Source organism: Pan troglodytes, chromosome X (genome assembly GCF_028858775.2).
Source record: "Pan troglodytes isolate AG18354 chromosome X, NHGRI_mPanTro3-v2.0_pri, whole genome shotgun sequence".
NCBI lineage: Eukaryota > Metazoa > Chordata > Mammalia > Primates > Hominidae > Pan > Pan troglodytes.
The window spans coordinates 76,016,792-76,160,970 of record NC_072421.2 but is presented as its reverse complement, the minus strand read 5'-3'; the positions used below and the strand labels follow the sequence as shown (position 1 = coordinate 76,160,970).

General features: G+C 37.5%; 1 protein-coding gene across 2 annotated transcripts; it reads left to right on the top strand.

Annotated features, from left to right (window-relative positions):
- Positions 1-86,258: 86,258 nt before the first annotated feature.
- Positions 86,259-142,740, top strand: CYSLTR1 (cysteinyl leukotriene receptor 1). Of its 2 annotated transcripts, XM_016943997.3 has the most exons (3): positions 86,259-86,816; positions 130,668-130,754; positions 140,429-142,740. In XM_016943997.3, the coding sequence occupies exon 3, from the start codon at positions 140,456-140,458 to the stop codon at positions 141,467-141,469; it is 1,014 nt and encodes a 337-aa protein (XP_016799486.1). In that variant the 5' UTR covers positions 86,259-86,816; positions 130,668-130,754; positions 140,429-140,455; the 3' UTR covers positions 141,470-142,740. The 2 variants fall into 2 exon arrangements, with proteins under 2 accessions (XP_016799486.1, XP_063660263.1); XM_063804193.1 differs by lacking the exon at positions 130,668-130,754 and having other exon boundaries at positions 86,279-86,816.
- The last annotated feature ends 1,439 nt before the right edge of the window (positions 142,741-144,179 follow it).

Here is a 144,179-nt window from a genome sequence, read left to right as displayed (position 1 = left end):
CCTGACTTTTTAATGATTGCCATTCTAACTGGTGTGAGGTGGTATCTCATTGTGGTTTTGATTTGCATTTCTCTGATGGCCAGTGATGATGAGCATTTTTTCATGTGTTTTTTTGGCTGTGTAAATGTCTTCTTTTGAGAAGTGTCTGTTCATGTCCTTTGCCCACTTTTTGATGGGGTTGTTTGTTTTTTTCTTGTAAATCTGTTTGAGTTCATTGTAGATTCTGGATATTAGCCCTTTGTCAGATGAGTAGGTTGCAAAAATTTTCTCCCATTTTGTAGGTTGCCTGTTCACTCTGATGGTAGTTTCTTTTGCTGTGCAGAAGCTCTTTAGTTTAATTAGATCCCATTTGTCAATTTTGTCTTTTGTTGCCATTGCTTTTGGTGTTTTAGACATGAAGTCCTTGCCCATGCCTATGTCCTGAATGGTAATGCCTAGGTTTTCTTCTAGGGTTTTTATGGTTTTAGGTCTAACGTTTAAGTCTTTAATCCATCTTGAATTGATTTTTGTATAAGGTGTAAGGAAGGGATCCAGTTCCAGGTTTCTACATATGGCTAGCCAGTTTTCCCAGCACCATTTATTAAATAGGGAATCCTTTCCCCATTGCCTGTTTTTGCCAGGTTTGTCAAAAATCAGATAGTTGTAGATATGCGGCGTTATTTCTGAGGGCTCTGTTCTTTTCCATTGATCTGTATCTCTGTTTTGGTACCAGTACCATGCTGTTTGGGTTACTGTAGCCTTGAAGTATAGTTTGAAGTCAGGTAGTGTGATGCCTCCAGCTTTATTCTTTTGGCTTAGGATTGACTTGGCGATGCGGGCTCTTTTTTGGTTCCATATGAACTTTAAAGTAGTTTTTTCCAATTCTGTGAAGAAAGTCATTGGTAGCTTGATGGGGATGGCATTGAATCTGTGAATTACCTTGGGCAGATGGCCATTTTCACGATATTGATTCTTCCTACCCATGAGCATGGAATGTTCTTCCATTTGTTTGTATCCTCTTTTATTTCCTTGAGCAGTGGTTTGTAGTTCTCCTTGAAGAGGTCCTTCACATCCCTTGTAAGTTGGATTCCTAGGTATTTTATTCTCTTTGAAGCAATTGTGAATGGGATTTCCCTCATGATTTGGCTCTCTGTTTGTCTGTTATTGGTGTATAAGAATGCTTGTGATTTTTGTACATTGATTTTGTATCCTGAGACTTTGCTGAAGTTGCTTATCAGCTTAAGGAGATTTTGAGCTGAGACAATGGGGTTTTCTAGATATACAATCATGTCGTCTGCAAACAGGGACAATTTGACTTCCTCTTTTCCTAATTGAATACCCTTTATTTCCTTCTCCTGCCTAATTGCCCTGGCCAGAACTTCCAACACTATGTTGAATAGGAGTGGTGAGAGAGGGCATCCCTGTCTTGTGCCAGTTTTCAAAGGGAATGCTTCCAGTTTTTGCCCATTCAGTATGATATTGGCTGTGGGTTTGTCATAGATAGCTCTTATTATTTTGAAATATGTGCCATCAATACCTAATTTATTCAGAGTTTTTAGCATGAAGGGTTGTTGAATTTTGTCAAAGGCTTTTTCTGCATCTATTGAGATAATCATGTGGTTTTTGTCTTTGGCTCTGTTTATATGCTGGATTACATTTATTGATTTGCATATATTGAACCAGCCTTGCATCCCAGGGATGAAGCCCACTTGATCATGGTGGATAAGCTTTTTGATGTGCTGCTGGATTCGTTTTGCCAGTATTTTATTAAGGATTTTTGCATCAATGTTCATCAAGGATATTGGTCTAAAATTATCTTTTTTTGTTGTGTCTCTGCCCAGCTTTGGTATCAGAACGATGCTGGCCTCATAAAATGAGTTAGGGAGGATTCCCTCTTTTTCTATTGATTGGAATAATTTCAGAAGGAATGGTACCAGTTCCTCCTTGTACCTCTGGTAGAATTCGGCTGTGAATCCATCTGGTCCTGGACTCTTTTTGGTTGGTAAACTATTGATTATTGCCACAATTTCAGAGCCTGTTATTGGTCTATTCAGAGATTCAACTTCTTCCTGGTTTAGTCTTGGGAGAGTGTATGTGTCCAGGAATTTATCCATTTCTTCTAAATTTTCTAGTTTATTTGCATAGAGGTGTTTGTAGTATTCTCTGATGGTAGTTTGTATTTCTGTGGGATTGGTGGTGATAGCCCTTTTATCATTTTTTATTGTGTCTATTTGATTCTTCTCTCTTTTTTTCTTTATTAGTCTTGCTAGTGGTCTATCAGTTTTGTTGATCCTTTCAAAAAACCAGCTCCTGAATTCATTAATTTTTTGAAGGGTTTTTAGTGTCTCTATTTCCTTCAGTTCTGCTCTGATTTTAGTTATTTCTTGCCTTCTGCTAGCTTTTGAATGTGTTTGCTCTTGCTTTTCTAGTTCTTTTAATTGTGATGTTAGGGTGTCAATTTTGGATCTTTCCTGCTTTCTCTTGTGGGCATTTAGTGCTATAAATTTCCCTCTACACACTGCTTTGAATGTGTCCCAGAGATTCTGGTATGTTGTGTCTTTGTTCTCGTTGGTTTCAAAGAACATCTTTATTTCTGCCTTCATTTCATTATGTACCCAGTAGTCATTCAGGAGCAGGTTGTTCAGTTTCCATGTAGTTGAGTGGTTTTGAGTGAGATTGTTAATCCTGAGTTCTAGTTTGATTGCACTGTGGTCTGAGAGATAGTTTGTTAAAATTTATGTTCTTTTACATTTGCTGAGGAGAGCTTTACTTCCAACTATGTGGTCAATTTTGGAATAGGTGTGGTGTGGTGCTGAAAAAATGTATATTCTGTTGATTTGGGGTGGAGAGTTCTGTAGATGTCTTTTAGGTCCGCTTGGTGCAGAGCTGAGTTCAATTCCTGGGTACCCTTGTTGACTTTCTGTCTCATTGATCTGTCTAATGTTGACAGTGGGGTGTTAATGTCTCCCATTATTAATGTGTGGGAGTCTAAGTCTCTTTGAATGTCACTCAGGACTTGCTTTATGAATCTGGGTGATCCTGTATTGGGTGCATATATATTTAGGATAGTTAGCTCTTCTTGTTGAATTGATCCCTTTACCATTATGTAATGGCCTTCTTTGTCTCTTTTGATCTTTGTTGGTTTAAAGTCTGTTTTATCAGAGACTAGGATTGCAACCCCTGTCTTTTTTTGTTTTCCATTTTCTTGGTAGATCTTCCTCCATCCTTTTATTTTGAGACTATGTGTGTCTCTGCATGTGAGATGGGTTTCCTGAATACAGCACACTGATGGATCTTGACTCTTTTTCCAATTTGCCAGTCTGTGTCTTTTAATTGGAGCATTTAGTCCATTTACATTTAAAGTTAATATTGTTATGTGTGAATTTGATCCTGTCATTATGATGTTAGCTGGTTATTTTGCTCGTTAGTTGATGCAGTTTCTTCCTAGTCTCGATAGTCTTTACATTTTGGCATGATTTTGCAGCGGCTGGTACCAGTTGTTCCTTTCCATGTTTAGTGCTTCCTTCAGGAGCTCTTTTAGAGCAGGCCTGGTGGTGCCAAAATCTCTCAGCATTTGCTTGTCTGTAAAGTATTTTATTTCTCCTTCACTTATGAAGCTTAGTTTGGCTGGATATGAAATTCTGGGTTGAAAATTCTTTTCTTTAAGAATGTTGAATATTGGCCCTCACTCTCTTCTGGCTTGTAGGGTTTCTGCCGAGAGATCCGCTGTTAGTCTGATGGGCTTCCCTTTGAGGGTAACCCGACCTTTCTCTCTGGCTGCCCTTAACGTTTTTTCCTTCATTTCAACTTTGGTGAATCTGTCAATTATGTGTCTTGGAGTTGCTCTTCTCGAGGAGTATTTTTGTGGCTTTCTCTGTATTTCCTGAATCTGAACGTTGGCCTGCCTTCCTAGATTGGGGAAGTTCTCCTGGATAATATCCTGCAGAGTGTTTTCCAACTTGGTTCCATTCTCCCCATCACTTTCAGGTACACCAATCAGACGTAGATTTGGTCTTTTCACATAGTCCCATATTTCTTGGAGGCTTTGTTCATTTCTTTTTATTCTTTTTTCTCTAAACTTCCCTTCTGGCTTCATTTCATTCATTTCATATTCCATCACTGATACCCTTTCTTCCAGTTGATCGCATCGGCTCCTGAGGCTTCTGCATTCTTCACGTAGTTCTCGAGCCTTGGTTTTCAGCTCCATCAGCTCCTTTAAGCACTTCTCTGTATTGGTTATTCTAGTTATACATTCTTCTAAATTTTTTTCAAAGTCTGATCCATTGAAGTTATCTTAAAACTTCTTTTGTTCAAGCAGACAGGCTTTGACATGGTATGTGCAAGAGACTGTATTTTTTTTCTTGTCAAGCTTTACAACAGAGCTGACCTTAATTGAGAAAAAATGAGATGTTTTAATCTCACGTTTGAGTAGGGATGAGTTCTTCTGCCTGTTAATGGGAATTAACTGAGGCCTGTATTCTCTTTCCAAACAGAAACTCAGAATGGAAATTCCCTCCACTACATCTATTCACCAGAAAGGGAACCCAGGATAATCAGTCACATAGGAGGGTCAATTACTAAAAGGTTACTCTCACTCAAGGGTCAGGACCTTGCTTAAAGAGGTGGAGTTGGGAATTGGAGATCACTAGAAGTCTGAAAGCGTGGCAGAAGAGGGTGACAAAGAGGGGGGAATCTGATAAACTCTCTTTCTACTCTCAGGATCTTTATCTCTGCATGTCAAGTGAGGTTACACTTGGGAGTTGATGATGTGACAAAAATAACAAAGCAACCAAGCTGTCATGGCTATTAGGCAGTCACACAAGTCATAAATGTCTACTGAGGCCCAGGACCTGAAGGGATATTCCCAAAAGGGGTCTAAATTACAGCAGCTTCCCTCCCAATGTCATTAACAGACATATAGACAGTACCTGCATGTCAGCACTCAACATAACTTTGAGGACAAGAGAAATGTGTCTTTGCACACTTCTCCCCAATTTAGCTCCTCTGGTTATTTCTCCTGTGATGTTACCCACTGCTTCCCTTTACATCACACATGCACACACTTTTACATAAAAACACCTGTGCACACACATATACGTTTATCCTGTGTCCTGTGATGCATCTGAAATATATCATGTCCTATTCCCACTAGGTTGTCTATTAATCTCTACTTAAAGCATTAGTTGATCATAACTTAGGATGTACCTCTTTCCGAAGTCATTTAATAGAGGGATTGGGAAAACCAAAAGGTTTCCCATTCTTGCCAAGAATAACTCTCTAAGGATATACTAAAAGGGATTAGAGGGCATAATCAGGCATAGGGAGAAAGTAACATTAGACTGAAAGAAGATCCAGGTTTTCTGATGCAACCAGGCCACTTTAGGCAAGTTAAAAACACTGTATGAAGCCTCTGTTTTCTTATCTGGAAAATGGAGAAAATAAGAATAATTGCACTTTATAAAATGAAGCATTATTGATTATATTGTTTTATTTTATAATTTTTAGAGGATACAACTGAAATTTTGTTACATTCATATGAAGGTCCAGAGTGTTGCTGAAAGATCCTTTGACCACATCACTTACAGAGTTCTCAAACTACAAGTACACTCTTTCCTGTAGTGAATAGACTGTGAGATCCTCTGCCTCTACATAGGAGGCAACACAGAAGATGCCCTAAGACTGAGATCAAAAAGTGAGAAAACCTTTTGGTTTCTAGTAGAGAATAAGGTTGTAAAGATGGGATATAAGATGAAGATGCATCAATAGTTAGGGAAGGTCAAGAAAGCATGGGGAATAACAAAGGACTTGACCCAAAGCAAATGTCCAGTAATACAGGATTTCTTAAATAAATTACAGTAAATCTATGAAATGGAACATGCTATAGCTGCAAATAAGGATGAGAAAACATTTTATCTACTGACATGGTATATTGTCATGAAATATTAAGTTAAAAAAATCAGAGTAAGGGGCAGAGTATAGTACACTACCTTTGGAAAACTAAAAAGAAAAATAAAAGAATATGTTAATATTTGCTTGTATTTTTATTAAGAAACAAAGCTATACAAGGGACTAATAAAAGTCACATCTGTGAGGTATGGAGGGAACAAGGCAGATGGAGGACAAAGGTAAGATGGAGAGTTTAACTGTATACAATTATATGTATAGAATACATACACATATTTATTTTTTGATTATGTGAATATATCTTCTATACAAATATTAAATAAAATTATTTTAAGTGTTGTTCACCCACATGAATTCATGTGTTCCCATCGTTCAGTTCTCATAAGTGAGAACATGTGATGTTTGGTTTTCCATTCCTGCGTTAGTTTGGTAAAGATAACAGCTTCCAGCTCCATCCATGTCTCTGCAAAAGACATAATCTTTTTCCTTTTTATGGCTTCATGGTATTCCATGGTGTATATGTACCACATTTTCTTTAACCAGTCTATCATCAATGGACATTTGGATTGATTCCATGTCTTTGCTATTGTGAATAGTGAATAGTGCTGCAATGAACATACACATGTATGTATCTTTATATTAGAATGATTTATAGTCCTTTGGGTATACCCAGTAATAAGATTCCTAGGTCAAATGGGTATATCTTCCTGCAGATCTTTGAGGAATTGCCACACTGTCTTCCACAATGGTTGAACTAATTTATACTCCCACTAAGAGTGTAAAACATCACATTTTCTCTGCAACCTCGCTAGTATCTGTTGTTTTTTGACTTTTTAATAATTGCCATTCTGACTGGCATGAGATGGTATCTCACTGTGGTTTTGATTTGCATTTCTGTAATGATCAGTGATGTTGAGCTTTTTTTCGTGTTCATTGGCCGCATGAGTCTTCTTTTGAGAAGTGTCAGTTTATGTACTTTGCCCACTTTTTAATGGAGTTGTTTGGGGTTTTTTTGTAAGTAAAATTGTTTAAGTTCCTTGTAGATTCTGGTTATTAGACTTTTGTCAGATGGATAGATTGCAAAAGTTTTCTCCCACTCTGTAGGTTGCCTGTTAACTCTGATGATAGTTTATTTTGCTGTGCAGAAGCTCTTTAGTTTAATTAGATCTCATTTGTCGATGTTTGCTTTTGTTGCCATTGCTTTCGGCATTTTCATCATGAAGTCTTTGCCTGTGCCTATGTCATGAATGGTTTGCCTAGGTTTTTCCCCACCATTTTTATATTTGGGTTTTGCGTTTATGTCTTTAAACAATCCTGAGTTAATTTTTGTATAAGGTGTAAGGAAGGAGTCTTGTTTCAATTTTCTGCATATGGTTAGCCAGTTCTCACAGCACCATTTATTAAATAGGGAATCCTTGCCCCATTGATTGTTTTTGTAAGGTTTTTTGAAGATCAGATGGTTGTAGGTGTGCAGTCTTATTTCTGAGTTCTCTCTTCTGTTTCATTGGTCTATGTGTCTTTTTTGTACCAGTACCATGCTGTTTTGGTTATTGTCACCCTGTAGTAGCATGATTCCTCCAACTTCATTCTTTTTTCCTAGAATTGTCTTGGCTATTCAGGCTCTTTTTAGTTCCATATGAATTTTAAAAGTGCTTCTTCTCATTCTGTGAAGAATGGAAATGGTACCATTGAATCTATAAATTACTTTGGGCAGTATGGCCATTTTCACAATATTGAATCTTCCTATTCATGAGCATGAAATATTTTTCCATTTGTTTGTGTCCTCTCTGATTTCCTTGAGCAGTGGTTTGTAGTTCTCCTTGAAAAGGTCCTTCACTTCCCTTGTTAGCTGTATTCCTAGGTATTTTATTCACTTTGTAGCCATTGTGAATGGGAGTTCATGATTTGGCTCTCTGTTTGTCTGTTGTTGGTGTATAGAAATGCTTGTGATTTTTGCACATAGATTTTGTATCCTGAGACATTGCTGAAGTCTCTTATCAGCTTAAGGAGCTTTTGGGTTGAGACAACGGGGTTTTCTAGATATAGGATCATGTCATCTGCAAACAAAGACAATTGTACTTTCTCTTTTCCTATTTGAATACACTTTATTTCTTTCTCTTGCCTGATTGCCCTGGCGAGTGCTTCCAATAACATGTTGAACAGGAGTGGTGAGAAAGGGCATACTTGTCTTGTACTGGTTTTCAAAGGGAATGCTTCCAGCTTTTGCCCATTCAGTAAGATATTGGCTGTGGGTTTGTCATAAGTAGCTCTTATTATTTTGAGATATGTTCCATCAATACCTAGTTTATTAAGAGGTTTTACCATGAAGAGATGTTGAATTTTATCAAAGGCCTTTCCTGTATTCATTGAGATAATCATGTGGTTTTTGTCTTTAGTTCTGTTTATGTGATAAATCACATTTATTGATTTGCATATGTTGAACCAGCTCATTCTGGGAATGAAGCTAACTTGATCTTGGTGGATAAGCTCTTTGATGTGCTGCTGGATTTGCTTTGCCAGTATTTCATTGAGGATTTTTGCATCAAAGTTGATTAGAGATTTGGCCCAAAGTTTTCTTTTTCTGTTGTATCTCTGCCAGGTTTTGGCATCAGGATGATGCTGGTGTCATAAAATGAGTTAGAGAACAGTCCTTCTTTTCCAATTTTTAAAAATAGTTTCAGTGAAACTATTACCAGCTCTTCTTTGTACCTCTGATAGAATTCAGCTGTAAATCTGTATGGTCCTGAGCTTTTTTTTCTGGTTCGTAAGCTATTTATTACTGCCTCAGTTCCAGAACTCGTTATTGGTCTATTTAGGGATTCAATTTCTTTTCGATTCAGTCTTGAGAGAGTGCATGTGTCCAGGAATTTATCCATTTCTTCTAGATTTTCTACTTTATGTGCATAGAAGTGTTTATAGTATTCTCTGATGGCTGTCTGTATTTCTGTAGGGGCAGGGGTGATATCCCCCTTTTCATTTCTGATTGAGTCTATTTGATTCTTCTCTCTTCTTTTATTAGTCTAGATAGTGGTCCATCTATTTTATTAATGTTTTCAAAGAAACAGCTCATGGATTTGTTAATTTTTTGAAGAGTATTTTGTGTCTCTATCTTTTTCACTTCAGCTCTGATCTTGGTTATTTTGTGTCTTCTGCTAGCTGTAGGGTTTTTTGCTCTTGGATCTCTAGTTCTTTTAGCTGTGATGTTAGGTCTTTAAGTTGAAATCTTTCTAGCTTTTTTATGTGAGCGTTATTGCTATACATTTCCCTCGTAGTACTGCTTTACCTGTGTTCCAGAGATTATGGTACATTTTCTCTTTGTTCTCATGAGTTTCAAAGAACTGCTTGATTTCCGCCTTAATTTCAGTATTTACACAAATGTCATTCAGGAGCAGGTTTTTCAATTTCCATGTAGTTTTGTGGTTTTGAGTGAATCTAATTTGTGAGTTCTAATTTGATTGTGCTGTGGTCTGAGTAACTGTTTTATGATTTCAGATCTTTTGCATTTGCTGTGGAGTGTTTTGCTTCCAATTTTGATCAGTTTTATAGTGCCATGTGGCACTGAGAAGAATGTATATTCTGTTGTCTTCAGGGGGAGAGTTCTGTAACTATCTATTAGGTGCACTCTATTCAGAGCTGAGTTCAGTTCCTGAATATCTTTGTCAATTTTCTGTCTCAATAGTCTGTCTAATATTGTCAGTGGGGTGTTAAAGTCTCCAACTATTGTTCTGTGGGAGTCTAAGTCTCTTTGTAGGTCTCTAAGAACTTGCTTTATGAATCTGGGTGTTCCTGTATTGGGTGCATGTATATTTAGGATAGTTAGTTCTTCTTGCTGAATTGAACCTATTTCATTATGTAATGCCCTTCTTAGTATTTTTTTTTATCTTTGTTGCTTTAATGTCTGTTATGTCAGAAACTAGGATTGCAACCTCTGCTTTTTTTGTTTTCCATTTGCTTGGTAAATTTTTTTCCACCCCTTTATTTTGAGCCTATGTCTGTCTTTGCACATGAGATGAGTCTCTGAAAGGCAGCATACCAGTGAGTCTTGTCTCTATCCAGCCTGCCATTCTGCTTCTTTTAATTGGGGCATTTACCATTCAGGACATAGGCATGGGCAAGGACTTCATGTCTAAAACACCAAAAGCAATGGCAACAAAAGACAAAATTGACAAATGGGATCTAATTAAACTAAAGAGCTTCTGCACAGCAAAAGAAACTACCATCAGAGTGAACAGGCAACCTACAAAATGGGAGAAAATTTTTGCAACCTACTCATCTGACAAAGGGCTAATATCCAGAATCTACAATGAACTCAAACAGATTTACAAGAAAAAAACAAACAACCCCATCAAAAAGTGGGTGAAGGACATGAACAGACACTTCTCAAAAGAAGACATTTATGCAGCCAAAAAACACATGAAAAAATGCTCATCATCACTGGCCATCAGAGAAATGCAAATCAAAACCACAATGAGATACCATCTCACACCAGTTAGAATGGCAATCATTAAAAAGTCAGGAAACAACAGGTGCTGGAGAGGATGTGCAGAAATAGGAACACTTTTACACTGTTGGTGGGACTGTAAACTAGTTCAACCATTGTGGAAGTCAGTGTGGCGATTCCTCAGGGATCTAGAACTAGAAATACCATTTGACCCAGCCATCCCATTACTGGGTATATACCCAAAGGACTATAAATCATGCTGCTATAAAGACACATGCACACGTATGTTTATTGCGGCATTATTCACAATAGCAAAGACTTAAAACCAACCCAAATGTCCAACAATGATAGACTGGATTAAGAAAATGTGGCACATATACACCATGGAATGCTATGCAGCCATAAAAAATGATGAGTTCACGTCCTTTGTAGGGACATGGATGAAATTGGAAATCATCATTCTCAGTAAACTATCACAAGAACAAAAAACCAAACACTGCATATTCTCACTCATAGGTGGGAATTGAACAATGAGATCACATGGTCACAGGAAGGGGAATATCACACTCTGGGGACTGTGGTGGGGTGGGGGGAGGGGGGAGGGATAGCATCGGGAGATATACCTAATGCTAGATGACGAGTTAGTGGGTGCAGCACACCAGCATGGCACATGTATACATATGTAACTAACCTGCACAATGTGCACATGTACCCTAAAACTTAAAGTTAATAAAAAAACAATTGGGGCATTTAGCCCATTTACATTTAAGGTTAGAATTGTTATGTGTGAATTTGCGCCTGTCATCATGATGCTAGCTGGTTATTTTGCAGACTTGTTTATGTGGTTGCTTCATACTGTCTCTGATCTTTTTACTTCAGTGTGTTTTTGTAGTGGCTGGTAATGTTTTTATCTTTCAATATTTAGTACTTCCTTCAGGAGCTCTTGCAAGGCAGGCCTGGTGGTGATGAATTCCCTCAGCATTTGCTTGTCTGAAAAGTATTTTTTTTCCTTCACTTATATAGCTTAATTTGGTCGAGAATGAAATTTTCTGTTGGAGTTTTTTTTTTTTTTTTTGAGACACAGTCTTGCTCTGCCACCCAGGCTAGAGTCCAGTGGTGTGATCTTGGCTCACTGCAACCTCTCCCTCCTGGGTTCAAGTGATTCTCCTGCCTCAGCCTCCTGAGTAGCTGGGATTACAGGTGCCTGCTACCATGCCTGGCTAATTTTTGTATATTTAGTAGAGACAGGGTTTCACCATGTTGGCAAAGCTGGTCTCGACCTCTTGACCTCAGGTGATCTGCCTGCCTTGGCCTCCCAAAGTGCTGGGATTACAGGTGTGAGCCACCACCCCTGGCTCTTTTTTTTTTTTTTCTTGAGATGGAGTCTCACTCTGTCACCCAGGCTGGAGTGCAGTGGCACAGTCTCAGCTCACTGCAACATCCACCTCCCAGGTTCAAGCAATTCTCCTGCCTCTGCCTCTCAAGTAGCTGGGATTACAAGCACCTGCCGCCACACCTGGCTAATTTTTGTTTTCTTAGTAGAGATGGGGTTTCCCCATGTTGGCCAGGCTGGTCACGAACTCCTGACCTCAGGTGATCCACTCGCCTTGGCCTCCCAAAGTGCTGGGATTACAGGCATGAGCCACTGCACCCAGCTGGAAATTTTTAAGAATGTTGAATATTGGCCCCCAACCTCTTTTGGCTTGCAGGGTTTACACTGAGAGATCTGCTGTTAGTCTGTTGGATTTCCCTTTGTAGGTGACCTGACCTTTCTCTCTGGCTTCCCTTAACATTTTTTCTTTCCTTTCGACCTCAGAGAATTTGATGATTATGTGTCTTGGGGTTGATCTTCTCATGGAGTATCTTACTAGGTTCCTCTGGATTTCCTGAATTTGAATGTTGACCTGTCTTGCTGAGTTGGAGAAGTTCTCCTGGATGTGAAGTATGTTTTTTAACTTGGTTCTGTTCTCCCCATCTCCTTCAGGAAACCCAATCAGTCATAGGTTCAGTCTTTTTGCATAGTCCCATATTTCTTCCGGGTTTTTTTCATTCCTTTTCTTTTTTCTTTATTCTTGCCTGCCTGTATTATTTCAGAAAGATAGTCTTCAAGCTCTGAGATTCTTTCTTCTGCTTGATCTATTCTCTATTGATACTTGTGATCGCATTGTGAATTTCTCATGTGTTTTTTAGCTCCATCAGGTCAGTTTTGCTCCTCTCCACATTGACTATTCTGTTTATCAGCTCCTTTATTGTTTTATCATGATTCTTAGCTTCTTTGCACTGGGTTACAATATGCTTCTGTAGCTCAGCGAAGTTCATTATTACCCAGCTTCTGAAGCCTACTTCTGTCAATTCAGCCATCTCAGCCTCAGCCCAGTTCTATGCCATTGCTGGACAGGTGTTGCAGCCATTTGGAGAAGACGCACTCTGGCTTTTTTAGTTTTCAGCATTTTTGCATTTACTCTTTATCATCTTTGTGGGCTTATCTACCTTTAATTTTTGAGGTTGCTGACCTTTTAATGGGGTTTTGTGGCATCTTTTTTGTTGATGTTGTTATTGTTGCTGTTTGTTTTTCTTTTAACAGTCAGGCCACTATTCCATAATAGTTTGCTGGGAGATCGCTCCAGACCCTATTTGCCTCAGTTTTTCCCTTACCGGGAGGTATCATCAGTGAAGGCTGTGAAACAGCAAAGGTGGCAGACAGCTTTTTCCTTTGGGAGCTCAATCCCAGGGGGTTTCTGAACTGTGGCCAGCCCAGACACTCCTCTAGGAAGTGTCTTGAGACCCTGTTGGGATGTCTCACCCAGTCAGGAGGGATGGGATCAGGGACCCGCTTAAAGAAGCAGTCTGGCTGTTCTTTGGTAGAGCAGGTGTGCTGCATTGTGAGGAACCCTTCCTCGTCCAGACCACCTGGACTCTCCAGAGCCAGTAGGCTGGAAAGGCTGAGTCAACTGAAATGCAGACACATTGGCCACCCCTCCTCCCAGGGGCTCCATCCCAGGGAGAGTTCAGAATTCTGTCTGTATAGCCCTGGCTGGAGTTGCTGAAATTCCCACAGAGAGGCCCTGCCCAGTGAGGAGGGATGAATTGGGGTCCCACTTAAAGAAGCAGTCTGGCCACAATCTGACACATCAGCTGTGCTGCATTGTTGGAAACTCCTTTTTTGGACCACCTGGACTTCTCAGAGCTGGCGGACTAGAATGTCTGAGTCAACCTAACTGTGGAAATGGTGGCTGCCCCTCCAACTAGGAATTCACCCATCTCAGGCAGTCTTCAGCCTGTTGTGCTTGTTGGCTGGAATTCCACGCCAGTGGGTCTTAACTTGTTAGGTGCCATGGAAGGCAGGCCCACAGAATGATGCTCTTTGGATCCTTGGATTCAGCCCCCTTCCAAGGAGAATGTACGGATGGATCTCCCACCTTGCTGAGATTTCCAGGACTGGTGTCTGTAAGCTCCTGGGTCTCTGTGTGAGCTCGAATGACTGCTTTGCCAAGACTCTGCACTGCTCTGTGTATCAAACCCAAGACCCTAGTGGCGTGGGCTCACGAGAGGATCTCCTGATATGAAGGTTGCAAAGATTTGTGACAGAAGCATGGTTTCTCAGGTGGAGTCGCATGATCACTCACCTCTTCCCTTGGCTGAGGGTGGGGGTTGCTTTGATTTCATGCCTCTCTTGTGTGGACCATCTCCCCAACCTACTTTTCTTCCTTCTCCATGGTTCAATTTGTCTGCCTAGTCAGTCCCAATGTGAGAACCTGGATATTTCAGTTGAAGATGCTGAATTCACTCTCCATTTTCATTCCCCTCCGTGAGAACCGTGAAGAGCAGCTGCTTCCAATTGGCCACCTTGGCCCCTTCTTCTAATCATGCATTTTTAACCATTTCATTATCTTGTCAATATAAGTTGGAAGATAAAACTGAAAAGCTGATCTTTCCATTTCTTTTTTAACTTTTATTTGAGGTTCAGTGATACATGTACAGGTTCATTATATAGGTAAGTTGTATGTCACAGGGGCTTGGTGTAAAGATTATTTAATCACTCGAAATAAGCATGGTACATGATAGGTAGTTTTTCCATCCTCTCCCTTGTCTTGCACTCCAACCTTAAGTAGTCCCTGGTGTCTGTTGTTTTTCCTTCTCTGTGTCCATGTGTATTTAATGTTTACCTCCCACTTATAAGGAGAACATGTGGTATTCGGTTTTCTGTTCCTGAATTAGTTAACTTAGAATTATGCCCTCCAGATGTATCCATATTGCTTCAAAGGATATTAGCTCCTTCTTTTTTATGGCTACATAGTATTCCATGGTGCGTATGTATCACATTTTCTTTATCCAGTCTACTGTTGATGGGTACATAGGTTTATTCCATAAGTTTGCTGTAGTGAATAGTGCTGTGATGAACATACGCATGTATATGTCTTTATGGAAGAATGATTTACATTCCTTTGAGTATATACCTGATAATGGGATTGCTGGGTAGAGTGGTAGTTCTGTTTCAAGTTCTTTGAGAAATCATCACACTGCTTTTCACAATGGTTGAACTAATTTATATTCTCACAAGCAGTATGTATGCATTCCCTTTTCTCTGAAACCTTACTAGCATCTGTTATTTTTTGACTTTTTAATAAAACCCATTCTGACTGGGGTGAGATGATATGTCATTGTGTGGTCTTGATTTGCATTTGTCTGATAATGAATGAGGTTGGGCATCTTTTCATATACCTGTTTGCTATTTGTATGTCTTCTTTTGAGAAATGTCTATTCTAATCTTTTGCCCATATTTTGGTTGAATTATTAGATTTTTTCATATAGAGTTATTTGAGTTACTTACATATTCTGGTTATTAATATTGCATCAGATGGATAATTTGCAAACATTTTCTCCCATTCTGTGGGTTGCTTTTCAATTTCCTGATTGTTACCTTTGCAATGCAGAAAGATTTTAACTTGATAGAATCAAATTTGTCCATTTTTGCTTTCTTTGCCTGTGCTTGTGGGGTATTACTCAAAAAAATTTTGCCCAGACAATTATCTTGGAATGTTTCTCCCAAGTTTTTCTTTAAGTAGTTTTATAGTTTGAAGTCTTAAAGTCTGGAATCCATTTTGAATTGCTTTTTGTATGTGGCAAGATATAGAAGTCTACTTTTATTCTTTTGCATATGGATATCCAGTTTTCACAGCACCATTTATTGAAGAAACTGTCCTTGCTGTATTGCATGTTCTGGGAGCATTTGTTGAAAATGAGTTCACTGTAGATGTATGTATTTTTTTCTGAGTTCCCTGTTCTATTTCATTGGTCTATGTGTCTGTTTTTATTCCAGTATCATGCTATTTTGCTTACTATAGCTCTGTAGTATAATTTTAAATAAAATAATGTAATTCTTCCAGTTTGGTATTATTTTCACTATTCTGGAACTTTTGTTGTTCGATGTAAGTTTTTTTAATTTCTTATTTTAACTTTTGTGGTTTTTAGAATTTTTTTCCAATTCTGTGAAGAATGTCGTTGGTGTTTTGATAGCAATTGAATTAAATGTATAAACTGTTGTGTGTAGTATGGACATTATAACAATATTGATTCTCCTAATCCAGGACCATGAAATATCTTTCCAATTTTTGGTGTCACATTCAATTTTTTTCATCAGTGTTTTCTAGTTGTTGTTTGATTGAGTTATTTCCAAGGTGTTTAATTCGCTTTTACGTTTAGATAGTGTAAGCAGAATTATTTTCTTGAGTTTTTTCAGATTGTTTGCTATTGGAACATAAATCTACTGATTTTTGTATGTTGATTTTATATCCTGCAATTTTACTGAATTTATCAGTTCTAAGTGTTTTGTTGGAGTCTTTAGATTTTCACAAATATAAGATCATATTATCTGCAAACAAGGATAATTTGACTTATTTCCTCTTTGAATGCACTTTATTTCTTTCTGTTGTCTGACTGTTCTTTTGAGAATTTCCAGTATTATGTTGAATAACAGTGTTGAAAGTGAACATCTTTGTTTTGTTCCAGATCTTAGAGAAAAGGCTTTTATTTCTTTCTCATTCATTATAATACTAGCTGTGGGTCTGTCATATATTCTTTTATTGTGAGGTATTTTTCTTCTATATCCAGTTTTTTGAGGGTTTTTCTCATGAAGGGATATTAAATTTCATCAAATAATTTTTCAGCATCAATTGAAATGATCATGATTATTGTCCTTCATTGTGTTTATATGATATATTACATTGATTGATTTGTGTATGTTGAATTATCATTCCATCCCCAAGATAAATCCCATTTGGTCATGATAAATGATCTTTTTAACATATTGTTGAATATAATTTGGTAGTATTTTTTGAGGATATTTGCATCAATATTCATCAGCATTATGGCCTATAGTTTTCTCTTTTTGTGTGTCTTTGGTTTTGGTATCAGGGCCTCATAGAATGTATTTGGAAGCATTCCCTCCAAACACAGAATGTATCTGGAAGCATTCCCTCTTCTATGTTTCAGAATAGTTCGAGCAGTGTTGATATTCTTATTTAAATGTATGGTGGAATTCAGCAGTGAGGCCGTTAGCTCCTGAGTGTTTCTTTGCTAGGAGATTTTTATTGCAACTTCGATCTCATTACCTGTTATTGGTCTCTTCAGGTTTGATTACTTCATGGTTCAATCTTGGTAGGTTGTATGTGTCTAGGAAATTATCTGTTTCTTCTAGATTTTCCTATTAATTGCCATATATTTGCTCATAATAGCCACTAATGATCCTATGTATTTCTGTGGCATAGTTGTATTGTTCTCTTTTTCATCTCTGGCTCTGTTTGAGTCTTCTCTTTTTTTTTTCTTGGTTTGTGTGACAAAAGGTTTGTCAATTTTGTTTACCTTTGAAAAAAGCCAACTCTTTATATTGTTGATCTTTTGTATTGTTTTCTTTGTTTCAACTTTATTTATTTTGACTCTTTACTTTTTTTATTCTACTAAATTGGGTTTGGTTTTCTCTTGCTTTTCTAGTTCTTTTAGATACATCATTAGATTATTTATGTGATGTTATTCTTCTTTTTGATGTAGATGCTTATAGTTATAAACTTCCCTCCTAAGACTGCTTTTACTGTATCCTGTATATTTTAGTATGTTGTGTTTCCATTATCATTTGTTTCCAAAAATTTTTAATTTACATCTTATTTTCTTCATTGATCCACTGGTCTTTCAAGAGCATATTATTTAATTTCCATCCATTTGTATAGTTCCCAAATTCCTCGTGTTATTGATTTCTAGTTTTATCCATTGTTGTCAGAGAAGATGCTTGATATTATTTCAGTATTTTTGAGTATTTTAAACCTTTTTTGTGACACAACACATGATTTGTTCTTTAGAGTGATTCATGTACTGAAGAAAAGAATGTGTATTCTGCAGTCATTGGATGAAGAAAAGTTCTATAAATATCTGTTACTCCCATTTGTTCTATAATGTAGATTAAGTTCCATATTTCTTTTCTTTTTTTTTTTTTTTTTTTTTTGAGATGGAGTCTCACTCTGTCATCAGGCTGGAGTGCAGTGGCGCCATCTCACCTCCCTGCAACCTCCGCCCTCCGAGTTCAAGCGACTCTCCTGCCTCAGCTTCCCGAGTAGCTGGGATTACAGGTGCCTGCCACTGCACCCAGCTAATTTTTTGTATTTTTAGTAGATATGGGGTTTCACCTTCTTGGCCAGGCTGGTCTTGAATTCCTGACCTCATGATCCACCCACCTCGGCCTCCCAAAGTGCTGGGATTACAGGCGTGAGCCACCACACTTGGCCTAAGTTCTATATTTCTTTGTTAATTTTCTTTGCAGAAGGTCCGTTCAGGTCAGAAAATGGGGTATTGAGGTCTCTTCCTATTATTGTGTTGGGGTCTATCTCTCTTTTTAGCACTAACAGGTGCTTTATATATGTGGTCGCTCAAGTCTTAAATGCATATATATAACTACTATATATGTATATAAATATTATTTGTAATATATAAATAATTATATATATTTTTTATATTTTATATATTTTTTATATTATATATATTTTATATATTTTTATAAATATATAAAAATATATATAGCAAGAAAATATAACTGTCTCTATATATAATAGTTTTATATATAGATATAATAGTTATATGGATATTGATATTGATATAAATATAGATGTAATAGTAATATCCTCTTACTGAATTGATTCCTTTATCAGTATATAATGACATTGTCTCTTCTTATAGTTTTTATTTTGAAATCTTTTTTTTAATATAAGTACAGATACTTCCACTTTTTGGGTTTCCTTTTACATCGAATGTCTTTTTCCATCCTTTTATATCAGTCTATGTGTCTTTAGAGATTAAATGTTTTTCTTGTAGGTAGCATGTACTTCAGTAACTTTTTAAAATTCATTCAGCCAATCTATGTCTTCCAAAAATGAAATTTTAATTTTTGTGGGTATATAGTATATATGTACATATATACTATATATAGCTCTGTAGTATAATTTTAAATAAGATAATGTAATTCTTCCAGTTTGGTGTTATTTTCACTATTCTGGAACTTTTGTTGTTCGATGTAAGTTTTTTTAATTTCTTATTTTAACTTTTGTGTTTTTTAGAATTTTTTTCTAATTCTGTGGAGAATGTCGTTGGTATTTTGATAGCAATTGAATTAAATGCATAAACTGTTGTGTGTATTATGGACATTATAACAATATTGATTCTTCTAATCCAGGACCATGAAATATCTTTCCAATTTTTGGTGTCACATTCAATTTTTTTCATCAGTGTTTTCTAGTTGTTGTTTGATTGAGATATTTTCAAGGTGTTTAATTTGATTTTACATGTAGATATTGTAAGCAGAATTATTTTCTTGAGTTTTTTCAGATTGTTTGCTGTTGGAATATAAATCTAATGATTTTTCTTGATTGTACATATATATATGATTGTACATATATATATTTCTTGGGTACATGGGATGTGTTGATGCAGGCATAAAATGCACAGTAATCACATAATAAAGAATGGGGTATCTATCACTCAAGCATTTATCTTTTGTGTTACAAACAATACAATTATACTCTTTTAGCGATTTTAAAGTGTACAATTAAATTATGATTGTATTTAGTCACCCTGTTATGCAATCAAATAGTAAGTCTTATTTATTCTTTTGAACTATTTTTTGATCCATTATCAATAACTACCTCTCCCCATTTCCCACTACACTTCCCAGCCTCTGGTAACCATTCTTCTACTCTCTATATCCATGAGTTCAATTGTTTTGAGTTTTAGGTCCCACAAATATATGAGAACATATGACGTTTATCTTTCTGTGCCTGGATTATATCACATAACATAATAATCTCCACTACCATCCACGCTGTTGCAAATGGCAGAACATTATTATTTTTGTTGCCAACTAGTACTACATTATGTATACTTATCATGTTTTCTTTATCCCTTTATCTGTTGATAGGCACTTAGGTTGCTTCCAAATCTGGACTGTTGTGAATGTTGCTACAACAAACACGGTAGTGCAACTATCACTTCAATATACTGATTTTCTTTCTTTGGTGTATATATCCAGCAGTGGGACTGCTAGATCATATGGTAGTTCTATTTTTAGTTTTTTGAGGAGCCTCCAAACTGCTTTCCATACTGGTTGTACTAATTTACGTTCCTACCAACAGTGTATGAGGGTTTCCTTTTCTCCAGATCCTCACCAGAATTTGTTATTGGTTTCTTTTGGATATAAGCCATTTTAACTGGGGTGAGATGATATCTCATTGTAGTTTAGCATTTCTCCCATGATTGATGATGTTGAGCACCTTTTCAAATGCCTGTTTTTCATTTGTATGTTGTCTTTTGAGAAATGTCTCTTTAAATCCTTTGACCAGCTTTTGATTACATTATTAGATTTTCTCCTATAGAGTTGCTTAATCTCCTTATATATTCTAGTTATTAATCCCTTGTCAGATAGGTAGTTTGAAACTATTTTCTCCCGTTCTGTGGGTTGTCTCTTTACCGTGTTCATTGTTTTCTTTGCTGTGAAGATACTTTTTTACCTTGATGTGATCCCATTTGTACATTTTTGCATTGGCTGTCTGTGCTTTTGGAATATTTCTCAAGAAAATTTTGCAGAGGTCAATGTCCTGGAGATTTTCCACAAAGTTTTCTTGTAGCACTTTCATAGTTTGATGTCTTAGATTTCTAAGTCTTTAATTGGTTTTGATTTAATTTTTGTATATGGTGAGAGATAGGGGTCTAGTTTCATTCCTCTGCTCATAAATATCAAGTTTTCCAGCACCATTTATTGTAGAGACTATCTTTTCTCCAATGTATATTCTTGGCACCTTTATTGAAAATGAGTTTACTGTAAGTGTGTGGGTTTGTTTCTGGGTTCTCTAGTCTTTTCAATTGGCCTATGTGTCTGTTTTATGCCAGTACCATGCTGTTTTGGTTACTACATCTCTGTAGCATAATTTGAAGTCAGGTAATGTAATTCCTTCAGATTTATTCTTTTTGCCTGGGATACCTTTGGCTATTCTGGGTCTTTTGTGGTTTCATATAAATTTTAGGATTTTTTTCTACTTCTGTGAAGAATGTCATTGGTATTTTGATAGGGATTGCATTAAATATATAGATTTCTTTTGGTAGTATGAACATTTTAACAATATTGATTCCTCCAATCTATGAACATGGAATGTCTTTCCATTTTTTGTGTCCTCTTCAATGTCTTTTATCATTGATTCATAGTTTCTATTATAGAGGTATTTCACTTCTTTGGTTGTTAGTTCTTAGGTATTTAATTTTGTGTGTGGCTATTGTAAAAGGGATTACTGTTTTTATTTATTTTTCATATTGTTCACTGTTGGCATATAGAAATGCTACTGATTTTTGTATTTTGATTTTGTATCCTGCAACTTTACTGAATTTATCAGTTCTAATAGTTTTCTTGTGGAGTCTTTAGGTTTTTCCAAGTATAAAATTATATCATCTGCAAACAAAGATAATTTGAGTTCTTCCTTTCTAGGTTGAATGCATTTCTTATCTTTCTCTTCTCTGATTGCTCTAGCTAGGAGTTCCAGTACAATGTTGCATAACACTGGCAACAGTGGGCATCCTTGTCATGTTCCAGATCTTAGAGAAATGACTTTTAGTTTTTCCCCATTCATTATGATACTAGCTGTGCATCTGTTTTACATGACTTTTATTATGTTGAGGTATGTACCTTCTATTCCACTTTTTGAGGATTTTTATCATGAAGAAATTTTGAATTTTATCAAATGATTTTTCAGCATCAATTAAAATAATCATATTGTTTTGTCCTTCATTCTGTTGCTATAATATATCACATTTATTGATTTACATATGTTGAACCATCCTTGCATCTCAGAGATAAATCCTACTTGCTCATGATGATGATCTTTCTAATGTATTGTTGAATTTGTTTGCTAACACTTTGTTGAGAATTTTTGTATCAATGTTCATCAAAGATATGGACCTGTAGTTTTTATTCTTTGATGTGTATTTGGCTGACTGTGCTATCAGGGTAATACTGGCCTTGTAGAATGAGTGTAGAAGTATTCTCTCCTCCTCTGTTTTGGAATTATTTGAGTAGGATTGTTATTAATTCCCTTTAAATGTTTGGTAGAATTCAGCAGTGAAGCCATCAGATCCTGGGCCCTTTTTTAAATTATGGTTTCAATCTCATTACTTGTTATTGATCTGTTCAGGTTTTGGATTTTTTCCTAGTTCAATCTTGGTAGGTCGTATGTATCTAGGACTTTGTCCATTTCTTCTAAATTTTCCAATTTATTGGCATATACTTGCTCCTGGTAGCCACTAATGATCCTTTGAATTTCCACTGAATTAGTTACAATGTCTCATTTTCATTTCTGATTTTATTTATTTGAATCTTCTCTCTTTTTTTCTTAGTCTGGCTAAAGGCTTGTTAATTTTGTTTAATATTTCAAAAAAATCTTTTTTCATTGATCTTTTTGATTTTATTTTATTGCAATTTCATTTATGCCTGCTCTGACCCTTATGATTGCTTTTCTTCTTATAATTTTGAGTTTGGTTGGCTCTTGCTTTTATAATTCTTTAACATGCATCTTTAATTGTACATTTAAAGTTTTTTCTTATTTTTGATGTAGGCAATTACAGCTATAAATTTGATGTAGGCACTTACAGCTATAAAGTTCCCTCTTGGTATGGCTTTTGCTGTATCCCAAAAGTTTTTCTATATTTAAAAACATTTTTATTACTTTTTAATTTTTTGTGGGTACATAGTAGGTGTGTATATTTGGGGAGTACATGAGATCTTTTGGTACAGATATGCAATGTGAAATAAGCACATAATAGAGAATGGGATATCTATCCCCTCAAGCATTTATCCTTTGAGTTACAATCCAATTACATTTTTAAAGTTATTTTAAAATACACAAATATATCATTTTAGACTATAGTCACTCTACTCTGCTATCAAATAGTAGGTCTTATTCACTCTCTTTTTTGTACCCATTAATCATCCCCAACTACCCCTAACTCCCCCACTATACTTCTCAGCCTCTGGTAGTCATTCTTCTGCTAAGTCTCTGAATTTAAATGACTGAGTTATCCGTTCATCTATTGATGAACACTTAAGTTGCTTCCAAATCTTAGCTATTGTAAACATTGTTGCAACAAACATAGGAGTGCAGATATCTCTTTGATATACTTATTTTCTTTTGTTTGGGTATATACCCAGCAGTAGGATTGCTGGATCATATGGTAGCTCTATTTTTAGTTTTATGGCAGACCTCCAAACTGTTCTCTACAGCGAGTGTACTAATTTACATTTCTACCAACAGTGTACCTTTTCTACACCTCCTCGCCAGCATTTGTTATTGCCTGACATTTGGATATAAGCCATTTTTAACTAGGGTGAGATATCTCACTGTAGTTTTGTTTTGCACTTCTCTGGTGATCAATGATGTTAAGCAGCTTTTCATATGCCTGTTTGTTATTTGTAGGTGTTCTTTTGAGAAATGTTTATTCAAATCTTTTGCCCATTTTTTGATTGGGTTATTCTATTTTTTCCTGTGGAGTTGTTTAAGCTGATTATATATTCTGGTGATTAATCCCTCGTCAGAGTGGTAGTTTGGAAATATTTTCTCCCATTCTCTGGGTTGTCTCTTCGCTGTTTATTGTATTTTTCTACTGTGCAGGAGCTTTTTAATTTGATATAATTCAATTTTTACTTCTTTGATATCCATGATATTAAGCACCTTTTCATATGCCTGTTTGTTAGTTGTATGTGTTCTTTTGAGAAATGTCTATTAAACTCTTTTGCCCATTTTTTGATTGGGTTATTCCATTTTTTCCTGTGAAGTTGTTTAAGCTGCTTATATATTCTGATGACTAATCCCTCGTCAGAGTGGTAGTTTGGAAATATTTTCTCCCATTCTGTGGGTTGTCTCTTCACTGTTGATTGTATTTTTATTTTTTTTTATTTTATTTATTTATTTTTTTTTTGCTGTGCAGAAGCTTTTTAACTCGATATAATCCAGTTTGTCCATGTTTGCTTTGGTTGCCTGTGCTTGTGGGGTATTGCTCAAGAAATCCTTGCCCAGATCTGTGTCCTGCAGATTTCTCCCAATGTTCCATTGTAGTAGTTTCAAAGTTTGAGGTCTTATATTTAAGTCTTTTATCCATTTTGATATGGGTTTTGTATATGGTGAGAGATAGGGGTCTGATATTATTTTATTTTCTCGTAGTAGTTTCATAGTTTGAGGTCTTAGATTTAAGACCTTTAGTCCATTTTGATATAATTTTTGTATATGGCAAGAGATAGGGGTCTAGTTTCATTCTTTTGCACATGGATATCCAGTTTTCCCAGCACCATTTATTGAAGAAACTGTCTTCTCCCCAGTGTAGGTTCTTATCACCTTTATCAAAAATAAGTTTACTGTAAGCATGTGGATTTGTTTCTGGGTTCTCTGTTCTGTTCCATTGGTCTATGATATGGTTTGATTCTATGTCCCGACCAAAATCTCATGTCAAATTGTAATTCTCAATGTTGGGGGAGGGACCTAGTGGGAGGAAATTTGATCATGGGGGTGGATTTCCCCCTTGCTGTTCTCATAGTAGTCACTAAGTTCTCATAATATCTGGTTGTTTAACAGTGTGTACCACTTCCCCCTTTCCTCTCTTTATCATTCTCTGCCATGTGAAGATTCTGCCTGCTTCCCTTTTGCCTTCTGCCATGATGGTAAGTTTCCTGAGACCTCCCCAGGCATTCCTCCTGTACAGCCTGTGAAAATGTGAGTCAATTAAACCTCTTTTCTCCATAAATTACCCACTTTCAGGTATGTCTTTATAGTACTGTGAGAAAGAACAAATACAGAAAATTGATACCTAGAGTGGGGTGTTACTATAAAGATACATGAAACTGTGGAAGCAACTTTGGAACTGGGTAATGGGCAGAGGTTGGAACAGTTTGGAAGGCTCAGAAGAAGACAGGGAAATGTGGGCAAGTTTGGAACTTCCTAGAGACTTGTTGAATGCTTGTAACCAAAATGCTAATAGTAATATGGACAATGAAGTCCAGGCTGAGGTGGTCTCAGATGGAGATGAGGAACTTATTAGGAACTGGAGTAAAGGTCACTCTTGCTATGCTTCAGTGAAGAGACTGGTTGCATTGTGCCCCTGCTCTAGAGATCTGTAAAACATTGAACTTGAGAGAGATAATTTAGTGTGTCTGGTGGAAGAAACTTATAAGCAGCAAAGTGTTCAGGATGTTGCCTGGCTGCTTCTAAAAGCCTATTCTCATTTGCACAAATAAACGACCTAAAACTGAAACTTCTATTTAAAAAAACAAAAACAGCAGAGCATGAAAGTGGACAAATTGTAGACGGACTGTGTAGTGGAAAAGAAAAACCCATTTTCTGTGGAGAAATTAAAGCCAGCTGCAGAAATGTGCATAAGTAAAGAAGAGCCAAGACAATGGGGAAAATGTCTCCAGGGCATTTTAGAGACCTTCATGGAAGCCCTTCTCATCACAGGCCTGGAGGCCTAGGAGGGAAAAATGGTTTTGTTGGCCAGACCCAGGGCTCCACTGCTCTGTGATGCCTTGGGACATGGTGCCGTGTGTTCCAGCTGCTTCAACTTTAGCCATGGCTAAAAGGGGCCAAGGTGCAACTTGGACCATTGCTTCAGAAGATGCAAGCCCCAAGCCTTGGTGGCTTCCATGTGGTGTTGGGCCTGCAGGTGCACAGAAGGCAAGAGTTGAAGTTTGGGAGCCTCCACCTAGATTTCAAAGGATGTATGGAAATGCCTGATGCTGGATGTCCAAGCAGAAGTCTGCTGCAGGGGCAGAGCCCTCATGGAGAACCTCTACTATGGCAGTGCAGAGGAGAAATGTAGGGTTGGAGCCCCCACAGAGTCCCCACTGTGGCACTGCCTAGTGGATCTGTGAGAATAGGGCTACCATCCTCCAGACCCCAGAATGGTAGATCCACCTACAGCTTACACTGTATGCCTGGAAAAGCTACAGACACTCAATGCCAGCCTGTGAAAGCAGCTGTGGGGGGCTTTACCCTGCAGAGCCAAAGGGGCAGAGCTGCCCATGGCCTTAGGAGCCCATTCCTTACATTAGTGTGTCCTGGATGTGATACATGGAGTCAAAGGAGATTATTTTAGAGATTTAAGATTTAATGACAGCCTTATGAGTTTTGGACTTGCATGGTGCCTGTAGACCCATTGTTTTGGCTGATTTATCCCTCTTGGAATAGGTCTATTTACCCAATGCCTGTACCTCCTTTTTATCCTGGAAGTAACTAATTTGTTTTTTGTTTTATAGGTTCAAAGTTGGAAGGGACTTGCCTTATCTCAGATGAGACTTTGGATTTAGACTTTAGAGTTAATGCTGGAATAAGTTAAGGCTTTGGTGGACTGTTGGGAAGGCATGATTGTGTTTTGAAATGTGATAAGAACATGAGATATGGCAGAGGCCAGGGGCATAATGACATGGTTTGGCTCTGTGTTCCTACCCAAGTCTCATGCCAAATTGTAACTCCCAATGTTGGGGGAGGGACCTAGTGGGAGGTGATTGGATCATGGAGGTGGATTTCTCCCTTTCTGTATTCATAATAGTGAGTGAGTTTTCACAAGATCTGGTTGTTTAAAAGTTTGTAGCACTTCCCCATTTGTTCTCTCTCTCTCCTGCTCTTCCATGTGAAGATTGTGCCTGCTTCCCCTTTGCCTTCTACCATAACTGTGATTTTCATGATACCTCCCCAGCCATGCCTCCTGTACATCCTGTGGAACTGTGAGTCAATTAAACCTCTTTTCTTTATAAATTACCCAGTCTCAGGAATGTCTTTATAGTAGTGTGAGAATGACTAAATACAGTCTGTGTCTGTTTTTATGACAGTTGCTCTTTGGTTACTATAGCTCTGTAGTATAATTTGAAGTCAGGTAATAGTTTTAGTATATTGTACTTCCATTATAATTTGTTTTAAGAAAATTTTCAATTTCTTTCTTAATTTATTCGTTGACATTGTCATTCAGGAGCATATTGCTTATTTTCCATGTATCTCTGTTTTCCAAAATTCCTCTTGTTATTAATTTTTAGTTTTACTCCATTGTGGTCAGAAAAGATGCTTGATATTATTTCAATTTTTTTAAAATTTTAAGACTTGTTTGGTAACCTAATATATGGCCTATCCTAGAGAATGATGCATGTGCTGAGGAAAAGGATGTGTATTCTGCAGCTGTTGGATGGGAGTGTTCTGTGAATATCTATTACATCTATTTGTTCTATAGTGCAGATTAACGCTGATGTTTCTTTGTTGATTTTCTGTGTGAGAGACCTGTCTAATGCTGAAAGTGGAATGTTGAACTCTCAAGCTATTATTTTATTGGGGCCTTTCTCACTCTTTATCTCTAATAGTATTTCTCTTATCTATCTGTGTGCTCCAATGTTGGGTGCATATATGTTAAAAATTGTTATATCCTCTTGCTGAATCAACACCTTTATTATTATATAGTGACCTTTTCCCTTTCTCATAATTCTTGTCTTGAAATCTATTTTGTCTGATATAAGTTTAGTGACTCCTGCTATTTTTTGGTTTCCATTAGCATGGAATGTTTTTTCCATTCCTTTATTTTCAATCTACATGTGTCTTTATAGGTGGAGCATGTTTCTTTTAACCAACAGATCAATGAGTCTTGTTTTGTTATTCATTCAGCCAATCTATGTCTTTTGATTGGAGAGTTTAGTTCCTTTGCTTTCAATGTTATTATTAAGCAAGTACTTAATCCCGCCATTTTCTTATTTGTTTTCTGGTTGTTTAATTTTTTTCCTCTTTCTCTCCTTCTTGTCTTCCTCTAGTGAAAATAACTTTTTCTGGTGATGTAATTTAGTTTCTTTATTTTTAATTTTTTTTCATATCCATTGTATGCTGTTTGGTTTGAGGTCAACATGAGAATTGTAAATGCTATTTTATAACCTATTATTTTAATGTGATAAAAGCTTAACACTATTTTCATAAACAAATAAAGATGCAAGAAGAAAACTAACAAAAACTCTACACCTTATCTTTATCCCCCCCCCACTTTTTAACTTTCTGTTGTTTCTATTTATATCTTATTGTACTGACTGTGTCTTTGAAAGCTGTTGTAGTTATTAATTTTGATTGGTTTATTATTTAGTCTTCTACTTAGGATGAGAATATTTAAACATCAGAGTTACAGTATTATAATATTCTCTGTTTTCTATCTACTGTACCTTCAGGTGATAATTTATTGATCATTAATGACCTTTTCTTTCTCATTAAATTACTCACTTTAGATTTCTTGTAGGACAGTTCTTATATTGATTAAATCCCTCAGCTTTTGTTTTTCTGGGGAAGTCTTTTTCTCCTTCATATTTGAAAGATATTTTCTTTGGATACACTAATCTAAGGTAAAAGATTTTTTCCTTCAGTTCTTTACATATATCATGCCACTCTCTCCTGGCCTGTAAAGTTTCCACTGAAAAGTCTTCTGCCAGACATATTCAAGCTCCATTTTATGTTAGTTCTTTATTTTCACTTGCTTCTTTTTAGATCCTTTCTTTCTTCTTGATTTTTAGGAGTTTGATTATTAAATGTTTGCAGTAGACTTCTTTGGGTTAAAACTGCTTGCTGTTCTATAACCTTGTATTTAGATACTAATATCTTTCTCTAGGTTTGGGGAGTTCTCTGTTATTGTCCTCTTGAATAAACTTTCTACCCTTATCTTTTTCTCTACCTTCTCTTTAAGGCTAATAAATCTTAGCTCTGCCCTTTTGAAGCTATTTTCTATATGCTGTATGTATGCTTCCTTGTTTTCTATTCTTTTTCTATTTTTCTCCTCAGATTATGTATTTTTAAACAGCCTGTCTTCAGGTTCATAAATTCTTTTTTTCTGCTTGATCAATTCTGCTATTAAATGACTGTTACATTCTTTAATAGGCCAATTTCATTTTTTAGCTCCATAATTTCTGCTTGATTCTTTTTCATTATTTCACTCTCTCTGTTAAATTTATCTGAGAGAATTCTAAATTCCTTCTCCGTGTTATTTTGAATTACTTTGAGTTTCCTCAACATAGCCATTTTGAACATATCTCTGTTTCTCCAGGATAGGTTCCTAGTGATTTATTTAGCTTAATTGGTGAGATCATGTTTTTCTAAATGGCATTGATGCTAGTAGATTTTCTTCAGTGTCTGGGCGTTAAAGAGAAGTCATTATTGTAGTCTTCACTGTGCGGGCTTGTTTGTACCATCCTTCTTGGGTCAGCTTTTTAGATATTTGAAAGGACTTGGGTGTTATGATCTAAGCTATATTTGCTTTAGGGGGCAACAGTACTGCAAGAACAGTAATGCTGTGGTTCTTGCAGAGTCATAGAGATACCACCTTGATGGTCTTGGATCAGATCTGGGAGAATTTTCTGGATTACCAGACAGAGACCCTTGTTCTCTTCTGTTAGTTTCTTCCAAGCATACAGAGTCAGTCTCTCTCTCTCTATCTCTTTCTCTCTGTTCTGAGCCACCTAAAGCTGGGGGTGGAGTGACAGAGGCACCCTTGTGGCCATCACCACTGTGACTGCACTGGGTCAGACCTGAAGCCAGCATAGTGCTGGGTCTCACCCAAGGCAGGCTGTAACAATTCCCTGGTTGCTGCCTATGTCTGCTCAAGGCCCTGGGGCTCCATAATCCACAGCTGGCAAAGCCAGCTAGGCTTGTGTTTTTTCTTCAGGGCATCAAGTTCCCCCAGTTCCTGGGTGTGTCCAGTAATGCCATCCAGGAGTCAGGGATTAGAGTCAAAAGCCCTAGACATTTCCTTCACATTGTATCATATTGCAGCTGAGCTGACACTCAAACCACAAGATTCATTCTTTCCCACTCTTTTCTCCCCTTTCCAAAGGCAGAGGAGCCTCACCCCATAGCCACTGCCACCACAAGCCATAGGACTACTTTTAGCCTACCAGCCAGCGTTCCTTTAAGGCCCAAGGTCTCTTAAGTCAGCTTATGGTGAATACTGCCTGGCGTAAAACTCATCCTTCAGGGCAGTGGGTATCCCGCTGGGTCAGGGAAGGCCCAGGAATTCCATCCAAGAGTCAAGTCCTGGAATTGAGGACCCCAAGAGCCCACTTGGTGCTCTGATCCCCTGTGGCCATGCTTATCCCTAAGGTGTCAGACAAAGTCCCATTTACTTTTCTCTCTGCTCTTCTCAAGCAGATGGAATTTTGCCCCATAGCCACCACAGCTAGTAATGTGCTGAGTCTCACCTTAAGCCAGCAAGTCTCAGAGGCTCACCCAAGGTCCTCAATGTAGTACCTGGGTATTGCTGCTGGTTATTCAGGGTACAAGGTCTCTTCAGTTAGCAGGTGATGAATGCTTCCAGGACTGGCTCCTTTAGTTCAAGGCATTGGGTTTTCTTCTGTCCCGAGGGGTGTCTAGAAATATCTGGGAGCTAGGTCCTGCAACAGGAGCCTTGAAATTCTGACTAGTGCCCTATCCTGCTGTGGCTGAGCTGCTACCCAAGATGCAAAACAGCGTTCTCTGCACTACTCCCTCTCCTCTCCTCAAGTGAAAGTAAGAGGTCTATTTTGGAGCTACAGCTGTGAAGCCTGAGGTTAGGAGAGGAGTGATGCCAGCACTCCCTTGGCTTCCCCAGCTGGTGTCTCAGTATTTCACATGCCCCACCCCCCCTCCACTATCTCTGGGCCTACTTCAGCACTAGGACTTGCCTAAGAGTTGCAGTCCTTATGGCCTAGACTGCCTTTCAAGAGTGCTCAGAGACACAGGATGCTATAGCCCTCGGTGGAGAAGTTTGCAGGCACTCAACTTCAGACCTCTGGGATCAGATTGGTGATTCCCATCCAACTAGGGCTTGTTTAGGTGCTCCCTCCATGGGCAGGCTTCAGCTGAGTTTGGTCTGGTTTTCCTTTCTGCTCTAACAGGAAAGCACTGAGTTCAATGCCTCACAATTGCTGTCTTCTCCCTACCCCAGTGCCTACAGATGCTCTCTGCATAATGCTGCAGCTGCAGGTTGGGTTAAGAGTGACATTGGTAATTCAGGACTGTTTTTTTCTATCTCTTCAGTGCCTCTTTTAGTGATATTAAGTTAAAACCAGGTACTTTAAGTGCTCGCCTGATTTTTGTTTTTTTCTGAAGGTTTGTGTGTGTGTGTGTGTGTGTGTGTGTGTGTGTGTAGATAGTTGTTAATTTGGTGTCCTTGCAGGCGGGTCAATGGGTGGCAAGACAAAGTCTATTCTGCCATCTTACTCCACCTTGTCTCCCCAGATGACTTTATTTTTTAATACTTACATCTGCTTTTTGTGATTTTATGACTTTTTTCTTCATTTCTCAAACCTCATTCATTGCTTATCTTGAGCATTCCTCATAACTTTTAATTTGGCATTATCAATTAGCTATAGGACTAAACCAGATACCCATACTTGACAAGAATTATGGCCCCTACTATGTTAAACAGAAGTGGTGAAAGTGGCCATCCTTGTCTCTTCCACTTCTCAGGGGGAATGCTTTCAACTTTTCCCATTCAGAATAATGTTAGCCGTGGGTTTTTCTCATAAATGGCTTTTATTACTTTGAGGTATGTCTCTTCTATGCCAAATTTGCTGAGGGTTTTAATGAAGAAATATTAATTTTGTCAAGGGCTTTTTCTGCATCTAGTAAGATGATCATACAATTTTTGTTTTTAATTCTGTTTATGTGACATATCACACTTACTAACTTGTGTATGTTAAACCATCCCTACACCCCTGGTATGAAACCCACTTGATCATGGTGGATTATCTTTTTGATATGCTGTTGGATTTACTTAGCTAGTATTTTGCTGAGGATTTTTGCATCTATGTTTATCAGGGATATTGGTCTGTAGTTCTGTTGTTGTTGTTGTTATGTCCTTTCCTGATTTTAGTATTAGGGTGATACTGGCTTCATAAAATGATTTAGGGAGGATTCCCTCTTTCTCTATCTTTTGGAATACTTTTGGCAGGATTGACACCAATTCTCCTTTAAACGTCTGATAGAATTCAACTGTGAATCCATATGGTTCTGAAGTTTTTTTAGTTGGCATTTTTTAAATTAATTTTTAAATCTCACTACTTGTTATTTGTCTGTTCAGAGTTTCTGTTTCTTTATTATGTAATCTAGGAAGGTTGTATATTTCTGTGGTGTCAGTGGTAATATCTCCCATTTTGTATCTAATGGAGCTTATTTTGATCTTCTCTATTTTTTTCTTGGTTAATCTTGCTAATGGTCTATCAATTTTGTTTATCTTTTCAAAGAACCAGCTTTTAGTCAGAGCAATCAGACAACAGAATGAAATAAAGGGCATCCAAATTGGTAAAGAAGAAGACAAACTGCCTCTGTTCACCAATGATATGAATATATACCTGGAAAAACCTAAAGATTCATTTAAAATGCTCTTAGATCTGATAAATAAATTTAGTAAAGTTTCAGGATACAAAATTCAATGTACACAAATCAGTAGCACTGCTATACACCAACAATGACCAAGCTGAGAATCAAATCAAAAACTCAATCACTTTTACAACAGCCACAAAAAATAATAATAATAAAATATTTAGGAATATACCTAACCAAGGAGGTGAAAGATTTCTACAAGGAAAACTGCAAAACACCACTGAAAGAAACCATTTATGACACAAACAAATAGAAACGTATCCCATGCACATGAATAGGTAGAATCAATATTGTGAAAATGACCATACTGCCAAACGCAATCTACAGATTTAATGCAATTCCCACCAAAGTACCTACCATGATCATTCTTCACAGAACTAGAAAAAAAATCCAAAAATTCATATGGAACCAAAAAAGAGCCTGCACAGCCAAAGCGAGACTAAGTGAAAAGAACAAATCTGGAGGTATCACATTACCTGACTTCAAACTATACTACAAGGCTATAGTTACCAAAACAGCATGGTACTGCTATAAAAGTAGTCACATAGACCAAAGGAACAGAATATAAAACCCAGAAATAAAGCCAAATGCTTACAGCCAATTGATTTTTGTCAAAGCAAACAATAACATAAAGTAGGAAAAGGATACCCTGTTTAACAAATGGTGCTGGGATAATTGGCAAGCCACATGTAGAAGAATGAAAATTGATCCTCATCTCTCACCTTATACAAAAATCAACCCAAGATGAATTAACACTTAAATCTAAGACATGAAAACATAAAAATTCTAGAAGATAACATTTGAAAAGTACTTCTAGACATGGCCTTAGGCAAAGAGTTCATGAGCAAGAATCCAAAAGCAAATGCAACAAAAACTAATATAAATAGATGGGACCTAATTAAACTAAAAAGCTTCTACACAGCAAAAGAAATAATTAGAAGAGTAAACAGAAAACCCACAGAATGGGAGAAAATATTTGCAAACTGTACATCAGACAAAGGGCTAATATCCAGACTCTACAAGGAACTCAAATCAGCAGAAAAAAATAAATAATAATCCCATCACAATGAGGGCAAAAACATGAATAGACAATTCTCAAAAGATGTACAAATGGCCAACAAACATATGAAAAAATGCTCAACATCACTAAGTATCAGGAAAATGCAAATTAAAACCACAATGAGTTACCATCTTGTTTCGGCAAAAATGGCCATAATCAAAAAAATCAAAAAACAATAGATGTTAACGTGGATGTGGTGAAAAGGGAACACTTCTACACTGCTGGTGGAAATGTAAACTAGTACAACCACTATGGAAAACAGTATGGAGATTGCTTAAAGAACTAAAAGTAGAACTACCATTTGATCCAGCAATCCCACTACTGTGTATTTACCCAGAGAAAAAGAAGTCATTATACAAAAAAGACACTTACATACACATGTTTAGAGCAGCACAATTCACAATTGCAAAAATATGGAACCATCCTAAATGCCTATCAACCAACAATTATATAAAAAACATGTGGTCTATGTACACCATGGAATACTACTCAGCAATAAAAAGGAATGAAATAATGGCATTCACAGCAACCTGGATGGAGTTGGAAACCATTATTCTGTGTGAAGTAACTCAGGAATGGAAAACCAAATATTGTTTGTTCTCACTTATAAGCAGGAGCTAAGCTATGAGGATGCAAAGGCATAAGAATGACATAATGGACTTTGAGGACTTCGGGGGAAGAAGGGGGCTGAAGGATAAAAGATTACACATTGGGTACAGTGAACACTACTCACGTAACAAGTGCACCAAAATCTCAGAAATTACCACTAAAGAACTTATTCATATAACCAAAACCAACCTATTCCCCAAAAACTATTGAATAAAGTAAAATAAAATAGATGAAATAAAATAATTATGGCTCCTGCAAATTTCTCAGTTCTTATCTACTTCTACTCTCTCCACAAGGCCCCGTGTTCTTGTCAAATTTTCAAATAGACTCATATATACATACACATACAAATATATATTTCATATATGTATAATCCATATACATATCTCCATGTATTGTTACCCACTTGGCCTGGAATGCTTCCTATCCTCTGCCTGACTAATGTTTCCTTTTTCAAGACTCTGATACAGCATCACCTCCTTCAAGAACTAGGCCCTGATCATTCTGAGCTAAGTGCCTCATCTCTGCAGCCACAGCACTATATTTTAACATTCTCTACACTACTGTAATTGTCTACTCAAATGACTGTTTCCCACTCTGAACTGTGAGCTCCTAGACAACAAGGACCTGGTGCAGTGTTCTACATGTAATAACCAGAGGAACCTAAGAGTGTTTCTATATTCGAGGTGCATATGTTTCAGTACATTGCATTTGTCTATCCATCTTTTCTTGATGTTCTGTCCTAAGGCTATTGTAATTTCAGGACTATGCCAGAAGCTAAACATAGAATAATGACAGTGGAAGCGGTATGAAAAGAGAGATGAATCAGAAAACTATTAAGATATTATCTGCTGGAAACTTTTTACTTCTTTCCTAAGTCTTGTGTGTATACTGGAGGGGTAACATTGCTAAACAGTTGAGTTAGGGAAGTTAGAATCTGTCTGATATTACACTTAAGCTTGTGGGAAAGAGCTTGTATCATATTCCCAATTGAAAATGAAAGAGATTAAAAATATAGTTAATAGAATAGTGAGAATTGAAAGCAATGATTTGGTAACTACATAAAGGGATAGCTGAGATTATGAAAGCTGATAGATCCTTGAGGGAGAAGAGAAAACTGGATATTGAACTTTAGGAGAATACCAACAGTTAGTCAGCAATGAAGGTAAAAAGCAATCAGAGACAGAAAAAAAATGAGAGAATAACGTGGCACAGAAAGCCAAGAAATTTTGCAAGACTTCCAGTATTTAAATATTATATAATCTTGATTAAGGTAAAAGGGCCAGTGGCAGCATTCCAGCTTCCTCTCAGCACCATTTCCAAGAAATGTCAGCTTACCAGAAACACTTAATAAATTGTTTCTTGTTTTGAATGGTTAGAAGACAATAGCAAAGCCTTAACAGATTCAATTGCTTATTTATAAGATGTCTGAAAGACCACAGTGTGGGGTGGGGGAAGCTCCATTTGTCAGGTAGCAGAAGCACTTCTAAACTTGGTGGAGTTCTTAGAACACAGTTAAACACCAGGCATCTGAAGGAGTTTTCAACAAATATGAAAAAAGCTCTGCTGCAGTTTCTCAATAGCCTGCCTACCCTTTCACCCAGTAGTACATCCAAAGAGCATTCATTTGGCATAGAATCTAAAAGCACCACAGAGATTAAAACAGTTATTAAATAATTTTACCTAGTCTCCACATGTCTTAATCCTCAGAAACAGAAAAATGCTGAAAAACATTTCCCAAATAAAATTTTGTCAAGTACCTCTGGTGTAAAATACAATCTAGATTTCTCTGCCAATCTAGGCTACATGGAGATTTCTGCATTTTGAGTAGATAATGCATTGCCAAGAGAAGTTGAGTATTTGGTACACAAGTCTACAGTAAGCAACCTGTTTAACCATGTAGACTGCTCTCCAATATTTTTCACCCTGATGATTTTTCAAGGATGCCTTTATGTATATTATTATTCACCCATCAAGGCATCTGGGCCAATAGCTTAAAAACATGGCCAAAGATGGGCCAGGCGTGGTGGTTCATGCCTGTAATCCCAGCACTTTGGGAGCCCAGATCACGAGGTCAGGAGATCGAGACCATCCTGGCTAACACAGTGAAATCCTGTCTCTACTAAAAATACAAAAAATTAGCAAGACGTGGTGGCGGGCGCCTGTAGTCCCAGCTACTCAGGAGGCTGAGGCAGGAGAATGGCGTGAACCCAGGAGGTGGAGCTTGCAGTGAGCCAAGATTGCACCGCTGCACTCCAGCCTGGACGACAGAGCGAGACTCCGGCTCAAAAAAAAAAAAAAAATCCGTCCAGGCGCGGTGACTCAGGCCTGTAATCCCAGCACTTTGGGAGGCCGAGGCAGGCGGATCACAAGGTCAGGAGATGGAGACCATCCTGGCTAACATGGTGAAACTCTGTCTCTACTAAAAATACAACAACAACAACAAAAAATTAGCCGGGCGTAGTGGTGGGCGCCTGTAGTCCCAGCTACTCAGGGAGGCTGAGGCAGGAGAATGGCGTGAACCCGGGAGGCAGAGCTTGCAGTGAGCGGAGATAGCGCCACTGCACTCCAGCCTGGGCGACAGAGCGAGACTCTGTCTCAAAAAAAAAAAAAAAATGGCGAAAGATACACTTATTCTCTTTACCTTCTTTTGGGCATATTTTGACACATTATACTTCTTCTAGGCATGTTATTTACATGCTCCTACTACCTTAGGACCTAGGTAATTTCAATTGCTGTAGTATGGTGTTAAAGATACAAGAATTTTCTCAAACTGGATGGTTGCTTCTATAACCATTGACACTCTAACTTCAGTCAACTATCCTCCAAGTATGAGTCATAAATCACAAAAAGGTCATAGTATAAGTCATCCCCACAACTGAAGAACAACCTTAAAAATGTAGCCTACTGATGAAGAGTCACAAATATCGTCTTTGTATACTGGGGGTAGAATATTAATCTAGAATTCCCATATATATCATGGTTTCCCTTCTCGAATGCCAACCTGGTTGTGATTTTGGTCCAGGAAGACATAACAGGAGTGCCATTTTAGTTTTCTCTACTGATTGTCCGTACACTTGGCTCCCCTGTACTCTTTGATTTATTTAAATAGTTGCTCAGCATGGCTTAATAGGCTCCCTAATTCTATTGTCGTCATCCAGATATGTGGGAATTTTGTCTATGGCCACAGGCTAAGGAGTATGGCAATTGTCTTTGGTTCTCATAGTAACACAAGACAACAACAATCTTGGACCAAAATTTGTTCCCATAATTGATCCATATTTATTTATAGGAAAATAGATACATACAACATATCAGTATACTGATGTTGATTTCAGCATTATGTATAATATTGGAAAGAGTCTAACTGTTCAACAGTATAGGACTGTTTAAATAAATGGTGCTATATCTATAGAATAAAATAATAGATCACTATAACATTATATTGTTATGAAGCATTATTTGCAATATCTAAAGATTGAAAATAATGGTCTGCAACTATAAGACTATTTAAATAAGATACAATGGAATAAACAAAACATAAAAATAGATGAGAAAGCCCTCTAGGTATTACTATAAAAAAGATCTATAAGATACATTGTGGCATGAAGAAAAAAATGTGCAAGACAGCATATTTAGAATGCTACATTTTGTTTTAAAAGAGGATATACATTAAAATATAATTTTATACTTGCTTTTATTTAAATTTTTTAAACTGTGAAAATATGCACAAAAGATCTAAGTAACGTACTTATCTGTGGAAGAGCAAAGAATTGGAAGCTGAGTGAATAAGGAACAGTGAAAAGAAAAAGAAACACATGTCACTATTAGCCTTTTTATGTCATTTGACTTCTAACTATGTGACTCTATTTTATATTCAAAATATTAAATAAAAAATTATTATAGGAAAACAGCCTGTTGCATGGCAAAAGTAATGCCATCTTGAAGTGAAACCAACATAATGACTAATGTTTGACTCCTACATACCAAGGCATTTTCACAGCAAGATCAAGAAAAAATACTGTAGCATAAATAACCCCTCATAAAGATGCTTATCTAACTTCCTCATGGTTCACAAGTTTCACAAGAAGGTCTGAGACATAACCAGCTGCACACATTTTACCAAGAAAAAAAGTTTGCTATATAAATACTTTCTAGAAGGCAGATGCAGAGATAAATTTTCTTTTGGCCACCAGAGGCATTGCTTCTGTTCCTGAGTCCCTATTAAAATGTTTCTTTCTGAGAAACTGGATTTGTAAAGCCTCTTTCTTTAACCTCTCAGCTCCCTCAGACCTTGGGTGTAAGCTTGCATGTATTTGCTCATCACAAGTGAGCTAGCCAGTAGCCGAGAGACCAAGAAATGGACAAAGGGTATGAAGCATCTGTGAGAGAAATTCCAGGGTAACCAGCCATTTCTATGTGAAATGAATGTTCATAAATGTCTAGGCATTGAGGAGTTCAGTATTTATTGTAATTTTCACCATCTGGGCTTGTTTTTACCTGTCCTTCTTGGGAAGGCTTTCCAAGTATTCAAAGGGAGTTGAGTGTTGTGATTTAGGGATTGAGTGTTCTGATCTAAGTCTTTGATCATTGCAGCCATATCTGCATTAGGGGGCACCCCCAAAATAATGCCATTACTTTTTCAGACTCATAGCGGTACTGTTTTGGTGGTCTTTGGTAAGATCTGGAGGAATTCCCTGGAGATCCTCAATAGCTGCACTTATTTCAACATGCCCCTCAGGCAATTTGTATCATTTAAGGTTGACAACCCACCTAGGGGCAGGAGATTGTGCAGTTTTCCATTTTACCTCTCCCCTGGGAATAGCCTTTACTACTACACACACCTTTGATCTGAATTCTCCTACTGAAGTTTTCAAAGTCTTTCCTAACAGAATATCCATGCCTAAAATATTGTCTGGAATATGGGAAATAAACATTATATATGGAGTAAGGGCATCTTTCTCAATACCTAGATGTTTTAAAATTCTTTTACCTGGATTGTTTGTTCCCCATAACCATCAATGGCTGCCTATTGACCAGAGTGTCTTTCTGGATTTCCATGGGTTAAAGTACATTCTCCCTAGTATCTACTAAAGCAGTAGTCTTCTCCTTATATGGAGGACACCAGTTAAAAATCACTCTAAACTCACTGGTGTATTTGGGGCATCCCTGTACTCATGCAGTAGTCCACAAGCACCTTATCCTCCTGATAAATCTTTATTAGGTCAAATCTTCCTCATAACTGCAGAATGAGCATCCACATGTATCAAGACCACCCAAGAAAACATGACCTCACCAAAGAAACTAACTAGGCACCAGTGACCAGTTGTGGAGTGAATAGAAATATGTGAACTCTCAGAGAGAGAATTCAAAATAGCTGTTTTGAGGAAGCTCAGTGAAATTTAAGATAACACAGAGAAGTAATTCAGAATCCTATGAGATACATTTTTTAAGAGATTAAAATATTTTTTAAACCAAGTAGAAATACTAGAGCTGAAAAATTTAATTGACATTCTGAAGAATGTACCAGAGCCTCTCAACAAGCAGAAATGATCAAGCAGAAGAAAGAATTAGTGAGCTCTAACACAGCCTACTTGAAAATACACAGTGAGAGGAGGCAAAAGAAAAAAACACTGGAAACAACCCAGATGTCTTTTAGCTGGTAAATGGATTAAACAAACTCTGACTATCTATACAATGAAGTAATATAGAAAAATAAAAAGAATTCACTACTGAACTATGCAGCAACATGGATGTATCTTAAAATATTTATATTGAGTAAAAAAGCTACAGTAAAAGACTACAAACTTTATGATTCTATTGTCATTTTGGAAAAGGAAGAACTGTATTGACAGAAAATATCAGTGACTGCCAGAAGCTGGGACTAGGAGCAGCACAAGGGAAGCCAAGGAGAAGGAGATGATGGGATTATTCCATATGTTGATTTTGGTGATATTTACATAATTATATGATTTTAAAAACACATAGCACTCACAGAACTTTGTGATAATATATAGCCTGTAAATTATGCCTCAAATTAAAATTTTAAAATGTTAAAATGAAATTAAGATGTTAAAATGAAATTAAAATTTTAAAATATTCAAAATCCAAATATCTGACCTTGGCATTTTGGTTACACTAAATGCTAACTTTGGCAATGAGACTACTGCCTTAGTAGATACTGGGGAGAATGTACTTTAACCCATGGAAATCCAGAAAGACACTCTGGTCAATAGGCCACCATTGATGGTTATGGGGAACAAACAATCTAGGTAAAAGAGCTTTAAAACATGTAACCAAAATGCCAAGTTAGATGTTTGGAATTTGAATATTACAAAAACAAAAGAATGCCACACCTAAGTTGACAAGGTAAATCTTAAATAGAGAGGTTGGTTTTTAATTCTTTGCTTCATTATTCAAGTCAAGCCAAATCTTATACATAAGTATTTATTTTTTGTTTAGTCCTCCCTTACTTTTCCCTTCATTCAAATTGAGCTATCTCTAATTTCCATGACCACCCAGACAGAAATAAACACATACACATGCAGGTACACACACACACACACACACACACACACACATACACCCTCCCTGAGCTTTAGATTCAGTACATAGCAGAGTATCTTCCTCACAGTAGATATTAAATGTTCTTGGTGGTTGATTCTAGGCCCCACTAACCTTTCTATCCTTTGCTTACAGAACAGTATGATGCATCCTGACTATTCCTGGTCCTATTTTTGTTTGTAAACACACTGCCTCTCTCTACTTTCTCTCCAAACCAGGAGATATTCTTACCCCCTACTCCTTTGCTCGAAATATTTATTACCCATCATGAAGATGTCTAAATTCCAAATCGGCATATATCCAAGGAAACTGCATAAGAATATTGCCTAGGAAAATACGAAAGAAAAAAGAAAGTATTTCCCCTACTACAGCAAATGAGGTAAAGGTTTAGTTGTCAATGTTTGTTTGTTTTTATTTCATTTGTTTTGTTATACCTCTATGGCTTCCTGTGAACTAGACAGCAGTTGTGGGCATACCTGATGGAGCTGAAAAACACAGCATGGGAAGTTCATGAAGCATACAGAAGTATTAATAGCCAAATCAATCAAGTGGAAGAAAGGATCTCAGAGACTGAAGATCAACTTAATGAAATAAAGCATGAAGACAAGATTAGAGAAAAAAGAGTGAAAAGGAATGAACAAAGCCTCCAAGAAATATGGGACTACGTGAAAACACAAAACCTATGTTTGATTGGTGTACCTGAAAGTGACAGGGAGAATGGAACCCAGTTAGAAAACACACATCAGGATATTATCCAGGAGAACTTCCCCAACCTAGCAAGACAGGCAAACATTCAAATTCCGGAAATACAGAAACAATGACAAAGATACTCCTCAAGAAGAGCAACCCCAAGACACATAATCATCAGATTTGCCAAGGTTGAAATGTAGGAAAAAATGTTAAGGGCAGCCAGAGAGAAAGGTTGGGTTACCCCCAGAAGGAAGCACATCAGACTAACAGCAGATCTCTCTGCAGAAACCCTACAAGCCAGAAGAGAGTGGGGACCAATATTTAACATTCTTAAAGAAAAGAATTTTGAACCCAGAATTTTATATCCAGCCAAACTAAGATTTATGTGAAGGAGAAATAAAATCCTCTACAGACAAGCAAATGCTGAGGGATTTTGTCACCACCAGGCCTGCCTTACAAGAGGTCCTGAAGGAAGCACTAAATATGGAAAGAAAAAAAAAACCGGTACCAGCCACTGCAAAAACAATCCAAAATATAAAGACTATTGACACTATGAAGAAACTGCATCTACTAATAGACAAAATAAACAGCTAGCATTATAATGACAGAATCAAATTCACACATAACAATATTAACCTAAAATGTAAATGGGCTAAATGTCCCAATTAAAAGACACAGACTGGCAAATTGGATTAAGAGTCAAGACCCACCAGTGTGCTGTATTCAAGAGACATTATCTCACATGCAAAGACACACATAGGCTCAAAATAAAGGGATGGAGAAAGATTTACCAACCAAATGGAAAGCAAAAAAAGCATGGGTTGCAACCCTAGTCTCTGATAAACAGAATTTAAACAAAGTTCAAAAAAGACAAAGAAGGGCATTACATAAGGGTAAACGGATCAATGCAACAAGAAGAGCTAACTATCCTAAACATATATGCACCTAATACAGGAGCACCCAGATTCATAAAGCAAGTTCTTAGAGACCTACAAAAAGATTTAGACTCCCACGCAATAATAGTGGGAGACATTAACACCCCACTGTTAATATTAGAAAGATCAATGAGACAGAAAATTAATAAGTCTATTCGGGGCTCAAACTCAGCTCTGGATGAAGTGGACCTAATAGACATCTATAGAACTCTCCACCCCAAATCAACAGAATACACATTCTTCTCAGCCCCACATCACACTTATTCTAAAATCAACCACATAACTGGAGGTAAAACACTCCTCAGCAAATGAAAAAGAAATGAAATCATAACAAACAGTCTCTCAGACCACAGTGCAGTCAAATTAGAACTCAGGATTAAGAAACTCACTCAAAACTGCACAACTACACGGAAACTGAAACACCTGCTCCTTAATGACTATTGGGCAAATAACAAAATTAAGACAGACATAAATAAGTTCTTTGAAACCAATGAAAACAAAGGCACCATGTACCAGAATCTCTGGGACACAACTAAAGCAGTGTTTAGAGGGAAATTTATAGCACTAAATGCCCACAGGAGAAAGTGGGAAAGATCTAAAATCGACACCCTAACATCACAATTAAAAGAACTAGAGAAGCAAGAGCAAACAAATTCAAAAGCTAGCAGAAGACAAGAAATAACTAAGATCAGAGCCAAACTGAAGGAGATAGAGACATGAAAAACCCTTCAAAAAATCAATGAATCTAGGAGCTGGTTTTTTGAAAAGATTAACAAAATAGATAGACCACTAGCCAGACTAATAAAGAAGAAAAGAGAGAAGAATTAAATAGACACAATAACAAATGATAAAGGGGATACCACCACTGATCCCACAGAAATACAACCTACCATTAGAGAATACTATAAACACCTCTACACAAATAAACTAAAAAATCTAGAAGAAATGGACAAATTCCTGGACACACAGACCCTCCCAAGACTGAACCAGAAAGAAGTCGAATCCCTGAATAGACCAAAAACAAATTCTGAAATTGAGGCAGTAATTAATAGCCTATGAACCAAGAAAAGCCCAGGACCAGATGGATTCACAGCCAAATTGTAACAGAGGTACAAAGACGAGCTGGCACCATTCCTTCTGAAACTATTCCAAACAATAGAAAAAGAGGGACTCCACCCTAACTCGTTCTATGAGGCCAGCATCATCCTGATACCAAAATCTGGCAGAGACACAACAAAAAAAGAAAATTTCTGGCCAATATCCCTGATGAACATCAATGTGAAAATCCTCAATGAAATACTGGCAAACCGAATCTAGCAGCATATTAAAAAGCTTATCCTCCATGACCAACTCATCACTGGGATGCAAGGCTGGTACAACATATGCACATCTATAAACATAATCCATCACATAAACAGAACCAATGACAAACCCCTTCATGTTAAAAACACTCAATAAATGAGATATTGATGAAACACATTTCAAAATAATAAAAGCTATTCACGACAAACCCACAGCCAATATCATACTGACTGGGCAAAAGCTGGAAGCATTTCATTGGAAAACTGGCACAAGGCAAGGATGCCCTCTCTTACCACTCCTATTCAACATAGTATTGGAAGTTCTGGCCAGGGAAATCAGGCAGGAGAATGAAATAAAATGTGTTCAAATAGGAAGAGAGGAAGTCAAATTATCTGTTTGCAGATGACATGATTGTATATTTAGAAAACCACATCATCTCAGCCCCAAAACTCCTTGAGCTGATAAGCAACTTCAGCAAAGTCTCAGGATACAAAATCTGTGTGCAAAATCACAAGCACTTCTATACACCAATAATAGACCATCAGAGAGCCAAATCATGAGCAAACTCCCATTCACAACTGCTACAAAGAGAATAAAATACCTAGGAATACAACTTACAAGGGATGTGAAGCACCTCTTCAAGGAGAACTATAAACCACTGCTCAAGGAAATAAGAGAGGACACAAACAAATGGAAAAACATTCCATGCTCATGGATAGGAAAAATCAATATTGTGCAAATGGACATACTGCCCAAAGTAATTTATAGATTCAATGCTATTCTCATCAAGCTACCATTGACTTTATTCACAGAATTAGAAAAAAACTACTTTAAATTTTATATGAAACAATAAAAAGCCCATATAGCCAAGACAATCCTAAGCAAAAAGAACAAACCTGGAGGCATCACGCTATGTGACCTCAAACTATACTACAAGGCTACAGTAACCAAAACAGCATGGTACTTTTTACCAAAACAGATATATAGACCAATGGAACAGAAGAGAGGCCTCAGAAATAACACCACACATCTTTAACCATCTGATCTTTGAGAAACCTGACAAAAATAAGCAATGGGAAAAGGATTCTCTATTTAATAAATGGTGCTGGGGAAACTGGCTAGCCATATGCAGAAAACTGAAACAGTACCCCTTCCTTATTATACCTTATACAAAAATTAACTCAAGATGGATCAAAGATAGATTTAAATGTAAGATGTAAAATCATAAAAACCCTGGAAGAAAACTTAGGCAATACCATTCAGGACATGGGCATGGGCAAAGACTTCATAACTAAAACACCAAAAGCAATTGCAACAAAAGCCAGAATTGACAAATGGGATCTAATTGAACTAAGGAGCTTCTGCACAGCAAGAGGAGCTATCATCAGAGTGAACAGACAACTTACAGAATGGGAGAAAATTTTTGCAATCTATCCATCTGTCAAAGGGCTAATATCCAGAATCTACAAGGAACTTAAACAAATTTACAAGAAAAAAACAAGCAACCCCATCAAAAAGTGGGCAAAGGATATGAACAGACACTTCTCAAAAGAAGATATTTATGCGGCCAACAAACATGTATAAAAAAGCCCATCATCACTGGTCATTGGAGAACTGCAAATCAAAACCACAATGAGATACCATCTCATGGTAGTTAGAATGGTGATCATTAAAATGTCAGGAAACAACAATTGCTGGAGAGGATGTGGAGAAATAGGAATGCTTTTACATTGTTGGTGGGAGTGTAAATTAATTCAACCATCGTGGAAGACAGTGTGGCGATTCCTCAAGGATCTAGAACCAGAAATACCATTTGACCCAGCAATCCCATTACTGGATATATATCCAAAGGATTATAAATCTTTCTACTATAAAGACAAGCACACATATGTTTACTGCAGCACTATTTACCATAGCAAAGACTTGGAACCAACCTAAATGTACACTGGATAAAAAGAAATGTGACACATATACACCATGGAATACCATGCAGCCATAAAATAGAGTGAGTTCATGGGACATGGATGAAGCTGGAAACCATCATTCTCAGCAAACTAACACAGGAACAGAAAACCAAACACCGCATGTTCTCACTCATAAGTGGGAGTTGAACAATGAGAACATATGGGTACAGGGAGGGGAACATCACATACGAGGGCCTATCGAGGGGTTGGGGGCTAGGGAAGGGATAGCATTAGTAGAAATGCCTAATGTAGATGACGGGTTGATGGGTACAGCAAACCACCATAGCACATGTATACCTATGTAACAAACCTGCACGTTCTGCACATGAATCCCAGAACTTAAAGTGTATTAAAAAAAGGAAAAAAGAATAATAGTTATTATATTTTTATATTTTCTCACATCACCAAACTCTGAAATTATGAGTGTAAATGGAAAAAGAAAGAAAATGAATACCTTTTAGAGATACCTTTTTTCTAGGCAATCTATAGTTCTTTCCTTAATTTATATTCACCTCATTTTAATTTGCTCTACAAAAAGTTAGGAGTTACCACTTTTATTTTACCAAAAGTATACTGGCTCTTGTCCTCTGCTGGTCAGGATCCTGTATTAATTTCTATTCTACACTGGTGATGCTGAGACATGAAATATTTTATCTCTGGGACCAATTTTCAACTAGGTTTGAGGTGATGAAAGTTCTATGCTTTCCTCAGGGTTAGTAGAATCAGACCCCAGACACCCTAGCAGTCGCATACCAGTAGATTAAGATAAATCTTAAATACCAAAATGTCTTCAGTGATAGTAGAAACAGGGCCTCTTTTGACTCTATCTTTTATTTGTGGGTTTATAAGGACCTGATGATGACTCAGCCTCAATACATCATTGCATGGCTTATCTGAATCAATCTGTCAAAGTGGACACAAAATAGAAGGAAGGCGGGCCTGAAATAAGGTCCTAGTCCTGTCTCTACTCTTGACAAACTGACTTACTTTGTGGAAATCACATTCTTTTCTGAGCCTTTTTTCCCTCTTTATCTAAAAATAAAAGAATTTAATACACAGTCATTTTCAGCTCTAAAATTCCATAGTTTGGCTGGCTTGGTGAGTGTATCTTTCCCTCTCCCACGGTGTGTCTTCTGAAACCATACACTTAGTGAACAAGTACAGCCTTTCCCTCATAAAGAACAATTTTTTCTGTCATGAATATATAATTTCCATGAGGACGGGGACAAACTATGCAATATCTAGATGAATAAAAGTGTAACTTGCAAAAAGATATTAAATACTAAACCTTGAAAAGTATGTATTTTATTTGTACAACACAGCAGTCCCTAATTTAGAAAAACAAAACTAGCAAACTGGCTTTTGGCAGCTCTAAAATCCATTTGGTTTTCTTCCATTGGTTTTTATACCACAAGAATATAACACAACACAGGTTTAGCCAAAATGGGATTACTATGGTATCAGTAATGTCATTTTTTAATATTTAAATTCAGTGACACCTCCAAACAAGGTCAACAACGTATACCATATATAGGTGCCTATGTGCAATGTGACTTGAGTAATAGTGGAAACATCCCATACAAATGCTCCTTCTCCCTCTTACCTGCCATCCCTCACTAGTTCAAGGCCTGAAAAGGTCTGTACAAGGCAAATGGTTCCAAAATTTTGAATTTCATGAACCAATAAAATTTTCAGAAAAAAAGTTGGATGGAGATAGGGATTGGCCACTGATGGCCAGATTTTTATTTCACCAAGTAAGAACAATAAAAAGTGAACTACTTCTACTATTTACCATTATTTCATAAAAGTTAGGACATCTTAACACAAAAAATGTAGAAAGCATATTATCTCATCATTTAAAAGATACAATTATGCATCACTTAATGATGGGGATGCCATTCTGAAAAATGCATTGTTAGGTAATTCATCATTGTTCAAACATTATAAAGTATATTTACACAAACTTGGATGGAATCGCCTACTGTGGTATAGTTTACTGCTCCCAGGCTACAAATCTGCTTGGATCATGGGTGCACCAAAATCTCAGAAATCACCACAGAAGAACTTATTCATGTAAACAAACACTACCTGTTTCCCAAAAACCTATTGAAATAAAATAAAAATAAAGATATGCAAAAAAGAGTTTAGTTGTTTACATAAAATATGGAAAGATGGTCAAAATATATGTAAAAAAAGCCAAGGTACAGACTGTGAAGTGTAGTGCCACTTGCTAAACACACACACATGCACATACTTGCACACATTCTTACACATGCTTATGAATGCATAGACTATTTCTGGAAAGACAAGAAACTTTACAATAGGGCTAGGGAGGGAAGAGACTTTTGCTTTTTAATATCTTTAATTTAGTTTGAATTATTTCTTAACATGTCCATGCACTACTTTTATACGTTAATACATTTTTTAATACAAGTGACCATATTTACTCAGTAAATACTAGTAATTATTCTTGACCTTGCAGGAAACTTCTAAAGGACAGCTTGAATACAAAGATGAGAAGAGGCCTTTAAAATGACCACAGTGCTTCAAGAGTCTGGTTGCATTTTAATACCAATAATTTATAACCAACATAAAGCCATTTTGCTTGGCCTAACAGAAAAAACATATAATTCTATGGTAGGCATACACAGCACATTTGTTGTAAACTTTGGAAGCACACCCCCTGGATTCAATTCCCAGCTACATCACTAACTAACTGAGCAAACTTAGGCAAGTTACTTAACCTCTTTCCTTCAGTTTTCTCAACTGTAAAATGAGGGTAAAAATTGTACTCTGTTTAGATTGTTTTGGGGATTGAATGAGTTCATATGTGTAAAGCAAATCGTATTAATTCTTGGTATTTAGTAAGACCCACTAAGTAATAGCTAATGTAACAGGATGCTAAATCTGACTTTCGCTGTTGTGTCAGTTTAATAGAAGGTCCAAGGCCAAAAACAATGTAATGGGCAATGAAGTGCTAGGTATTCTAGAAAGGCTTGCACAAGGAGTGGCCAAAACCTGATTCTGCCAACATTCACTCACCTCCAGGATACACAAGGATACATAAGAAAAGACTAAGAATTTGTTGAGAATATAACGGAACAGTAGCGTAGATTTATTTAGAGAAAGTTCTTAATCACAATTATTTTGGTGTGATATTTCTGCAAGTGATTTTTGTTCTTTTTACATTTAGATTTTTCTGTATGAACACATATGTCTTATATAATAAAACAATGCCATTTTTAAAAAGTCATAAACATGCTATTTTTATTATAAAAATATTTTTAAATCATAAATAGTAAAAATGAATATAACAACTTTATGTAACTTACTGCATCTGTTTTATTTCTTGAGACTCTTTGCATCTCCAAACTTCATTCAAGTCTAAACTCTTTTATCTCTAAACTGTGCCCAATAAACTTTCTTGTTTTTGAAGATTGAAGAATTGTTTAGAAGCTTAAAGTTTACCACACTAACTTAAGCACGTGTTTTACAATAATAAATAATTACATAACTCTTGACCCTTGTGAGTGACTTTCACAAGAAAACATCTTAATGCGACTTATCAAAATTTTGGACAAACTCATTAAGTATGATTTATTTTAAATCCTTCTTAATGGTAGACACTGTGGACCATCAGGAGGTAGAGAGAAGGCGTGTGTTTAAAAAAAAAATCTATTGGGTACTATGCTCACTACCTGGGTGATGGGATCCATACCCCAAACCTCAGCATCATGCAATATTCCCATGTAAAAAATTTGCATATGTCCCCCTGTATCTAAAATAGAAGTTGAAGTTTAAAAAATAAAAAAAGTTCCTCTGCATCTAAGTAAGTTTGTGAAATATAACCTGCTTTTTTCAAAAAAGGCATTGTCTGTTCAGACATATGTTGGGCAAATGGCCTTTGATAAAATAAGAGACTCTATTGTCTTGAGTTTTATATACCCACCCTGATATTGAATATTTTGGTTGCTTTGTTCACTTAAGTTACACACTGAGAGCCTACTATGTACCAACCACTGAGTAAGGTAGCAAGGATACAAGACAAAACCACAGCACCTTCCCTTAAGTTCACAATCCCATGGGGAAGAAAGACATGAATACTAGCCATTAAAACACAATGTGGTAAGTGTTGTAATGGATAGTGTAAAGATTTCCTTCGCATGTCATGATGTCAAGATTTTCCTCACTGCCTTTTGATACCTTTTGTTTAGAAGGGTAGATGTGTAGCAATAAAATGTAGATGAACACAGCAATGAGCAATCAAGATGGGAGAGGAAGAATTGAAAACATTGGGGAGAGGAGCTTTTCTCAGACTGGTGAATAATTGAATGTGGGCAAGGAAAAAACCTCCCATACCAATTAGAGTCCAGAACAAGTCCACAGACTGACATAGTCAAGAAAACCTTGGCCTAATGAGAAAATACTATTCTAAGAGCCAGGGTTGAAATCAGCTGCTGTCCAGGCAAACAGTGAGGGAATCATCAAAAACAGTAAAAGAATAGAAACTAAACAATAAGACTGTCAGAGAAGTACCTGAGGAGAGGATGAGAAAGAGGGAGAGGAAGATAAGAGTCCAGGCAGATGATCATAATGGGATTACATTGGTGAAATAAAATTGATTTCAGACTCTCTAAAATAGATTCCTCTCCATTTACCTTGTCAGTCAGCCTCACTTATAAGTGGTGTGCTAAAATTTCCTAGCTCCTCATTTTTCCAGGAAAACAGGAGGACTATTTCTAGTGCTTTTATGGGACTGCTAGGTCACTATATAAATAATATGTGTGAAAACTTGTGCCAAGATTATTATCTTAAGCTTACAATCATTATTATTAACAAAATAGGTAAGACTACTAAACAGGATCCCAAACCCTCCCAAATTCTCTTCTACCTGCTGGCTGATACTTAAAATTTAGCTTCATTACCTTAACTCAAATTATTAGATTACTTACTATGTGCCAGGGACTGCACTAGAAATACAAAGACACCTGAAAGCTATTCTTTTTCTTTTTACTTTTATTTTATGTTCAGGGGTACATGTGCAGGTTTGTTATATAGGTAAACCTGTGTCATGGGAGTTTATTGTACAGATTATTTTGTCACACAGGTACTAAGTATAGTACCCAATAGTTATGTTTTCTGACTCTCTTCCTCCTCCCACTCTCCACCCTTAAGTAAGCCCCAGTGTCTGTTGTTGTGACACAAAGTAAGTTCTCATGAGTTCTCAGCATTTAGCTACCACTTATAAGTGAGAACATGTGATATTTGGTTTTCTCTTCCTGCATTAGTTTGCTAAGGATAATGACCTCCAGCTCCATGCAAGTTCTGGCAAACGACATTATCTTATTCTTTTTCTGGGCTGCATAGTATTTCATGATGTATATCTACATATTTTTATTTATCCAATCTGTCACTGATAGGCATTTAGGTTGATTCCATGTCTTTGCTATTGTGAATAGTGCTGCAATTAACATTCATGTGCATATGCCTTTATGGTAGAATGATTTCTATTCCTTTGAGTATATACCCAGTAATGGGATTGCTGAGTCAAATGGTAGTTCTGTTTTTAGCTCTTTGAGGAATTGCCACACTGCTTTTCATAATAGTTAAAGTAATTTACACTCCCACCAACAGTGTATAAGTGTTCCCTCTTCTCCACAACTTCTCCAGCATCTGTTATTTTTTGACTTTTTAATAATAGCCATTCTGACTGGCATTAGATGATATCTTATTGTGGTTTTGATTGGCATTTCTCTAATTATCAGTGATATTGAGCTTTTTTTCATATGCTTTTTGACCACATGTATGCCTTCTTTTGAAAAGTGTTTATTTCCTTTGTCCAGTGTTTAATGCGTTTGTTTATTTCTTGTAAATTTGTTTAAGTTCCTTCTAGATACAGGATATTAGACCTTTGTCAGATGCATAGTTTGCCAATATTTTCTCCCATTTTGCATGCTGTCTGTTTACTCTGTTGTTAGGTTCTTTTGTTGTGCAGAAACTATTTAGTTTAATTGGATCCCATTGGTCAATGTTTGCTTTTGTTTCCATTGCTTTTGGCATCTTTATCATGAAATCTCACCCATTCCTATGTCAAGAATGGTATTGCCTAGGTTGCCTTCCAGGGTTTTTATATTTTCGGGTTTTACATTTAAGTCTTTAATTTGTCTTGAGATGATTATTGTATGTGGTGTAAGGAAGGGGTCCAGTTTCAATCTTCTGCATACGGCTAGCCAGTTCTCCCAGCACCATTTATTGAATAGTAAATCCTTCCCATATTGCTTGATTTTGTCAGCTTTGTCAAAGATCAGATGGTTGTAGGTGTGTGGTCTTATTTCTGGGCTCTCTATTCTGTTACATTGGTCTATGTGCCTGTTTTTGTACCAATACCAAGCTATTTTGGTTACTGTGTCCCTGTAATATAGTTTGAAGTTGGGCAATCTGATGCCTCCAGCTTTGTTCTTTTTGCCTAGGACTGTCTTGGCTATGTGGGTTCTTTTTTTTTTTTTTTTTGGTTCCATATAAATTAAAAAAAAATTTTTTAGTTCTGTGAAGAAGGTCATTGGTAGCTTGATAAAAATAGAATTGAATTTGTAAATTGCTTTGAGCAGTATGTCCATTTTAATAATATTGATTCTTTTTAACAATACTAGATACCAGCTTTATTGGCTTCAAAGCACTATACATTTTCTATTTTTTTATTTCCAACATTTATTTTAAGTTCAGGGATACATGTGAAGGATGTGCAGATTTATTTCATGGGTAAAAGTTTGCCATGGTGATTTGCTACACAGATCATCTTGTCACTCAGGTATTAATCCCAGCATCCATTAGCTATTCTTCCTTATGCTCTTCCTCTGCCCACCACCCTATGACCAGGCCCAGTGGGTATTGCTGCCCCCGCCATGTGTCCATGTGTACTCATCATTCAGCTCCCACTTATAAGTGAGAACACGCAGTGTTTGGTTTTCTGTTCCCACGTTACTTTGCTAAGGATAATAGCCTTCAGCTTCATCCATGCCCCTACAAAAGGCATGATCTTGTTCCTTTTTACGGCCACATGGTATATATGTAGCACATTTTCTTTATCCAGTTTATCATTGGTGGGCATTTAGGTTGATTGCATGTCTTTGCTATTGTGAATAGTGCCACAATTAACATATGCATGCATCTATCTTTATAATGGAATGATTTCTATTCCTTTGGGTATATACCCAGTAATAAGATTGCTGGGTCAAATTGTAGTTCTGTCTTTAGGTCTTTGAGGAATCACCACGCTGTCTTCCACAACTGTTGAACTCATTTGCCCTTCCATCAACAGTGTATTAGCATTCCTTTTTTTCCACAAACTCACCAGCATCAGTTGTTGTTGTTTTTTTTTTTTTGACTTTTTAATAATAGCCATTCTGACTTGCATGAGATGGTAGCTCATTGTGGCTTTCATTTGCATTTCTCTAGTGATCACTGAAGAGCTTTTTTTCATATTTGTTAGCCGCATGCTTGTCTTCTTTGAGAAGTATCTGTTTATATCCTTTGCCCACTTTTTAATGGAGTTGTTTGGTTTTTTTTTTTCTTGTAAAATGGTTTAAGTTTCTTATAGAGGTGGATATTAGACCTTTGTCAGATGGAGAAATTGCAAAAATTTTCTCCCATTCTGTAGCTTATATGTTTACTCTGTTGATAGTTTCTTTTGATGTGCAGAAGCTCTTTAGTTTAATTAGATTCCATTTGTCAATTTTTGCTTTTCTTGAAATTGCTTTTGGCATTTTTAATCATAAATTTTTTTGCCTGTGCCTATGTCCTGAACATTGCCCAGGTTTTCTTCTAGAATTTTTATAGTTTTGGGTTTTATATTTAAGTTTTTAATCTACCTTGAGATGATTTTTGTATGTGGCATAAGGAAGGAGTCCAGTTTCAATCTTCTGCATATGGCTAGCCAGTTCTCCCAGCACCATTTATTAAATAGAAAATCTTTCTGTTCCATTGGTCTATGTGTCTGTCCTTGTACCAGTGCTATGCTGTTTTGATTACTGTAGCACTGTAGTATAGTTTGAAGTTGGGTAGCATGATGTCTCTAGCTTTGTTCTTTTTGCTTAGGACTGCCTTGGCTATTCAGACTCTTTTTTGTTTCCATAGGAATTTCAAAATAGTTTCATCTAGTTCTGTTATGAATGTCAATGGCTGATGTTGGTGTACAGGAATGATTTGTGTACATTGAAACTTTGCTGAAGTTGTTTATCAGGTAGAGAAGCTTTTGAGCTGATACTGTGGGGTTATCTACATATAGAATCATGTCATCTGCAAGCAGGAATAGTTTGACTTCCTCTCTTTCTACTTGGATGCCCTTTATTTCTTTCTCTTGCCTGATGGCTCTGGCTAAGACTTCCAATAATATGTTGAATAGAAGGAGTGAGAAAGAGCATCCTTGTCTTGTGCTGGTTTTCAAAGGGAATGCTGCTAGCTTTTCCCCATTCAGTATGATATTGGCTGTGGGTTTGTCATGGAATGTTCTCATTATTTTGAGGTATGTTCCTTCAATACCTAGTTCATGGAGGGTTTTCAACATAAAAGGATGTTGAATTTTATTGAAAGCTGTTTCTGCATCTATTGAGATAATCATGTGGGTTTTGTCTTTAGTTCGTTTATGTGATGAATCACATGTTGATTTGCATATGTTAAACCAACCTTGCATCCCAAGGATGAAGCCTACTCGATTATGGTGCATTAGCTTTTTAATGTCCTGCTCCATTCAGTATGCAAGTATTTTGTCAAGAATTTTGACATCAGTGTTCATCAAGGATATTGGCCTGAAGTTTTCTTTTTCTGCTGTGTCTTTGCCAGGCTTTGGTAGCAGAATGATGCTGGCTTCATAGAATAAGTTAGAGAGAAGTCCCTCCTCCTGAATTTTTTGGAATAGTTTCAGTAGGAATTGTACCAACTCTTCTTTGTACACCAGGTAGAATATAGCTGTGAATTCATCTGGTCCTGGACACTTTTTTGTTTTTGTTTTTGTTTTTGGCTGGTAGGCTATTTGTTACTAACTCAATTTTGAAGCTTGTTATTGTTATTTATCTTTTCAGGTAATTAATTTCTTTCTGGTTCAGTATTGGGGGGTGTGTATGTGTCCAGGAATTTATTCATCTCTGCTAGGTTTTCTATTTGTGTGCATAGAGGTGTTTGTAGTAGTTTCTGATTGTTGTTATTATTTCTCTGGGATCAATGGTAACATCCCCTTGTAATTTCTAATTGTCTTTATTTGAATCCTCTCTTCTTTAATAGTCTAGCTAGCAGGCTATTTATGCTATTTTTTTTTTCAAAAAACCACTCTTGGACTCATTTATCTTTTGGATGATTTTCTGTGTCTCAGTTTCCTTCAGTTCAGCTCTGATTTTAATTATTTCTTGTCTTCTGCTAGCTTTGGGATTGGTTTGCTCTTGCCTCTGTAATTCTCTTAGTTGTGATGTTAGGTTGTTAATTTGACATCTTCCTTACTTTTTGATGTGGACATTTAGTGCTATAACTTTCCCTCTTAACACTTCCTTAGCTGTGTCCCAGAGATTCTGGTATGTTGTAATTTCTGCCTTAATTTCATTATTTACCCAGAAGTCATTCAGGAGCATGTTGTTTAATTTCCATGTAATTGCATGGTTTTGCACATTTTTTTAGCCTTGCCTTCTATTTTTATTTCACTGTAGTCCAAGAATGTGTTTGCTGTAATTTTGTTTTTTTTTAATTTGCTGAGGATTGTTTTATGTGTTGTTGTGTGGTCAGTTTTAGAGTATGTGCCATGTTGTGATGAGAGGAACATATATTCTGTTGTTTTAGAACGGAGAGTTTTGTAGAGGTGTATCAAACCCATTTGGTTTAATGTTGAGTTAAGGTCCTGAATATCTCTAATTTTCTGCCTTGATGATCTGTCTAATACTGTCAATGCAGTGTTGAAGATTCCCACTATTGTTGTGTGGGAACCTAAATCTCTTTTTAAAATAGGGCAACAGAGTTGTGAGGCACCTTTCCAAGCCATACCTCTGAAACAAAATTTCTAGACACACCCTGGGCCAGAAGAGCATTCACGGCATTGAAGGAAAGGACCCAGTCCTGGCAGCAGTCATCACCTGCTAATTGAAGAGCCCTTGGCCCTGAATAACCAGCAGCACTACCCAGGTACTCCATCAAGGGCCTTGGATGAATCTCTGAGAATTCCTAGCTTCAGGTGAGACTAAGCACATTACCAGCTGTGCTGGCAATAGGATAAAACCTCTTCTGTTTGAGAAAAGCAGAGGGAAAAGTAAAGGAAACTTTGTCTGCACATGAGGTACCAGCACAGCCACAGTGGTTAGGGCACCAAGTAGGTTCTTGGGATTCCTGATTCCAGGACTTGACTCTTGGATGGCATTTCTGGACCTGTTCTTGGCTAAAAGGGAGACCACTGACCTGAAGGGTGGATCCCAGGCCAGGCCAGGAAGCATTCACCACAAGCTGACATAAGAGCCTTTGGACATTAGGGAACATCAGTGGTAGTCTGGCATTACTCCCTGTAGCCTGTGATGACAGTGACTATGAGGTGAGGCTCCTCTGCCTTTGGAAATGGGAGGAAAGAGGAAGAAAGACAATGTCTTGTGGTTTGGGTGGCAGCTCAGCACCCAAACACAAGTACCATACCAGGTAGACCTCTATGGTTTTTTACTCTAGTTCCTGACTCCCAAACAGTACCTCTGGATTCATGCAGAGCCTGTGGAAACTTGCAACCCTGAAGGAAAGGACAGAAACCTGACTGGTTTTGCCACTTTCTGATTGTAGAGCCCCAGGGCCTTGAACAAACATGGGCAATAGCCAGGGAGTTGTTATGGTAGGCCTTGAGTGAGACTCAGGGCTGTGCTGGGTTTAGGTGACTCAGTGCAGTCATAATGGTAGTGGCCACAAGGGTGCTTGTGTCACTTCACCCCCATCTTTAGGTGAATGAGAACAGAGAGAGACTCTGTATATTTGGGAAAAGGTAATACAAAATAACAAGAGTCTCTGTCTAGTAATCCAGAAAATTCCCCCTGGTCTTGTCTAAGAACATCAAAGCAGTACCTCTATGAGTCTGTAAGAACCACAGCATTACTGGACATGGGATGCCCCCTAATGCAAACGTAGCTTAGATCGTAACACCGAAGTCCTTTCAAATATCTGGAAAACCTTGCCGAAAAGGACAGGTACAGACAAGCTCAGGCTGTGAAGACTACAATAAATAACTAACCTAACTCTTCAATGCCCAGACACTGAAGAATATCCACAAGTATCAAGACTATCCAGGAAAACATTACCTCATTCTATGACCTAAATAAGGCACCAGGAACCAATCATAAAGAAACAGATATATGTGACCTTTTAGACACAGAATTCAAAACAGCTGTGTTGAGGAAACTAAGATAAATTCAAGTTAACACAGAGAAGGAATGCAAAATTCCATCAGGTAAGTTCAACAAGATTTTGAGATAATTTTAAAAAATCAAATGGAAGGCCAGGCACAGTGGCTCACTCCTGGCCTGTAATCCCAGCACTTTGGGAGGCTGATGCAGGTGGATTACTAGAGCTCAGGAGTTTGAGACCACCCTGGGCAACATGGTGAAACCCCGCCTTTACCAAAAATACAAAAATGTAGCCATGTGTGGTGGCATGCATCTGTGGTCCCAGCTACTTGGGAGGTTGAGCTGGGAGGATTGCATGAGCCCAGAGGGGAAAAGGTTGCAGTAAGCCAAGATCACACCACTGCACTCTAGCCTGAATGACAGAGTGAGACTCAGGCTCAAAAAAAAATAATCAGGCAGAAATTTGGGGGCTGAAAAATGCAATTGGCATACTGAAGAGTGCATCAGAGTCTTTTATTAACAGAATTGATCAAACAGAAGAAAGAATTGGTGAGTTCAATGAAAGGTTATTTGAAAATACACCATAAGCAGAGATTTTTAAAAAAGAATAAAAAAACACTGAAGCACGCCTACAGGACCTAGAAAATAGCCTCAAAAGGGCAACTCTAAGAGTTAATGTTACCAGGTGCATTGGCTAATGCTTTAATACCAGCACTTTGGGAGGCCGAGGCAGGCAGATCACCTGAGGTCAGGAGTTCCAGACCAGCCTGACCAACATGGAGAAACTGTGTCTCTACTAAAACAAAATTAGTCAGGTGTGGTGGTGCATGCCTGTAATCCCAGCTACTTGGGAGGCTGAGAAAGGAGAATCACTTGGATCTGGGAGGTGGAGGCTGCAGTGAGCTGAGATCGCACCATTGTGCTCCAGCCTGGTAAACAAGAGTGAAACTCCGTCAAAAAAAAAAAAAAAGTTAATGACCTTATGAGGAGGTAGAGAAATAGGTAGGGATAGAAAGTTTATTCAAAGGAATAATTACAGAGAACTTCAAAAACCTAGGGAAAGATATTAATATCTGAGTACAAGAAGGTTATAGAACACCAAACAGATTTAACCCAAAGAAGAATACCTCAAGGCATTTAATAATCAAACTCCCAAGGTCAAGGATAAATAAAGGATTCTAAAAGCAGAAACAATTAACATTCAATGGTGCTCCAATATATCTGGCAGCAGACTATTAAGTGGAAACATTACAGGTCAGGAGAGAGTGGCATGATATATTTAAAGTACTGAAGCAAAAATCTTTGACCCTAAAATAGTATATCCAGTAAAAATATTCTTCAAATATAAAGGAGAAATAAAGGCTTTTCCAGAGAAACAAAAGCTAAGGAATTTCTTCAACACCATACCTGTCCTACAATAAGTGCTAAAGAGAGTACTTCAATCAAAAATAAAGGGCATTAGTTATACACAAAGAACCATCTGAAGGTACAAAACTCACTAGTGATAGTAAATGCACAGAAAAACACAGAATATTGTAACACTGTAAGTCTTGTGTGTGAACTACCGTTATCTTACGTAGAAAGACTAAATGATGAACTAATCAAAATAATGACAACTTTTCAAGACATGATAAATATGATAAGATATAAATGGAAACAGAAAAACATTAAAAGGAGAAGAGATGAAGTTAAGGCATAGAGTTTTTATTTTCTTGCTTGTTTGTTTTCCAATAAATTGGAAAATATTTTTTAAAATGGATAAATTCCCAGATAATAAAACCTACCAAGAGTGAACCAGGAAGAAATTCACAACCTGAACAGGCAAATAACAAGTAACAACAATGAAGCTGTAATTAAAAGTCTACCAGTAAAGAAAAGCCCAGGACCTGATGGCTTCACTGCTGAATTCTACCAAACATTTAAAAAAGAACTAATCCCAATTCTATTCAAAACCACTCCAAAAAGTAGAAAAGGGACAAATATTTCCTCTCATTCTACGAGGCCAGTATTACCCTTATACCAAAACCAGACAAAGATATATTTTTAAAAAAACTGCAGGTCAATATCTCTACTGAATATTGACACAAAAATCCTCAACAACAACAACAACAACAACAACAACAAAAGCAATCCAAATTCAACAGTACATTAGAAAGATCATTTATCATGACCAAGTGGGATTTACCCCAGTGATGCAAAATGATTCAACATGCTCAAATCAATCAATGTGATACATCATGTCAAGAGAATGAAAGATAAAACTATATGATCATTTCAATTGATGCTGAAACATTCTCAAAAGAAGACATACAAATGGCAAACGGGCATATGAAAAGGTGCTCAACATCACTGATCATCAGAGAAATGCAAATCAAAAATACAATGAGATATCATCTCAACCATTTTAATATGACTTTTATCCAAAAGACAGGCAATAACAAATTCTGGTGAGAATGTGGAGAAGAGGGAACCCTCATATGCTGTTGGTGGGAATGTGAACTAGTATAACTATAAAGAACAGTTTGAAGGTTTCTCAAAAAACTAAAAATAAAGCTACCATATAATCCAGCAATCCCACTGCTGGGCAAATACACAAAAGAAAGTAGCTGCATTGCTCACAGTAGTCAAGATTTTGAAGCAACCTTCATGTCTATCAACAGATTAATGGATTAAAAAAAAATGGTACTTATACACAAAATGGATTACTATTTAGCCATAAAAAAGAATGAGATCCTGTCATTTGCAACAACATGGATGGAACTGGAGACCATTATGTTAAGTGAAATAAGCCAGGCACAGAAAGACAAACATTTTATGTGCTCACTTGTGTTACCTAAAAATTAAAACAATTGAACTCATGGACCTAGAGAGTAGAATGATAGTTTCCAAGGCTGGAAAGAGTAGTAGGGGGAATGTAGGTGAGGTGTAGATGGTTAATGGGTCCAAAAATATTAGTTAGAAAGAATGAATAAGACCTACACTTTGATAGAACAGTAAGGTGACTACAGTCAATAATAACTTAATTCTACATTTTTAAGTGACTAAAAGAGTGTAATTAGATAGTTTGTAACATAAAGACTAAATGCTTGAGAAATGAATACCCCATTCCCCATGATGTGCTTATTTCACATTGCATGCTTGTATCAAAACATCTCATGTACCCTATAAATACATACATCTATTATGTACCCACAAGAATTAAAAATATTTTTTAATTTTACAAAAATATCCAATAAATTATGAAAATAAATAATAATAAGTCGAGACTTGTGTTGCCATTTATTTACATATTAATCAAAATGTATCACATGCCTGCATCATGACAGGTCCTGTGCCATGTGATGGAATATGATAAGACAGACATGGAGACTGCTCTCATGGGGATTATATTTCAATGTGAGGAAAGCTATAACTAGCAAGTAAACAAATTGAAAGATAATTAGAAACCGTGGCATGTACTATGAAGGAAATACAGAATGATGACACAGAGCATAACTGTTTAAGGTACTTTGGATATTATAACATAGAATCAAGTTATGATAATCAAAAGAGGGTGGTACAGAGTAGACTAATTAAGAAAAATATAAAGTTCAAGAAGAGAGACTCAGAGTGAAATCAGCAAAATGGCAATGTAGACAGCTCCAAATGCACGGTATCTTTACAAAAACATCCCCCCCAACACACACAAAAAAAAGAAACTGTCAGAAACAACTTCATTAAACCTCTGGACACTAGTTAAAACTATAGCAACCAAATGAATGCTGAATCAAGAAATAGATAAAAAGAGTAGGAAAAAAATCTTTGCATTTTTTACTTGCCCTTGCTCCACCCAGTCTCCAACTAAATGACAGTCTTAAAGATGGATGTCTTATTCTGAGTGTGGGACCCTGTTACCTGACTCTGGAAGAAACATAGCAGACCTTAATCATAAATTATTTGTCTCTTCTAACCTACTTGTGAACTACCTTAAAGACTGACAAAAGATATTCATCTTTATTTCACCTAACTCAGAATTTACTCAGGGCAGAAAAGAAGGATACATCTATAGAATAAAAGGCAAATAAAAACCTGAAACTACCTGGAGAAAAATAAAGCAGTTAAGACATATAATAGAGCACATAAAACAGAAGGAAAAGCTGGAAAGAGAGCTTCACTGGGAAATTAGAGTATTCAAAAGTGCCCCTGAATACTAAGGATTTTAGAAAGCCATGTATGTGCCCAAGGTATAATATATAATCAGAAAAGCCCCAAGAAGACCCTAAGTTTTCACTGCTCGCTGATTTCTTTACTCACATGCAAACAGAAAGTAAAGTATAAGGGACAGTTGTAAACACTTTAGCTAAGTGTTAAACAAGTGTCTGAACAACATGCAAAGCCTGAGAGAGAAATTTTTGTTTTATTTTGCTTTTGTCATTCAAGGATGTCTATCGAAACACTAACTGAACATAACTTAAAGGAACAGAAACTTCAATGATCTCAGGGAAGACAATCTCTACAAAATGAGTTGGAAAAAGTCATAAACAAGTGGATGATTGCAGACTTTAACAATTTAAAATAGAAAATCTTGGGGAGAATAATCTGATTTCCAGAGTCACCATATTATAATATTGAAATGGCCACTTCTCAACAAAAAGAATCACAAAATATACAAAGAAAAAGGAAAGTATAATCTATTCAAAGAAAAAAATAAATTCATAAAAGCTATTACTAAGGAAGCCCAGACATTGGCTTACTCTACAAAGATCTTAATTCTATTGTCTTAAGACAATATATATCAAAGAATTGAAGCAAACTGTGGAGAAAGAACAAAAGAAAACCAGGAAACCAATATATGACAATTAAGAATATAAATAAAGGAATATAAATTACTTTTTTGAATAAAATAAAAATTCTGAAATTTTGAAATAAGAAATTCACTACAGAAGTTTAACAGAGGGTTTTCACAGCAGATTTGACCAAGTAGAGGAATCAGTGAACTTGGTAAGACAATGGAAATTATGCAGTCTGAGAAGCAGAAAGAAAGAAAAATGAATTAAAAAAATAAACAGAGACTAAAAGACCTGTGGGACACCATCAAGCAGAGCAACTTAGGAGATCGAGACCATCCTGGCTAACATGGTGAAACCCCGTCTCTACAAAAAAATACAAAAAATTAGTCAGGTGTGGTGGTGGGTGCCTGTAGTCCCAGCTACTTGGGAGGCTGAGGCAGGAGAATGGCATGAACCTGGGAGACGGAGCTTGCAGTGAGCCAAGATTGTGCCACTGCACTCCAGTCTGGGCGACAGAGCGAAGACTCCATCTCAAAAAAAAAAAAAAGAATATAACTTTTACACATTACACATTACACACTAGAAGAAGAGATAGAGAAAGAACAGAGAGATTATGTTAGAAAAAAAGACTGAAACTTTCCTAAATTTATGAAACACATGAATCTACACATTCAAGAAGCTCAATTAACTCCAAGTAGAATAAACACAAAGAGATTAACATGAAGAAACATTATAATCAAACTGCAAAAAGAAAAATACAAAAAAACTTGGAAGCAGCAAGAGAGGAGTGAATTGTCACATCCATGGAATCCTCAATAAGGCAAACTGCTAATTTATCATCAGTAACCCTGGAAGCCAGAGACAGTGAAATGACACCTTTAAAATGCTGAAAGAAAAAAACTGTCAACCAAGAATTCTGTATCTGTAAAAATTATTCTTCAATAATAAAGGATAAATTAAGACTTTCTCAGATAAACAAAAGTTGAGAGATTTGGGTTAACCAGAGCCTTACAGATTGAACTGAAAGGACACTAGACATTAACTCAAAGCTATTCAAAGGTATAAATATCACTAATAAAGATACTACATAAATAAATAACAAAAGCCTATATTATCATATTTGGGGTTGGTAAAATCACTTTTTATTTCCTACATAATTTAAAAGACAAGTGCATAAGGACCATTTACAAATATATTTTATTGGGCACACAGTATGTAAAGATGCAAATAATGACAATAACTTAAAGGGGATAATGGAGATGTATAGGTGCAGAGTTATTGTATTCTATTGATGATAAGTTGGTGTCTATTCAAACTAGGTTGTAATAAATTTAGGATGTAAAATGTAATCTCCATGTAACAACTAAAATATTGAGAAAATATTTACATAATAAAGTGAGAAGAAAAATTTTAAAGTACAGTAAAAAGTCAACTAAATACAAAAAGGGCAGTGATAAAAAATGACCAAAAATTATGAGAGATCATAAAAACAAATAGCAAAATGAGAGAAATCTTTTCTTAACAGTAAACAGAAGTAAATTACACTCTCTAATTAAAATGTATAGATGGGCAGAACGGATACAAAGAAATAATCCAAATATATCCTATCTAAAAGTGATTTACTAATCCATAAATATATACACCTACTATGTACTCAACAAAATTAAATTTTTTTTAAATTTAAAAAATAAAAATAATGTGATTTACTTTATAGATCCAAACACACAAACAGGTTGAAATTGAAAGGTTGGAAAAAAAGACATTTCATTCAAATAGCAGCCAATTAGAAAACCCAGAAATAAATTCACACTTTTACAAGCAGCTAATTTTCAACAAAGGCACCAAGAACATAATTTTGGAAAAGGACAGTCCTTCAATGAATGATTCTGAGAAAACTGGATATCCATATGCAGAAGAATAAAATTATACCCCTTATTACTCATCATTCCAATGTTAAACTCAAAATTTATTAAAAAACTCAAACATAAGACCCAAAAGTATAAAACTACTAAAAGAAAACATGGGAGAAATGCTTCACATCATTGGTCTGGGCAAAAGTTTATGGATACAACCTTAAAAGTGCAGGCAACAGGGCAACCCCCTTTGGGTCCCCTCCCATTTTATGGGAGCTCTGTTTTCACTCTGTTAAATCTTGCAACTGCACACTGTTCTGGTCCATGTTTGTTACAGCTCAAGCTGACCTTTAGCTCGCCATCCACCACTGCTGTTTGCTGCCATCGCAGACCCGCTGCTGACTTCCTCCCCTCTGGATCCAGCAGGGTGTCTGCTGTGCTCCTGATCCAGCGAGGTGCCCATTGCCGTTCCCGATCGGACTAAAGGGTCACCATTGTTCCTGCACAGCTAAGTGCCTGGGTTCATCCTAATCGAGCTGAACACTAGTCGCTGGGTTCCACAGTGGTCTTCTGTGACCCATGGCTTCTAAGAGAGCTATAACACTCACCACATGGCCCAAGATTCCATTCCTTGGAATCTGTGAGGCCAAGAACCCCAGGTCAGAGAACAAGAGGCTTGCTGCCATCTTGGAAGTGGCCCACCACCATCTTGGGAGCCCTAAGAACAAGACCCCCCACCCGGTAACATTTTGGTGACCACAAAGGGACCTCCAAAGTGGTGAGTAATATTGGACCACTTTTGCTTGCTATTCTGTCCTATCCTTCCTTAGAATTGGAGGAAAATACTAGGCACCTGTCAGCCAGTTAAAAATGATTAGTGTGGCCACTGGACTTAAGACTCAGGTGTGAGGCTGTCTGGGAAAGGGCTTTCTAACAACCCCCAACCCTTCTGGGTTGGGAGCATTGGTCTGCCTGGAACCAGCTTCTGCTTTCAATTTTCCTGGGGAAGCTGAGGGCTGACTAGAGGCAGAAAGCTGTCATCCGGAAGTCCCAGCATTAGCCAGTTGAGATCATGGCACAGCCAGGAGTCTCTACTCAACAGTATTACCCATGTGTGTGCCCCTACCTTTCCTTCTGACCCATACCTCCTGGGTCCTGACCATGAATTTCTTGAAAGTATAGCCCCAAAATTCTCCTGACCTCTGAACCTGCTTCCTGAGATCCCTGTCTCCTAGATACTAATGCTTCAGACTTTCACTTCCTCTCCCAAGTATTAGAGCAGTTTGTATCTCCAAAGGGATCTAAGGAAGCTCTATGCTGTGTCCTTAGGCCCCTAGGCTATGAACCCAGGGAGTCTTGTCCCTCGTGTCCCTCCTACTTTAGGCATACAGCTCTCAAAATGGGCAGTTATGTGGGACCCATGCCCCACCACCCTTGCCAGGGCCTTAGAACTGACAGCCCAGTACTTTAATAACTGGAACTGGGTCTACAACAACATAATAGATCAGGATGAAAGAAAATTGAGTAAATAAAAGAGAGGTGCATATTCCTATAGTGGCAAATGGGGGCAACGAGCAAACATCCTTGTACTGTGTTTCCAAAATCCATCTACAAAGACAGAAAGGAGAAAGAGAGAAAGAGAAAGATAGAAGTGGTAAAGAAAAAACAGTGTACCCTATTTATTTAGAAGCCGGGGTAAATTTGAAACTTATAATTGATAACTGAAGGTTTTCTCCATGACCCTATAACACTCCAATACCACTTTGTTATCAGTGTAAACAAGGGCGTAGCCCGAAAGCACTGAGGCCACTGACAACCAGTAGCCTTCCTATCAAAAATCCTTAACCCAGGAACCCACAGATGGCCCAAATGCATTAAATCTGTAGTGGCAACTGCTTTGCTAATGGAAGAAAGTAGAAAATTAGCCTTTCGAGGAAACCTGTTTGTGAGCACACCTCACCAGTTCAGAACTATCCTAAGTCAAAAAAGCAAAAAGGTAGCTTACTAACTCAAAAATCTTAAAGTATGGGGCTATTCTGTTAGAAAAGGGTAATTTAACATTAACCACTGGAAACTCCCTTAACCCAGTGGATTTCCTAACAGGGGATTTAAATCTTAAATATCATACAAAGGTCGGAGCAGACCTAGGAGGAACTCCCTTCAGGACAGGACAATAGATGGTTCCTCCCAGGTGATTGAGAGAAAAACAAAATGGGTATTCAATAACTGAGGGAAACTCGTAGAAACACAGTTAAGAAAATTGCCTAATAATTGGTCTGCTCAAACGTGTGAGCTGTTTGCACTCAGCCAAGCCTCAAAGTATTTACAGAATCAAAAAACTCTATCTCAATCCTGACTCAAAAGGTTACCTACACCCTCTCTGAAATGAATTTGCATAAGAACTGTTGTTTGTAGGAATGCATCTTGATGGGGCAACTGGGTTATTATGAAATACTCAGGAACCCAGCCCAGCTCTAGAACTCACCCCTGAGCCAAAGGCAATGTTGGGCATACTGGTAAAGGACCACTAGAATCCAGCAGCCTAGATCTCTTTCTTTGTGGTGAAGGGGGGAAAACAGGTACAGGACTGCTACATCAGTGAGCATAACTAATCTGATAAGCAGAGGTCCATGGGTGGTTACACACCCTGGAAAGGAATAAGCATTAGGACCATAGAGGATGCTCTAGGACTAATGCTCATTGGAAAATGACTAGGGGTGCTGGCATCCCTATGTTATTTTTTTTCAGATAGGAAACATTCCCCACAAGGCAAAAACGCCCCTAAGATGTATTCTGGAGAATTCAGCCCAGTCAGAGTGTATGTACCTTTTTCCCTGTCAGACTTGAAGCAAATTAAAGTAGACTTAGGTAAATTTTCAGATAACCCTTATGGCTATATTGATGTTTTACAAGGGTTAGGACAATCCTTTGATCTGACATGGAGAGATATAATGTTACTGCCAGGTCAGACACTAACCCCAAATGAGAGAAGTGCCACCATAACTGCAGCCTGAGAGTTTGGCAATCTCTGGTATCTCATTCGGGTCAATGATAGGATTACAACAGAGGAAAGAGAACAATTCCCCACAAGCCAGCAGGCAGTTCCCAGTGTAGACCCTCACTGGGATGCAGAATCAGAACATGGAGATTGGTGCCACAGACATTTGCTAACTTGTGTGCTAGAAGGACTAAGGAAAACTAGGAAGAAGACTATGAATTATTCAGTGATGTCCACTATAACGGGGAAAGGAAGAAAATCCTACTGCCTTTCTTGAGAGACTAAGGGAAGCATTGAGGAAGCATACCTCTCTGTCACCTGACTCTATTGAAGGCCAACTAATCTTAAAGGATAAGTTTATCACTCAGTCAGCTGCAGACATTAGAAAAAACTTCAAAAGTCCACCTTAGGCCCAGAGCAAAACTTAGAAATCCCATTGAACTTGACAACCTCGGTTTTGTATAATAGAGATCAGGAGGAGCAGATGGAATGGGACAAATGATATAAGAAAAAGGCCACTGCTTTAGTCATGGCCCTCAGGCAGCAGACTTTGGAGGCTCTGGAACACAGAAAGCCTGGGCAAATAGAATGCCTAAAAGGGCTTGCTTCCAGTGCTGTCTACAAGGACACATTAAAAAAGATTGTCCAAATAGAAATAAGCTGCCCTCTCGTCTATGCCCCTTATGTCAAGAGAATCACTGGAAGGCCCACAGCCCCAGGGAATGAAGATCCTCTGAGTCAGAAGCCACTAACCAGATGATCCAGCAGCAGGACTGAGGGTGCCCAGGGCAAGTGCCAGCCCATGCCATCACCCTCATAGAGCCCCAGGTATGCTTGACCATTGAGGGCCAGGAGGTTAACTGTCTCCTGGACACTGGTGTGAGCTTCTCAGTCTTACTCTCCTGTCCCGGAAAACTGTCCTCCAGGTCTGTCACTATCCGAGGGGTCCTAGGACAGCCAGTCATTAGATACTTCTCACAGCCACTAAGTTGTGACTGGGGAACTTCACTCTTTTCACACGCTTTTCTAATTATGCCTGAAAGCCCCACTCCCTTGTTAGGGGGAAACATTCTAGCAAAAGCAGGGGCCATTATACACCTGAACACAGGAGAAGGAACACCCATTTGTTGTCCCCTGCTTGAGGAAGGAATTAATGTGCATTAATACTCACCATTCTAACTGGCGTGAGATGTATCTCATTGTGGTTTTAATTTGCATTTCTCTGATGACCAGGGATGATGAGCTTTTTTTCATATGTTTGTTGGCCACATAAATGTCTTCTTTTGAGAAGTGTCTGTTCATATCCTTTGCCCACTTTTTGATGGGGTTGTTTTTTCTTGTAAACTTGTTTACAAGTTCCTTGTAGATTCTGGATATTAGCCCTTTGCCAGATGGGGAGATTGCAAAAATTTTCTCCCATTCTGTAGGTTGCCTGTTCACTCTGATGAAAGTTTCCTTTGCTCTGCAGAAACTCTTTAGTTTAATTAGACCCCATTTGTCAGTTTTGGCCTTTGTTGCCATTGCTTTTGGTGTTTTAGTCATGAAGTCTTTGCCCATGCCTATATCCTGAATGGTATTGCCTAGGTTTTCTTATGGTTTTAGGTCTACATTTAAGTCTTTAGTCATCTTAAGTTAATTTTTGTATATGGCGTAAGAAGGGGTCCAGTTTCAGTTTTCTGCATATGGCTAGCCAGTTTTCCCAACAACTTTTATTAAATAGGGAATCCTTTCCCCATTGTTTGTTTTTGCCAGGTTTGTCAAAGATCAGATGGGTGTAGATGTGTGGTGTTATTTCTGAGGCCTCTCTTCTGTTCCATTGGTCCATATATCTGTTTTGGTACAAGTACCATGCTGTTTTGGTTACTGTAGCCTTGTAGTATAGTTTGAAGTCAGGTAGCATGATGCCTTCAGCTTTGTTCTTTTTGCTTAGGATTGTCTAGGCTATGCGGGATATTTTTTGTTTCCATATGAAATTTAAAGTAATTTTTTTAATTCTGTGAAGAAAGTCAATAGTAGCTTCATGGGGATAGCATTGAATCTATAAATTACTTTGGACAGTATGACCATTTTCACAATATTGATTCTTCCTATCCATGTACGTGAAATGTTTTTCCAATTGTTTGTTTCCTCTCTTATTTCCTTGAGCAGTGGTTTGTAGTTCTCCTTGAAGAGGTCCTTCACATCCCTTGTAAGTTATATTCCTAGGTATTTTATTCACTTTGTAGCAATTGTGAATGGGAGTTCACTCATGATTTGGCTCTCTGATTGTCTATTATTGGTGCATAGGAATGCTTGTGATTTTTGCACATTGATTTTGTATCCTGAGACTTTGCCAAAGTTGCTTATCAGCTTAACTAGATTTGGGGCTGAGATGATGGGGTTTTCTAAATATACAATCATGTCATCTGCAAACAGAGAAAATTTGACTTCCTCTCTTCCTATTTGAATGCATTCTATTTCATTCTCTTCCTGATTGCCCTGGCCAGAACTTCCAATACTATGTTGAATAAGAGTGGTGAGAGAGGGCATCCTTGTCTTGCACCAGTTTTCAAAGGGAATGCTTCCAGCTTTTGCCCAATCAGTATGATATTGGCTGTGGGTTTGTCATGAATAGCTGTTATTATTTCGAGATATGTTCCACCAATACCTAGTTTATTGAGAGTTTTTAGCATGAAGTGGTGTTAAATTTTATCAAAAGGTTTTCTGCATCTATTGAACTAATCGTGGTTTTTGTGATTGGTTCTGTTTATTTGATGGATTACATTTATTGATTTGCATATGTTGAGCCAGCCTTGCACCCCAAGGATAAAGCCAGCTTGATCATGGTGGATAAGCTTTCTGATGTGCTGCTGGGTTCGGTTTGCCAGTATTTTATTAAGGATTTTCACATCAATGTTCATCAGGGATATTGGCCTGAAATGGTCTTTTTTTCTTGTGTTTCTGCCAGGTTTTGGTATCAGGATAATGCTGGCCTCATGGAATGAGTAGGGAGGAGTCCCTCTTTGTCTATTTTTTGGAATAGTTTCAGAAGGAATGGTACCAGCTCGTCTTTGTACCTCTCATACAATTCGGCTGTGAATCCGTCTGGTCCTGGGCTTTTTTGATTCGTAGGCTATTAATTACTGCCTCAATTTCAGAACTTGTTATTGGTCTGTTCAGGGATTCGACTTCTTTCTGTTTCAGTCTTGGGAGGGTCTATGTGTCCAGGAATTTATCCATTTCTTCTAGATTTTTTAGTTTATTTGTGTAGAGGTGTTTATAGTATTCTCTGATGGTAGTTTGTATTTCTGTGGGATCAGTAGCGATATCCCCTTTATCATTTGTTATTGTGTCTATGTGTTTCTTCTCTCTTTTCTTCTTTATTAGTCTGGCTAGTGGTCTATTTTGTTAATCTTTCCATAAAACCACCTCCTGGATTAATTAATTTTTTGAAGGGTTTTTCATGTCTCTATCTCCTTCAGTTCGGCTCTGATCTTAGTTATTTCTTGTCTTCTGCTAGCTTTTGAATTTGTTTGCTCTTGCTTCTCTAGTTTCCTTAATTCTAATGTTAGTGTGTCAAATTTAGATCTTTCCTGATTTCTTTTGGGCATTTAGTGTTCTAAATTTCCTTCTAAACACTGCTTTAGCTGTGTCCCAGAGATTCTGGTACATTGTGTCTTTGTCCTCATTGGTTTCAAAGAACATCTTTATTTCTGCCTTCATTTGGATATTTACCCAGTAGTCATTAAGGCACAGGTTGTTCAGTTTCTAGGTAGTTGTGTGGTTTTGGGTGAGTTTCTTAATCCTAAGTTCTAATTTTATTTCACTGTGGTCTGAGAGACTGTTTGTTATGATTTCCATTCTTTTGCATTTGTTTAGGAGTGTTTTACTTCCAATTATGAGGTCAATTTTAGAATAAGTGTGATATGGTGCTAAGAAGAATGTGTATTCTGTTGATTTGGGGTGGAGAGTTCTGTAGATGTCTGTTAGGTCCACTAGATCCAGAGCTGAGTTCAAACTGTGAATATCCTTGTTAATTTTTTGTCTCATTGATCTGTCTAATATTGACAGTGGGGTGTTAAACTCTCCCAGTATTATTGTGTGGGATTCTAAGTCTCTTTGTAGGTCTCTAAGAACTTGTTTTATGAATCTGGGTGCTCCTGTATTGGGTGTATATATGTTTAGGATAGTTAGCTCTTCTTGTTTCATTGATCCCTTTACCATTATGTAATGCCCTTATTTGTCTTGTTTGATCTTTGTTGGTTTAAAGTCTGTTTTATTAAAGACTAGAATTGCAACCCCTGCTTTTTTTTTTGCTATCCATTTGCTTGTTAAATATTGCTCAATTCCTTTATTTTGAGCCTATGTGTGTCTTTGCATGTGAGATGCATCTCCTGAAGACAGCACACCAATGGGTTTTGACTCTATCAAATTTGCCAGTCTGTGTCTTTTAATTGGAGCATTTAGCCCATTTACATTTAAGGTTAATATTGTTATGTGTGAATTTGATCCTGTCATTATGATGCTAGCTGGTAATTTTGCCCATTAGTTGATGTAGTTTCTTCATAGTGTCGATGGTCTTTACAATTTGGTAGGTTTTTACAGTGGCTGGTGCCATCTTTCTTTTCCATATTTAGTGCTTCCTTCAGGAGCTCTTGTAAGGCAGGCCTGGCGGTGACAAAATCTCTCAGCATTTGCTTGTCTGTAATGGATTTTATTTCTCCTTCACTTAGGAAGCTTAGTTTGGCTGGATATGAAATTCTGGGTTAAAAAAAAATTTTTTAAAGAATATTGAATATTGGTCCCCACTCTCTTCTGGCTTGTAGGGTTTCTGCTGAGAGATCTGCTGTTAGTATGGTGGGCTTTTCTTTGTGTGTAACCCGGCCTTTCTTTCTGGCTGCCCTTAACATTTTTTCCTTCATTTCAACCTTGGTGAATCTGACAATTATGTGTCTTGGGGTTGTTCTTCTTGAGTAGGCTGTGCGTATTTGCAGATGACATTATTTATATAGAAATTACAAGGAATCTTAAAAGGTCCTAGAACTAATAAGTGAGCTTATCAAGCCCATAGGATACAAGGTCAACATATAAAAATCAACCATATTTTTATACTAACAATGAACTCATGAAACCAAATTTTAAAATACAATCACATTTACAATTACTCCAAACAAAATGAAATACTTAGTTACGAATCAAAAAACACATATGCAGGACTATTATGCTAAAAATTACAAAGTGTTGACCAAAGAAGAACAAAGAAATTGATGAAGAGACAAATTATGTTCATGGAGTAAATGATTAAACATAGTAAAGATATCATTTTTCTGCAAATTAATCTATAGGCATAACACAATATCAAAATCTCAGCAAGGGTTTTTGTAGACAGAGAAAAGTTTATTCTAAAATTTATGTGGAAAGACATGAGACTTAGAATAGCTAAGACAATATTGAAAAAGAAAAATAAAGTGAAACAATCACTCTACCCAATTTTATGAATTTATAAATTGCTAGATTAATAATCACAATGCGCTATTGGCATATGGATAGACATGTAGATCACTGCAAACAAACAGAAAATCTAGAAGTAGATCCATACACTTATACCCACCTGATCTTTGACAAAGGTACAAAAGCAAGTCAGTGAAGGAAGATAGCCTTTTCAACAAATGACACCAAAACAATTACAATCCATAGGCAAAAATAATAATAATAGTCTCCATCAATGCCTCATACCTTATACAAATATATATATATTTTTTGAGATGGAGTCTTGCTCTGTTACCAGGCTGGAGTGCAGTGACATGATATCGGCTCACAGCAACCTCTGCCTCCCAGGTTCAAGCAATTCTACTGCCTCAGCCTCCCAAGTAGCTGGGATTACAGGCACGAGCCACCACGCCCAGCTAATTTTTGTATTTTTAGTAAAGACAGGGTTTCACCATGTTGGCCAGGATGGTCTCAATCTCTTGACCTCATGATCTACCCACCTCGGCCTCCCAAAGTGCTGAGATTACAGGTGTGAGCCACCATGCCTGGCCACCTTATACAAATATTAACTCAAAATGGGTCACAGAGTTAAATATAAAACATAGAACTATAAAATCTTTAGAAAAAAGCACAGGAAATCATCTTCAGGATCCAGGGCTGAGCAAAAATGTCAAAGTTGACATCAAAAGCATAAGCCATAGGAGAAAAAATTGATAAATTGGACCTCATTAAATTAAAAATGTTTGTTCTGAAAAATAACCTGTTGAGAATAAGAAAAGACAAGCTACAGATTTAGAGAAAATATTTGCCAAGATATATCTGACAAAGGACAGGTGTCAACAATATATAAAGGATCCTCCAAATTCAATAATAATAATAGCAATCCAATTAGAAAATGGACAATAAAATTATAAATGAAAAAAGAGTCATTATAGCTGTTACAACATAAACAGAAAGAACCATAAGAGATTGCTATAAACAATTATATGCCAACAAATTGTATAATCTACAAGAAATGGATCAATTCCTAGAAACATAAAACCTATGAAGACTAAATAATAAAGAAATAGAAAATGTGAACATACCAATATGGAGTAATGAAGTTGAATTGCTAATCAAAAACTTCCCAATAAAGAAAACTTTAGGACCAAATAGCTTTACTGGTAAATTCTATCAAACATTTAAAGATTAATTTTTAACAATCTTTCTCAAGATATTCCAAAAAAATTGAAGAGGAGGAAACATTTTTAAACTCATTTTACAAGGCCAGAATTACCCTCATACCCAAACCAGATAAGAATGCTGCAATAAAAGAAAATTCTTTTTTCAAAGAAAAAAATCCAAAAGACAGAAACTTCGAAAACAAGGAACATAAGCCCATACAGATGAGGAAAACAAAATATGCAAGAACTTTGGCAACTCAAGAAGCTACAGTGTCTTCTTACCTCCAAAAACTGCACTAGTTTCCCAGCAATGGTTCTTATCCAGGCTGAAATGGCTGAAATGTCAGAATTCATAATATGGATAGGAATAAATATAATTGACATTCAGGAGAAAGTTGAAACCCAATCCAAAGAACCTAAGAAATAAAAACAAAAAAATACTGGAGATAAAAGATGAGATGATCATTTTAAGAAAAAAAACACAGATGATAGAGATGAAATACTCACTTCAATAATTTTATTATATAATAGCAAGTATTAACAGGAGAATCAATAAAGCCAAGGAAACAATATCAGAACTTGGAGAACAGTTTTTCAAATAAACTCAATCAGACAAAAATAAAGAAAAACCAAAAAGAAGAATAAAGAGAACTTCTAAGAAACATGGGATTATGTAGAGAGACAAAATCTATGACTCACTGGCATCTCTGAAAGAGAGGGAGAGAAAACAAGCAACTTGGGAAATATACTTGAGGATACTATCCACAAAGATTTCCCCAACCTCACTAGGGAGGCCAACATTTAAATCTAGGAAATGCAGAGAACCCCAGCAAGATACTATACAAGATAACCATTCCCATGACACATTGTCATCAGATTCTCCAAGGTCAATATGAAAGGAAAAATATTAAAAGCAGCTAGAGAGAAGGAGCAGCTTACCTACAAAGGGAACCTTATCAGGCTAACAGTGGACTTTTCAGCAGAAACTCTATAAGCCAGAAGAGATTTGGGGTCCATATTCAGCATTCTTAAAGAAAAGAAATTCCAATCAAGAATTTTCTATCAAGCCAAACTAAGAATCATAAGTGAAGGAGAAGTAAGATCCTTTTCAGACAAGCAAATGCTAAATGCATTCATTATCATCAGACATGCCTTATAAGAAGTCCTTCGGGGAGTGCTAAATATGGAAAGGAAACACTGCTACTTGCCACCACAAAAATATACTTAAGTATGAAGACAATGGACACTATAAAGCAACCACACAGTCAAGTCTGTATAATAACCAGCTAACAATACAATAACAGGATCAAACCTATACATATAAATATTAACCTTGAATTTAAATGGGCTAAATATCCCAATTAAAAGGCACAGAGTGGCAAGCTGAATAAAGAGGCAAGATCCAACTGTATGTTATCTACAAGAGACCTGTCTCACGTGCAGTGACATCCATAGGCTCAAAGTAAAGAGATGGAGAAAAATCTACCAGGCAAATTGAAAACAGAAAATAGCTGGAGTTCCTATTCTAATTTCAAAAAAGTCAGACTTAATACCAACAATGTTTTAAAAAACAAAGAAGGGCATTACATAATGATAAAGGATTCAATTGAATAAGAACACCCAACTATCTTAAATATATATATACCCAATACAAGAGCACCCAGATTCATTAAGCAAGTTCTTAGAGACCAACAAAGACACTTAGATAACCATACAGTAATTGTGGGAGATGTGAACACCCCACTGATGGTATTAGATCATTGAGGCAGAAAACTAACAAAGATATTCAAGATCTGAACTCAACATTTGACCAAATGAACATCTACAGAACAGACCAAGTAGACATCTACAGAACTCTCCACCTCAAAACAACAGAATATACATTCTCTTCATCTGCACAGGGCATCTACTCTAAAACCGACCACACAATTGGCCATAAAACAATCCTCAGCAAATTCAAAAAACAAAACAAAACAAAATCATACCAAACACATTCTCGTACCACAGTGCAATAAAAATAGAAATCAATACTAAGAAAATTGTTCAAAACCATACAATTACATAAAAATTAAACAACCTGCTCCAGAATGACTTTTGGGTAAACAATGAAATTAAGACAGAAATCAAGACATTCTTTGAAATTAATGAGAACAAAGATATAATACATCAGAATCTCTGGGACACAGACAAAGCAGTAAGAGGGAACTTTATAGCACTGAATGCTCACATCAAAAAGTTAGAAATATCTCAAATTAACAACCTAACATCACACATAGAAGAACCAGGGAAACAAGAGCAAACCAACCCCAAAGCTAGAAGAAGACAAGAAATAACCAAAATTAGAGCTGAACTGAAGGAAATTAAAATGCAAAAAAAAACCATTTAAAAGATCAATGAATCCAGAGGTTGCTTCCTTGAAACAATTAATAAGATTTTTAGATTACAGAATGCTGGCTAGATTAATAAAGCATAAAGAGAGCAGATCTAAATGAACATAATCAGAAATGACAAAAGGGACATTATCACCAACCCTACAATAATACAGAAAACCCTCAGAGGCTGCTACAAACACTTCTACGCACAAAAATAGAAAACTTAGAAGAAATGGATAAATTCTTCAAAAGATACAAGATCTCAAGATTGAACCAGGAGGAAATTATATACCTGAATAGACCAAAAATGAGTTCTAAAATTGAGTCAGTAATAAAAAGCCTGCCAACCAGAAAATGCCCAGGACCATATGGATTTACAGCTGAATTCTACCAGATGTATAAAGAAGAGTTGGTACCATTCCTACTGGAACTATTCTAAAAAGTTGAGAAGGAGGGACTCCTTTCTTAATTCATTCTGTGAGGCCAGCCTCATCCTGATACCAAAACCTGGCAGAGACGCAGCAAAAGAAAACTTCAGGCCAATATTCTTGATGAACATATATGTAAAAATACTAAAAAAAAAAAAAAATACTAGGAAACCAAATCCACCAGCACATCAAAAACTAGTCCACCATGACCAAGTAGGTTTTATCCCTGGAATGCAAGATTGGTTCAACGTACACAAATCAAAAACAGTGATTCACCACATAAACAGAATGAAAAACAAAAACCACATTATCATATCAATAGATGCAGAAAAAGCTTTTGATAAAATTCAACATCCCTTCATGTTAAAAACCCTCTACGAAGGAGGCATTGAAGAAACATACCTCAAAATAATAAGAGCCAACTATGACAAACCCATAGCCAACATCATACTGAATGGGCAAAACCTAGAAGCATTCCCTTTGAGAACCAGCACAAGACAAGGATACCCACTGTCCCCATTCCTATTCAACATAATACTGGAAGTCCTGCACAGAACAATCAGGCAAGAGAAAGAAATAAAAGGTAACCAAATAGGAAGAGAGGAAGTCAAGCTAGCTCTCTTTGCAGATGATACAATTTTATACCAAGAAAACCCTATAGTCTCTCCCCCACAGCTCCTAGCTCTGATAAACAAACTTCAGGAAAGTTTCAGGATACAAAATCAATGTACAAAAATCAGTAACATTTCTATACATCAGCAACATCCAAGCTGAGAGTCAAATCAGAATGCAATCACATTTACAATAGCCACAAAAAGAATAAAATACCTAGGAATAAAGCTAACAAGGAAGATGAAAGATCTCTACAATGATAATTACAAAACACTGCTGAAAGAAATCAGAGATGACACAAACGGAAAAACATTTCATGCTCGTGGATAAAAAGAATCAATATTGTTAAAATGACAATACTGCCCAAAGCAATTAACAGTTTCAATGCTATCCATATCAAATTCCCAGTGGCATTCTTCACAAAATTAAGAAAAAAACATTTTAAAATTCATATTGAAACAAAACAGAGCCCAAAACCCAAGGCAATCCTAGGCAAGAAGAACAAAGCTGGAGGCATCAGATTACCAACTTCAAATTATACTACAAGGCTACAGTGACCAAAAAAGGATGGTACTGGTACAAAAATAGACACATAGAACAATGGAGCAGAAAAGAGAGCCCAGAAATAAAGCCACACACCTACAACTATCTGATCTTCAACAAAGTCGAGAAAAACAAGCAATGGGAAAAGGAGTCCCTATTCAACAAATTGTGCTGGGATAACTGGCTACCCATATGCAGAAGAATGAAACTGGATCCCTTCCTTAATCCATACACAAAAATCAATTCAATATGGATTAAAGAATTAAACATAAACCTAAAACTATAAAAGCCCTGAAAGATACCTAGGAAATACCATTCTGGACATAGGCCTGGCAAAAATTTCATGATGAAGATGCCAAAAGTAATTGCAACAAAAAGAACAATAGACAAATGGGACCTAATTGAACTAAAGAGCTCCTGCACAACAAAAGGAACTATCAACAGAGTAAACAGCCAGTCCACAGAATGGGAGAAAATATGCATTTGACAAAGGTCTAACATCCAGAATCTATGAGAAACTCAAATGAATGTACAAGCGAAAAACAAACAACTTCATTAAAAGGTGGACAAATGACATGAGTAGACATTTCAAAAGAAGACATACATATGACCAACAAGCATATTAAAAAATGCTCAACATCACTAATCATCAGAGAAATGCAAATCAAAACTACAATGAGATACCATCTCACACCAGTCAGAATGGCTGTCATTAAAAAGTCAAAAAATAACAGATGTTGGTGAGGTTGTGAGGAAAGGGGAATGTTTATATGCTGTTGGTGGGAATAAAAATTAGTTTAGCCATTGTGGAAAGCAATGTAGAGATTTCCCAAAGAACTTAAAATAGAACTACCATTTGACCCAGCAATCCCATTACTGGGTATATACCCAAAGGAAAGTAAACCATTCTTCCATAAAGAATATAAACCATTCTTCCATACACATATGAATGCCTATGTTCATCACAGCACGAGTCACAATAGCAGAGTCATGGAATCAATGTAAATGCCCATCAACAGTAAACTGGGTAACAAAAATGTGGTGCATATATGCCATGGCAGCTGTAAAAAAGAATGAGATCATGTCCTTTGCAGCAATATGGATGGACCTGGAGGTCATAATCCTAAGCGAAATGAGGTAGAAACAGAAAACCAAATACTGCATATTCTCACTTGTAAGTGGGAGTTAAAAATTGAGTACACATGGACAGAAAGAAGAGAACAACAGACACTGTGGCCTCCATGACTGTGGAGGGTGGGAGGAGGGAAAGGATCATAAAACAACCTATCTGGTACCATGCGTATCACCTGAGTGATGAAATAATGTGTACATCAAATCCCCATGACATATAATTTACCTATATAACAAACCTGCAAATGTACTCCTGAACCAAAAATCAAAGTTAAAAATACAAGAAAATTTTTGAAAAGGAAACCATAAAGAGTCCATGAAAAAAAAACTGTTAAAACTAATAAACAAATTCAGTAAATTTGTAGAATACAAAATCAACATACAAAAATCAGTTGTATTTCTATATACTAACAATGAACCCTCTGAAAAATAAATTAAGAAAACTATCCTCTTCATGACACCATCAAAAAAATACTTATTTATATAGAATGCTATCAGCACTTCCTGCTTAAAACAGGAAGGAAGAGAAGAACTGATAGTTATAAACCCAAAATGAGTAAAATGAGGCCTTTTAATCTCGGGAACAAAAAGACAGACTCTTACAGCTACCATTTTGACTACTCATGACTGCAGCTTGTTTGTTAGTTTGTTTAAATTATATTGGACTCAAGACAGCCTGGAGATTGAATAATTGTCAGATTCAAGAATGTGCTTCATTTAGAAATCAAAGTGAGCGTTAGAACCATTTCAGAGGAGAAAGGATGCCAATAATATCTTGCTGCAAAAAAAAAGTTCAATGTTACCTAACAAGAGCATTCCATAACTGACACTAAGCTGATAAATAATAATCTTAGAATTTTATAATGCATTCCCATTTTCAAAGTGCTTTCACAGACCTCATTTGATCAACAGTGAGAATCATAAAAGCAATAGTTGAGGCTCTATATTAAGAGATTTGACAAAAGTTATCAGTTTGAGTGCATGAACACCATAATCCTTCACTCCTCATCCTATTAAGTGTGTTTTCCTATTCTCCTGGTTCTATTATTTCCACAAAGGAAAATGTTCAACCAACCAGTAACCACATATTTGCCCCCCGACCCAGCACACAACACACAATTTGGCCCACAGTTTTTCTGTGTGGGTGAGAAATAAATTGTTAGGCACAACTTCATGGAAGAAAAGGCAATCTACAAAATGACAAAATGAATCTGAGGTTGATCCACAGATGCATGACCCAAATCAAAAATGATGAAACTAAACAAGCTGAGCCCTTGTTCTATAACCATAGCTATTATACCTCTAGGGATCCAGCTTAGCCCCATGAGACACATATTTTTATGTGTTCTCTGAAGTCCAGGAAAAAATATCTGCATTTTTGTTTGTTTTAGTCAAGGTCAAAGCCTTGACCAGGCAATACAGACAGAACAGGGATGCACATATTTATTAGGAAATAATCGACATCAGGAAAAGCACTTCTGATCATCTGTAAGCAAAACCAAAAGAAAAATCACCAAACAAGGATAAAATGAAAGGCCTGTGGAAATATTATACCCCCCAAAATATCAAGATTATGTTTTGTATTCAAATTTGTAACCAATGTTCCCTGAAGACTCACCTATACAAACTATCAAGTCAGCAGAGTTAAGATGTAGGAAAGTTCTTAATGCTCCAAACCAGAAATCATTCTTTCAGACAGTGTCTAATTCCAGTCTGGCAACTTTAAAATATAAATAACTCTGAGAGAGCAAAACCATAGTGTAAATAAAAATAAAGCTACATTTACTGGAAACATAATTTGTGCCAGGCACTGTTACATTTAAGGCTTTTAACCACCCCATAACGTAGTCAAATTATTGGCCCCATTTTACAGACAAGGAATCTGGGGAACCAAGAGCTGGAAGTTGGATAACTTGTCCAAAATCACAACCAGTAAATGGCGAAACAAAGATTCCGCCCAAATCTATTTACCTCCAAAGCGTAAGCTATTAACAACTACGGCATACAACCTCTCAGAATGCTGTTTCTTCTGCAGCACTCTACCTCCTCTAGGGGAGGGGATGCTGAAATGAAAAAAGAAAAAGAGGGAGTAGGTGAAAATATATTTGATTTGCTTCAAAAATTTTGCCCAAGCTAGTACTGTTGGTATTTTTTGAAAGCCAGGATGTTTCATCAAGAGAGGTGAAGCTAGGTTAAGGGCTGGGCCCTAAAATCAAATATTTAAATCAATTTCCCTTGGCTAGAGGGTTAGCTGGTCCCTGCTGAGGTAAAGGAAATATGCCAAAGACAACTTCAGAGCATGTCTCTGGGGAATTTCCCCTGTTACTAGGAAACAACAGAGAGGTTGTTTTTACAGCTATTTACAGTTCACAAGCACTTTCATGTGCATTAGCTCACTGTTCCCAGTGCAGTACAGGGTGGATAGCATTATCCCTTTAGTCTTATTAATTACAAATGAGAAAACTGAGACTCATAAGATGTAAGTGACTTGCTGTGCCGCAGGTCATACCAAAAGTGATGGAGCCAAAATAAACCTAGGTCTTGGGATTCCAATTTCAAGCCAAGTGAATGTTTTCCATTTACTTCAGAGAACTCCAACAGCTAAGGCAGTTTTACAAATAGTACTTCAATTGTCCCTAAGCCTTGTTCTTACACCACTCCCTAACACACAAAAACAAGCAGGAAATACATACAAATAACACCTGGCAGATGCTGCTGTTGTGGTAAACATGGCTCCATATGTAAAAGTGGTCCTTTGCAACTAGATACTCAATGGCAATAATTCCCTGCCCTGGGAGGATAACACCCTTCAAGACCCCAAGTTATCTCAAAGTTACCCAAATATGTCTCTCCAAGAAAATATTTATAAGAAGGCATGCAGTATTTTGGGTGAGAGAAGGCATTGGGTAGGAGAGGAGGATGAAGACATAGGCAATAAAATAATTTTATCTGCATAATACCTTACGGTTTATAAAGCCTTTTCATGTCTTTCATATTATTTGATTTTTAAATTCTGTGAAATAAACAGAGCCAAGATTATTGTGATTATTTTTTCTAATAAGAACACTGAGACTCAGAATGATGGAATAATCTATCCAAGGATGGAAAAAAAGTCATCTTGAGGGAGCCTCAAGGCTTTTGAGGGATCCTCTCTGGATTCAGTTTCCTCACCTATAATATGAAAGGGTGGGACTAGATTTATTTATTCAACAAATCAAACAAAGCAACACTACAACTAATTTGCATCATAAGTTTCCTCATATGTAGAATAAGAGGAAGACATGGATGCTCTCCCTGGTTCTCTTCAGCTCCAACATTCTATGGAAATAGAATCTGCAGGACTCTAGAACTCACCCAGATTTGCAGGGCAAGCTGAAATTTGGCCCAGGCTCTCTGTCTCCCAAACCTGCCTGGTGAGTAAGAGTGGGGGGGGTTGACTCTATAATCTAGACATCCTCTCTGTATCCTTCCCATGCCCACCAACCCAGGGCGTTAAAGTCACCATTACCTGCATCTTCTCATTGTATAATCCATGGTATGTTTTTCACATCCAGTTCTCCCCATCGATAGTGGATGATCTCTCCTATGACAGTCAGTCTTTGGGCCAATTCTCATTAATGAATCTGAATTTTTTCAGAATTTTTATTTATTTTTACTTTTATATTTAGGTTCAGGGGTACATGTACAGGTTTGTTACGTGGGTAAATTATGTGTTACTGAGGCTTGGTGTACAAATGATTTTGTCACCCAGGTAGTAAGCATAGCACCTGATAGGTAGTTTTTTGACCCTTGTCCCCTCCCAAACTCCCCCCTCAAGTAGTACCCAGTGTCTATTGTTCCTATCTTTATGTCCATGTGTGTTCAATGTTTAGCTCCCACTTATAAGTGAGAACATGCATTATTTCTAAACTAGACACATTTTTAAGTGATTGTAGATAATCTCCCTAATTAAGGAAAGGCCTAGCTCTCACTGAAGGTCTTTGCCTAATTCCTCCATTACTGTTCCTCTCTTGTAGCAAAAGTTGAGGTAAGAGCAAGTCTAACTGGCTCCAGTTCCTAGGCTTGGAGACCATGAAGCAGGTTTCCTGACCACACACACCTGCAGACTCTCTGTCACCTCAGCTGCCAAAATTTCCTCCAACCCAGGCCACTTCCCCATCCATACTCATCTCCAGCTGAACTCAGGGGCAAACACTAAGCAGCAGGAAGTAAAGCTGGAGCTCATCATAATCATGACACCTTTCATTTGTATAACTTTTTTGTTTTTTGTTTTTTTGTTTTTTTATTGAACCTTTATGAATATTTTCTCTTTTGGTCTTGTCAGGAGAGAAAGGCAAGAACTGCAAAAATTTATGTAAAGGAGCTCTCTCATCCATGCAAACCAGATCCCACGCCCCCCAAAACACTTTAAAGCCCACAAATAGAGTCACACACACTCAATGTGCTTGAACCATGCTCAGAGATCCACACTGAATATAAATAAATATGTAGAGGTAGAAACAAATCTGCTTCCTCTTCATAGATGCCCAAAAGCCTGGATTCTTTTCCCAGCTTTGGCACTTAATTATATGAACTTGTACTGATATTCTTTACCCCAAGCTAGGTATTAATTTTAACAACTGTCCTAACTTTGTGCTGTTCAATGCAGTAGCCACATTCACATGTGGCTATGTGGCTATACTACTGAGTGCCTGAAATGTGGCTAGTGTAATTAAAATACAGAACTATTTATTTATTTTATTAATTTACAGTTAAATCTAAATAAGCAGGTGTGGCTAGTGGTTACTGCATGGCTAGTGGTGACAGCACAGAATAATGTACATAGTAATGTAACATTATTTAGATGATCTGTACCATCCTTCCTAGGTGGTCTGTGCTGTTCTGTTCACAGGGTTCATTCAACCTCATCCAGCACTCTCAGTTAGAGGGCCCTTGCCTCACTAAAAATGACAATCCAGGGTTGTTTTATATCCATGGAATAGGCCCTGGGGCAGGAAAAAGGAAAGTTGTAATAGCCATATTTCTACAGCCAGCCTGATTTTTTTCATTGTCTCCGTGTTTCTATAAGCTGGAACTAAAAGTTGAATCATGGCTATTCTAGTCTCTGTGAATGAATGTGATAAAAGAAAAGCCTTAGACAAATTAAAGTTAACAGAGTTTAATTGAGCAAAGAACAATTTGTGAATCAGGCAGTCTCCGAACCAGAAAAGGTTCAGAGAGGCTCCAGTGCTGAGGTATGGTTGAAGATTTATAGATAGAAAAAGGAAAGTGATGTACAGCAAGTCAAAGTGAAATACAGAAACAGCTGGATTGGTTACAGCTTGGCATTTTCCTTATTTGAACATAGTTGGAACAGGTGGTTACCTTCGTTTGGTCAATCTTGATGACTGGTACAAGAGTAGGTTACAGTCTGTTTATACTTCTAGTTAGGTTATAGTTCACTATGTACAGAGAAACCTTTAGGCTGAACTTAAAATATTTCCAGGAGACAGCTTTAGGCTAAACTTAATTTAACAAGCATATATGTCTGTATAGAGCTGGGCTTTGAGTATAGTCATGCTCTTTACCCTTCCAAAGTGCAATTAGTATTGGCTGTGAAAAAATTTCAGTCCTGGAGAAAGAAAAATTACTATTTTTGATTTTGTGGTAAAATAATGGCATCTTGAGAGAGCCTCTTTCTAGCCTGCTTTTTCATCTATAATATGAAAGGGTTGGACTAGATTTATTTATTCAACAAACCAAACAAGGCAATGAGCTAACAGCTGAGGACACAATGATGAATCAGACATGTCATACCCTCACAAATTCAATTTAATATAAAGTCTGAACCAGATGATGATTTTTCATTACCTCTTTCAGCTCTGAGTCCACATAAGCTATGAATCCTGTCACTTACGTGTGAACACTGTTGTGACTGAAAATTCTTTATCTTGCTACCCAAGTCTTACTTCATTGAGACAGATTTCCCATCCAACTACATGTTATCCCCCCTCTCCCTCACCACTCCCTATTTGGTCTTCCTTACCTCAATAAGAAAGTAAGAACTGAAGGAGTCTGGGAAAATGAGCAAGAGTAGAAAGACAGCAGCAGACAGGTATCATTCTGGGCACTTCAACCTTTCCTAAAGTGAAAGAGAATGTGAGAGTAGATATGTAATGAAGATGGATGGATGGGAAGAGAAAAGATAAAGAGATGAAGAAAGGAGACAAGGAGTCTGATGTCATTTATAGCAAATGTGGTATAAATTGATCCAGCTGTACAAGGCAAAGACCCATTTGGGAATGGGTGAATCACTGCCTTCCCCATTGCTCAAGAACAGAAAATTAGCTAATGAAAGAAACAGGTAGGGGAGCACAAAGTAGAACCACAAGAAACACCCTTTCTGCCACAGCTATTTCGGTGCCAACTTGAAGCTCAAGGATTGAAGGGGGCCTGCCCCTCCACGCCTGTGGGTATTTCTCATCAGGTGGTACGAGAGACTGAGAAAAGAAATGACACAGAGACAAAGTATAGAGAAAGAACAGTGGGCCCAGGGGACCGGCAGCCTCAGCATGTGAGGACCTGCACCAGCGCTGGTCTCTGAGTTCCCTCAGTATTTATTGATCATTATTTTTACTATCTTGGCAAGGGGAGTGTAGCAGAGCAACAGGTGGGGAGAAGGTCAGCAGGAAAACGTGAGCAAAGGATCTGTATCATGCATAAATTCAAGGAAAGGTACTGTGCCTGGATGTGCATGTAGGCCAGATTTATGTTTCACTTTATACAAACACCTCAGTGTAGCAAAGAGTAACAGAGCAGTATTTCTGCCAGCATATCTCACCTCTAGCCACAGGGCGGTTTTATCCTATCTCAGAATAGAAAGAATGGGAATGGTTGGCTTTACAGGAGACATTCCATTCCCAGGGAGGAGCAGGAGACAGAAGCCTTCCTCTTATCTCAACTGCAAAGAGACCTCCCTCTTTCACTACTCCTCCTCAGCAGAGACCCTTTACGGGTGTTGTGCTGGGGTATGGTCTCAAAGCAGAAACAATTTTTCTTGGTACAGATCAAAATGGAATTTCTTGTGTCTTCCTTTTCTACATAGACACAGTAACAATCTGATCTCTCTTATCTCCACAAAGGATCTAGCTCCTTTCTCTTTTCTTCATTTCCTGAGTATGAATTGCCCTTCCACTGTAGCTCAAAATGGCTGTAACATTTCAGACTGGAGGAAAAGTGATAATTCACTCTTTGTCTCACTTATAAATTTTCCTGTAGATATTTGGGGATCCAAACTCAGTTGAAGAAATACTAGTTTGAATGTCAGTTTAGTTACTAAAACTCCCTAGGAGAGGATTAGAAAGTCTAGTCTTGAATCCAAATGTTAACATCCCTTCAAATGTGGTTGGATAGCCTTTTCCTCCAACTATCACCATCACCACCACAATCCAGAACTCTGTGAAAAGAGATAAAGATTCAAGGGCCTTAAAGCGATTGCCCCAGGTTGGTTGTGAGGTAATTCTTGTACCTAAAGATACAAAATTTGAGTAAATGACTTTGTTCCTACAGCAGGTAGCAAGCCAGAAGGCTACTGCTGGGCTCATATTTTACAAGTACATAAAACTAGTTGTTAGTTATGGGGCATGTTTACAAAGTGTTAACATCAACATATTTATGCCCATCTCCATATAGAATCTTCTTAATATAACTCAAGATAATTGATGTAACAAATTCACATCATGATCTTACCAATTTGGTTTTTAACATCAAAGTGCTGCCCCAGGCTTCAATCAGCACATACCAGACTGCTATGTCCCTATTCTCCAGAAGCCATATTGAGCACCCCACAGCTCTAACACCTCAGAGCCTAGCCAAAGGCCAAGAACACTTGCCTGATCCCCCAAATTTCCAACACAGGACCATTGACAGCAAGCCCAGTCATTCCAGGTCATCTTCAGTGGGACAAAAAAAGAAAAAAACAGTTTTAATCCAATGGAGGCAATTTATTGTTATGAAGATTTCAGGAAACAAAGCTCTAAAAGGAACCAGAAAGGAAAAGGCTTTTTAGAATGTGGATAGAGCCACAAGTGTCATTAAGGAGAGAGAGAGAGAAACAGAGAGATGAACTTTATGTTACTTAAGATCAAGTTTCACATAATGCCAGTTATATTAGCATATACTGGCAGGATTATCTTTCCCCACCTACAAATAGTCTAATGACCTCACAGTCACAGAAATCACAGAGAACTAAGCTGAAGAGAGAACACTCCTCCCTGCTTCCCATCTTAGAGCAGCTGAATAATTTCCTGAGAATTCTATTCCTGAAGCTAGGAAGAAAAGTTTATTTATACATACACGCAACCTGCAAGTCTCCAGTTTCTATTCTTCCTTCCTCTTTGACCCTTCCCCTCCCCCACTTTGCACCAGAGAAGTCAGACTCCGGGAGTGCTTTAACAGTTTGAAGGCTAATCTGAAAGAGGAAGAAGAATCTGTATATCTGTATATATTGGCTAGCAAATGTGCCCTGCTCTCTCCCCTCTTAAAGATAGCAGCAACCCATCTTTGCAAAGAAGCTTGCCTATAGAGCAGGCACTCTGTGAATGGACTGTGCTTTTACGACCCTACAGGGTATCAAGATACTGTGCAGCTCGCCAACAAGGATTAATTGCAAGGACTGGTAGATCGAATTTACTGAAGACTTGGAGCTTGCTTCTGAGAACAAACGCAAAAGGACAGTAAACTGTGGACCTTGAAGTTAGCAGGTAAGGAGACTCAGTATTCAGTACTAAGACCAGAACAGTATGTAGTAAAATGTTGCTGATGGTAAATTTTAGCAAATTCCCAGGAGTTTGGGGATAAGTTACCTGCCTTGCCTGCTTTAAGTTTGGGTGCTAGTATGAATTCTTTCTGCTTTATTTCTTAGCCAGAAATCTGATAATATGATCAGTCTGTCAACAAATATTGCTCAGTGCTTCTGCTAGGGCTCAACGTGGCAAAATACAGAGGAGACACACTCCGCAAGCCTCCAGTGCCTTTGTAATTAAGCCAGAAATGTAAGATACATTTTCAAATCCCCATTTTGAGGGTTCAGTGGAGTTTCTCTAATGTAGTGACATTTTCCTTCAATATGGAAAATAAATATGTAGTAATTACTGAAGGTAAACCAGTGAAGAGTAAAATTTTCACAAGGTAGTTTCACATTTGTTATCCCACCTGAACCTTTCAACATCCTATAATTTAGACAAGGTAGGTGTTACTGTCCATGTTTATGAATGAGAAAATTGACTCAGAGAGGCTAAAAAATTTTCTTGAAACACACCATACAACTAGAAAATGGCCAGTTCTGGCCAGAGACTGTAAAAATAAAGCTCTCTCAACTATAAATGAATAGAAGAAAATTGCATGATCTATTTAGTAACTCAGACACATCTGGTGTAGACTAAGTTTACACAGAGCCAAAAATTCATACATTTTAATAAAATCTTTAGCCAGGAACATTTTTCTACTTAGCGACAAAAAAGGCTGTTTTCAAGAGGAAACAAATGGGTTTGTAAGTTCCACCTACTGAATTCAGTGGTTCTGCTTTCCAGTATTCTGATTATTTTGAAACCTAGAGAGAAACTATGATACCATATGTCTAACAAATGATTATTTTAAAAGAGATTGTAACTAAATCTGAACTAGATTGTACACTGTTTTAAAAACAAAAATATTTATATTTTTACAATGCATTATAAAATACAAAGGACTGTATTACATTTAAAATACATTAGGAAAATTTGTTACAAGACAATTTTAACTTTATTACAGAAGTCTTAATCATTCAGAAATGTTTTCTGTTGTTGTTTTACTATTAATGGCTCAATTAGAACTAAAAGCTATCTGTTTTTACATCATAAACAACCTCAAGTGCTATATTTACATTCATCCATGATAAAAAAATTTTCCCCAGTTCCCCTAAGTATTGACACCAGCCAGTCAGGGTTCCTCCAAATAAAATAAGTCATTTTGGGAGCCAGTAAGCACACAGATAATGGTAGGTTAAGAAAAGTTTGCTATTTGCTTTTAGATTTAATCTAGCATGTTAGTGTATTCCTAATCCAGAATCATCAATTCTCATTTTCTACTACCTCCCCTTAATGAAATTTTGATGCATTTAGAAACTATTTATCTGTCATAAAAGCAAGACTCTTCCACAGTATAGAAAATTATAAATTTGTATTTTCAGTATAATTGACCAATAATAAAGGATAATAAAGGGAAGGTGCTGATTCTTAAGGTACATACCCAACCTTGTGAATTCAATACTATGAATGGTAACTATCATAATCTCCCAAATAACATTGCCCTGTATGGACCTCTACTTTGGTCCATTTTGTTATTCTCATGTTCCTAACACCTAACAGTTGCTGCTCTAAACTATCTTGCTGCATGGATTTCAATGGGAGAGAAACGGGGTAACTGGGATAACTGGGAGTTCACCCTTGTTTTGACATGTAAACAACTGGGTGTTCTCTGGCAAGTTAACAGCCATTAGTATTTCTTGGTTCCTTTGTGTATCTAATGCAGTAATGAGCTGATAGGAATATTTTCTAAATCTCTTAAAATGATAAATATAAAATCTGAAAGCGACTTGAAAATACAAACCACCATCAGAAGGATTTTGTTTAAATTCCATTCATTCCAGGTGGATAAACATATAACAAAACTGACTGCATGGGGAGACAGTAGGGCTAGCTACTTTCTACTCCCTAGACTATATTGCTAGGTCAGGGACATCACTCTAAGTCTCAGCAACCTCATCCTACTCTTAGGACCTGTCAGTAGCATCAAACACTCTGGATTATAGTTGTCACTAGCCCTACAATACTTATGCACACCTCAATGTGAACTCTAAAAGGAATAAAATATTTAAGAGTAGTATTTAAAAAGTATTTCTGTGAAAGCACTATCCACCTTTTGTTGTTACTACTTTAACCAAGCCCATTGATTCTTAGGATTATATGCTAAGGATTAAAATAGTTTTTTGCAGCAAGTTTTGAATGCAACACAATATCCCACTACTCTTTCATAAAACCACTTGTTCAATCACAGATTTGGTTATAATACAAATCACGTTTTTAAAATATATAAGTATGTATAGTTGTGTGTGTGTGTGTGTGTCTAAAATAGAAAGACCTAAAGTCACTTTTGTCTCTCACTCCAGTTTTTTGCGTTTCAGGCCACATGAACATCTATGTGGTATGATTTAAGGGTCAGTGAGAAAAGCTTTCCCAGTTCAATCAGATATGAACAAACTGTTGAAAGATATATTTATATTAGTCAACCCTACAAAAGATAGATTAGTCAGTATGCCAATTTGTTGCTTTGCAGTGCAGAAATAAAACTGTTGGCTGGGTGTGGTGGCTCATGCCTGTAATCCCAGCACTTTGGGAGGCCGAGGTGGGCAGATCACAAGGTCAAGAGATTGAGACCATCCTGGCCAATATGGTGAAACCCCATCTCTACTAAAAATACAAAAATTAGCTGGGTGTGATGACGCATGCCTGTAGTCCCAGCTACTCGAGAGGCTGAGGCAGGAGAATCGCTTGAACCCGGGTGGCGGAGGTCGCAGTGAGCCGAGATCGCGCCACTGCACTCAAGCCTGGCGACAGAGCGAGACTCCATCTCAAAAAACAAACAAACAAACAAACAAAAACTGCTAAGAAGTCTGATAGACTCATAGCAAGAAGTACATATCCTCATCCCTACAGAAAAGGCAATAAAGAAAGCCATTCCTTTATCTAATTTGATTAGATAAATCCAGACATCTTAGGTCCATTAATTCATGTTACAATCAAGGTGCTAAAACACCCTCAGATGGCAATTACTTTTGCCTTTAATTAAGATTTCTTTATGGATTAGTAGAAAAGGCCACGGTATAAATTCTTCTATCCTGCTGCTTCATTCTGTCTCATCCCACTCCATCTCATCATGACCTCTCCTTTCTCTGTGCCCCACAGTCCTTCTTCTAGATTGGGGTGGTGGGTTCATATGGAAGAAAAGAGAAAAAAATACTTTAAATTTGGGGGATAAGTTAGGAAGAGGTCCTTATAGAAATAGAGGAAAAGAGAGAGAAGAGTAAACATAAGCCCTTGGACATTTAACACATAGTTGATTTTCCTTTTGATGAATAAAATGTCATTATCTTGCTTAGAGTGCTTTCAGAATCAATACAACCCAGACATTTGAGCTCCTACATATGTGTAACTGATAGAAAAGAAACAGGAGTTCAGATCTAGACTTGAGGTCCTTGAGCTAAAGAAAAAATAGGAGACATTTGGGCATTCTTTTATTTTTCTCAATCCCTTTTCCCTAAAAGGGAAAGAAAAATCCAGTTTTGAATAGCATTTCAAGATGTCTAAAGTATATGACTTCTTAAGATTTCTCATAAATTTCAGATTAACAGTGTTTGTTTCTACAAAGGGTTGTCTTTGTGTTGTCATGGATTCACCAAGCTAAGTAGAATTGAGCTAATAATAACAACACTCAAACATCTCAGATGTGTCTTACATACTTATTCCAAAGTTCCTAGGAAATATTCAGGCCTCAGAAGGTAATAAGGCTTCTTTTCATTCCAAATTGGTTACCATTTGTGTTTGATCTGAATTTGAATTCTTACTTAAGACAAAGGGCCTTAAATAAAAAGCAATCTCCTAGAGAACAACTCTTTTGCAAGAGCCAGACATCTAAATGCCAAGATGATAGAAGCAGGCCTCAGAGTTAGCTGTAAGCAATGACCTCAGAACATCAGAGGATTCCAAGCTGCTGGTAATTAGGTAGAGAGTTATAGAGGTATTCCTGGAAAAAGGCCCTCTACTTAGTGCTTTACAAAAAGTTCAAAAGTATGTGTGTAGGTTGCAACACATTTCTATCACCCAAACTAGGGGTGAAAGTATCCTCCACTATACACTGTCACCCACACTCATACACTCCTCAAGATCTCTATTGCCTTTTGTTAACTTTCATTTCCCTTAAGTTCTGGTCTTATGCATCCTTTTAATCTGATTACACAGGATAAAGCATTTTTGGCACAGTACAATGGAAGGGGACACACTGTCATTAGTTCTGAATGCCACAGTCCAAGGTCCTTTTTGGTTTGACAGTGTCATGTGCTTAGATTCCAACTGTCTGACAACAGAATGGCCTGAATTGATGGGTTTGACATTCTCCTCTTAAGGAGAATAAGAGACTACAGAAGAAACACCTGAGAGCTGTCAGCAACGAAGTGTCAGTTCCCCCATAGTTTTTAATACCAATGAGAATACATATCCTTGGAAATGTATTCCCAAAAAGCATATCCCTGTGAGCAGCACATCCCTGGAAATATGAAGTAAGAAAGCTACTTATTGTAATGATAGGGCTAAAGTGATCACAGACGGAAGGATCATTCTGCCCTCCTCCCCCAAATCTTTTACTACGATGGAAGAAAGTCACTGGGATCATTAGCGTAGCCTGATGGTTTGTAGATTAAATCTCCATAGAGGATGAGTAGCTTTACTGTAGTCAATTAATAAACAATCACTCAATAAACATCAAATACACATTTTCCTATGTGCAAAGAGAGATATGATTGTGGGGTGGTGTGGTCAAAGTAGGTGAGCCTTATATGAATAAGAAAGAGAATAATAAAAATTTACATTTTAAAGAGCTTTGTAATTTACAAAACATTCATATTTGTTGACTCTCCTATTCATTCAGATATTGATTCAACAAACATTAATGAGTGTCTACTGTATCAAAAGATTAATACAGCATTGTCCCTAACCTCCCTGAGCTCAGAATTACAGGATGGCACAACCAACTTTTTTTCATTTGACAATAATAGGCTACATGGAGAGGAGGAAAGAGGGCACTGGGGAGTTGGTCAAATAAAAACAGGGCTCCACTGAGCTGCACCCTCTTTAAATATGTTTTCTGCATCCTGCCACTGCTCAGCAGCAGAAGAGGAAGTATCGGTTTTAGGAGCCCTGAGTCCCAGCCTCCCCACTTCCTCTTCTGCTTTGGCCCTGCCTTCATCACCCCACTCCTGTTGGCACTCCTCCAACACGTACAGACTCTCCAGTGCATGCTAGCATTTACTAGAAAGGTAAAGGAAATCTTGGCAGGCGTATAACTTAATAGAATCATGAAAGTACATGCAGATACTGATTTAATCTTTTTGTCTCTGCTGTTGGTTCAATCCAAAAACACCCATCAGTCTCATTCGGACCCTATAATCAAACACATCCTTGAGTCTTTGCATTTCCATTAGTCTCTGACATATGGCACTTTTGAACTCTCCTCCAGCCCCACCAGACCACTTATGCCTTTTTTTTTTTTTTTTTGAGACAGGGTTTCACTCTTGTTGCCCAAGCTGGAGTGCAATGGCAAAATCTCGGCTCACCACAGCCTCCGCCTCCCGGGTTCAAGCAGTTCTCCTGCCTCAGCCTCCTTAGTAGCTGGGATTACAGGCATGTGCCACCACGCCCAGCTAATTTTCTATTTTTAGGAGAGATGGTGTTTCTCCATGTTGGTCACGCTGGTCTCAAACTCCCGACATCAGGTGATTCACTCACCTTGGTCTCCCAAAGCGCTGGGATTACAGGCATGAGCCACCGCTATGCTGTCTTTGTTTTAAGATCTTTGCCTCCCTTTCTGCCCAAATGTGTAGATTCAATCTGCTCCACCCCCTTTCCTTTCTTCTCTGGTGATTTGTAAAGTGCCCATCCATGAGTCATGGTCCCCTGCACTCTGTGAATTTTCAGGCTTCTTTTAAATAGATTCTACCCTACTAGATAGATCCACATTTTACTATCACTTTACACCATTATTTAGATTCTTGCATAACAGCACCTGCACTTACACACACACACACACACACACACACACACACGTGCTCCTTCCTCTGATCCTAGACATCCACCCTGGGAAATTAGATGCTCTATTACTCAAAAGCTCTTAAGACCACAAAGTTACTCTTCAAAGTTGCCCAATTATGAGAGGAAAAGAGCAAAAAATGAAGAAAGCAACTCACTGCTACTAATGAGCTATGAGCTTACTGTCTAAATGGGTGTGACAGACATGTAAGCAAAAAGAGTAATTACAGCAATAACAGAAAAACAGAGAGCCAAATCATGAGTGAACTCCCATTCACAATTGCTTCAAAGAGAATAAAATACCTAGGAATCCAACTTACAAGGGATGTGAAGGACCTCTTCAAGGAGAACTACAAACCGCTGCTCAATGAAATAAAAGAGGATACAAACAAACGAAAGAACATTCCATGCTCATGGGTAGGAAGAACATTCCATGCTCATGGGTAGGAAGAATCAAGATCGTGAAAATGGCCATACTGCCCAAGGTAATTTATAGATTCAATGCCATCCCCATCAAGCTACCAATGACTTTCTTCACAGAATTGGAAAAAACTACTTTAAAGTTCATACGGAACCAAAAAAGAGCCCGCATTGCCAAGTCAATCCTAAGCCAAAAGGAGAAAGCTGGAGGCATCACGCTACCCAACTTCAAACTATACTACAAGGCTATAGTAACCAAAACAACATGGTACTGGTAGCAAAACAGAGATATAGACCAATGGAACAGAACAGAGCCCTCAGAAATAATGCCACATATCTACAACTATCTGATCTTTCACAAACCTGACAAAAAACAAGCAATGGGGAAAGGATTCCCTATTGAATAAACGGTGCTGGGAAAACTGGCTAGCCATATGCAGAAAGCTGAAACTGGATCCCTTCCTTACACCTTATGCAAAAATTAATTCAAGATGGATTAAAGACTTCAATGTTAGACCTAAAACCATAAAAACCCTAGAAGAAAACATAGGCAATACCATTCAGGACATAGGCATGGGCAAGGACTTCATGTCTAAAATACCAAAAGCAATGGCAACAGAAGCCAAAATTGACAGATGGGATCTAATTAAACTAAAGAGCTTCTGCACAGCAAAAGAAACTACCATCAGAGTGAATAGGCAACCTATAGAATGGGAGAAAATTTTTGCAATCTACTCATCTGACAAAGGGCCAATATCCAGAATCTACAATGAACTCAAACAAATGTACAAGAAAAAAACAACCCCATCAAAAAGTGGGCGAAGGATAGGAACAGACACTTCTCAAAAGAAGACATTTATGCAGCCAACAGACACATGAAAAAATGCTCATCATCACTGGCCATCAGAGAAATGCAAATCAAAACCACAATGAGATACCATCTCACACCAGTTAGAATAGCAATCATTAAAAAGTCAGGAAACAACAGATGCTGGAGAGGATGTGGAGAAATAGGAACACTTTTACACTGTTGGTGGGTTTGTAGAGCAGTCCATCCATTGTGGAAGTCTGTGGCGATTCCTCAGGGATCTAGAACTAGAAATACCATTTGACCTAGCCATCCCATTACTGGGTATATACCCGAAGGATTATAAATCATGCTGCTATAAAGACACATGCACACATATGTTTATTGTGGCACTATTCACAATAGCAAAGACTTGGAACCAACCCAAATGTCCAACAATGATAGACTGGATTAAGAAAATGTGGCACATATACACCATGGAATACTATGCAGCCATAAAAAATGATGAGTTCATGTCTTTTGTAGGGACATGGATGAAGCCAGAAACCATCATTCTCAGCAAACTAACGCAAGGACAAAAAACCAAACACTGCATGTTCTCACTCATAGGTGGGAATTGAACAATGAGAACACATGGACACAGGAAGGGGAATATCACACACTGGGGCCTGTTGTGGGGTGGGGGGAGGGGGGAGGGATAGCATTAAGAGATATACCTAATGTTAAATGACGAGTTAATGGGTGCAGCACACCAACATGGCACATGTATACATATGTAACAAACCTGCACGTTGTGTACATGTACCCTAAAACTTAAAGTATAATTAAAAAAAAGAAAATTAAACAACTTTAAAAAAAAGAGTAATTACAGCACTGTAATAAATGAACCATGCACATGGGAGTATTCATAGAGAATGATAACTTCAACCTAAATCTTGAAGTATAAGTAGAAATTTGCCAGGTTCACCTCTTGATTATTTAAGTGTGAAAGAGGATGCATAGATCACCTTCAAGTAGCTAAGGCATAATGAGATAAGGATGCTGAACTAAGTTGGTTAAAAAAAAAAAAGAAACAAAGGGTCAGGAGGCATTGCAAAATAAGAATCAACAGGACTCGAGGGATAAAATAAGGATAGGGTGGAGTCAAAGATGACTGCCAGGTTCTATGCCTGACTTACTGGAAGACTATTACTGTCATTGAAAAAACAGAAACATAAGGTGGGGAAGTTAATTTTGAAGAGAAGGTTGTATTTATCTGAAAATATGTTTGAAATTTTTTAAAGGACAAGAGATCCAAGTAGAGCAATCTAATAAGCAGCTGAAAATGATAGACTAAAGTTTAGGTAAGTCATTTGTGGCTGTGGTGGACAGAGATTTGTTATTTGCATGAAAGTTTTCTTTTTATTTTTAACTTCTTCTTAAGTTCAGGGGTACATGTGCAGGATGTGCAGGTTTGTTACATAGGTAAATGGGGTTTGTTGTACAGATTATTTTGTCACCAAGGTATTAAACCTAATATCCCTTAGTTATTTTTCCTGATCCTCTCCCTCTTCCCATCCTCCGCCCTCCAATAGGCCCCAGTGTGTGTTGTTCCCTTATATGTGTCCATGAGTGCTCATCATTTAGCTACCACTTATAAGTGAGAATATGCGGTGTTTGATTGTCTGTTCCTGCATTAGTTTGCTAAGAATAATGGGCTCCAGTTCCATCCATGTCCCTACAAAGGACATAATCTCATTCCTTTTTGTGTCTGCATAGTATTCCATGGTGTATATGTGACACATTTTCTTTATTCAGTCTATGATTGATGGGCATTTAGGTTGATTCCATGTCTTTGCTATTGTGAATAGTACTGCAATGAACATACGCATGCATGTGTCTTTATAATAGAAGAATTTATATTCCTTCAGGTATATACCCAGTAATGGGGTTACTGTGTCGAATGGTATTTCTGTCTCTAGGCCTTTAAAATTTAATTTTAATAGTATTGGGGGAACAGGTGGTTTCTGGTTACATGGATAAGTTCTTTGGTGATGATTTCTGACATTTCAGTGCTCCCATCACCCAGGCAGTGTACACTGTACGCAATGTGTAGTCTTTTAGCCCTCACTCCCTTCCCACCCTTCCCCGAGTCCCCAAAGTCCATTATATCATTCTTACATCTTTGCATCCTCATAGCTTAGCTCCCACATATAAGGGAGAATATATAAATGTTTGGTTTTCCATTCCTGATCTACTTCACTTAGAATAATGGTCTCCAACTCTGTCCAGATTGCTGCAAATGCCATAATTTCATTTATTTTTATGGCTGAGTAGTATTCTATGGTGTAGATATACAACATTTTTTATACAGTCATTGGTTGATGGGCATTTAGGCTGGTTCCATATTTTTGCAAGTGTGAATTGTGCTACTATAAACATGCATGTGCATGTGTCTTTTTCATATAATGACTTCTTTTCCTTTGGGTAGAAACCCAATAGTAGTATTGCTGGATCAAATGATAATTCCACTTTTAGTTATTTAAGTAATTTCCATACTGTTTTCCATAGTAGTTGTACTAGTTTACATTTCCACCAGCAGTGTAAAAGTATTCCCTTTTCACCACACCCATGCCAACATCTATTATTTTTTAATTTTTTAATTAAGTCTTGTAGGAGTAAGGCAGTATCTCATTGTGGTTTTAATTTGCATTTCCCAGATAATTAGTGATGTTGAGTATTTTGTCATATGTTTGTTGGTCATTTGTATATCTTCTTTTGAGAATTGTCTATACATGTCCCTTTTCCACTTTGTGATGGGATTATTTGTTTTTTTCTTGCTGATTTATTTGAGTTGTTGTAGACTTTGGATATTAGTTGTTTGTCAGATGCATAGTTTGCAAATATTTTCTCCCATTCTGTGGGTTGTCTGTTTACTGTACTAATTATTTCTTTTGCTGTGCAGAATTCTTTTAGTTTAATTATGTCTCATCTATTTATTGTTGTTTTTGTTGTATTTGCTTTTGGGTTCTTGGTCATGAAGTCTGCCTTAGCCAACATCTAGAAGAATTTTTCCAATGTTATTTTTTAGAGTTTTTATGGTTTTGGGTCTTAGATTTAAGTATTTGATCCATCTTGAGTTGATTTTTGTGTAAAGTGAAAGACAAGGATCCAGTTTCATTCTTCTACGTGTGGCTTGCCAATTATTTCAGCAACATTTTCTGAATAGGATGTCCTTTCCCAGTTTATGTTTTTGTTTGCTTTGTTGAAGATCAGTTGACTGTAAGTATTTGGCTTTATTTTGGGGTTCTCTATTCTGTTCCATTGGTTCTATTGTGCCATATAGTTCACAAGAGAAGTGGGGGATAGCTGGTAGTGAAAGGCCTCACCCACCTCCCACACAGTTGGCAAGGCCAGCCTCGCTCCTATAGTGCTCCACTAATGGTGCCAAGTTTAGATCCAGGCAGCTTGCTTGTGCAGAACTCAGAACTTTTCCCAGGCCATAAGCTTCCCCGCTGAGCAAGCAAACTTGGCTTTCAGGTCTCACCCCTTCCTATCTGCCCACAGTGTCAGCTGTGGCTCCTGCATTCACATCTGCAGCAGTTCCCATTTGCTCCCTGGCTTTTGCTCAAGAAAGTTAGTGCCCAGTTGAAACTGTTGCAAAATCCAGTTGGAAACTTCTTACACCCTGTGACCCCTCCCTAATTCCACTGGGTGCCTTCCCCAAAGGCCCCTGTGACATACAGTCAGGGATGGCTTCACTGGGCTCAAGCTGGATAATGGGAGCGCCTATAAGGCTCTTCCCACTGCTACTTTTACCTTGATGGTCTTGGATAAGATGTGGGAAAATTCTACAGATTGCCAGGCAGAGATTCTTGTTCTCTTCCCTTACTTTCTTACAAACAAATGTAGTCTCTCTGTCTCTCCATCGTGAACCACCTAAAGCTGAGGGTGGAGTGACACAAGCATCCCTGTGGCTACCACCACTATGACTGTGCTGGGTCAGCACAGCACTGGGTATCACCCCAGGCCTGCTGTAACCACTCCCTGGCTACTGTCTATGTTTACTCAAGGCCCTGGGGATCTATAATCAGCAGGTGGTAAACCCAACCAGGCTTGTGTCCCTCTCTTAATAGTAGTAAGTTTCCCCATTCTTTGGGTGGGTCCTGTGGTGCCGTTCAGGAGTCAGGGACTAGAATCAAAATGCTTAGATGTCTACCTGGTGTGCTATTGCACTGCACCTGAGTTGGCACTCAAATTACAAAATGCAGTCCTTCCCACTCTTCCCTCCCCATTCCAAAGCAGAGAAGCCTCATCTCATGGCCACCATAACTATAGACCCATGGAGACTACTGCCAGACTACCACCAATGTTCCCTTAAGGGCCAAGTTCCCTTCAGTCAACTTGTAGTCAATGCTGCCCAGCCTGGGACTCACCCTACAGAACAGTAGGCTCCCTTCCAGCCCAAGAAACATACAGAAATGCCATATGAGAGCCATATACTTGATTTGAGGACCCTGAGAGGTCATTTGGTGGTCTACCTCCCTGTGGCCAAGCTGGTATATAAGGTGTAAGACCAAATTCCCCTCACTTTTTTCTCTCCCTTCCGAAGCAGAAGGAATCTTGCCTCAGCCGCCAGAGCTTGGAATATGCTGTTTCACCTGAAGCCAGCAGCTCTGTGTCACCAAAGACCATCAGCAATGTACCTGGATATCATTTCTGTTTATTCAAGGCCCAAAGGCTCTTCAGTTGGCCGGTGATGAGTGTTGCCAGGACTAGGTCCTTCCCTTCAAGGCAGCAGGTTCCCTTCAGAGTATGTCTAGAAATGTCATTCAGGAGCTAGGGCCTGGAAAGGGGGCCTCATAGCTCTAACAGGTGCCCTATCCTGCTATGGATGAGGTGGTATCCAAGATGCAAGATAAAGTCCTATGGATGAGGTGGTATCCAAGATGCAAGATAAAGTCCTCCCCACTTTTCTCTTTTGTCTCTTCAAGCAGAAGGAAGGCATCTATTTTGGACTTGCAAGCTGTGCAGCCTGGGATAAGAAGAAGGATGATATAAGTGCTCTCTTGGCCTGGTTGGTGTCTCTGTAGGTCACATGCTTCTCTAGTCCACTGTATCTGGGCACAGTTTAGCACTAGGATGTTCCTAGGAGTTGCAGTCCTTGCAGCCTAGGCTGCCTTTCAAGATTATTTAGAGCCCCAGGGCACTTTACCCCTGGTGGCAAGGCATGCAGGAACTCAAGTTCTGACTGTTGGAGTGAGTAATTCTCCCCTGACTAAGGCTGGTTTAAATGCTCTCTCTGTGGGCAGGTGTCAGTTGAGTTTCATCCAGTTCTTCTTTCTGCTCTAATAGGACAGCACTGAGTTCAATGCCTCACAATTTCTGCACTCTCCCTCTCTGGCACACAGAAACACTCTTCCCACCACACTGTCACTGCTAGGGAATAGGAGATTAGTGGCATTGGTAATTCAAAACTGTTTTTTCTACCTTTTTAGTGCCTCTTTCTGCAATATGAAATTAAAACCAGGTACTATGAGTACTCACCTAATTTTTGGTTCTTATGAAGGTGATTTTTTTGTAGCTAGTTGTTAAAGTGACATACCTGCGGGGAAGACAATTGGTGGAGCCTTCCATTCTGCCTTCTTGCTCCATCGTCTGATACAATTACTATTTTTGAAAAGTACAAAGAAGAGCTAGAGACAAATTAAGTGAAAACAGAAATTTGAATTCTGTGGGTGAATCATCAACTCTCTAGTCAACTGTTCTCCAAGGTTCTAACATCCTGAGAATACACTGTACTTCCTTCCTCCTAATTCTTCCACATCTGACCTTTCTAACCCTTTATTTACTGTGCCTTCTGAAACACCCTTTCCATTATGAGTAAATTCTCCTATGTCCTAAACCTCTTCAAAGAATTCTCTCACCGTGTCCTTGCCTTAAGCTAACCTTGGTCTTTCTCATCAAAAGTGTGCTGCTTATTTTTCTACATCCCATATACTGTGAGCCAGAATCTATTAGCTGTCTCTTGGCTCGCTGATGCTACTCTAAATCATTACTTTTCTACCATAATGCAAAAAGACATTCATCTATGTCACCCTCTAATCTTTCTTATTCACATCGTCTGTCAACCTCTTAGACAGTTCTCCTCTCTACCCCCTAAATTATATGATCACTTTGGTAACGTCATCTTCCATGTGAACAACCAACCCAACAAACTGACTTCAATTTTTCTTACCACCTTATCTGAAACAATGTCCATTCACATTCCATCTTGGTTACTCATTCCATGCCCACGTCCAGGGCCTTATTTGTCACCACAGAACTGAAATTTGGAACTCCAATGTACAACACTCTGACTAAAGCCCATAGACTTTCAGACACCCCCTTTTACCACTACACCAGTTCATACATCTCAGTGAGTCTTCAAGTCTTTTGTGCCCTCCCTTTTCTGCCAACGTATTAAATTTCTTCATAATTTTACTTTTAGCTATTATTTTGGTTGCATTCTATTGTTGCTAATTTTATTTTTTCTGGTTTCAACTTTTATTTAGATTAAGGGGTACATTGTGCAGTTTGTTACATGAGTATACTGCATAATGCTGAGGTTTGGGGTACAAATGATCTCAACACCCAGGTAGGGAACACAGTACCCAATAGGTATTTTTTCAGCCCATGCCTACTTCCCTTTCTCCCGCATCAGGTAGTCTCCAGTGTCCATTGTTCCAATATTTATGTCTATATGTATTCAATATTTAGCTCCCACTTGTAAGCAAGGAAATGTGGTGTTTGGTTTTCTGTTCCTATGTTAATTTGCTTAGGATAATTGCCTCCAGCTCCGTCCATCTTGCTGCAAAGGACATGATTTTGTTTTTTCATATAGCTGCATAGTACTTCATGGTATATATGTACCACATTTTCTTTAACCAGTCTATCATTGATGGCCATTTATGTTGATTCCACATCTTTGCCATTGTGAATAGCAGTTTGATGAACATGTGCATGGATGTATTTTTGATAGACTTAATTATTTTCCCTTGGCTATATAGCCACTAGTGGGGTTGCTGGGTCAAATAGAGTTCCATTTAAAGTTTTTCAACAAATCTCCAAACTGCTTTCCATAGTGACTGAACTAGTTTGCATTCCCACTAACAGTGTATAAGCACTCTCTTTTCTCCACAGCCTCACCAGCATCTGTTATTTTCTAGCTTTTTACTAATTGCCATTTTGACTGTTATGAGATGGTATTTTACTGTGGTTTTAATTTGCATTTCTCTGGTGATTAGTGATGTTTAGTATTTTTTATGTTTGTTGGTTGCTTGTACATCTTCTTTTAAGAAGGGTCTGTTCCTGTTCTTTCCCCATTTTTAAATTGGATTATTTTGTGCTTGTTGATTTATGTTCCTTATAGATTCCGGATATTAGACCTTTGTCAGGTGTACAGCTTGCAAATATTTTATCCCATTCTGTAAGCTGTACATTTACTTTGTTGGTAATTTCTTTTGCTTTGCAGAAATTCTTTAGTTAAATTAGGTTCTACTTGTTTATTTTTGTTTTTGTTGGAATTGATTTTGGGGACTTAGCCATAAATTATTTGCCAAAATCAATGTTGAGAAGGGTGTTTCCTAGGTTTTCTTCTAGTATTTTAAGGTTCGAGGTTTTCCATTTAAAACTTTAATTCATCTTCAGTTAATTTTTGTATATAGTGAGAGGTATAGGGTCCATTCTTTTGCATATGGCTAGCCAGTTATCCCAGCACCATTTGTTGAATAGGGAGTCCTTTCCCCATTGCTTATTTTTGTCAATTTTGTCAAAGATCAGATGGTTGTAGGTGTGCAGGTTATTTCTGAGTTCTATATTGTGTTCCATTGGTGTATGTGTCTGTTTTTGTACCAGTATCATGCTATTTTGGTTACTGTAGTCTTATAGTATGGTTTGACGTTGAGTAATGTGATGACTCGAGCTTTGTTCCTTTTGCTTACAATTGCTTTGGTAAATTAGGCTTTCTTTGGTTTCATATGAATTTTTAGAATTCATTTTTCTAACTGTGAAAAATAACATTGGTATTTTGATAGGGATAACATTAAATCCATAAATGGCTTTGGGCAGTATGGCCATTTTAACAATATTGATTCTTCCACTCTATGAGCATCGACTATTTTTCCATTTATTTGTATCATCTCTGATTTCTTTTAGCAGTGTTTTGTTATTCTCTTTGTAGAGCTCCTTAATCTTCTTGATTAGATAAATTTCTAGCTATTTTTGTGGCTATTGTAAATGGAATTGTGTTCTTGATTTGGTTCTTAGCTAAAATGTTTTTGGTGTACACAAATGTGACTGATTTTTGTACATTGATTTTATATTCTGAAACTTTACTGAATTTTTTTGTTAGTTCTGGGAGTTTCTTTGCAGTGTCTTTAAGGTTTTCTATGTATATAATCGGCAGCAGCAGAGAGATAGTTTGACTTCTTCTTTTCCTATTTGAATGCCTTTTATTGCTTTGCCTTGCCTAATTGCTTTGGCTAGGACTTCTTTGGAAGCATTCTTAACTTCCTTACTCCATTGTCCTTTCATAACATTTGCTCTGTGGCCCCCAGTTTTAGATCAATTGAAACATTTGTATATTTTCTCTCCTACACCCAGGGTGCTTGCTGAGCACTACTGGAATAAATCACACAATCATGCAGACTGGGGCTGTTAAAAATTCACATTCTCAAACCTCAATTGGGCCATCAGTCCCTTCTTGGTCATATTTCTCTCCCATTCTCCAGAGCCAATTATTCCAACCTCCACCAATCTTTCAATGAGCTGAACCCTACTGCAGCCCATTTCTTTTTCTCAGCAGATAATATTGTCTCTTATTTTATCAAGAAAATTAAACCTCTCAGGGATGGGCAACCTCTATATTTACAGCTCTACTTCTTCTTTCCCTTATATATCAGTATTCTTTTCTCACTCTGCATGCTGTAGTAGCTTTCAATTCCCTAGAAGATAAACTCAAATTATCTAGAATGGTATATAACACCCTTTAGGATCTACTTTCTGCATTTCTTTTCTACCTAATTTCTCACTTTTAAGCCCCATAGTCCAATCACACACACACACACGCCCACACACCCACACACGCCCAAACACACATACACGCACATGCATACTACTTTCATCTTATATTTTAGCCATATCAAAATGTTAGATGTTCCTTAAATATGCCAGGCTACTTCACACCTCCATTCCTTGCTCATTCTACTTTCTCCTCCTACCTAGGATACTCTTCCCCATATGCCCCACCCTTCTCTCTTTTATAAAGCCTTTTCTACAAATACATGCACCCATTTACTACTTTTATGCTCTGTGTCCTTTATCAACTTCTATCACAGCAGCTGTAATAATGCAGTGCATTTATTTGTTAACATACTTGTGTCTTCTTCTAGTAGACTGTAAGCCATTAGTGGGCAAGGTCTGTGTCTTGTTTTCCAAATATCTAGCACCAAATTGATACATATTAAGTGGCTAATCCATCTCCTTTAATATAACTAGTATTTCAAAGTAATACAGAGCATCTAGAAAGTTTTTAGGGAAGAGATGATGCAAGAGATTGTCTTAACGATGGTTAGAATTACATATAATAGTGATGAGGACAAAGGGCATTTTATAAATGGCAATACAGCATTTTGCCATCCCTAAAATGCCCTGAGCAAAGAAAAAGAGACAAAAGGAGAGATGGAGCTATTCATAGCATAATTTGCATGATACACATATGGTAAACAACAGGAAAGTAACTCTATGCAGTTAGGAGGGAATATTATTGTAGTCTTGAATAGTTCTTTGAGGTTAATTAATAGGCCACTGGAGACCTCTGAGAGGGAAAGGATATGATTTGAACTGTGCTTTAAGAATAATTCATCATAAGTGATAAGGACAGATTGAACAGAAGATAAACAAGAAAATTAAAAAGAAATTTGTAAATTTTAAATTCAGCAAACAGTATTCCCACATTGTAAAGAAAGAGCAAAAATAATGGATCAATCCTTGCCTTTTGTGAAGTCCTTTGTACAACAGTATATTTAACTGTCATGATTTGTAGCAGTATATGAATTTGTCTTGTGCCAGTGTCTATTGAAAGGCTTTGTGGAATCTGAAACTTAATTATATGGTTTAGTGAAAATAGCACTGGACTGTGAGTGAGGTGTCTTTACTCTGCCACTAATTCTGTCTGTTACTTTCAGCAGTCATTTTAACTTTCCGGGTCATGAGGGGAGTGTATTAGATGTTCTCCAAGTGCTCTTCCATCTCTAACATTCTATAAAACTAAGTCATTCAATCCCAAACAGAGATTTTTATAGCCTCTTCTGGTAGCTTCCTTTCACTGAGTAACTCTGCTTGATAATTGTTTTCAGTAACCTGACACATACTCCTTTTTATTGCCTGTTCAAAGTGACTTGGTTCACCTCACAGTTGTGTGGGAACATAGCTGTCATCTCTTTTCATATTATTCACTTCGTGATCATATTTGGTCTCAAATCCTTGTGAAAGCCTGAACACCAGAACACTGATAAGTTACTCTTTGTCATGCCATTTCTTATTCTAAAGGGTGCCCAGGAATTACTGGAAGAATTTTTCAAAGAATTGAATACACCTTACAGAATCAAATTTCATATTATGCTAATAGGTTTATAGTAACAGGAGGGGGCCTGAGAAGTCATTCAGTACCATCGAATGGGACAGGAATTATACCTTTTCCTGTAAACAATAAGGGGCTTCTAAAAAGGGAGAAGGTGTGATCAATGTGGTGTTCAATCAGGACTACCTCTTCATTGCTGATATACTTTTCACACTTCTACCAATTTTTCTTCTCTCTCTCCCGCCTTCTCTCTCTAGCTCTACTTGCAACTAAACAGTACATTTCTTGACTGGTATTTGACAAACTACACAAATTTACTTGGCATTCACCTTAGTCCTACCTCCTATCTCATTTAATTTTTCAGTTATTCAGATTTTTAACTTCCATCCACCAGTTGACAACATCTGCATAAAATAATGACTGTCTTTCCTTGCCTATAATTGAGGATATTAATAACGCAGTGGTAGACAAAGCCCAATCCTGTGAAATATAGCTATATCTCTCCCAGGGAAACACAGATCAGGTGTCATCCTCACACATAATCCCTGCCACCAATTCAATGCCAAGCAGTAACACCTAGTGAGGGCTTACCATGTCCCAAGCCCTGAGTTAAGCTCTAAGAGAGCACAAAGATGAGTGAAACCTGCTCCCTGTCCTAAGGAGTTTCAGTTAAGAAGCACTAAGCCAAGTACATAAATGGACATAATAGAGGCTTAGAAAAATATTTTTGAATGAATGCATATAATAACACTAGGCAGAAAGTAGTAAGTTCTATGGTTAGACCATATTTTATAAAATTTAAAGTTTCAAATCAGGCTGGTGAGCTCTTTACAATTCCAGCTTGATTTCTTCTTAGTACATCTTAGTATTTAATATAAGCTGATCTTGTCAGTATCTTTACCAAAATCTTTCTAGATATAAAAATTAAACTTAGAGGCTCCATTTCCAGCCCTATTATTTAAACTTTCACTTGAACCTCAGGAAATTTAGCTGAATTAATTAAATTAATAGTTTGAGGTAATTAAGGCTTAGGTAAACAAGATTCAGCAGACATTTCTTTTTATTTATGACAAAACCATAAATCATTAATCATATAATCAAAACCAGTTTAATTCAATCCAATTTAATTCAATTAATAACTTTTCACATACCATTTACATACACAGTTATAAGGCCACTTCCATTTCATTCTACTCACTAAGAATGGATACATGGCTATGTATTTCTAAGAGGAATGTAACTACATTACTGTTTTCTGCAACACTTGGGGAAATAAGGTACAGTCTGCTCCTCCACACCAATCAGGCAACTGGACAGTTTTGTTTCCCCATTGAGTCCTTCCTTAATGGTACCATGTGCTTTTTTTTTTCAAGAGCTTCTTTCAGCACTACAAAAACCTCCCTTTACCTTGGAAACCTCAACTGCATCCCCAGATTTTGCTATACTTTGGCATAGAAATCTTACCTGGACTCAGGCCAAAGATCCCTGATAAACTCTTTTTGTTTGGAGCATTTATATGCAGACTCTACTCTGTTTCACTCCCACCTTGCCAGAAATATGTCTGAGATAAGTAAATATTCACCTGAAGCACCTTGACTAATCACTCAAACATTTTTATTTACAAGTCCACACTTCTGCTGCTGCCACTCTTAGGGATTTTTATAGCTTGGCTTTAGAACACATTTTCCTCCCCAGAAAATCCCTCCTAGACATTCACTCTTTGGTAGGCAAAATTCAAAGATGACCCCAAGTATTCTTGTCCCCTGATGTACAAGTCCTGTATAAACTCCTCCCCTTGAGTCTGAGTGGGACCTGTGAATATAATCGGATTTCATTTCTTGATTAGGTTACTAATTCATTGATTTTCAGTTTATCAAATAGTGGATTATCCTGGGCCTACTATTCAGATGAGCCCTTTAATAGGAGGTCTAGACATCAGAGAAAGTATCAGAAAGATTTCGAGGAGAGATATCTCTCCTGATGGCCTGGAAGAAAACAAACAGCAATGTTGTAAGATAATAAGACCATGTGTCAAGGGCCTGAAGGTAGCCTTTAGGAGATGAGAGTCATCCCTGGTCAACAGCTAGCAATAAAATGGGACCTCAGTCACACAACTGCAAGGAAAGAATTCTGCTAATGACAAATCATCTTGGAAAAGGACCTTAAGCCTCGGAGGAGATACTAGTTCTGGCTGACAATTTGATTGCAGTGTTGTGAGATGCTAAGCAGAAGACCTAGTTTTTAACTAAACTCCCAACCCACAGAAACCATGAGAAAATAATTGGATGTTGTTTTTAGTTGGTGGTAATTTGTTACACTATAGAAAACTAACACACCTTCACATCTTCTTTCTTTCTTTTTCTCTTTTTATTCACAATGACAATCCAAACAGAGGTTGAAAAGTCACGTTAAAAGTTTTAATCCTTGTAATTTAGTTAAAAATTTATTACTTCATTGAAAATATTTTCTCCCAGATCACCACTGGCCTCCTAATTACCAAGTCCAATTGTCATTTTACAAACTTCATTCTCTTTGGTCTTTTGGAACATTTCAAACCAATGACCACAATCTTTCTTAAAAACCACTCCTTTGGATTCTACAATACTACACATTTTTCATTTTTTTCCTCTCTGATACCCTTTTGCTGTCTTTTCTCCTTTATTATCTTCATTTTACAGATGAGGAATCAGTATCAGAGAAGTTAAGTAACTTGCCCAAGGTCACACAGCTAAGTGAAGAAATAATGATTCAAACTCAGACCAATCTTGGACAAAGACTATTGTGTTATTGCCACTTTATCTATATTGTCTTTGCTTCATTAGAAAATTAAGCTAATTTTTCTCCTTTCTTAAAGGAGAAGTGATTTACTATAACTAAAAAAAAGTCTTTATTTATAAAACAGGGCACTTACTATAAATAAGAGATGGTATAGAATAAAACTAAAAACCCTCAATGGAGGCTGGGTGCAGTGGCTCATGCGTGTAATCCCAGCACTTTGGGAAACTGAGGCAGGCAGCTCACCTGAGGTCAGGAGATCGAGACCAACCTGGCCAACATGGTGAAACACGGTCTCTACTAAAAATACAAAAATTAGCCGGGCATGGTGGCGGGCACCTGTAATCCCAGCTACTCAGGAGGCTGAGGCAGAAGAATTGCTTAAACCTGGGAGGCAGAGATTGCCGTGAGCCAAGATCATGCCATTACACTCCAGCCTGTGTGACAGAGCGAGACCTCCTCTCAAAAAAAAAAGAAAAACCCTCAATGACCATAAGTTCTAGTGTTTTGATTTTTAGATCCCACAAATAAGTGAGAACATGTGATGTTTGTCTTTCTGTTCCTGGCTTATTTCTCTTTTCACTTAACATAATGATCTCTAGTTCTATATATGTTGTTGCAAATTACTGGATCTAATTTTATGGCCAAATAGTATTCCACTGTGTATATGTACCACATTTCCTTTATCCATTCATCTGTTGATGAACACTTAGATTGCTTCCAAATCTTAGCTATTGTAAATAGTTCTGCCAAATGCCCATTGGCAGATGAATGAGCAAAGAAAAGGTGGTATATGCATAAAATTGAATATAATCCAGCCATAAAAAAGGAAGGAAATTCTGTAATATGCAACTGCATGGATGAGCCTTGAGGGCGTTATGCTAAGCAAAATAACCCAATCACAGAAGGATAAATACTGTGCTTATTCCACTTAAATGAAATATCTAAAATAGTCAAATTTATAGAATCAGAAACTAGAATGGCACTTGCCAGGGGCTGCTGGGAAGGTGAGGAATGGGCATAAAATTTCAGTGAAGCAAGATGAATAAATCTTAGGATCATCTTCTAAGCAATGAAATATCCATTTTTATGTTGCTATTTATCCAATCTAGAAAAAAAATAACTTTTTTCCTTATAAGTAATATCTTGGAAGGTACTCAAGTATATCTGATGTCTCCAACAACCCTAATCAGGGGAGCTGTCAGGGACAACTTTGATCAGAAGGGTGAGGGTGGAAGTTTGTTTGCTTTTAGGGATTTGGACTCTAAAACAATCTGAAGAGATTGCCTTAACTCTGGAATTTGGTTCCCAGAAGACTGTGAGAAAATTTCCAAAAATATACAAAAAAGAGCAGTTGTTTTACTAAAGTCAAAGGCTTTATTTATTGCACTTTGTTGGAGCAAAACAAGTTACAAACGTTTTTACTTGGGGCAAAGAGGACTCATTTGTTTAAGTTATTAAGGGCCTAAGAACCAAAATGGTCCACATTAAGGAAGAGATATACTTTCCTGGGAATCAAAGCCTGTTAGAAACTCTATAGAGTAGATTTCAGGCATCAGCTAAGATATGAACAAATGGATCATTGGATTTGGAATCTTGAAGCCATACTGTTTCCACACCAAACTGAGGGTCGGGCTGATATTTCTCCTGGCCCAATAACAAGATGTAGATGCACTGGGGGAAGAGAGCTTTTATTTCTGTAACCGATTACAGGGAGAAGGCTTAGAAATTATCACCAGACCAACTCAAAATTACAAAGTTTTCCAGAGTTTATATACCTTCTAAGCTATATGTCTATGTGTAAGTGTGCATTCATCTAAAGACATAGCAATTAACTTATTTGAATCTATAACTAAGGTCTGAGTTTTGAAGATCTTCCTCTGGAGCCTCAGTAAATTTACTTAATCTAAATGGGTCTAGGTGCTGAGGTGATTACCCTTATCTTGTCTCCTGCTAAGTCACGGAGGTTTGGGGAGTTCCTTTAGACCCCAATAAACTTCTTTGTGGAGGCCTGGGGAGTTTCTTCAGACCCCCAATAAATTTTGTTTAATCCTAAATGGGTCCTGTTAAGAATTCCTTCATTATTTTGTCATGCTTTAAGGCCCAGGAAAAGCCTAGGCAAAACTCTTGGTGGACTCTTTGTTAAATTCCAGCTTTCACATAAGGGCACTGGCTTTTAATATTTAACTTAACCACTCAGTCAGTATTGAAATAGTTATTACGGAGGTCTGAGTTAGTGAAACCTGGCACGCCACAATATGATCAGTCAGGATGGACTTCTCATACAACAAATGATAAAAATGAGCTATCAAATACGATTTCAGGAGTTTCTCTCTTAGAAGGCCTGAAGAATGGTGGTGCTATAGTCAGAACCAGAGATGGCATAACTTGTAAAACAAAAAGGATAAGTCCAGGGAGAAAGACCTGTGGGCTTTGACAAGTGAGACAACTTTAAATCATAAATTTAGCACTTTGTTTAGAAATCACTTTCAAATCTAGAACTGTGCTGCCTTTAGAGTGCCTGACCAAGCCTGTATTCTGAGCACAGCTAATACACTCAAAGAAGAATTGAGTCTTTCTCTCAGACATCACCTAGAAGAAGTTCAGGGAACATCTAGTAGTCTTAAGTCAAGATCACAAACAACTTATGTCCGTGTTTCTCTTCATTGAAACTATAAATCTCTTATCCTACAGCTCTCAAAAAACAGAAATACCCTGATTCACAGATTTATAGTATGGTAGGTTAGAAGGGACTTCAGAGATCGTATAATTCAAGCCCTATTGTATAACAGATAAGTGAAGAGATCATAAAAAAAGAAGTGATTTGCCCAAGATCACTCAATTAATCATCCACTGAAGCCTGAGGTATAATCCAAATCTTTGGCCTAATAGTCCTATGAATTTTGCACTATGTTTATTGTCTTTCTCCACGCAACGATTGTCACTGATTTTGACAAGACATCAATTAAATCATACAGAAAATGGATTAACTCAAATAAATTAATATTTAAAGGGCACTGTAATACATACAGCAGGATATACCAAAAGAATGACTTATTCATTGCCTTGACAGTCTAGTGGGACTGGGGTAGGATTAATGGGGAAGTTTAAATTGAATGACCAGGGACTCGAGGTGGAGCAAGATGGTAAAATAGAAGGCTCCACTGATTGCGCCCACACACACCTCACAAGGACACCAATTTAACAACTATCTACATAAAAAAAAAAAAAACCTTTGTAAGAACCAAAAATCAGGTGAGCTCTCATAGTACCTGATTTTAACTTTGTAATGCTGAAAGAGGCACTGAAGAGGTAGAAAAAACAGTCTTGAATTGCCAACGCATCCCTCCCACATCTCCTAGCAGTGGCAGCATGGTGCAGAGAGTATTTCTTTGTGCTCGGGAAGAGAGAGAGCAGCAATTGTGAGGCATTGAACTCAGTGCTGTCCTGTAACAGCAGAAAGGAAAACTGGATCAAACTCAGCTGATGGCCACCCATGGAGGGGGCATTTAAACCAGCCCTAGGCAGAGGGGAATTACAGACTGCAGCAGTCAGAACTTGAGTTCCCACAAGTCTTGATGCTGTGGGCTACAGTGTTCTGGGGCTTGAAGTAATTTTGAAAGACACTCCAGGCCACAAGGACTGCAACTCCTAGGAGAGTCCTAATGCTGAACTGGGACCAGAAACAGTGGACCTGGGGGGTGGTCTCATGACCTACTGAGACAACAGCTGGGGGGGCTAAGAGAATGCTGGCATCATTCCTCCCCTAACCCCCGGCTACACAGCTCATGGCTCCAAAACAGACCCCTTACTTCCACTTGAATAGAGGACAGAGAAGAGTTGGGAGGACTTTGTCTTCCATCTTGAATACCATCTCAGCCACAGAGGATAGGGCACCAGTGAGAGTCGTGAGGCCCTTTTCCAGATCCCAGTTCCTGGACATTTCTAGATACACCCTGGGCCAGAAGGAAGTCTGTTGCCTTGAATGGAAGGACCCAATCCTGTCAGTATGTACCACCTAATACCTAAAGAGCCCTTAGGTCCTGAATAACCAGCAGTAATACACAGCTACTATGTCAAGGGCCTTTGGTGACACTCTGAGACTTGCTATCTTCAGATGAAACTTGGCACATTATCAGCTGTGGTGGCTATGAGGCAAGACTCCATCTGCTTGAGAAAAGCAGAGGGAGAAGTAAAAATGACCTTGTCTTGCACCTCAGGTACCAGCTCAGCCAGAAAAAAAATGTAGGGCCCCAATGTGGTCTTTAAGTTTCCCTGATTACAAAACTTGGCTCTTGGATAGCATTTCTGGACCTTCCCTGGGCCAGAGGGGAGCCCACTGCCATGCAGGGTGAGTCCAAGGCTAGGCAGCATTCACCACAAGCTGGTAAAGAGCCTTTAGGCCTTAAGGGAACATTGACAGTAGTCTGGGAGTACACCCTTTGGGCTTGAGGTGGCAGTGACAATGGGGTGAGGCTCCTCTGCCTTTGAAAAGGGGAGATGATATGGTTTGGCTGTATCCTCACCCAAATCTCATCTTGATTTGAAACTCCCACAATTCCATGTGTCGTGGGAGGAACCTGGTGGGAGGTAACTGAATTACGGGGTTGGGTCTTTCCAGTGCTGTTCTTGTGATAGTAAATAAGTCTCATGAGATCCAATGGTTTTATAAAGAGGAGTTCTCCTGCACAAGCTTTCTCTCTTGCCTGCCACCATGTAAGGTGTGGCTTTTGCCTTCTGCCATAATTGTGAGGCCTCCCCAACCACTTGGAACTGTGAGTCAATTAAACCTCTTTTTCATTATAGATTACCCAGTCTCAGGTATGCCTTTATCAGCAGCATGAAAACAGAGTAATAACAGTAACTTGGTACTGGAAGAGTGGGGTGCTGCTGTAAAGATACCCAAAAATGTGGAAGCAACTTTGGAACTGGGTAACAGGCAGAGGTTGAAACAGTTTGGAGGGCTCAGAAGAAGAAAGGAAGATGTGGAAAGTAGAACTTCCAAGAGACTTGTTGAATGGCTTTGACCAAAATGCTGATAATAATATGGACAATCAAATCCAAGCTTAGGTGGTCTCAGATAGAGATGAGAAACTTGTTGAGAACCAGAATAAAGGTGACACTTGCTATGTTTTAGCAAAAAGACTCGTGGCATTTTGCCCCTGCCCTAGAGATTTGTGGAACTCTGAACTTGAGGGAGATAATTTAGGGTATCTGACAGAAGAAATTTCTAAGCAGCAAAGCATTCAAGAAGTTACTTGGGTGCTGTTAAAAGCATTCAGTTTTAAAAGGGAAACAGAGCATAAAAGGTCAGAAAATTTGCAGCCTGATGATGCAATAGAAAAGAAAAACCCATTTTCTGAGAAGAAATTCAAGTCGGCTGCAGAAATTTGAATAAGTAATGAGAAGTCAAATGTTAATCACCAAGACAATGGGGAAAATGTCTCTAGAGCATGTCAGAGACCTTTGCAGCAGCCCCTCCCATCACAGGCCCAGAGGCCTAGGAGGAAAAAATGGTTTCATGGGCCAGGCCCAGGAACCCCTGCTTTGTGAAGCCTAGAGACTTTGTGCCCTGCATTCCAGCCACTCTAGCCATGGCTAAAAGGAGCCGAGGTACAGCTTAGGCTGTGGCTTCACAGGGTGCAAGCCCTAAGCCTTGGCAGCTTCCATGTGGTGTTGAGCCTGTGGGTGGACAGAAGTCAAGAATTGAGGTTTGGAAACCTCCAGCTAGATTTCAGAGGATGTATGGAAATGCCTGGATGTACAGGCAGAAATTTGCTGGAGGGGCAGTGCCCTCATGAAGAACCTCTGGTAGAGAGAGCTCGTACAGGGGAACTCCAATTTAGAAAAACATCAGATTTCATAAGACTTATTCACTATCATGAGAACAGCATGGGATAGACCTGCCCCCATGATTCAGTTACCTCTAACCAGGTCCCTTTCATGACACATGGGAATTATGGGAGCTACAATTCAAGATGATATTTGGGTGGCAACACAGCCAAACTATATCACTGTTTGTTTGGAAGAAAGTAAAGGAAGAGAACAAGTCTCTGTCTGGTAATCTAGATAATTCTCCTGGATCTTGCACAAGGAACCTCTATGTGTCTGAAAGAACCAAAATATTGCTGGGCTTGGGGTGCCCCCTAAAGCAGATACAGTTTAGATTTCAACACCCAAGTGCTCTCAAATATTTGGAAAGCCTTCCCAAGAAGGGCAGGTAAAAACAAGCCCAAATTGCAAATGCTGAAATAAATACCTAATTTTTCAATGCCCTGACACAGATGAACATCTACAGGTATCAAGACCATCCAGGAGATCATGATCTTGCCAAATGAACTAAATAAGTTTCCAAGGACCAATATTGGAGCAACAGAGATACGTGACCATTCACACAGAGAATTCAAAATAGCTTTGTTGAGGAAACTCTAAGAAATTCAAGATAACACAGAGAAGAAATTCAGAATTCTATCAGGTAAATTTAACAAAGATTAAAATAATTTAAAAGAATCAAGTAGAAATCCTGGAGCTGAAAAATGAAATAGACATGTTGAAGAATGCATCAGAGTCTTTTAATAGCAGAATTGATCCAAAGAAAGGATTAGTAAACTTCAAGACAGGCCATTTGAAGATACATAACCAGAGGAGACAAAAGAAAAAATAATAAAAAACAATGAAGCATTCCTACAGGATCTAAAAAATAGCCTCAAAAGGGCAAATCTAAGAGTGATTAGCTTTAAAGAGGAGGTAGACAAAGAAATAGGGGTAGAAAGCATGTTCAAAGGGATAGTATCAGAGAACTTACTATATCTAGAGAAAAATTTCAATATCCAAGTGCAAGAAAGTTATAGAACACCAAGCAGATTTAACCCAAAGAAGACTACCTAATGGCATTTAATAATCAAAATTTTCAGAGGTCAAAGATAGAGAAAGGATATGAAAAACAATATGAGAAAAGTAACAAATAACATACAATGAAGCTCCAATACCTCTGGCAGCATACTTTTCAGTGAAAATCTTACAGGGCAGGAGAGAGTGGCATTACATATTTAAAGTGCTGAAGGAGAAAAATTCTACCATAAAATAGCGTACCTGGTGGAAATATCCTTCAAACATGAAGGAGAAATAAAGACTTTCCCAGACAAAAAAAAAAACTGAGAAATTTTATTATCATCAGACCTGTCCTATAAGAAGTGTTAAAGGGATTACTTCAATTATGAAAAGAGTACATTAATGAGCAATAAATAATCACTTGAATGTACAAAACTTACTGGTAATAGTAAGTACACAGAAAAACACATTATATTATAACATTGTAACTCAGTGTGTGAACTACTCATATACTAAGTAGAAAGATTAAACAATGAACCAATCAAAAATAATAACTACAACAACTTTTCAAGACATATTTTGTACAATAAGATATGAATACAAACAACAAAATGTTAAAAAGTTGGGGGATAAAGTTAAGGCATAGAATTTTTATAAGTATTCTTCTTGCTTTTTCGTTGGTTTGTTTATGCAAATAGTGTTAAGTTTTTATCAGGTTGAAATAATAAATTATAAGATAGTATTTACAGGCCTCATGGTAACCTCAAACCAAACAATGTACAATGGATACACAAAAAATAATAAGCAAGAAACAATCATATCACCAGCAAAAATCACCTGCACTGAAAATGGGAAGAAAAAAAGAAGGAAGAGAAGAATATAAAACAACCAGAAAACAAATAACAAGATGACAGGATTATCTCCTTACTTATTAATAATGACATTGAATGTATATGAACTAAACTCTCCAATCCAAAGACATAGACTGGCTGAATGGATGAAAAAACAAGATCCATTGACCTGATGCTTACAAGAAATACACTTCACTTATAAAGGCACACATAGACAGAAAATAAAAGAATGGAAAAAAGACATTCCATGCCAATAAAAAACCAAAAAGAGCAGGAGTCACTATACTTACAACAGACAAAATAGATTTCAACCCAAAAATATAAAAGACAAACAAAGTCACTAAATTGTCTTAAATGGGTCAATTCAGCAAGAGGATACAACAATTTTAAATATATATATGCATCCAACAAGGGAGCATCCAGATATATAAAGGAAATATCATTAGAGATAAAGAGAGACATAGGCCCCAGTACAATAATTGTTGGAGACTTCAACACCCCACTTTCAGCATTGGACAGATGTTCCAAACAGAAGATCAACAAAGAAAATCAGACTTAATCTGCACTACACACTAAAAGAATCTAACAGATATTCATAGAATATTTCATTCCAAGAGCTGCAGAATACACATTCTTTTCCTCAGTATGTAGATTATTCTCAAGGATAAACCATATGTTAGGTCACAAAACAAGTCTTAAAACATTCAAAAAATTGAAATAATATCAAGAATCTTCTCTGTCCACAATGGAATAAAACTGGACATTAATAACAGGAGGAATTTTGGAAACTATACAAATACATGGAAATTAAACAATATGCTCCTGAGTGACCAGTTTGTCAAGGAAACAATTAAGAAGGAAATTGAAAAAATTTTTGAAACAAACGATAATGGAAACACAACATACCAAAACCTATGGGATATAGCGAAAGTGATACTAAGAGGGAGGTTTATAGCTGCCAGCGCCTACATTATAAAAAACAGAAAACTTCAAATGAGCAATCTAAAAATGCATCTTAAACAACTAGAAAAGCAAGAGCAAAGCAAACCCAAATTAGTGGAAGAAAAAGAATAATAAAGATCAGATAAGAAATAAATGAAATTGAAGTGAAAAAACAGTATGAAAGATCAATGAAACAAAAAATCAGTTTTTTGAAAAGTTAAGCAAAATTAACAATCCTTGAGCTAGACTAAGAAAAGAGAGAGATCCAAATAAATAAAATCACAAATGAAAAAGGAGACATTACAACTGATACTGCAGAAATTCAAAGGATTATTAATGGCTACTATGAGCAAGTATATGTCATGAAACTGGAAAATCCAAAAGTAATGGACAAATTGCTAGACACATGCAACCTACCAAGATTGAACCAGAAAGAAACCCAAAACCTGAACAGATCAATAACAAATAACAAGTTTGAAGTTATAATAAAAAGTTTACCAGTAAAGAAAAGCCTGAGACCTGATGGCATTACTGACGAATTCTACCAAACATTTAAAGAACTCATACCAATCTTCAAACTATTTCAAAAAATAGAGGAGGAGGGAACACTTCCAAATTTATCCTAAGAGGCCAGTATTACCTTGATACCAAAACCAAACAAACATACATCAAAAAAGAAAACTAAAAGCCAATATCTCTGAGTATTGATGCAAAAATCATCAATAAAATACTAGCAAACCAAATTTGACAATACATTACAAAGATCATTCATCTTGACCAAGTGGGATTTATCCCTGGAATTCATGTTTCAACATGTACAAATCAATCAATGTGCTACATCATATAAAGAGAATAAAAGACAGAAAACATATAATCATTTTAATTTTATGCTGAAAAATATTTTGGTAGAATTCAGCATCCCTTCATGATCAAAACTCTCAAAAAACTAAGTATAAAAGAAACATGCCTCAAGTAATAAAAGCCCTATTACAACAGACTCACAGCTAGAATTTTACTGAATGAGGAAAAACTAAAAGTCTTTCCTCTAAGATCTGGAACAAAACAAGGATGCCCACTTCCACCACAATTATTCAACATAGTACTGGAAATCCTAGCTAGAGCAATCAGAAAAGAAAAAGAAATAAAGAACATCCAAGTTAAAAAGGAATAAGTCAACTTATCCTTGTTTGCAGATGATATAATCTTATATTTGGAAAAACCTAAAGATTCCACAAAAAAATCATTAGAACTGAAAAATAAATTCCATAAAGTTGCAGGATACAAAATCAACATACAAAAATCAGTAGCATTTCTATAAGCCAACAGTGAACAATGTGAAAAAGAAATTTTAAAAGTAATCCTATTACAAGAGCCACAAATAAAATTAAATACCTAGGAATTAACCAAAGAAGTGAAAGATTTCTATAAGAAAACTATAAGATACTGGTGAAAGAAATTGAAGAGGATACCAAAAAATAGAAAGATATTTCATTTTCATATTTTGGAATAATCAATATTTTTAAAATGTCCATACTACCCAAAGCAGTCTATAGATTCAATGCAATTTCTATCAAAATATCAATGACATTCTTCACAGAAATAGAAAAAACAATGCTAAAATTTATATGGAAACACAACAGACCCAGAATAGCCAAAGCTGTCCTAAGCAAAATAAGAAAACTGGAGGAATCACATTACCTAACTTGAAATTATACTATTAAACCATAGTAACCAAAACAGCATGGAACTGGCATAAAAACAGACAGGCAGACCAACGGAACAGAACAGAGAACCCAGAAACACAATCACTCACCTATAGTGAACTCATTTTCAACAAAGTTGCCAAGAACATACACTGGGGAAAAGACACACTCTTCAACAAATGGTGCTGGTAAAAATAAATATCCATAGGCAGGAGAATAAAATGTGACCCCCATCTCTTATCATATACAAAAATCAAATCAAAATGGATTAAAGACTTAAATCTAAGACCTCAAGCTTGAAACTACTACAAGAAAACATTGGGGAAATGCTCCAGGACATTGTTCTGGGCAAAAAAATTATTGAGTAATACCCTACAAGCACAGGCAACCAGAGCAAAAAATGGACAAATGGGATACTATCAAGTTAAAAATCTTCTACATGGCAAAGGAAACAATCAACAAAGTAAACAGAAAACCCACAGATTGGGAGAAAATATTTGCAAACTACCCATCTGACAAGAGATTTATAACCATAATATATAAGGAGTTCAAACAATTGTATAGGAAAAGAAATCTAATAATTTAATCAAAAAATGGGCAAAAGATTTGAAAATACATTTCTCGAAAGAAGACATACAAATGTTAAATAGGCATATGAAAAGGCGTTCAACATCATTTATCATCAGAGAAATACAAATCAAAACTGCAGTGAGATATCATCTCACCCAAGTCAAAATTGTTTATATACAAAAGACAGGCAGTAACAAATGCTGGTGAGAATGTGAAGAAAAGGAATGTCTTATACACTGTTGATAAGAATGTAAATTAGTACAACCACTACGGAGAACAGTTTGGAGGTTCCTCAAAAAACCAAAAATAGAACTCCCATATGATCCGGCACTCCCACTGCTGGATATATACCCCACCCCCGCAAAAAAAAAAAGGAAATCAGGATATCAAAGAGATATCCACACTTCTGTTTGTGGCAGCACTATCACAATAGCCAATATCTGGGAACAACCTAAAGGTCCATCAACAGCTGAATGGATAAAGAAAAAGACGGTACATATACACAATGGAGTACTATTCAGGCATAAAATAATGACTTTAATACTGTCATTTGCAACAACATGGATGGAACAGAAGATCATTATTTAAGTGAAATAAGCCAGGCACAGAAAGATAAACATTGGTTCCATTCCAAGATGGCCAAATAGGAAGAGCTCTGGTCTGCAGCTCCCAGCATGATCCATGAAGAAGATGGGTGATTTCAGCATTTCCAACTGAAGTACCTGTTTCATCTCATTGGGACTGGTTGGACAGTGGGTGCAGCCCATGGAGGGCAAGCCGAAGTGGGGCGGGTTGTCACCTCACCTGGGAAGTGCAAGGGGTCATGGGATTTCCCATTCCTAGCCAAGGGAAGCTGTGACAGACTGTACCTGGAAAATCAGTACACTCCCACCCAAATACTGTGCTTTTCCCATAGTCTTAGCAACTGGTGGACCAGGAGATTCTCTCATGTGCCTAGCTCGGCAGGTCACACGCACACAGAGCCTTGCTCACTATCAGCACAGCAGCCTGAGATCAACCTGTGAGGCTTGAGCCTGCTGGGTGGAGGGGCATCCACCATTGCTGAGGCATGAGTAGGTAAACAAAGCAGCTGGGAAGCTCGAACTGGGCAGATCCCACTGCAGCTCAGCAAGGCCTACTGCCTCTATAGACTCCACCTCTGTGGGCAGGGCGTAGCTGAACAAAAGGCAGCAGACAACTTCTGCAGACATAAATGTCCCTGTCTGACAGCTCCAAAGAAAGCAGGGGTTCTCCCAGCATGGTGTTTGAGCTCTGAGAATGGACAGACTGCCTCCTCAAGTGGGTCCCTGAACCCCGTGTAGACTAACAGGGAGTCACCTCCCAGTAGGGGCCGACAGACACCTCATACAGGTGAGTGCCCCTCTGGGATGAAGCTTTCAGAGGAAGGATCAGGCAGCAATATTTGCTGTTCTGCAATATTTGCTGTTCTGCAGCTTCCACTGGTGATACCCAGGCAAACAGCGTCTGGAGTGGACCTCCAGCAAACTCCAGCAGACCTGCAGCTGATGGTCCTGACTGTTAGAAGGAAAACTAACAAACAGAAAGGACAGCCACACCAAAACCACATCTGTATGTCATCATCATCAAAGACCAAAGTCAGATAAAACCACAAAGATGGGGAGAAACCAGAGCAGAAAAGCTGAAAATTCTAAAAATCAGAGCGCCTCCTCTCCTCCAAAGGAACGCAGCTCCTCACCAACAATGGAACAAAGTTGGACGGAGAATGACTTTGACAAGTTGAGAGAAGAAGGCTTCAGAAGATCGATAATAACAAACTTCTCCGAGCTAAAGGAGGATGTTTGAACCAATCACAAAGAAGCTAAAAACCTTGAAAAAAGATTGGACGAATGGCTAACTAGAAAAAAGAGCATAGAGAAGACCTTAAATGACCTGAAGGAGCTGAAAACCATGGCACATGAACTACATGATGCATGCACAAGCATCAGTAGCTGATTCAATCAACTGGAAGAAAGGTTGTCAGTGATTGAAGATCAAATGAATGAAATGAAGCAAGAAGAGAAGTTTAGAGAAAAAAAGGGTAAAAAGAAATGAATAAAGCCTCCAAGAAATATGGGACTATGTGAAAAGGCCAAATCTACGTCTGATTGGTGTACCTGAAAGTGACGGGGAGAATGGAACCAAGTTGGAAAACACTCTTCGGGGTATTATCCAAGAGAACTTCCCCAACCTAGCAAGGCAGGCCAACATTCAAATTCAGGAAATACAGAGAATGCCAAAAAGATACTCCTCAAGAAGAGCAACTCCAGGATACATAATTGTCAGATTCACCAAAGTTGAAATGAAGGAAAAAATGTAAAGGGCAGCCAGAGAGAAAGGTCGGGTGACCCAAAAAGGGAAGCCCATGAGACTAACAGCGGATCTCTCAGCAGAAACTTTACAAGCCAGAAGAGAGTGGGGGCCAATATTCAACATTCTTAAAGAAAAGAATTTTCAACCCAGAATTTCACATCCAGCCAAACTAAGCTTCATAAGTGAAGGAAAAATAAAATACTTTACAGACAGGCAAATGCTGAGAGATTTTGTCACCACCAGGCCTGCCCTAAAAGAGCTCCTGAAGGAAGCACTAAACATGGAAAGGAACAACCAGTACCAGCCACTGCAAAAACATGCCAAATTGTAAAGACTGTTGATGCTCTAAAGAAACTGCATCAAGTAATGGCCAAAATAACCAGCTAACATCATAATGGCAGGATCAAATTCACACATAACAATATTAACCTTAAATGTAAATGGTCCAAATGCCCTCAATAAAAGGACACAGACTGGCAAATTGGATAAACAGTCAAGACCCATCAGTATGCTGTATTCAGGAGACCCATCTCACGTGCAAAGACACACATAGGCTCAAAATAAAGGGATGGAGGAATACTTACCAAGCAAAGGGAAAGCAAAAAAGAAAAAAAACAGCAGGGGTTGCAATCCTAGTTTCTGATAAAACAGACTTTAAACCAACAAAGATCAAAAGAAACAAAGAAGGCCATTACATAATGGTAAAGGGATCAATTCAACAAGAAGCGCTAACTATCCTAAATATATATGCCTCCAATACAAGAGCAGCCAGATTCATAAAGCAAGTCCTTAGAGACCTACAAAGAGACTTAGACTGCCACACAATAATAATGGGAGTCTTTAACACCCCACTGTCAATATTAGATAGATCAATGACACAGAATGTTAACAAGGATATCCAGGACTTGAACTCAGCTATGCATCAAGCAAACCTAATAGACATCTACAGAACTCTCCTCCCAAATCCACAGAATACACATTCTTCTCAGCACCACATCGCACTTATTCTAAAATTGACTGCATAATTGGAAGTAAAGCACTCTTTAGCAAATGTAAAAGAACAGAAATCACAACAAGTTGTCTCTCAGACAACAGTGCAATCAAATTAGAACTCAGGATTAAGAAACTCACTCAAAACTGCTCAACTACATGGAAACTGAACAACCTGCTCCTAAATGACTACTGGGTACATAACGAAATGAAGGCAGAGATAAAGATGTTCTTTGAAACCAATGAGAACAAAGACACAACGTACCAGAATCTCTGGGACACATTTAAAGCAGTTTGTAGAGGAAAATTTATAGCACTAAATGTTCACAAAGGAAAGCAGGAAAGATCTAAAATTGGCACCCTAACATCACAATTTAAAGAACTGGAGAAGCAACAGCAAACAAATTCAAAGCTAGCAGAAGGCAAGAAATAACTAAGATCAGAGCAGAACTAAAGGAGATAGAGACACAAAAAACTCTTCAAAAAAATCAATGAATCCAGGAGCTGTTTTTTTTTTGAAAAGATCAACAAAATTGATAGACTGCTAGCAAGACTAATAAAGAAGAAAAGAGAGAAGAATCAAATAGACACAATTAAAAAACAATAAAGGGGATATCACCACTGACCCCACAGCAATACAAACTACCATCAGACAATACTAAAAACACCTATATGCAAATAAACTGGAAAATCTAGAAGAAATGAATAAATTCCTGGACACATACACCCCGCCAAGACTAAACCAGGAAGAAGTTGAATCTCTAAATAGACCAATAACAGGTGCAGAAATTGAGGCAATAATTAATAGCCTACCAACCAAAAAAAGTCCAGGACCAGATGGATTCACAACTGAATTCTACCAGAGACAAAAACAGGAGCTGGTACCATTCCTTCTGAAACTATTCCAATCAATAGAAAAAGAGGGAATCCTCCCTAACTCATTTTATGAGGCCAGCATCATCCTGATACCAAAGCCTGGCAGAGAGACAAAAAAAAAAGAAAAAAAGATTTTTAGACTAATATCCCTGATAAACATCGATGCAAAAATTCTCAATAAAATACTGGCAAAATAAATCCAGCAGCACATCAAAAAGCTTATCCACCACGATCAAATCGGCTTCATCCCTGGGATGCAAGGCTGGTTCGACATATGCAAATCAATAAACATAACCCATCACATAAACAGAACCAACAATAAAAACCATATGATTTTCTCAATAGGTGGAGAAAAGGCCTTCAACAAAATTCAACAGCCCTTCATGCTAAAAACTCTCAATAAATTAGGTATTGATGGGATGTATCTCAAAATAATAAGAGCTATTTATGACAAACTGACAGCCAATATCATACTGAATGGGCAAAAACTGGAAGCATTCCTTTTGAAAACTGGCTGAAGACAAGGATGCCCTCTCTCACCACTCCTATTCAACATGGTGTTGGAAGTTCTGGCCTGGGCAATCAGGCAAGAGAAAGAAATAAAGGGTATTCAACTAGGAAAAGAGGAAGTCAAATTGTCCCTGTTTGCAGATGACATGATTGTATATTTAGGAAATCCCATCATCTCAGCCCAAAATCTCCTTAAGCTGATAAGCAACTTCAGCAAAGTTTCAGGATGCAAAATCAATGTGCAAAAATCACAAGCATTCCTATACAACAATAACACACAAACAAAGAGCCAAATCATGAGTGAACTTCTATTCACAATTGCTACAAAGAGAATAAAATACCTAGGAATCCAACTTACAAGGGATGTGAAGGACCTCTTCAAGGAGAAATACAAACCACTGCTCAATGAAATAAAAGAGGACACAAACCAATAGAAGAAAATTCCATGCTCATGGATAGGAAGAATCAATATTGTGAAAGTGGCCATACTGCCTGAGATAATTTCAATGCCATCACCATCAAGCTACCAATGACTTTCTTCACAGAATTGGAAAAAAACTACTTTAAAGTTCATATGGAACCAAAAAAGAGCCAGCATTGCCAAGAAAATCCTAAGCCAAAAGAACAAAGCTGGAGGCATCACACTACCTGACTTCAAGCTATACTATAAGGCTACAGTAACCAAAACAGCATGGTACTGGTACCAAAACAGGTATACAGACCAATGGAACAGAAGAGAGGCCTCAGAAATAACACCACACATCTACAACCATCTGATTTTTGACAAACCTGACAAAAACAAGAAATGGGGAAAGGATTCCCTATTTAATAAATGGTGCTGGGAAAACTGGCTAGCCATATATAGAAAGCTGAAACTGGATCCCTTCCTTATACCTTATACAAAAAGTAATTAAGATGGATTAAAGACTTAAATGTAAGACCTAAAACCATAAAAACCCTAGAAGAAAACCTAGGCAATACCATTCAGGACAAGGGATTGGCAAAGCCTTCATGACTAAAACACCAAAAGCAATGGCAACAAAAGCCAAAATTGACAAATGGGATCTAATTAAACTAAAGAGCTTCTGAACAGCAGAAGAAACTACCATCAGAGTGAACAGGCAACCTAGAGAATGGGAGAAAATTTTTGCAATCTACCCATCTGACAAAGGGCTAATATCCAGAATCTACAAAGAACTTAAACAAATTTACAAGAAAAAAATAAACAACCCCATCAAAAAGTGGGCAAAGAATATGAACAGACACTTCTCAAAAGAAGACATTTATGCAGCCAACAGACACATGAAAAAATGCTCATCATCACTGGCCATCAGAGAAATGCAGATCAAAACTACAATGAGATACCATCTCACGCCAGTTAGAATGGCGATCATTAAAAAATCAGGAAACAACAGATGCTGGAGAGGATGTGGAGAAATAGGAACACTTTTACACTGTTGGTGGGAGTGTACATTAGTTCAACCATTGTGGAAGACAGTGTGGCGATTTCTCAAGGATCTAGAACTAGAAATACCATTTGACTCAGCAATCCCATTACTGGGTATATACCCAAAGATTATAAATCATTCTACTATAAAGACACATGCACACATATGTTTATTGTGGCAATATTCACAATAGCAAAGACTTGGAACCAACCCATATGTCCATCAATGATAGACTGGATAAAGAAAATGTGGCAAATATACATCATGGAATACTATGCAGTCATAAAAAAGGATGAGTTCATGTCCTTTGCAGGGACATGGATGAAGCTAGAAGCCATCATTCTCAGCAAACTATCACAAGGACAGAAAACCAAACACCGCATGTTCTCACTCATAGGTGGGAACCAAACAATGAGAACACTTGGACACAGGGTGGGGAACATCACACACCAGGGCCTGTCGGGGGGTGGAGGGCTGGGGGAGGGATAGCATTAGGAGAAATACCTAATGTAAATGATGAGTTGATGGGTGCAGCGAACCAACATGGCACATGTATACCTATGTAACAAACCTGCACGTTGTGCACATGTACCCTAGTACTTAAAGTATAATTAAAAAAAAAAGAAACATTGCATGTTCCCACTTATTTGTGGGATCTAAAAATCAAAACAATTTAACTCATGGATATAGACAGTTGAAAGGTGGTTACCAGAGGTTTGGAAGGGTAGTGAGAGGAGGTGGGGATGGTTGATGGACACAAAAACATTAGTTAGAGAGAATGAATAAGACCCAGCATTTGACAGAACAACAGAGTGACTATAGTGAATAATAATTTATTTGTACATTTTAAATAACTAAAAGAGTAAAATTGGATTGTTTGTAACACAAAGGACAAATGCTTGAGGAGAAAGATACCCCATTCTTCATGATGTGATTATTATGCATTGCATGCCTGTATCAAAACATTTCATGTACCCTATAAATATATACAGCTATTATGTCCCCACAGAAATGAAAAATAAAAAAATTTAAAAACATAAATTGAATGACCACAGAGAACACTAATGACAAAGCAACAAATGGAAATTATCAAGAAAGGTACAGACAAAATACTGTGGCATTTCAAAGAAGAGAAATGTAAAATTGGGTTAAAAGGATCAAGAATGGCTTACTACTTCACTAGAAACAAAAAAGAAGTATTATTACAATTTCACTTAGTAGAAGATACCAGTCTGGGGACTACCTGGAGACACTTTTGGATCACTAGCTGTTCCTGGACCTCACTTAGCACGATAGTATATAATTGATTCTTGTTCATACAATTCTATTGCAGCAACAATATAGTTGTATGGTATATGTGTTGGCACCTTATTTTTTTTTTTTCAAGAGACAAGGTCTCAGTCTGTCACCAGGCTGGAGTGCACTGGTACAATTATGGGTCACTGCAGCCTTGACCTCACGGGCTCAAGTAATTCTCCCCGCCTGAGCCTTCTGAGTAGCCAGGACTACAGGCACTATGCTGCCATACATGGCTAATTATTTTATCATTTTTTTTTGTTCTTTGTTTTTTTCTGAGAGAACTAATTTTTTTTTGTAATTATCTTACCATTCATGTCCCTTGAAAACAGCTGTACTGAGGTAGAACTGACATGCAGTAATCTGCACACATTTAAAGTGCACAATTTGATGAGTTTTCACACATGTATATACTTATGAAACCATCATCATAATCAAGACAGCGAATATATCCATCACCCCAAAGTATCCCCTTTGTAATTTCTCCCTCCTGTCTCTAGTTATGGGCTCTCCCCTTCCTACCCTGTTCCTATTCCCAGGGATCTGCTGATTTGCTCTTCATCACTATGCACTAGTTTATCTAGAATTTTATATAAATGGAATCACACAGTATGGATTCTTTTTTGTCTGGCTTCTTTCACTCAGTATAATTGTTCTGAGATTCATCCACATTGTTGACTGTATCAGTAATTTCATTTTTAGCAAAAACTCCAGCGTTTTAAAGGTATAATTTATACATCATAAAATTCGCCCATTGTAAGTGTACAATTCAATTATTTATAGTAAATTTCCAGAACTGTGCAGTCATCACCACAGTGCAATTTTAGAACACTTTCACCACCCCTAGAAGATCCTTTGTGTCCAGTTGCAATTACTCCCTGCTCCCACGTGTGGATTCAGGCAACTATCACCTGTCTCTATAGTTTGTCTTTTTGGGATATTTCAGATAAATGGAATAAGCAAAATGTGGTCTTTTGCATATAGCTTTTCCATTTAGCAAATGTTCTTGAGTTGATACATGTTGTAGCATGTATCAGTACTTCCTCGTGACTTTGAGTAAAGCAAAAATTTCTTAGATATGGCACCAAAATCACAATCTATAAAAGAAAAGTTGATAAATTGGATGTTATCACAATGAAAACTTCTGTTGTTTGCAAGACACTGTTAGGAGAATAAAAATGCAACCCATAAAATAGTAGCAAATATTTGCAAAGCATATATTTGATGTAGGTATTGTGTCCAGAACATATAAAGAACTGTCATACACAATAATAAGAAAATAAACAACCAATGAAAAATGTGTGAAATATTTGAATAAGCATTTCACCAAGGGAAATATATGTACGGCAAATAAGCACATGAAAAGCGTCTCAATATCATTCACGCAAATCAAAATCAAAATGAGATATCACAACACACATAGTAGACGGATATAATTTAAAAGACTGACCATACCAAGTGTTAGCATATGGAGATATGGAGGGGATACCAAGTAGTATACCCACATTACTCACCTTAAAAAGCAGTTTGTCAGTTTTTTTAAAAGTTTAAACACTGCATGTTCTCACTCATAGGTGGGAATTGAACAATGAGAACACATGGACACAGGAAGGGGAACATCACACTCTGGGGACTGTTGTGGGGAGGGGGGAGGGATAGCATTAGGAGATATACCTAATGCTAAATGACGAGTTAACGGGTGCAGCACACCAGCATAGCACAGGTATACATATGTAACTAACCTGCACATTGTGCACATGTACCCTAAAACTTAAAGTATAATAATAAAAATAAAATAAAATAAAATAAAAGTTTAACATACACCTACCTTGTAATCCAGCTACCCAAGAAAAGTGAAAACATGCCCATATAGAGACTTGTACATAAATGTTTGTGGCCGCTTTATCTGTAATAGTCAAAACTTGAAAGCAACTCATATGTCCATCAATGAGTAAATGTATAAACAATTTGTATATCTATATAATGAAATCCTATTCAGCAACATTTTTTTATTTTTTGTAGAGTGGTCTTGCTGTGCTGCCCATGCTTGTCTCGAATTCCTGACCTCAAGCAATCCTCCCATCTCACCCTCCCGAAGCACTGGGATTACACAACTAACCTGGGGCCTGACATTCTTAGAAAACCTCTGGGCTCTCTTATTTACCTTGCACACTAGAGCTTGACCAGGTTATAGGTTCAATAGCTGCTAAGGGCTGATGCAGAAAAAGTATCCTCTTCCTTATAAGAATAGGGGCTCCTTAAATATTTGTTAACCTGAACTGAATTGGACTTAACATGAGCCGAATAAAAGATCTGAGTAGTTCATGAATTAAACAATTAAAATCAAAATCATACAACCACATTTGACTTCATTAACTCAAATTTACCCTCCCTATCACCCAGATAACAATGGTAGAGCCCAGTATTGGCAGAGCTCCTGTCAGAGACAAGAGTCCTCAAGGAACTGAAAAGGAAAGAGAAGCAAGGAGTGAAAATATTGAGTGCCTACTATGTGCAAGGCTAATTCATAAAGGAACCATAGAAGACCCTTCAGAATCCCAAACTTGAAAAATACTACACGGTTGCCCAGACAATGTGACATTTACTCGCTTGTGTGTAAAGATTGGACTAAATTGTAATTGCACAGCCACCATGGAAATGGATAACTAGATAGTGCATTAAGCTGGTAATATTAAACTTCTCATAGGTGGGTCTTAGAAATTCATAAACTTTCTTTCTTGTCCCACGCTAGGGAAAAATATAAGCTTTGTCTAAACACAAAACCAGGACAGAGCCAAGTTAATTTTCTGCACAGATGAGTAGAATCATATAATTTCAAGATCAGAAAGGAATTTTTTTTTTTTTTTTTTTTTTTGAGACGGAGTCTCGCTCTGTAGCCCAGGCTGGAGTGAAGTGGCGCGATCTCGGCTCACTGCAAGCTCCGCCTCCCGGGTTCACGCCATTCTCCTGCCTCAGCCTCTCCGAGTAGCTGGGACTAAAGGCGCCCGCCACCATGCCCGGCTAATTTTTTGTATTTTTCAGTAGAGACGGGGTTTCACCGTGGTTCCTATCTCCTGACCTCGTGATCCGCCCGCCTCGGCCTCCCAAAGTGCTGGGATTACAAGCGTGAGCCACCGCACCCAGCCAGAAAGGATTTTTATACATTCAACATTCAGTCACTAGAACTTTATTGATGTACGGAGACCCGGGACAAGCTAAACAAACTTAAAAAAATATGTTTATTGCCTGATTGACAAAATATAAAAGACAACTCTGAGTAATTTTGCACCAGCAACACACACTTTACCCAGACTGTAGTAGGTTACATATGTCAACTTCTTACCTAGAGAAAAAGGAACAATTTGGAGAGGGAGAAGAAAGTGGAGAAGATCTAAGAAATGATTATCTGAGTACAAGGGGGGTTCGAACTCCAATGTTGCAGCTGTAGGTTCAGGTTTCTACTTTTAACACTAGACTATATTTTTTATTTTTACATTTCTTTTATTTTCCTTTTGATTTTCTTTTTTTTTTTTTTTTTTTTTTTTTTTTTTAGTAGAGTTCTTTTAGAAAGTTCCAGCCTGTTTCTACTGGTTAAGAATAAACCGAAGGGGCCAGGTGTAGTGGCTCATGCCTGCAGTCCCAGCACTTTGGGAGGCTGAAGCGAGCAGATCACCTGAGGTCGGGGAGTTCGAGACCAGCCTGGCCAACATGGTGAAACCCCATCTCTACTAAAAATACAAAAATTAGCTGGGTGTGGTGGCGTATGCCTGCAATCCCAGCTACTCAGGAGGCTGAGGCAGGAGAATTGCTTGAACCCGGGAGGCGGAGGTCAGAGTGAGCGGAGATCACGCCACTGCACTCCAGCCACTCCAGCCTGGGCAGAGTGAGACTCTGTCTAAAATAAATAAAATTTAAAAAATTTTAAAAAAAGAATAAACTGAAGAAAAGTGTTTATTTTGTTAGCGCTTGGACCACAGATAAAGGAATAGTAGCTAGCCTCTGGAGGCCTTGCAGGCAGGAATTAAAGTTGCCATAGGACAACAAAAACTTAGAAGAAAAGCATTCAGGTTGCTCCTCCTTCAAGAAAGCCCATCTCTGCTCATCTCTTGGAGATTTATTATACTTTGTTAGATTATTGAACATAATTTAATTGAAGAGAAGAGATATATGCTTATGAAAAGTTAACTACAAACAGTTAATCTCCAAAAGTATATATGCCAAATTAGTGATATAAACATTATATGCTATTATAGTTTATAAGGAGAAGAGTGCAAGGTTCTTTAAGCCATTCGTCCTTTAAGGAAAACTATTTCTAAGCCATCCCAGACAATATACTTGATATTTTTAATGTTCTAACACCTATTCCCAGCAATCCAGATCCCTGGATGTAAAGTTCCAAATTACTTCCCCTCTTAACTTTATAACCAAGTGCTTAGAAGAGAAGATAGAGGAAATACCCTGGTTTCATAGAGAGAGGAATATTTTATAATAGTGTGTTCATTTTTAGATACAGATGCTACATGCACACAGCAGCAAACATCTGTGATGAGCCCTTGTCTGTATTCCAAGTTTCCCCCTGGGACTGTAAAAACAGATGGAGAAAAAAGAAGGAGACACAGATTTCAGTGACTAGCCCTAAATCTGTCAGTAAAGATTTGATGCCCCATTACACGCTCTGGATCTATACATAAGGCTGCTAAGTTCTTATGACCCTTCTGGACTGCTTCTACAGTTGTTAACTGCCTTTTCAATCTTATGATTTCAGCGTGGGCTTCCTCTAATATTACACCGTAAAAGGCATTGATCACCATAAGAAGGAACATTTGTGAAGGTACTCCAGTGCCAGAAAGAGGTATACCTGAATTTTCCAAATGAACTTTGCTTTTTCAACTTGCAGTTATCTTAACAAAGTAACTTACTTCATTATTCTCATGAAAATAAAATCAATTCTATTTATGTTTGTTGCTAGCTTTTATTAACCCATTTGTTTTCTGCTAAGACGGCTTTTACAATACTGTATTGTAACCTCTTCACACTTCTAGGCTATCATTCCTATCCCCCACTAGAAAATGAGCTGCTTGAAGGCAGGGATGAGGTCTTAAGTATCTTATATTTCCAAAGAAACTCTCTGTATTCATCTAGTGGAGGGTAACATTATTGGGGGATCACGGTAAATTCTAAAAAACAAATTAAATGCTGTTTCATACAAGTAAAGCCATAATCTGTGAAATGAGTGGCTTGTAGTAAATGATCTCTACCATTCTAGGATTCACTACTTGCTTAAAAGTTTTACAATCTTCTTTTTATGGCTTAATACAAATTGTTGACTTCATTATAAATAAACAACTGAACCTAAATATTGAAATTTTAGAAAAGTTTATTTTGGTCTGCAAGGACTGGGAAGTTATTAATGAGACTATAGACCATCTGTTTCTTTGTATATTTTTATAGTTATTTATCAGTTTTATTTAGCATCTTTCAAAGATGTGAGAATTTCAAATTTAATTATAACATGTAATGGACAAATGATTAGTCTATATCAATGATATGGGTGGGATTTTTTATTTTTTAGATACAGGGTCTCACTGTTTTGCCCAGGCTAGTCTCAAACTCCTGCGCTCAAGCAATCCTCCTGCCTCAGCCTCTTGAGTAGCCAGGATTACAGGCATGTGCCACCACAACTGACATTATCTGTGTTTTTTAACATTATGGTTAGCCTTATGACTTAGTACTTTCCTTGATATATTAGGAAGCAACTTTACTTACACAGCAACTTCAGACTCTGACATTGGAAAGATTTTAATTTATATTGGAATGAAAAGATAACTCCAAATAGTTTTAAATGACAAATAATACCTTCAAATGTTAAACTTGCCCTATCGTTAATTTAGTATTCACTCAACACTTACTGAGCATTTATGGGCAAGATACATATGTGCTAGGCCCTGTGTGGGATGCTTTTTTATATATCAACCAGATAGTCTGGGAGATAAGATATACAAATCATTGATTTGCAAGATAGATTTAAGTTTCTCTAGAAGTTCATCAAAGATAGAAATTACTTCAGAAAGAGGCTGAGGGAAGACTTAGTCAAGAAAGTGTAATCTGAGCTGAATGATGAGTAGTTTTTGCATATGCAAAGAAGGAGGAAAGGACATTTCAGGAAGGAGGAAAGGCCATTTCAAGAAGAAAAAAAGACAGTGAAAAAAGCCAGGTGGGAAAGCTTATGGCACATGTCACTGGCATACTAAAATAGTTGTTTCTTCTAACTATACAGTGTACAAAAGAGAGAAGTGAGAGAGAAACTTGGAAAGGTAAATTGCACCCAGACTGTAGAGAGCCTTAAATATCAGGCCAAGAAGTCTAGATGTTATTCTGAAGGCATTCTAAATCACTGAAGATTTTAAGGAAGACATGTCATAATTGAAAACTACAATGTGTAAAAAATTATTCCGGAAAGGGTTTGTAGCAAGATAGATTGAGAGTTGATAGTGGTAGGAAGGCCTGCTGGTAATTATCTAATACCTTTCAAGTGTGGCTCATCTATAATATGAACAAGTTCTGAGGAGTTAATGTACAGTATGGTGGCTGTAGTTAATATTATATTATTTACTTGAAATTATTATATTATTTACTTGAAATTTGATATGGAAGATCTTATTTCAAAACCACAGTGAAATACCATCTCACACAAGTTGGAATGCCTATTATTTAAAAATCAAAACATAAGGCAGGCCAGGCATGGTGGCTCACACCTGTAATCCCAGCACTTTGGGAGGCCAAGGCAGGCAGATAACCAGAGGTCAGGAGTTCAAGACCAGCCTGGCCAACATGATGAAACCCAGTCTCTACCAAAAAAATACAAAAATTAGCTGGGCGTGATGGCACACGCCTGTAACTGTAATCCATTACTCGGGAGGCTGAGGTGGGAGAATAGCTTGAACCTGGGAGGCGGAGGTTGCAGTGAGCCGAGATTGTGCCATTGCACTCCAGCCCAGGTGACAGAGTGAGACCCTGTCTCAAAAAAAAAAATTAAAACATAATAAAACATAGCAGATGCTGGTGAGATTGTGGAGAAAAAAAAAAAACACTTATACACTGTTGGTGGGAGTGTAAATTAGGTCAGCCATTGTAGAAAGTAGTGTGGCAATTCCTCAAAGAGCTAAAAATAGAACTATCATTCCACCCAGCAATTCCATTACTGGGTATATACCCAAAGGAATATAAATCATTCTACCATAAAGACGTGTGCATGCATATGTTCATTGCAGCACTAGTCACAATAGCAAAGACATGCAATCAACCTAAATGTCCCTGAATAGAAGACTGGATAAAGAAAATGTAGTATGTATGCACCATGAAATACTATGCAGCCATAAAAAAGAATGACATTATGTCCTTTGCAGGAACATGGATTGAGCTGGAGGCCATTATCCTTAGCAAACTAACACAGAAACAGAAAACCAAATACCGCATGTTCTCACTTATAAGTGGGAATTAAATGGTGAGAACACATGGACACAAAGAAGAGAACAACAGACACTGGGACCTACCTGAGGGTAGAGGCTGTGAGGAGGGAGAGGATAAGAAAAAATAAGTAATGTGTACTAGGATTAATACCTAGGTGATGAAATAATCTGTACAACAAATGATTGTATAGATAAAAAAGAACACATGACAAAAGTTTACCTATATAACAAACCTGCCCATGTACCCCTGAACCTAAAATAGAAGTGAAAAAAAAGAAAGTAGATCTTAAGCATTCTTACCCCCCCCACAACACACACACACACGAATGGTATATGAGGTAATGGATGTGTTGATTAACTTTGTTAGGGAAATGATTTCACAGTGTATACTCACATGAAATCATCACATTGTACAACTTAGAATACGCAATTTCTATTTGTCAATTATATCTCAATAAAGCTGAAAAGGGCTATTACCAAAATTTTCAACAGCACTATCTAGTGCATTACAAGATAATATTGCCCAGTTTAGAAAAAACACTTGACATGGAACTAAGAAAAAGATTAACTTTAGGCAGTTTTTTTTCTTCCACAACTACACCTGAGTTCACAACCAATGGTGAATGAGCCAGGTAACTAGAAAGCAAACTGAGAAATAATGCAGGAGTTTGGAATAGGAGTTACATTTTTGTCTATGGCCTCAGAATGATTCTTCTTCAATTTTGGGGGGTGGGGAGGATTCAGGGGCTACATGTGCAGGTTTGTTACATGGGTATATTGTGTGATGCTGAGGATTAGGGTACAAATGGTTCCATCACTGAGGTAGCGAGTATAGTGCCCAATAGGTAGTTTTTCAGCCCACAATCCTCTCCCTTCCACCCTACCTCCTATGGTAGTCTCCAATGTATACTGTTCCCATCTTTATGTCCATATATACCCAATGTTTAGCTACCATTTACAAGTGAGAACATGCAGTATTTGATTTTCTGGTCCTGCATTAATTTTCTTAGGATAATGGCCTCCAACTGCATACATGTTGCAGCCAAGGACGTTATTTAATGCTTTTTTATGGCTGCCTAGTATCAAATAGTGTATACAGACCATGTTTTCTTTATCAGTCCACCATGGACAAGCATCTGAGTTGATTCCATGTTTTTGCTATTGTGAATTTTGCTGCAATGAACACATGAGTATATGTGTCTTTATAGAAGAACAATTTATACACCTGTGGGTATTTACCCAGTAATGGGATTGTTTGGGTAAAATGGTAGTTCTGTTTTATGTTTTTTCAGAAATCTCCAAACTGCTTTCCAGTAGCTGAACTAACTCACATTCCCACCAGCAAGGTATAAGTGTTCCCTTTTTGCAACCTCGCCGACATCTATTATTTTTGTTACTTTTTAATAACAGCCATTTTTACTGGTGTGAGATGGTATCTCACTGTGGTTTTGACTTGCATTTCTCTGATTAGTGATGTTGAGCATTTTTTCGTATGTTTGTTGGCTGCATCTATGTCTTGTTTTGAGAAGTGTCTGTTCATGTCCATTGCCCATTTTTTTAACAGGTTTTTTTTTGCATGTTGATTTAAGTTTCTTATAGATTCTGGATATTAGACCTTTGTTGGATGTATAGTTTGCAAATATTTTCTCCCATTCTATAGGTTGTCTGTTTACTCTGTTGATAGCTTCTTTTGCTGTGTGGTAGCTCTTTAGTATAATTAGATCCCAATTGTTAATTTTTGCTTTGCTGCAATTGCTTTTGATGTTTTCGTCATGAAATCTTTGGTAGGTACTATGTCGAGAATGGTATTTCCTAAGTTTTCTCGTAGGGTTTCTATACTTTTAGGTCTTATGTTTAAGTCTTTCATTCATCTTGAGTTTATTTTTGTAGATGGTGAAAGGATGGGGTCCAGATTCAATCTTCTGCATATGGCGCTAGCCAGTTATCTCAGCACCATTTTTTTGAATAGGAAGTCCCTTCTCCATGGCTTGTTACTGTTGACTTTGTTGAATATCAGATGGTTGTAGGTGTGCAGATTTATTTCTGGAATCCCTATTCTGTGTCATTGGTCCATGTGTCTGTTTTTGTACCTGTATTATGCTGTTTGGTTACTCTAGCTTTGTACTGTAGTTTAAAATAGTGTGATGCCTCCGGCTTTGTTCTTTTTGCTTAGTTTGCTTTGGGTGTTCAGGCTCTTTTCTGGTGCCATATGAATTTTAGAAGTGATTTTCTTAATTCTGTGAAAAGTGCTGTTGGTAGTTTCATAGGAATAGCATTAAATCTGTAAATGGGCAGTATGGCCATCTTAACAATATTGATTCTTCCCCTCCAGGAGCATAAAATGTATTTCTATTTGTTTATATCATATCTGGTTTCTTTGAGCAGTGTTTTGTAATTCTCATTGTAGAGATCTTCCACCTCCCTTGCTAGCTGTATTCCTAAGAATTTTACTCTTGTTGTGGCTATTGTGAATGGGCTTGTGTTCTTGATGTTTTCCATGTTGCTTGCTCTCTCTCCCTGTCTTTCTGGGATGCCAATGAGTCATGGGTTCAGTCTATTTACATAATCCCATATTTCTTGGAGGTTTTGTTCTTTCTTTATTTTTTTCCTTATTTTTGTCTGACTGAGTTATTTCTGAGAACTGATCTTTGAGCTCTGAGATTTTTTCCTCACCTTGGTCTATTCTGCTGTTAATATTTCCATTTGTACTATGAAATTCTTGAAAAGAGTTTTTCAGCTCTAGAAGATCAGTTTGGTTCTTTCTTAAAAGGGCTATTTTATCTTTAACTCTTGTATCATTTTATTGGATTCATGAGCTTCTTTGAATTGGGTTTCAACTTGCTCCTGAATTTCAATGAGCTTTGTTGCCATACAGATTTTTGAATTCTATGTCTGTTATTTCAACTATTTCAATCTGGTTAAGAGTCATTCCTGGGGAGCTAGTGTGGTCATTTGGCGATAAGAAGATACTCTGGATTTTAGAGTTGTCAGAGCTCTCCCACTGGTTCTTTCTTGTTTGTGTAGGCTGATGTACCTTTAAGGTTTGATGTTGCTGTTCTTTGCATATGGCTTTTTGCTTTTATATTATTTGATGCCCTTGAGGGTTTGACTGTGGTATAACTTAAGTTTAGTCAATTGACTTTGTTTCTGGATACTTTCAGGGGTCCAAGATTCAGCCCACTCCTCTGAGCTGTGTGTTTTAACCTTGGTGGGCTGGGACCAGGCCCACAATTTTTTCACTGGTCCCTCAAGATTAAGGACCTGCTGTGCTGGAGGAACCAAGGTGTTCCCAGTATACTGACAACAACACATCAATAGGGACTGCCAGCAAAAGCACTTCAGGGGTGTGGGGGGTTGGCAGTAGGGTCTTTGCACATGTACTGGTGAAGTGGTGGGGAGAGGCTGCAGGCAACTGCATGCTAGTGGCAGTCTATCTACAAAAGCTCTCCGACTGTTATGCAGGGTCATCTGGTGAAAGAGCTATGGTGGTGGCTGCTAGCAAGTTCTTTGGCTGGGCAGCTGAGGCTGTGCTGCAAGCAGGTGTGGCCAGGCAGGGACCCTGGGAGAGTCCAGCAAGCAAGGGGGTCCTCAGATCATACTACCCCTATCCTATGAGCAAGATAGCCCTACTCTGTCCAAGTCTGGCAGCCAACAAAGGATGAAGCTACTTAGAGGAGTATGGCGATCCTTGGGGTGTGTGTAACCGTGGCCATGCTCCACTATAGTCATTCTGGTGCCAAATACTCTGGGCTCTGTGAAGGCTGGATTTCTGTCTCTGCCAACTCTCTGAGAAGTTCTCCCTGCTAGCTCAAATGTCCGTGGAGATCATGAGGTCTCCTGCAGCTAAGATTCCAAATGTCCATGGCCCAAATGTCCTTGGGGCACTCCATGCCTATTTCACTCATCTCTTCCCCAGGAGCTGCTCTGGGCCAGGAATGAGTCCTAGTACTTGGTACCCCTGTGCAGCATTCTCAGCTTCCTCCCCTTTCAGCCTAGGGTCTCCATCCTCCATCTGTCCACTTTCAATGCCTTTTTTCCAAGGATCAATTTGGAGTGTGCCAATCTCCTTCACAGTCTGGTCTTTTGGTGGAAGAAGCTCTTTCTGACTGCATATAATTGGCCATCTTGGCTCAGATAATCTATCCAATTTTTATCTTATACCAAAAGTTCTTGGTAATAATAATAATAATAATGACTTTTTTAATGAAAGGGAAAAAATTGAACAACTAGCTGGGATGGCTAGAAGGATGGACGCTACATCCTCAATAGCAAATATAATTGTTAGCGGTAGTAAACCTAGGAAGTTACATCCTACCTGCAACAACTACCATAGCTATCTGTTTCTGTATCCCTAGTAAAGATCAGTCCCCTTCACGGCTGACAGTTTTTGCATACTCAAGCAGTCTTCCCACCTTGCAAACCCCAACACGTCTCTTACAAGGGAGCAGGAGTTGTGTAAAAGGCCAACATCAGACTTCAATCAAAGATTATCTGATATGTTACATACTGAGTCCCTTCAACCTTTGTAAAGAATAAAAGAGGATAATCTAGAGAAACATGAGAGAAATCACTACTTCTACACTACAGTATCTCACCTCAAGCCTTCTCTGATCAGAACTTATTGACTGCCCTCAGTGACAGAGCTGAAATAGACTAGAGTAAGTATCAACTATAAGAGAAATCCTTCCTATAAGAGAAATAACTGTATATTGCTAAACAGTAAAGTCTAGGAAGTCTAGAAAGAGAACAAGAATGAATGGCTACAACGTTTTTCTCACCAAACAAGTATATTCCAACTACTTGTACTACATATTTCTTCAGAGCCTTAAATAATGGTTCAGATTTTAGAAATGTATTTTATCACTCTGAAACATTTTTCTCATCATTAAATAACTGTATGGCTTCTAAGGTTTCTCTTACCATGGAGTTCTGCAGTTATAGGTAGAGTCAACCATGTTCTAGATTAATACTCTCCCCCAGGGGAGGGAGTTTCATTAACAGCAAATTAGATTATTTTCCATAGGTATGGGTGGCACTCAACAGATATTACCAAGGAAGCCTTCTTCTTGAGGGAACCAAGCATTTTCTTTTATTATTATTATTATTATACTTTAAATTCTAGGGTACATGTGCACAACGTGCAAGTTTGTTACGTATGTATACATGTGCCATGTTGGTGTGCTGCACCCATTAACTCATCATTTACGTTAGGTGTATCTCCTAATGCTATCCCTCCCCCCTCCCCTCACCCCATGACAGGCCCCAGTGTGTGATGTTCCCCTTCCTGTGTCCATGTGTTCTCATTGTTCAATTCCCACCTATGAGTGAGAACATGCAGTGTTTGGTTTTCTGTCCTTGCGATGGTTTGTTCAGAATGATGGTTTCCAGCTTCATCCATGTCCTTACAAAGGACATGAACTCATCATTTTTTATGGCTGCATAGTATTCCATGGTGTATATATGCCACATTTTCTTAATCCAGTCTATCATTGTTGGACATTTGGTTTGGTTCCAAGTCTTTGCTATTGTGAATAGTGCCGCAATAAACATACATGTGCATGTGTCTTTATAGCAGCATGATTTATAGTCCTTTGGGTATATACCCAGTAATGGGATGGCTTGGTCAAATGATATTTCTAGTTCTAGAACCTTGAGGAATCGCCACACTGTCTTCCACAATGGTTGAACTAGTTTACAGTCCCACCAACAGTGCAAAAGTGTTCCTATTTCTCCACATCCTCTCCAGCACCTCTTGTTTCCTGACTTTTGAATGATTGCCATTCTAACTGGTGTGAGATGGTATCTCATTGTGGTTTTGATTTGCATTTCTCTGATGGCCAGTGATGATGAGCATTTTTTCATGTGTCTGTTGGCTGCATAAATGTCTTCTTTTGAGAAGTGTCTGTTCATATCCTTTGCCCACTTTTTGATGGGGTTGTTTGTTTTTTTCTTGTAAATTTGTTTGAGTTCTTTGTAGATTCTGGATATTAGCCCTTTGTCAGATGAGTAGATTGCAAAAATTTTCTCCCATTCTGTAGGTTGCCTGTTCACTCTGATGGTAGTTTCTTTTGCTGTGCACAAGCTCTTTAGTTAATTAGATCCCATTTGTCAATTTTGGCTTTTGTTGCCATTGCTTTTGGTGTTTTATACATGAAGTCCTTGCCCATGCCTATGTCCTGAATGGCATTGCCTAGGTTTTCTTCTAGGGTTTTTATGGTTTTAGGTCTAATATTTAAGTCTTTAATCCATCTTGAATTACTTTTTATATAAGGTGTAAGGAAGGGATCCAGTTTCAGCTTTCTACATATGGCTAGCCAGTTTTCCCAGCACCATTTATTAAATAGGGAATCCTTTCCCCATTACTTGCTTTTGTCAGGTTTGTCAAAAATCAGATGGTTGTAGATGTGTGGTATTATTTCTGAGGGCTCTGTTCTGTTCCATTGGTCTATATCTCTGTTTTGGTACCAGTGTTTTGGTACCAGTACCATGCTGTTTTGGTTACTGTAGCCTTGTATTATAGTTTGAAGTCAGGTAGCGTGATGCCTCCAGCTTTGTTCTTTTGGCTTAGGATTGATTTGGTGATGTGGGCTCTTTTTGGGAGCCAAGCATTTTCATCCAGATTTTATTATCTAAAATAATTCAGAGATTTTCCAATAAATAAGTATAGATATAGATATATTCATACATGTGAAACTGCTTCTTAAAGCTTTTCTCTAATAGAAAAACAAGTTCATTTGAAAGGAAAACCTACCGAATTGTACTACAGTAGTATGATTTAAAATACAGGAGGGCTGTTTCACCTAGGTCTTGAAGATTTAGAGGAAGTCCATCAGAAAAACATAGGTGGGAAAGGACAAAAAAAGTTTTCTGGATGCCTGTAGGATACAGACTCTTCTCCGGAGGATAAGGTACAGCTGAATCCCTCCTCAATGCCTCACTACTCTTGCTTGCTGCTGTGGTCAAAAAGTATACATAGTGACACTATGAAATAAAACATTAGTACTTCCTGTAATTTATGGTCTAGTTAAAATTGACAATTTTTTTTTATTTATTGTAGGCACAAAGCAGACATTCGTAGAGAAACATGGATGAAACAGGAAATCTGACAGTATCTTCTGCCACATGCCATGACACTATTGATGACTTCCGCAATCAAGTGTATTCCACCTTGTACTCTATGATCTCTGTTGTAGGCTTCTTTGGCAATGGCTTTGTGCTCTATGTCCTCATAAAAACCTATCATGAGAAGTCAGCTTTCCAAGTATACATGATTAATTTAGCAGTAGCAGATCTACTTTGTGTGTGCACACTGCCTCTCCGTGTGGTCTATTATGTTCACAAAGGTATTTGGCTCTTTGGTGACTTCTTGTGCCGCCTCAGCACCTATGCTTTGTATGTCAACCTCTATTGTAGCATCTTCTTTATGACAGCCATGAGCTTTTTCCGGTGCATTGCAATTGTTTTTCCAGTCCAGAACATTAATTTGGTTACACAGAAAAAAGCCAGGTTTGTGTGTGTAGGTATTTGGATTTTTGTGATTTTGACCAGTTCTCCATTTCTAATGGCCAAACCACAAAAAGATGAGAAAAATAATACCAAGTGCTTTGAGCCCCCACAAGACAATCAAACTAAAAATCATGTTTTGGTCTTGCATTATGTGTCATTGTTTGTTGGCTTTATCATCCCTTTTGTTATTATAATTGTCTGTTACACAATGATCATTTTGACCTTACTAAAAAAATCAATGAAAAAAAATCTGTCAAGTCATAAAAAGGCTATAGGAATGATCATGGTCGTGACCGCTGCCTTTTTAGTCAGTTTCATGCCATATCATATTCAACGTACCATTCACCTTCATTTTTTACACAGTGAAACTAAACCCTGTGATTCTGTCCTTAGAATGCAGAAGTCCGTGGTCATAACCTTGTCTCTGGCTGCATCCAATTGTTGCTTTGACCCTCTCCTATATTTCTTTTCTGGGGGTAACTTTAGGAAAAGGCTGTCGACATTTAGAAAGCATTCTTTGTCCAGCGTGACTTATGTACCCAGAAAGAAGGCCTCTTTGCCAGAAAAAGGAGAAGAAATATGTAAAGTATAGTTTAAACCCATTTCCAGTCCAAACCAATGAAAATAGTTTCCCAAATAAGTATTTTGTCAAATCATTTACAAAAAAAAAAAAATTTTACTTAATATTTTATAAATACTTAACTATTTGGGCCTACAACTCTATCTCATTTATGCATCCACATGATTAGATATTTATAGATATTTTAAGTGCTAAAAATTCGGTCCACAACTATGAACTGAATTATAAATAATTTTGACCACTCACCAGAATTTGGAGAATATTTGTATCTTTGCACTATAAAATATGTCTTATATTAAAGTTTTCCTCTTCAAATAAAAGCTTTACAAATGATAAAATATATAAAATTAGTCAATAAAAATACATGCAAGCTAAAAGTTATAAAATATAAAACTAGATATAAAATTGGCAAATAGTTCTGAATCATTCTAACATATTCCTTTGCATGCATGCCATCAGATGAGAACTGGAGATGACTCAGGAGCTACATAAAACGTACTGTCACCCTTCTTTGTAGTACTGATTCGCTAGGCAAATTAGGGCCATTTCTTCCAAAAGAGAATGTAAAAGTGCTAGAACAGACTAGTATTCAGCTAAAGGGTCCTAAAAGCACCATTCAATGTTCAATATGGAAACAGGAGAAATCTGGTCAAAAGCCAGTTTGTCTCCAATTTTCTTCTGCCTTTGCCTCACGCTCCCAAAATTGAATAGTGGAGTTTTAGCTGCTCAGTGAGGTTCCTGTAGAGATTTCTCTCCATCCATGACATATAATTCTTCCTTAAGAAGCCAGACAACTGGCACTCCTATATATAAATAGAAGTAATTAAAAACTTATCTGAAGAAGAGAAAAGGAAAAGGAATCTACTTTTCTATATGCCAATTGCTGGGATCAAAATAAACTACAAAGGATTTATGAAGAAAATTGTGAATGTTCACGTTACAAATTCTTTTAAGAAGTGCATACATTTATGTATATGTATACAACTATATGTAAGAGATTTTGCTGTATGATATGCATTATGGGTGAAAGTTCACTATAAGTTTTATTATTGCTTTATTACTTTTTATTGGTATGTTGACAGGAATATCATGGATATGTTTACAGTGACTTTTATATTACAGTGAACGCTTTGATCTTAAAACAGCCACAACAACTCATCTACGGCTGAAATATAATATGCGTGGACAAGCTTTTGCTGAAGTGTAGTGTGTCCTTTAAGTTTGTTTTTTAAAAGGTACCTTACCTCAGAGGAAATAAATGATAACTATAAAGAAAAAAGAAAGCTTTGGGAAAATTTTCTATCTGAATCTGCCATGTGTACATTATTTCTATTTCATTTCTAATGTTGTAGTCCCTTGGGGAAAAAAATTACAAAACATAAACGGAAAGGACCTCTAAGGCATAGTAATAGCTTGTGCCCATTTATTTTTAATATACCTGTGACCTGGCCGTTTCTATGCTCTTACCCTATACTATTTTTCCCTTGCTGGAGACAAAGATCAAACATAATATTTATCACAAAATTCAATCCTCATTTCTCATTTACTGGGCCTTCTGCTATACAGCAAGCAGCATAGTATGGTAGAAGAGCACTAGATTGGAATCCAGAAGACCTGGATGCTAACCTGGTCTCTATTGCTTACTAGTTATGTAACTTTAAGCAAATGACATAAACTCTAATCCTCAGCTTCCTTATTTGTAAAATGGTAATAATAATACTTATCCTGCATTTTTTATAGGGCATTTGTAAAACTCAAATGAGATCAGGAATGTTAAAGTTTTTAAAAATATATAACAAGATATAATGTTTAAGTATTTAGAGGTAGTTCTGTTACTTAAAATTACTGAGTCATATTTACTACATGGATTCTCAGATTTGAAAGAATTTGAACAAAAATAGCCATAGTTAAATCCTACTCCACATCAAAGAATCTTGTGGGTTATTTATTTCTTCCAGGCTTTTGCCGATGTTATCATTTCCAGTCATAGTCCCACTTCCTCCCACACAGCAACATACCATAAAACCTTCAATTACTTGCAAGCCCATCATAAATTTGCTTTTTTTCATGTCTTATGTACTTATAGCTTCTACCACACTGCATAGTACTTAATGTTTTCACCAATTTTTCCACATGTTAATATTGTCTCCCAAAGTGGAGTTATCACTTTGTGGAATTATAAATTCCTTGAGGTTGAAAATTATGTATTTAAGTGGTAGTATCTAACATTTAATAAACTCTAACTATATACTATATTCTATTTTAAGTGTTTTACCCATATCAATGAATTTTATGCTTACAACTGCCCTGCAAGGTATGTACCATTATTATGCCTGCTTTGCTGAATTAAAAACTGAGGTGAGGTCATGGAACTTGCTCAGTCAGTCAGCTAGTAAGCACCAGAACCAAGGTTCAAACCCAGGCAGTCTGATTTCACAACCCATGTTCTTAATTTACTATAATATCCTGCGGGACCATTTTCAGGCAAAAAGCTTCAGCTGTGGGAGACAAATAGGTTCTACAGATCTGTTTTTCAACATTATGCCTATAGTTAACAATACAATATTGTATATTTAAAAGTTTGTTAAGAGGATATATTTCATGTAAGGTGCTCTTACCACAGTAAAAGATATACAAATACAGAGAGAAAGAGAAATATAGAAAATTAAAGTTTATTTTTTAATGAAGTTTAAATGACTTATTCATTTATTTTAAAAACTAG

Bases quoted from the DNA above. Each gene is read 5' to 3' on its own strand.
- CYSLTR1 (XM_016943997.3), top strand. From the start codon at position 140,456: ATGGATGAAACAGGAAATCTGACAGTATCTTCTGCCACATGCCATGAC.